Raw genomic sequence first — 144,179 nt, forward strand, 5'->3', positions numbered from 1 at the left:
CTCTGGCAACTGGTATAGGGCACTGAGCCTAAATGACCTACTCTCCAATGGCTACCTCCCCTAGCCCTTCCCCTGAAAGCTGGAGACCAACTGTTTTGGGGGTGGGGGGTTCGAGAGAGAATTTCTAGTCATCAAATTCTTCTCCAAGCGTTAGAAATTTTATCTAAGAGGTTAGATGTCTGGCAACAGATGACAGTAGCCTTAGAGAAAAATGTGAAAGTTTCATATCAGCCAAGCTGGAGATACAGAAGCAGCCCTTTTTGAGAACTTTTACAGTTCCACTTCTTATGTATCAGACAGGAAAATTGGGGGGAAGATGCTTTAACCTGGAGTCTTGAAGTATAATGGGACTCTGCCCTTGGAAATTGTTGTTTATGGAGAAATTTCATTGATGCAATCTAGTTAAAAAACAACTGAGATGATCAAAGTGAGCAGCTGAGATTGCTGATAAGACTTGGTATATGAACATGGGAGATAATTTATCTAGGCTGGTGAAGTACTGTACTACATGCATTTGCCGTTGCAGCCTGTTCAGAGCAACACACAGGATCCTCAAGGACTCAGCATATGTGATATATCAATACTTGCTCCACCTGTGCTAAGCAACCTGAAGGACCACTGAACCTTCTTCTGAGCCCTGCACCTTCCGACATCAACTAACCTCTTACCAGAATCTGCTGTAGCAAGCTCACTGAGGGACATTATTCACTCTGCACTACAGAATCATGTTCAAGCTGGCCAAATGCAATGATACACTAACAAGCAAAGACAGATATCCTACTAGGTTTGGGAGGAATACTTCCACTGCTTTCTCCCTTTTTTCCTTTTTCTCCTTTTCTACTCTTTTCTCCTTTCTCTCTTTTATTGCCAAACCTTTTGAACAAGTTGTCTGTTCACTATCACTGCATTTGACCTCCTGCTTGCTCTTCAATGTTCTTCAATTCATCTTTCATCATAAATGCTTTGCTGAGTTAGCTCTTCCTAATTTCACACAAGAGTTCCAAGTTGCTAAGTTAAATATCATTTTCTATTTTCAACTCCTCTTTCTTATACTGATTTCTGAAGACAACATTTATTCATGTGTTCATTCAGTTAATTCTACTAATACTTTTAAATACCTACCTTCAAGAAACTGTATTCTAAGCAATGGGAGTAAAGAAATGATGAATAAAGACAAGGTTGATGTTCTTGAGAAGCATATATTTTCATGTGGGAGACAGATATTAGACAAATAATCATAAAATTATGTTTAATTAAAATCCAAGTTACGTCCTGTAAGGAAATGAAATTCAGTTCTTTTACAAGAGGCTGGTCTATATTGAGACTAGAGGTCAACTTTCCTGAAATAGTTAGTCTTGAGCTGAGATCTGAAAAGTGAATAGAACTTTACCTAAAGAGGTAAGGGGATGGGCACACTGAGCAAAGGATTAGTGGCAAGGGCATATTTTCCTGTATACTTACCCTCAGGAAACGGGGGTGGGGGTGGGATGTAAATGAAATGATTAAGAGGGAAAATGAGAAACATGGTTATAATTTACGTTGGCATAGGTTTTAATTTTGTGCCCCTAACATGAGCAGGTAAGTATTCTTACCCTCCATTTTAGAGATGAGGAAACTGAGTCACAGAAGTTTCATAAATTGAGTTCACAGAGGGTTCACAGGAGCAGTACCCTGATGAGAAGCCTCATTTCTGAAGCTCAATGAGATGTGTAAAGACAAAATAAACTGGTAAGTAAAATGAGCGGAGAGACAGAATCTCTTTAATGCCTTGGCAACTGCACTCCTAGTTGGCTGGAAAGGCGTTTCTCCACGGTAGAGTATCCAAGGACAAATCTACAGCACCCACTGGGAAAACCTGAGGAAATCCATCCCCACCTTATTTGGGATTAGGGTTTTCTGAGAACGGTGTAGTTTCAAGTTAGCTCATTGCCTTTAAGAACTCAGATTCTGCCAAACGCAGAAAGCATACAAGCCTGTAAAGAGAATGAATCTCTGACCAAATTCCTCTGGCACAGAGATTCCTCCCTACTATCCGTTTGTTTCCTTGAGAGAGTCTGTGTTTTTCCTCTGTTCCTTTTGTTCTGCTTGGCATTCAATTTTGGTTTTTCAACAAGATACTATCTTCTATATCCTTCCTTTATTATCACGTACCCAGCCCATAGGTAAACCCTTTCTCTGCTGCTCTCACCCCAATCTAGGCTCCTGGAGCACCACATCTTTGTAAGTACAGATCAGACAATGTTAATTTATATGCCACTTCTTTTCACAAAGATATTGAGGCTGGAATCATCCATGTTATTGACTATTTTAATAGTGCTTGGTAAAATAGAACTAACATAGCTTTAAGTATAAGACTATGAGGAAAGGTAGAAGTGGAAGAAAACATTAAAATCCTGAAAAGATTGTTGGATGACCAGGGTTGAAATTAATCACTTGTCCAGTTAACAGTGATCTAACTGCTCTAGTTCTCACAAATGTGAGAGAACATGAACTGCAAATTCATGGGCCAGACTATGATGAGATGAAGGAGGAATTAGAGGCCACCTGTCACTTGATGAAATAGTTTGTCTGAAGAATCCACGGCACAGCAAAGAAGAGTTGCCTTGGGAATGGAGCACTAATTTGGAATGTGGCAGGTTTCACAAGAAATGTTCGCGTTGATACTGAAGGAGTCATAATAAGCAGCTCCTCAGAGAACATACAGTTTATGAAAATGTTACAATCTGCAAGTGCTATCCAACCCCCATCCTCACTAATCACCCTAACCTTTCTGTCACCAAGTGCTTCACATCCACCGATCCTACAGCACACACATTCGTAAGAGGGTGTCACATGTCATCTCACCAGCGTGATCCAAAAGAGTCTGAAAATCATGACGGTTCTATCAAGTTGACAGTATATTTTTTCAGAGTGTAGAGAGACAAAAGAATAGATTAACTCCCTTGGTAACTCTTACCTAATAATTTAGATTTTCTTCCTTAAAATTGAAAAAGCTCTAAATACTATTATACAATGTTCTATTGCTCTACAGTAATGTCTAAGCTATAGAAAGAAGATTTTACATTAGGGAGAGTAATGTTGTTTGTGCCCTAATGGGTATAGTGTACTAGGTACTTCTGTATTAATTCCGTTTTTATTCTATTATTTCTATATCCTAAAGGTGCACAACTGCCAGTATTGTTTCAGATTATACATGCCTTAAGGGCAAGAGGAGTGCCAGTAAATATAAAATTAAAATGGTTGAAATGAATTTTAAAGGGGCTGTAGCCAATAACTTATTTATCAAGATAGATTCCCAAATGGTTTCTAATAACCAAATAAAAGAAATAAATTATACCACTTGACAAGTTTATTGCTTTCACTGACCACCCCACCACCACTCATTACCTCCTTGCCACATGTTGTTTTTCTCATAATTGGATCGGTTAGTTATATAAACTGACTTAAGAGGATTAAAAACTCACCTATCTACTGCTCAGGACTTGAGTTCAGCTGTAAATTCATCTGTATTTGGACTTATTTTCACTTGAAGTCTTGTTCTTCAAAGAATTAAATCTGAGAGAACTGATAGTAAAATGCAGGTTTTACTCTTCTGGGTCCTATGGTGTGTGTGTGTGTGTGTGTGTGTGTGTGTGTGTGTGTGTGTGTGTGTGTGTGTGTGTGTGTGTGTGTGTGTGTGTGTGTGTGTGTGTGTGTGTTGCATGTGTGTGCAGGTGGGGTAGGAGAAGAAAGTAAAAAACAAGTTTAAAATATTCTGTAACTGAATTTTGAAAATTAATTATTGAATATAAGAGAGAATTTTTTAGAAGATTTTGATAGCTTACTATACTAGAAAGGGCTATACTCAGCCACACCTTGTCGCTCAGATTACAGGGAAGTTCCGTGGCTTGCTGGTTGAATCACCCAACTTAGAGAACTCACTAATCCCAGGAGTTTAAAGTTTCTTTAAATGTGATCCCATAATATTTGAATCTATACCTATGCATTGCTTTGAAAGTGTAGAAATACGGTCATTTCTAGAGCATAAGCATTTCATGATTTAGATACCAAAGTCAAATTCCATAATCTAATCATAATATTCCTTTAGATGATCTGCATTTAAATGTGAATCAAAATATAATTTTTGTGTTAAACTACTGTGTGGTAGACAAAAATTAATGAATAGACATGGTTATTTCTGAAGAATGTCTAAAGCGAGGGGGGAAAGTGTTATTTAATTGGTTCATTTTATTCACTTTGGGTTTTTCCCTCTATCATGAATGAATCTGAAATATCAGCTAGCATTTCTCCCATAGTAGCAGGTGAGCCCCTAGAGTACTATTAAGTCAATAAGTATAGTTGTGTGATTCCAAACTTAGAACCAAGATAATTTCATTCAGAATATTGGCTTTGAGACAGATTAAATTTTACTTAAATGCTTTAGCGGTGTGTTATTTTCAGAAACAACCATTAAAGATATTTTTTTAGTCCTTCATAATTTAAACCGTCACTCTTAAATGACTCATTTTTGCTGCTGTCTTGGATGGATCCATGGCAATAGCTGGTTGCATGGACATTTGCCATTGGTTCAGGGTACCCTGCGTGTAAACAAAAGTCCTGTGTGGGGGAGGCTCCTTCAATCTAGGAGGCAAAACCTCTTCCCACACAGAAGTCAAATTGAGATACGTATATGCCTCAACTCACTGGAATTTTGGATTCAAGCAGCTGCTCCGGAGCTTTAATTTGAAGCCAGTGACATGAAGAAGGGAGAGTCACACAGCATCCCTTCTGGGACAGATAGTGACAGTGGCAGTGGAATCCTCTTTGCTGTAAGAATGGAGCAGTTCTAACGCAGAGGCTTTGGTGGTATCAGTGGCACTGTTAGCATAGGGTGTGGTGTATGAATCCAGCTGCAAGATCAATCCTGGGGTATAATCAAATTGTAAATTGTTCCTTGCTGATTAGCCTCAAATCCTAGCTCTCCAGCTCCCCAGAGATTCCTGTGACCATCTACAGAATTCTTTTCATAACTTTTTAAAAAACCATGATCTACAGTTGATTTCTGTTCTTGAAATTAAAAGTCCTGCCCAATATATCTGTGACTGAATAAGGGAGGGGGAGAGGGAGAAAGAGAGAGACAGAGAGAGAATGAATGAGAGAAGGAGAATAAAGGTACATTATTCGAGATATTACTAAGCTATTTGCTGCTTTTATTTTATTTTTTTGCGGTACGCGGGCCTCTCACTGTTGTGGCCTCTCCCATTGCGGAGCACAGGCTCCGGACACACAGGCTCAGCGGCCATGGCTCACGGGCCCAGCTGCTCCGCAGCATGTGGGATCTTCCCAGACCGGGGCCCGAACCCATGTCGCCTGCATCGGCAGGCAGACTCTCAACCACTGCGCCACCAGGGAAGCCCTGCTGCTTTTATTTTTCGCATGACACCAAAAAAACTTTAAAAGTTGTATTGCAGACTGTGACTTTGGGCAAGGCTACTCATGTCTGTCAGTGACAGCCCTGGGGAATCCATACACATTATATAAGGGCTGAGGAGATAATTAACTCCGTGCCTCTGAAACATGTAACTGAGAAAACATTATTGCAATTTTATCCTTTTTTCTAGCTCTTATTTTGCTTGTTCAATAATGAAAAATAAACTCTGCAAAATACACTTACTTATACAAAATTTAAACAGACTTTACTTTGAAAGCATTGGAAAGAAAACTATAAAGAGCACCTGATTTAGAAGACAACGCACACAAACACACATGCACGCACATGCACATGCACACACAGGAACTCTAGGGAGGCCACTATACTGATACTTATGTAAATAAAGTGGTTAGCATTAAGCACTCCCTGTGACCTTTAACTACTTAAGGCTACCCCCATCAGAACTCCTAATCGAAAATATACAATATGAAGAATTCAGAAGACTCTAGATCCAGTTAAAATAATATAAACTAGCATAGTTTTACCAAGGGATTGTTAAGAATCCATGAAATCTGGGAAATATTCCAGAGTCCAAACTAGAGAGTCTGAGTTTGAAACATTTATTGAAAGTATAATATTCTCAGCTAGCGTGCAAATAGGACCTACACAGACGATTCAGCTAAAGCGTTTGATCATGGTATTCTTGGGATACAATCCCTGAAAACCTTTGCTCTTGGATTTTCTTTGTCATAAGCAGAAGACATTTTGGGAGATGACAGTAAGACATGGCTTCTCTTAAACAAGTGAGTGAGAGCAGGAGAACAAGAAAGAAGTCACAGTCTTATGGAACCTAGCCTTGGGACAAATATCCCACCATGTCCCCTGTATGCTATTGGTTATAATTGAGTCCCTAGGTCCAGCCTACTCTCAAGGGGTGGGATTATACAAGATAGTGAGTATCAGGAGATGAAGATGATTGGGGGTCATCTTAGAGACATCCTGCCATATTGCCTTATAAAACTTGTTGAAAATTCAATGAGCTAATATATGTAAAGTGCTTAGAACAGTACTCAGGAAAAGTAGTTCTAAGTATTGGTTTTATTATTATTTGTGATTAAAGCTGACCATAAGGCAATAGGGAAAGATAGAGCCTGTTGGAACTGAAGAATGCATGTACCACTTAAAATACTTAGGTCCATATGTTATTTAAAAAACACTCTCTCCAGTGAAAGATACCAATATAGTTTTTCAATACTGGAGGTGCCAGTTTATGACTCGCAGCCAAGGCAATGAAACCTTTTAGTGAAGCGAGGATATTTCCTAAATTCTAAAAAAAACACCTTTGGTTATTTTAACCTTTTTATTTTGAAATGACTTTAAATTTTTAGATACATTGCAAAAATAGTAAAAGGACCCCAGATCATAATAATGGATATATGTTTTATACATTTGTCCAAACTCTTGGTGAATGAACGCCAAGAGTGAACCCTAATGTAAACTCTGGACTTTTGGTGATTATGATGTATCAGCGTAGATTCATCAGTTGCAACAAATGTACATTCTGGTGGAGGATGCTGATAATGGGGTGGAAGTGGGCTATTCATGTGTGGAGGCAGGGCTTATAGGAGAAGTTTCTGTACTGCCTTCTCCACAATTTTGGTGTGAACCTAAAACTGCTCTAGAAAATAAAGTCTTTCCAAAAAAAAGAACTTCAGCATGCCCTTCTTCTGCATTTCACCATTTGCTTTCTCTCTGTATGTTTGTGTATATAAAAATATACCTGTCTGTATAAATATATATGTGTACATATATATTATTTAATATATTCTTCTCTACCTCTTAATAAATTTAAAACATGATGATCCCATTATTCCTTAATATCAATACTTCAGTGTGCATATCCCCAAAATAATTTTTCTTACACAAGAGCAGTATAGTATTCAAAATCATAAAATTAACACTGACATATTAGATTATCATCTAATTCATACAACTCACTCAGTTTTGTCGGTTATTCCAGTAAGGTCATTTATGTACCCAGAATCACATCACATTTAGTTGTAATGTCTCTTTAATCTCCTTAAAATTGGAACAGCTTCTCAGTCTTTCCTTGTGTTTCATGACTTTGACATTTTTATTGAATACTGGACAGTAATTTTGTAGAAAGTTCCTCATTTGGGGTTTACCTGATTTTCCCTGTGAATAGATTGTTCCTTATTTAAAAAAAATTTTGGGGGGGAGAGGAAGACCAAAGATGTGTTATTTTCTCCTCAGGGCATCATAACAGAGGGCACATGATGTTGCTATGTTTCATTATTGGTGATATTAAATTTTTATCACTTGGTTAATATCATATTTGCCAACAATCAAAAACATGCCTTTACTGGATTTCACTTCATCTCTGACTCCTTCTTTAGGGTTAAGCCCAGAGAACTGTTACCTTCTCACACTCTGAACCAACTGATAATTATGATTCTGTGCTAGATAAATGCTGATAACCTAACCACCAGCATGATATTTTAGATAATGTAATTGAGGACTTCTCTTTGGGGGTCCCCACAACCAAACACAGGTTCAGTGATTTTCTAGAATGATTCATAGGGCTTAAAAGCAGTTGTACTCATAGCTATACAGCTTATTACAGCAATCAGCAAGGGAAAAAGACATAAAAGACATATTAGGTGAAATCTAGAGGAATACATGTGCAGGCTTCCTAAGTTCTCCTTCCAGCGGCAAAGCATAGCAGTACTTATACAGTGTTTCTGCCCAGGTAAGGCCACTTAAAACTCCAAAATTATTATTGTGGTTTGGTAATAAAGCCACACTTTGCCTTTATGACCAGCCACAATCACTGAAATCCCAAACTTTCAGATGGAAAGTAGATGCTTACCATTAATCGCATTGTTTATATATACAGTCTAGAGAGGCTGGACAACAGAATTCCCTGACTCAGGCACACAAAGCAACCTATCACCCAGGGAAAATTTCAAAAGCCAGCCAAGGGTCAGCCCTGCAAGCAGGCTCTTCTAATAAACAGCACTTCCATGTTAACTTTTTCCTGCATACCTGCTAAGGTGCAAGATGTTTAAAAAAATGACCCTCCCATAACATTACACTCCTACAGATCTGTAGTATACCAGATATGAAAAAGATAATAACATAGTCTTCAGATTATTAATATTTACATGATGCTGACCTTCAATTTTCTTAGGTAAAAGCCTTTAAAATTAATGTATTGAAGAGAACAATAAAACCAGATACTTCCTTCAGGAAAATGTATCATGGCCAAATGGAAGAACATAAAATGACTCTTGATCATACAACTCAATAGCTAAAAAAACAAACAATCTGATTAAAAAACGGGCAAAGGATCTGAACAGACATTTTTCCAAAGACATACCGATGGCCGACATGTACATAAAAAGGTTCTCAACATCACGAATATTCAGGAAAATGCAAATCAAAACCACAATGAGATATCACCTCACAACTGTTAGAATGGCTATTATCAAAAAGACAAGAAATAACAAGTGTTAGCCTGGATGTTGGTGGGAATGTAAATTGGTGGAGCCACTATGGAAAACATTACGGAGGTTTCTCAAAAATTTAAAAATAGAACTACCATATGATCCAGTAATTCTACTTCTAGACGTTTCCAAAGAAAATGAAAACAGTGATTCGAAAAGATACATGCACCCCAATGTTCATGGCAGCACCATTTTCAATTGCCAAGATATGGAAACAACCTAAGTGTCCATGGATGGATGAATGGTTAAAGAAAACGTGAAATATATATATATATATAAAATTATTCAGCCATAAAAAGGAAATCCTGACATCTGTGACAACACAGATGGGCCCTGAGGGTAGTATGCTAAGTGAAATACATCAGAGAAAGGTAAATAGCATATGATTGTACTTATATGTGGAATATAAACAAACAAACAAATCCATAGATACGGACAACAAATTGGTGGTTGCCAGAGGCAGGGGGGTAGGGTGTTGATGAAATGGGAGAGGTTGGTTAAAAGGTACAAACTTCCAGTCATAAAATAAGTTCTGGGGATTTAATGTACAGTATGGTGACTATACCTAAAAATATCATATTGTACATATGAAAGTTGCTAAGAGAGTAGATCTGAAAAGTTCTCACCACAAGAAAACAGAAAACTATGTGTTGTCATGGATGTTAACTAGATCTATCATGGTGATCATTTCCCAATATATACATATATTGAATCATTATGTTGTACACCTGAAACTAATACAATGTTATATTCAGTTATATCTCAATTAAAAATGACTTGATTATTTATAATAAAGCAAATGTTTACTAAGGTTTTACTTTGTGCCAGGCCCTGAATTAAGGCCGTTATATCATTTATTTTGTTTAATCCCTATACAATCCTATAATTCAGTTACTATAATGCTCCCTATTTTATAATTGGGAATCTGAGGCTTAAGGAAATTAACTCATAGGCCTATAGTAACCCAGCTGGAAAGGGTAGAGGAAGCAAGGCAGTATGACTCCAGATACTGAGCATATAACCTTTAGAGAACACTGCCTCATTTGTTCGAATTAATAACGCAAATATATTCTTTTTTTTTTTTTTTTCTTTTTGAGGTACTCGGGCCTCTCAGTGTTGTGGCCTCTCCTGTTGCGGAGCACAGGCTCCGGACGCTCAGGCTCAGTGGCCATGGCTCACGGGCCCAGCCGCTCCGCAGCATGTGGGATCTTCCCGGACCGGGGCACAAACCCATGTCCCCTGCATTGGCAGGCGAACTCTCAACCACCGCACCACCAGGGAAGCCCGCAAATATATTCTTTTATAGCCCAATTCTTATTATCTTTTCTTCCCCATTTATATATATTTTTTCAATCTTTACTTGAATCTGGGAATATGAACTATTCCACATGACAAGTTCTGAGACTGAGAAACATTATGTGCCATCAGTTATATAGTTTTCAAAGAAAAATAAGTATTCACAATTTTATGAGCATCCTCATACCTATATTAAATACAGAAAAATATTTCATGAATACTAATTAAACACAAAGAATATTAAATTTAAACTTGAATTGCCATCTTTCAATAGTTAGCCATTTCTTCCAGTGAGTATTTGTAACATAAGTAACTTTATTTATAAGTAATATGTTTTAAATTCATTTGGCAAATGTACAATCAAAAGTCATGATTTTAGTTTGCTTACATTTTTTCTAAAACACAATTTACCTCCTTTTAAATCCTTCCTAATTTCTAATTCCCAACATAATTTTGGAAATTGCGGTTTATGTCATGTTGCTTGAGTTAAAAATTATAATGCAGCAAAAAATGTCTGAAGTTGCCAAGCAGTGAATTAAAGTACTCTTCAGGAGGAGACAATAAGAAACTTAAAAGATAAGTTATGTCTGTAGGCGGTAAATTGTCCTTGAAAGAAATAAAGGAAGCATAAAGAGGAATTAATATATCTCTTGGGTTCAACAATATTAATTTGTCTTAACTGTCTTTGAAGTCCTGACCACAGTGATACTTTCCTAGGTGCATTTTAATTAGTGTGATACTGTCTCAATAAGCTACCCAGAATTCAGCAGAGAACAAACCATTATCTCAAAAGCATTTGTCATAGAATATATTACAACATGAATTAATAAACTGGGGCCCATATGAGAGCAGAAAGTCTAGTATTTGAAAAAAATTAGAAAATTATTTCCATTGTGGTTCACAATACCCTCAATAATTTTTAATATGTACCATATTTGGGGAAAAGCATTTTGTGAGAAGAGGTGGAGGAAGTATTTTCCTATTAGTGTTTTAACTGTCGAGATTTTATATAAATATAAGGTTTTCAACATCACAAGTGTCTTTCACCTCCAAAAGTCCCATCTTTTTCATCATTTTAAGTATTGAATCATCCGCACTTGTGGGTAAGCCATCTGCTAGAAGCAATAATTTTAGGAAAGATGTCCCAAAACAGCTTCCCATAGATAGCTGCTGGCAGCTCTGGCATTTGGGAACATAATCCTTTTAAATTGAAATCTGCCCTAATAGGTACAGGTTTCCAGATCCTCAGAGCATCATGAGTTCTATATATTTGTGATGAAGGTCAAATTCGAGAAAAGGGACGTTTAAGCTGAAATTTAGCTGACTTTCTTTCTCAATTGTGTCATTAAATTTCAAAGTCCAAATAATCAAGAATATGCTGAGATTCTTAATGAAAACCCAACATTCATCTTTTGGAAACTATTAACATCCATGATTCATGAGAAAATGAATGAGCATATATTCCCTAAATTATAGATGAGTAATCTATCTTCTCTGTGCTTACATTTTGCCTTTCAGCCTGATCTTCACACCTCCTCTCTTGCAGTGCACATTTAAAATACATGATAAGTCCTTAACACTGAGTGCCTTGGTCAAAGGAGCATTGTACAGAGTGGGAAAAATATCCTAGACTGAAACACCTTAGCTTATTCAGAATATTTTAATTAAAAAATATCACTGAAGGAAAAAAAATCCATCCACAAGCAAAGATAATACTCAAGGATGGTACAATTCTCATTGATCCTCTTAGTTTTTGACTCGTGGCTGAACCATTTGCTTGAATCATGACACAAATCATGTAAAAGAAAAAGTTTTACATTGTTATAAAATAAACTTAATTATAATGGCTATAGAGTTCTTCTACATATATGCAGTTTGTGTTTTGACATCCTTGTAGTAAGAACAAGTTAAACTGATAAGTAATATGAAAACTTATATAGGAAAAAGATTTAGAAAGCCCAAACATCACTACTTTGAATGCAATCATGGGAGAATTTTATCTAATTTTCATTTTTCAAATTATGAATTGACAATACATTTAAAGATGCTTTTTCAATCTTTATACTACAGAAATATGAAAACAATCTGCACCTAATAAATTTATTGTTTTCTAGAATCAGAGACTTCCTGAATATTTATTTTCTTAGAATAGCATTAAAAATTTTAATTTATGTATTATACATATCAATTTCTCTTTTCATGAATAATCTTTAGCCTAATAAATTATGTATATACATACATATTTTATTTTTGCAGCTCTTTCCGGGTTTTTATTAACTACTCATAAATTATTTACAATTAACTACCTAGAAAATCTAAATAAATAATATGAAATATTTAATATCATCTGGTAGAGGAAGTCATTCTCTTCTTCTCCTAGCATTCCTATTCTGCCTATCATATTTGGGCATTTTACCCTTCTTCATGTACTGGGAAGAAAATCTTCTAGCTTCTCTCCACTTCCTCATTCATTCATAATCCTGGAAAATTAGTGACTTAGCTGTTGATTTTAAGGAAAAAACTGAGTATATGTGGGTCAGCCTTTTCTCTTTCTTTTAGATAATCTGTACTCAGGGTGAAGAACACTGGCATCCTTTGTTCCTCTATTTGGAAAGCTTCTAATGAAAGACTCTTCATCTGCAAGGTGAAAAGCATGTCATATTGGATGAGTAATTTCAATTTATATATGAAGAATAAAAAGAAACTGTGATCTAATAAAGCAGATATGTGGTGTTCCATTTACATTACTTCTGTAATTAATTTCTCAGTTAGTTTGGACCTCAGAAAAGAAAGGTTTGCAAATCACCAGGATTTCATCAAAAAAAAAAAAAAAAAAAGTAAAGTAAAAATTTCTAAGAAGGTATGAATAAGATAAACCTGATACTATTAAGACTGGGATTACCTTTTCAGAAGGATGTATAATTGACTAAATTTAGGCACAATTAATCAGTTACCTCAAAAAAGTCAATTCTTTTTTAAAATAATCATTATACAATTATCATTATCATTTGATCACGTTTTTTTGACAATTTAAAAATGCCCTCCATATGCCTATTCATTAAATTATTAATCTTTACAACATACTTATGAGGTAATAGTGAATGTTGAAGAAAAATAGGAAATGGGTTTAAAACATTTAGAAAGTGAAAAGAAGATCATTTACTCAAGCTAAAAATTATTCTTACTATGGCCCTAGCCATGTCACATGTTTTCATAGATGTTATTTGATTTTCATATTTTTAAAATTAAACAAGATATAACTATAAATATTATTTTAAAGAGACTCTGATACCAATAACACTTACCATTTTTAAGGTTACAGTTGAAAATAAAAAGGCAAAGTTGACACGAATTTCCAATTAAAGAAAATATCAGATATTCACGTGAAAATTAAAAAAAAAATTTGTTTTTATTTCTGAAAAATTTAAAACCACTCAATAATATTTATGCATCTATATCTGGAGAATTTTAAGGCACTCAGTGAAGCATATTTGTAATAATTAACATTTAAGATCCTAATAATTTTCATGTGGTAGCTCGTCTCCCAATACAGTCTTCCCATAGACCATACCTCCTGGTGTTCACATCCTTGTGTGGTATTCTCTACCATAATCTGAGCTGGCCCTGTGTTTGCTTTTCACCAATAGATCAGAATGAAGCTAGTTCATAAGGAGACTTGGGCCTCTTGGAACACTTGCTGTTGTGATGCAGCCTCACAGATACCAGCAACAATTCCGTGCAAAAAGCCCAGACCACGTAGAGAGGTCACATAGTTTAAAGTCCACCTAGTCACTTTAGCCGATAGCACAGGCTGAGATCAAAGCCAACAACAAATATTAGCTGCCAGTAATGTGAGTGGTACATCTTGGACATTCATCTGAATTAAGCCTTTAATGTCCCCAACTGTTATCTAATGGCAACTGACTAACAGAACCCAGTGCTCAACTGAACCCTGTCACGCTACACAATCATGACAGATAATGTTTTGTTTAATGTTATTTTTAGCTAGTAAGGTTTCAGATGATTTGTTATGGAGCAGAAATAACTGGAAGAAAAATTGGTACCTAGAGTGGGGTCATATAACTGAAAAAAACCCACAAAACTTTAACTATATGACTTCAGTTTTAGGATTGGATGGTTAATGGAGGCCTGAAGGGCATCAAGAGGATTATTAATGGAAGCTGCAAGGACAGTATGAAATTTTTTCTTAGAAGCTGGAAGAAAGATTACCTCTACTATATAAGAAAGGAATTTAGAAAACTGTTGCTTGGGATAACATGGAAAATAGAAAATATATTAAATAAACTGGTACATTTGGCTAAGATTTCCACTCAGTTGCAAGTGCCAACTGGTTTTCTTTTGCTGTATATGTTCTTTTTGCCAATTCTTATGTTTTATTTTTTTCTCCTAGGTACTGAAATAATTAAAACTTCAGAGCATTGTTTAATAGATGTGATAATTAAGAGCATATTTGTTTTGCTCCTGACTTCAACTGAGTAATTTTTCACTGTTGAGTATGATACAGATTTTTATTTTGAAGTAGATATTTTAATCACATCTTTATGTCTCGTTTAAAAGTGTGTGTTTAACTTTTTTCACATATAATCAAAAGGAATGTTGAAATTTACCTTATTCCCTATATATATATGTATATATACATATATATATGTGTGTGTGTATATATATATATATATATATTTTTTTTTTTTTTGCGGTGCGCGGGCCTCTCACTGCTGTGGCCTCTCCCGCTGCGGAGCGCAGGCTCTGGATGCGCAGGCTCAGTGGCCATGGCTCACGGGCCCAGCCGCTCCGCGGCACGTGGGATCTTCCCGGACCGGGGCACGAACCCGCGTCCCCTGCATCAGCAGGCGGACTCTCAACCACTGCACCACCAGGGAAGCCCTTCCCTATATATTTTGAGCATTAAAGTAATCACACAAATTTGATTAATTTGATTAAAGTGAATAAAGTTATCTTAGTGAATTGTCCTTATGTGCTATTTATATTGTAATCACCATTCAGTAAAAACATAAAACACGTTAATAATAATAATGATAATCACTAGGAAATATTACATCCTTTCTTTAGCCCAAGCATTCTTCCAAGTATTTTCATACTCATTTTGTTTAACTTTTACAAGGTTCCTATGAATTGGGGAATATTCTAGTCTCTATTTCATAGCTAAGTAAGCCAAAGTGCAAGTGACTATGAATCTTGCCCAACTTTACTCACCTGGGAAATATCACATTTGGAATTTGAGCTAATCACATGATTCTAGGACTTGAGTGCTTTAATATTTCATTCTACTTAATTTTTATTTCCCAAGTAGCAATGAGCTAAGCCAGTCTCGGAATGGCCAGGTCTAAATCCTTTTGCAAAATGCTTCCCAGTTATATCTGTACCTCTGAGAACGACTCTCACACATATCCTTTAACGACGATGGCATTGTCAGTTACTATGCAATGTGTATTCTGTTCTTTCTTCTCTCCCTCATTCTGTCTCTTGTTACCAAAACCATTAGGGAAAAAAACAAAAACAAAAACAGATTTTGGTTAAACCCAACAGATTGAACCTGCATGTGTGCCTGAACTCTCTCTGCATGGAAGACGTCAACATATTTTTGGAAGCTGAAATGGAAAAGTGGTAACTGTTTAAACAAACCAGAAAGAAGTCAAAATCTAAGTAACTATAGTAGGTGTCAGTCAGGTGTGGGGTGTGGGGTGTGGGGTGTGGGGTGTGTGTGTGTGTGTGTGTGTGTGTGTGTGTGTGTGTGGTGGGGAAGGAAGTGGAACTGAAGCTAGAAGCCAGAATTGATGCAGAAGACCCCAGCAAGGCTTCAAGGATAAGGACTGTAACACTTTCTAGGGTTTATGAGAATTCATACTTAATTCCTTAGATATTCTAGTCTATAACCAGGGTTAAGTATCATTGTTATATTGTTTAGGTGGTAGGCTTCAAGCTGGTGACTATATTCTCTAGTACAAAATATATTAACCAATATTCAAACGGAAAACTTTACATATGCACATAAACACATATACATATACATGTGTATGTCTTTGTGTGGGTGATGTGGACTATATGGTAATAAAAGAAGATGAAAAGAGGACTATGAGTTCATTATGTTCCAAATAGTGAAGTAATCAAATGAGGTCATTTTGGTGAGAAAAGAAGGTCTTAGTAAAGCAGAATATCTCAATAAAATTAGAGTATTTCAATTATAATGTAGCCACTGATCAAATCTCTGTGAGCAAGAATATGACACTAAGAAATATCCCAAAGTAGTATAAGATAAAGTCACGCCTTCAAGAAGCTTATAAGGTAGATTAAGATACAAATAGAACATGGAGAAGATCATTACAAAATTAAATTCTAACTAAAAGATACTAAGTAAGGCTCAGAAATAATGCCACATAACAGGTAATCCAGAGTTAACTTGACGCATCGCCAAGCAGCTTATGGAAGAAGAGGCAGCATTAGTGTCCTTGATCATTAGGTTTTAAATAGATAAAGAAAAGAAGCACATTCCAAATAAGAGGGAAAGTAAGAGCTGTGTATATACTGAGGAACTGAAATCACCTCTGCTGTTTTAGATTTTGTATGCTATCAAGTGCAGAGGAAAATGAGGAATAGTGATAAAACAGGGAGACAAGATGAAACTAGAAATCTAACTATATCTAATATTTATCATGGTGATCTTTTATTCTTTTTTTAGAAGATCAGTGAAATTCAGATATTGTTTCATTTAGGACATTAGTAAAATTTTTAAAACCTCATACTGATACTAATGAGAAAAAAAGCAAAAGGCATGAGAAATCATTATCAGCAAGAAAAAGGGGACATGGACATAGCTTACGTAGACCTGGAAAAGTTTACAATAGGGTAATAATGACAACTTTTTTCCAATTAGAATATGTTGAAGTAATGGAAATTTCTAACAGTATAACTTTCCAAAACTAAAACAAAAAGAAATTAAATCTTGAATAGTCCTATTTTCTTTTTTTTATGTTTCTTTTTTATTTTTTTTCTTAATAGTCATCTATTTTATACACATCAGTGTATACATGTCAATCCCAATCTCCCAAATCATCCCACCACCACCCCACCACACACCGCTTTCTCCCCTTGGTGTCCCTACCTTTGTTCTCTACACCTGTGTCTCTATTTCTGCCCTGCAAACCGGTTCATCTGTACCATTTTTCTAGGTTCCACGTATATGCGTTAATATACGATATTTGTTTTTCTCTTTCTGACTTACTTCACTCTGTATGACAGTCTCTAGATTCATCCACGTCTCTACAAATGATCCAATTTTGTTTCTTTTTATGGCTGAGAAATATTCCATTGTATATATGGACCACATCTTCTTTATCCATTCGTCTGTTGATGGGAATTAGGGTTGCTTCCATGACCTGGCTATTGTAAATACTACTGCAATGAACACTGGGGTGCAAGTGTCTTTTCGAATTATGGTTTTCTAAGGGTATATGCCCAGTAGTGGGACTGCTGGGTCATACGGTAATTCTATTTTTAGTTTTTTAAGGACCCTCCATACTGTTCTCCATAGTGGCTGTATCAATTTACGTTCCCACCAACAGTGCAAGACGGTTCCCTTTTCTCCACACCCTCTCCAGCATTTGTTGTTTGTAGATTTTCTGATGATGCCCATTCTAACTGGTGTGAGGTGACACCTCATTGTAGTTTTGATTTGTATTTCTCTAATAATTAGGGATGTTGAGCAGCTTTTCATATGCTTCTTGGCCATCTGTATGTCTTCTTTGGAGAAATGTCTATTTAGGGCTTCTGCCCATTTTTGGATTGGGTTGTTTGTTTCTTTAATATTGAGCTGCATAAACTGTTTATATATTTCTCAGATTAAGCCTTTGTCCGATGATTCATTTGCAAATATTTTCTCCCATTCTAAGGGTTGTCATTTTGTCTTGTTTATGGTTTCCTTTGCTGTGCAAAAGCTTTTAAGTTTCATTAGATCCCATTTGTTTATTTTTGTTTTTATTTCCATTACTATAGGAGGTGGATCAAAAAAGATCTTGCTGTGATTTATGTCAAAGAGTGTTCTTCCTATGTTCTCCTCTAAGAGTTTTGTAGTGCCCAGTCTTATGTTTAGGTCTCTAATCCATTTTGAGTTTATTTTTGTGTATGATAGTACGGAGTGTTCTAATTTCATTCTTTTACATGTAGCTGTCCAGTTTTCCCAGCACAACTTACTGAAGAGGCTGTCTTTTCTCCATTGTATATTCCTGCCTCCTTTATCAAAGACAAGGTGACCATACGTATGTGGGTGTATCTCTGGGCTTTCTATCCTGTTCCATTGATCTATATCTCTGTTTTTGTGCCAGTACCATATTGTCTTGATTACCGTAGCTTTGTAGTATAGTCTGAAGTCAGGGAGTCTGATTCCTCCAGCTCCGTTTTTTTCCCTCAAGACTGCTTTGGCTATTCAGGGTCTTTTGTGTCTCCATACAAATGTCAAGACTTTTTGTCCTAGTTCTGTAAAAAATGCCATTGGTAACTTGATAGGGATTGCATTGAATCTGTAGATTGCTTTGGGCAGTACAGTCATTTTCACAATATTGATTCTTCCAATTAAGAACACGGTATATCTCTCCATCTGTTGGTATCATCTTTAATTTTCTTCATCAGTGTCTTATAGTTTTCTGCATACAGGTCTTTTGTTTCCCCACGTAGATTTATTCCTAGATATTTCATTCTTTGTGTTGCAGTGGTAAATGTGAGTGTTTCCTTTAATTTCTCTTTCACATTTTTCATCATTAGTAAATAGCAATGCAAGAGATTTCTGTGCATTAATTTTGTATCCTGCAACTTTACCAAATTCATTGATTAGCTCTAGTAGTTTTTTGGTGGCATCTTTAGGATTCTCTATGTATAGTATCATGTCATCTGCAAACAGTGACAGTTTTACTTCTTCTTTTCTAATTTGTATTCCTTTTATTTCTTTTTTGTTCTCTGAATGCCGTGGCTAGGACTTCCAAAACTCTGTTGAATAATAGTGGTGACAGTGGACATCCTTGTCTTGTTCCTGATCTTACAGGAAATGCTTTCAGTTTTTCACCATTAAGAACGATGCTTGCTGTGCGTTTGTCATATATGGTCTTTATTATGTTGAAGTAGGTTCCCTCTATTCCCACTTTCTGGAAAGTTTTTATCAAAAATTGGTGTTGAATTTTGTCAAAAACTTTTTCTGCATCTACTGAGATGATCATATGCTTTTTCTTCTTCAATTTGTTAATATGGTATCACATTGATTGATTTGTGTATATTGAAGAATCCTTGCATCCCTGGGATAAATCCCACTTGATCATGGTGTATGATCCTTTTAATGTGTTGTTGGATTCTGTTTGCTAGTATTTTGTTGAGGATTTTTGCATCTATATTCATCAGTGATATTGGTCTGTAATTTTCTGTTTTTGTAGTATCTTTGTCTGGTTTTGGTATCAGGGTGATGGTGGCCTCATAGAATGAGTTTGGGAGTGTTCCTTCCTCTGAAATTTTCTAGAAGAGCTTGAGAAGGATGGGTGCTAGCTCTTCTCTAAATGTTTGACAGAATTCACCTGTGAAGCCATCTGTCTTGGACTTTTGTTTGTTGGAAGAGTCTTAATCACAGTTTCAATTTCATTAATTGTGATTAGTCTGTTCATATTTTCTATTTCTTCCTGGTTCAGTCTTGGAAGGTTATACCTTTCTAAGAATTTGTCCATTTCTTCATGGTTGTCCATTTTGTTGGCAAGGAGTTGCCTGTAGTAGTCTCTTATGATGCTTTGTATTTCTGTGGTGCCATAACTTTTCCTTTTTCATTTCTAATTTTATTAATTTGAATCCTCTCTCTCTTTTTCTTGATGAGTCTGGCTAATGGTCTATTCATTTTGTTTATCTTCTCAGAGAACCAGCTTTTAGTTTTATTGATCTTTGCTATTGTTTCCTTTGTTTCTATTTCATTTATTTCTTCTCTGATCTTTATGATTTCTTTCCTTCTGCTAACTTTGGGTTTTGTTGGTTCTTCTTTCTCTAGTTCCTTTAGGTGTAAGGTTAGATTGTGTATTTGAGATTTTTCTTGTTTCTTGAGGTAGGCTTGTATAGCTATAAACTTCCCTCTTAGAACTGTTTTTGCTGCATCCCATAGGTTTTGGACCGTCGTGTTTTCATTGTCATTTTTCTCTAGGTATTTTTTGATTTCCTCTTTGATTTCTTCAGTGGTCTCTTGGCTATTTAGTAACATATTGTTTAGCCTCCATGTGTTTGTGTTTTTTACGTTTTTTCCCCTGTAACTGATTTCTAATCTCATAGCGTTGTGGTCAGAAAAGATGCTTCATTTGAGTTCAATTTTCCTAAATTTACTGAGGCTTGATTTGTGAACCAAGATGTGATCTATCCTGGAGACTCTTCCATGCTCACTTGAGGAGAAAGTGTAATCTGCTGTTTTTGGATGGAATGTCCTTTAAATATCAATTAAATCTATCTGGTCTATTATGTCATTTAAAGCTTCTGTTTCCTTATTAGTTTTCTGTTTGGATGATCTGTCCACTGGTTTAAGTGAGGTGTTAAAGTTCCCCACTATTATTGTATTACTGTCAATTTCCTCTTTTAGAGCAGTTAGCAGTTGCCTTATGTATTGAGGTGCTCCTATGTTGGGTGCAAATAGATTTATAATTGCTATATCTTCTTCTTGGATTTATCCCTTGATCATTATGTAGTGTCCTTCATTGTCTCTTGTAACATTCTTCATTTTAAAGTCTATTTTATCTGATATGAGTATTGCTACTCCAGCTTTCTTCTGATTTCCATTTGCATGGAATATATTTTTCCATCCCCTCACTTTCAGTATGTATGTGTCCCTAGGCCTGAAGTGGGTCCCTTTTAGACAGCATATATATGGGTCTTGTTTTTGTATCCTTTCAGCGAGCCTGTCTTTTGGTTGGAGCATTTAATCCATTCACGTTTAAGGTAATTATCAATATGTATGTTCCTATGACCATTTTCTTAATTGCTTTGGGTTTGTTCTTGTAGGTCCTTTTCTTCTCTTTTGCTTCCCACTTAGAGAAGTTCCTTTAGCATTTGTTGTAAAGCTGGTTTGATGGTGCTGATTTCTCGTAGCTTTTGCTTGTCTGTAAAGTTTTTGATTTCTCCATTGAATCTGAATGAGATCCTTGCTGGGTAGAGTAATCTTGGTTGTAGTTCTTCCCTTTCATCACTTTAAGTATATCATGCCTCTCCCTTCTAGCTTGTAGAGTTTCTGCTGAGAAATCAGCTGTTAACCTTATGGGAGTTCCCTTGTGTGTTATTTGTCATTTTTCCCTTGCTGCTTTCAATAATTTGTCTTCAATTTTTGCCAATTTGATTAATATGTGTCTCGGCATGTTTCTCCTTGGGTTTATCTTGTATGGGACTCTCTACACTTCCTGGACTTGGGTGGCTATTTGCTTTTCCATGTTAGAGAAGTTTTCGACTATAATCTCTTCATATATTTTCTCAGATCCTTTCTCTTTCTCTTCTCTTTCTGGGACCCCTATAATGCGAATGTTGTTGCATTTAATGTTGTCCCAGAGGTCTCTTAGGTTGCCTTCATTTCTTTTCATTCTTTTTAGTTTATTTTGTTCAGCAGCAGTGAATTCCATCATTCTGTCTTCCAGGTCACTTATCCGTTCTTCTGCCCCAGTTATTCTGCTACTGATTTCTTCTAGTGTAGTTTTCATTTCAGTTATTGTATTGTTCATCTCTGTTTGTTCTTTAATTCTTCTAGATCTTTGTTGAACATTTCTTGCATCTTCTCGATCTTTGCTCCATTCTTTTTCCGAGGTCCTGGATCACCTTCGCTATCATTATTCTGAATTCTTTTTGTGGAGGATTTCCTATCTCCATTTCATTTAGTTGTTTTTCTGGGGTTTTTTCTTATTCCTTCATCTGGTACATAACCCTCTGCCTTTTCATCTTGTCTATCTTTCTGTGAATGTGGTTTTTGTTCCATAGGCTGCTGGAATGTAGTTCTTGCTTCTTCTGTCTGCCCTCCGTGGTGACCTTTTTTTATTTCAGTTTATTTAACCATTACAACCCCTGAGTTACTCAAAAAATTTTACACAGTGGCAATAACATGTATCGTATGGGATGGTAATTCATTAGATATAAATTGAAGTGGTGTTTAATAATAATAAAAACAATGCATTTAACACGTATATAGAATGATATATTATTTCACTTATATATTACAAATATATAATTTAATATATTAGTAAAATAATTACAGAAATTATAAATGAAAATAGAGAAAGAAATTATACTGCAGTGAAACTGACTTTCTCTCTGTAACTCCATAATTAAAATATTTCTGGCCTCAGAACTTTTGGGGTTTGTTTCCTTTTTGTTTGTTTGCTTGTTTTGTTTTTGTTTTTTTCTTACTACACTTTTCCCTGCTATTGTCATGGCTAAATCCTTCTCATATTTCATTTCAAGTATAACGTCTCCTCTTGAAGGAGGACTTTGCTGACTTCTGTAGCAACTAATGTAGCATGCCCAGAAGTTGCTACCCCAGTCCCTCTCAGCTTCCTTTAGAGCAGTCAGCTTGATGGGTTTGTACTTGTTTCTACTCCTGTGTTTGTCCATTCTCCATACTAGAATGTAAATACTAGGAATATAGCAACGAAGTTTGTTTTATACAGCAGTGAGTGCTTTGAGCCCAGCACAATTTTTGGCTCAGAGAGATACCAAAAAAAATTAGTTAAGCGGATAAATAAGATCTGTAATCACTCATCCATCTTGACTTTCAGAGGTGTTTTAACCATAATATTTCATTTTTTTTGCCCTGAATGAATTATTTAAGAATCTATATCAGGGATAACCTAAGTAAATTATCCATATTCCACATTATTCTATGACAGTAAAGAAATATATAATCTTTCTTCTCATGACCTAGGGCCCTATCTGTTAAGTTAAGCTGCTTCCCTAGATCTATGTGAAGCTGTGGAGACAGACCCCAAAGCCAGGCTGACAGGATAACTAGTGAGTGAAGCCTCTTTCAATATGGAATAAAGCTCTCAGATCACTGCTCTTGTAACAACCCAATTTAAAGTTGAACATTATTGAATTAAAACCTTGAAACTATAATTGAAATATAAAAATCACAATTACTATTTTAACTGTGAATTCCCTCTGTTTTCAATAAAGATATCACCATTTGAGACAAGAAGGGGATGGAAGGTTGTGGCAAAGGAGAGTGATACATACAAATGTCTAAATACACAAGAATGTAGATTTTTAATGTGATTTCCTGCTTTAAAACAATGCTAATGTTTTATTGTTTCAGATTTTATTTGAAATGATCCTTGAAGTCTATAAGTGTCACATTAAGAACTTTATGCCTCGAGTGGTTGTTACAGCAGGAGTCGAAATAAATTTCTTAAGATATTCCAGAAAACCCTCCAGCTTTTACTGTATTATTGTTACTAATATCCTGTGTAGAATAGTTTTACCACTCAGCTGGGAGTATAAGGAAATTGAAAACAATATGCATGCCTAATGTGCTAAGTGAACTGCAATAAACCATGCTACATATCCTGACCACCCCAGTAAATCAGATGTTAATGGGTTTTCCTATTTATTAATGTTGTAAAATTGCCTGAAATGTTCCTCTCAATTTGAGGAACTGAAGATAACTTTTGCTCCCTTTTCTGTTACAGAAAAATGTAATTGAAAAAATATATTTTTTTCAAATACAAAAATTGAACATATCCAGAACAAGTGGTCTCTTTAAAAAAATCATATTGTCCCCAAATCATTCATCAAATGCAATTATACTAAGGGTTTTGGAATTTAGAGCTAGTTTGTAAGGATGTATTGGACAGTTGTTCACATTGATATTGAAGCACAGACATTTGTTGTTTTATTCTGTTTTTTGCCAGTTGGTTGCTGCCTTTCATGAAGGTCTACTTAGGCTTAGGCAGAGAAAAGCAGGGATCAATGGCATAGATTTTAGCTATAGCTCCAGCTAGATAGCTAACAGAATAATTCTGTTGATTAAAGTGGTTAGACTGAAGAGAGATTTTTCTAAAATAAGTTATGGAAAAAATAATTCAAAACAAGTATTCCAATATCTAGTGGCCTGTAATTACACAGAGATAGCACTAATTAATTTTTTAAAATAATTACTAAGATTTTAATATCTAAACATCTAAGTTGTGAAATGTCAAAGTTTGCATATGCATATGCATGTTTTCATTAAATTGAGAGGCTGTTATTTTAAAAATAGAGCTATTATTGTGCTTCTAAGGAGATAAGGTTTTAATAAAATTAAAACTTTCTTGATGTCAACTTTGGTGGGAAATTCAGAGAAGACACTTTTTATGGGTTTTAGACATTTACTTTTTACACCTTTTCTCCTTTGCACAATCTGACTACAACTTTCCATTGTTTCAATTCTTGGCATTTCTTACTCTATTCAAATTGTTTCTTGAACCTCTCGATTATTTCCATGTTTGGCTTCTGACTTTTCCCTCCCAATCAAATTTCCTCTTCATGACTTAGTTGTCCCCTTAAGTACTCTTTATACCAAGTCACTCTCTTCCCTCTACTTCCACTGTTCTTTTCCCTCTATTTAAGATCCCCTGATTCTCTTTCTTTTCTTGCTACTCTAACCCTGGGTCACTCCCACAATCATCTTCCCTCTTGCTGACCAAGCCCTGCTGGAGAAAAGGACATGACCCTAAAGATAAGTGAAGCTAAAGATCTATAGTCTCCAATATCAGTTAGACTCTCAAAACTGCAGCCAAAAGTATGCCCATTCATTCATTCCTTTATTCATTAACTCATCATTAACTTATCATTCAGTCTTTTAGTCCATAAATCTTTACTGAGCCACAACCATAGACTAGGCACTGGTCATACTACGGTAAATAAATTTAAGTCCCTGGGCTTCCCTGGTGGCGCAGTAGTTGAGAGTCCGCCTGCCGATGTAGCGGACATGGGTTCATGCCTCGGTCTGGGAAGATCCCACATGCCACGGAGCGGCTAGGCCCGTGAGCCATGGCTGCTGAGCCTGCACGTCCGGAGCCTGTGCTCCGCAACGGGAGAGGCCACAACAGTGAGAGGCCCGCGTACCACAAAAAATATAATAATAATAAAAATAAATAAATTTAAGTCCTTGCTCTCAGATATATAGTTAGACAGATCTATATTTAGATAGAGAGATAATCAGACAAATATAAAATTATTTCAGAAATCAGCAAGTTCCAAGAAGAAAAATTAAGTGGGGCAAGGAGACAGAGTGATTGGATTGAATATTAGTTAGTGAAAAGATCTCTGATAAGGTGACATTGTACAGAGATCTAAGAAGACGGAGAGGGGGCTTCTCTGGTGGCGCAGTGGTTAAGAGTCCGCCTGCTGATGCAGGGAACACGGGTTCGTGCCCCGGTCTGAGAGGATCCCACATGCTGCAGAGCGGCTGGGCCCGTGAGCCATGGCCGCTGAGCCTGCGCGTCCAGAGCTTGTGCTCCGCAACGGGAGACGCCACAACAGTGAGAGGCCCGCGTACCGCAAAAAAAAAAAGGAAGACAGAGAGAGGCATATGTAGAATTGAGGGAAGAGTTTCCTAGAGAGAGAACAGTAAATTTCTTTGCTACACTTGCATAATTACTTTAAAAAATTCACCAGTGGGCATAGTTATTAGGAGCAGAGGCTCCTAAGTCCCCCTTCCTAAATTTGAATCCAACTACATCACTTACAAATCAGGTGCCCTTGAACAAGTTAATTGATTTCTACCCTTCTCTGTAAAATTTCTGTAGTATTCATCCCTATCTCTGGGAGAAGATAGCAATTGTGACTATTAAGTTAGTTAATATATGTGTAAAGCACTTAGGCAAGTTCCTGAAACATAGTAGACACGCAATATTATTTTAGCTCTTAATCCCACGGGAGATCATTCATCCTTACCAAACTTTATTTTTCTGTAGGATTTATCCCCTTTATTCATTTCTATAATAATACTGTTTCTTGGCTTTCATCTTATCTCTTTTTATATTACTACACAGATTTTTTTCCTTCAATTTGCCAATAAATAATCCTTAAGCCAAACACTCTTTCAGAGGTCATTACTTTGGTTTACATATATACCCAAGAAGCTTCCTGTTCTCAGCACTCTTCTTTCCCTACACAGGATGGGTAATTTTATATAGTCTTGATCCCATAGTTATATGAATATTTTTCATGTGCTGATGACCACTCAATATGCCTCTGTAGCTCAGACTATTCACCCTGAGCCACAGACTCCTTAATCCAACTGCTAACTTGACATCACCATTTGGATGTATCCAAGATATATCTAAGTAACATTACAACCTTAAATAACTACAACTGTTACTCATTCCCTACTCCTTCCTTAAATCTGCTCTAGACTTGAAGCCTTTCTTACACCAGTAAATAATACTACCAGTTTTTACTTAGGACACAATTCTTAGAATCATCCTTGACTCCTCTGTTTCCTCACACCTCACATCTAACACATCAGCAGAGCTCCTTAGTTTTACCTCCAAAAATAGCAGAATTTATCTATTTTTTCCTTTGGTATGCTGCACGGCTTGCAGGATCTTAGCTCTCCAACGAGGGATTGAACTCGGGCCCTTGGCAGTGAAAGTGTGAAGTCCTAACCACTGGACTGCCAGGGAATTCCCAAAAAAACAGCAGAATTTAACTGAAATCTCTATTGCTATAATCAGAGACCTGGAATACTGCAGGCTACTTTGGCTACTTTTGGCTACTTTTCCCCCATTGTTAACTCCCCAACCAAATACAACAAAACTTCTTCACACAATAAGAAAAATAATTCCTCTAAATCAAAAATGATGTCATTATAATTCTCTGCTTAAAAGAGCCTTCAAATGGTTTTCCACTGCCAGTAGAAAAAAAATTCAAACTTCTTACCATGGCCTTGAATGACTATAAGATTTAACCCTAACTTAAATGTCCAACCTTATGTTCTTCCATCCACTGTATCCAGCCACATGGTTTTTATTTGTGTCCTTTTAACACATCAAATGTCTTTTGATCTCAAGGTCTTTTGACGTATTGCTTCATCTACTTGGAATGTTCTTTCCCTGGAGCTTATATGGCTGGATCCTTCTCATCATATAAGTATCAAATCAAATGAAGTCGTCTCCATGCCAAGCATACACTTAGCAGAATGATATATATGGAAGTATTTAAGGGCTCTGCCAACATTTCCTGGACTCAAATCTTAATTCTATTATTTACTTGTGTAAAGGCACATGCAAATTAAAAATAAGAGGCTTAATTCTTCCTGTTGAATATAAGGAAGATTCAGTATAAGCAACCTCTCCCTCCCTTTTCTTTGAGCATTAACTTTAGAAAACTTGCAACTGTAAGTTCTTTCTCTGTCTCTCTAAAATGTATGTAAAATTTTTGAAAAGCTAAGTAAGAATTTTGTCAGATTTATAACCTAGGTATGCCTTTCTCAAGGACCTGGGAACCATCTCTTTGATACGTAATTATCACAGAAGATAGCATCCCTATTTCCCAGTTTCTTTGAAAGCTTAGGAGGCTAACTTTGGCAGGTGTCACACTCCAAGTTGCAAAACTACCTCCTGTCATAAAGATATAAGAAGTTTATTCTTCCTTTGGATAAGGCTGATTAGTTGACACAGAAGGTCACCCCAACTACCCGGTGAATTTAGGGTGAACTATGTGTGACAAAAGGTACCTTCAAGTCCCCTTGCTCAAGGGCTACTGTTTATCTTGAAGACATATCTGTAATGGGTTGTATCTGCTTGACTACAGATACGGTGAGATTTCTTTTTGTCTTTGCAGTCTCTTAGCAGAATGCCTGTGATGTGCATCACATTCTGGTTTAATACTCTTTCAATAATTAAAATGTTTTCTTTCTCTTCTACTTTTGGAGAAAATGGAGAGGTTGTCTGGGTTAGCAGGAAATTTTGTTTTTAATTATTTTCTCAACACTTACTAGTTGTGAAGCAGCAAGTTACTTAACATTTCTGCATCATTTTCTTCATATGAAAAACCAGGACTAATAAAACCTCTTAAGTTTCTATAAGGAAACAAATTAATTAAACCATGCAATGAAGGGTATCTATTACAATAAAAGTGCTTGATAATTATTAAGCATTGCTATTATTCTAACAGCATAATAAAATCTGTAGTAATACAAGAAATTATCTTTATGCGTTTTAATGTTCACCAGTTTATGTCTCCTTCCTCAACAAAACTCTGCCAATTTCTCCTTCAATGTACTTCAAGTGCCTATCCATGAACAACAATAAATATTTATTTACTGATGTACTAAGTAAGTTTGAAGAAACAAACTAAAAGATGACAAACACTATTAAAAGGGAGGCATTTCCTCTACTTTCTTTTTCACATCTTGTAAGTCAGAGTCCATAAAGATGTTTTAAATATTTTATAAATATTTATAAAAATATTATATACAAATATATGAAACTTAAAAAGCTTGCCTTAGTGGTCATTTATTTTTAGGAAGAGAATCTTAACAGTTTTAATAGCTTATGAAAATTATATCTTTGAATCATCAATAATAGAATAATATATTGTGTCATTTGTTTTAACAGAAGAAAAATTGTAACATACTTCAAACAATAACAATTTTTTTAAAGTTTCAATCCTTAAGGAATGCTTCATTTGCTTGGAAGTTTCACTTATATGAGAAATATCTTATTTCAAATAAGAACAAATAAATTGGGTATTAAATGTTTTATTTGCTTGCTTCCTCAATTACAGACATACATATACATGTGTATCTTAAATGTTCATGCAAGCATATATGTATTGATGCCTATTAGTAAACACTTTGAGTTTTAAACAAAAAAAATTGGATTTTGCATGTTCAAAGCAGAAAAAAGTTAAAATTCTACTTGCATAGCAGTGATATAGTCTTTACAGTTTAATGAAAATGCAAATGAGCTAACAGTTTATATGAATAATACATGTCTTTATAGCTGTATGTACTAAAAAATATTCCTCAAATAAATGAGTTATAAATTTCAGCTCAATTTCATCATTTGGTGATACAGTACACACTTTACAGGATATAAAAATTGGTTATTGTCTCATACTAGTTTAAAGGCCCCATTTATTAAAAAAATTAACATAAAATAATTATTGTTAGTAGCCATTTTAGAATGCCTTACATATTCATTGTATTATTCACATAAGAGAATTCTGACACAGTTATCACTACTAGGGTATAAACCCAAGTACTCCAAACTCCCATTTCTCATCAGATATGTATTTCTCCTGTCAAACTCATAGGTCATTTTCAATTTTTGAACTTTGAACTTGTACTTTTGCTATGGAGGAAAAAATGACAAAAGGAGGTAATCAGTAAGTAGATAAATAATATTCATTTATTTTTTTGCGGTACGCGGGCCTCTCACTGTTGTGGCCTCTCCTATTGTGGAGCACAGGCTACGGACGCACAGGCTCAGCGGCCATGGCTCATGGGCCCAGCTGCTCCGCGGCATGTGGGATCTTCCCGGACTGGGGCACGAACCCCCATCCCCTGCATCGGCAGGCAGACTCTCAACCACTGCACCACCAGGGAAGCCCGATAAATAATTTTTAAAAACAAAACTTTTTAATCTAAATATTACAATTAGCCTTTGCTTTCATGTAAGTCTTTGAGGTTTTATGCTATTACGATTGGCAGAGAGATGTAGGAACTTTAATTTCTTACATCTATTTCCTTTATAGTTGCTGCTTTAATTAAGGGAAGTCAGTGTCCACTTTCCTTAGGATTGGAGACATATATTAAATCGCCTCAAACATTCCTTGCTCAGCGATGTGAATGCTTTATACAATGGTAACTATGGCCAACAGTAGCTCTTGTTGCTATTTGTTATCTTATGCCCAGACCATTGTGTGCTAAACATGTTTCATGTTACCTACATGGCCATACCTGCTTGAAGGGGAAGAATGAAACCCATGTACCTTGCTGAAGGGTGTAGCCTTGATGGTCGTATTTTTTGTTGCATGGACCTAGGTACTAGCCCTACCACAGCTAACTGGGACAAGATTTGGTCCCTTCCAAAAAGCTTGGTTTGAAAAAAATGAGCTAGACTTATGAGATTCTCTCTCATTAATCTGAACTAAGAGGTAACAAAATATCTGATTAGCGATGGGTGTCAAAGATGAAAGAGTAATTTCTTGAAAGTAGATTAAGGATCATGGTAAGCTGAAGCCATGTGTACACTGAAGGCATGAGAGAAGAGAAACAATAAGTAAGCAGAGGTAGAAAATAAATCAGAGAGGGTGGAGTCAAGATTGCAGTGTAGGAAGAGGCAGAGTTCACGTCTCCCCACAGCTAGGGTGTCTGCCGGATGCTGGTGGGGGACTCTGACACCCAAGGAGATGGGAAGAATCCCCAAGCGAACTGGTAGGACATGGGGGGACTGAGGAGGGAGAAGAAGTGGAGGCCAGACAGGACTGGTGCCCCTGAGGGGTAGCTGAGAAGGGGCGGGGTTCCCATGCCTGAAGGGACCCTCAGGGGCTCAGATCGGGGGTAGCAGGCCCAGCGTTTCCCCTACCCAATCGGCCAGGGAAGTCTGCCTGACTCTCAGGCCAGGTCCTACTCCCTCAGAGGTCCCATCCAGGCTGGGTTGGTCCTGGGGACATAGGAGGGAGGCCAGGAGAGGCAGGTGTGAGGAGCCCTCCAGGACAGGAGGAGCAGGAGAGGAGTGGAGGGTGTTTGCCCCAACCACTTGAAGCCAGGAAGCTTGCTGGGCTCCAAGGTGGGGTCCCCTGCCCTCTGAGACCAGGGGCCTGGGCCCCTTCTTTTCTGTTGAGCTTACCCATCCACACACCCTAGGGCCTTTTCCAGCCCTGTGGGTCCTAAGCATAGGCCCCACCCACCACCCAAACCTTGACCCTGCTTAGGCCCTGCCCTCCAGAGCCAAGGCCTTTTCCACCTTTTTTTTTTCCTCCTCTTCTTTTTTACTATTGTGGTTCTCTTTTACCTTCTGGTTGCTGTTTCATCTATATTTTTAGTTTTATATTTTTTCTAACATATCTGTTAGTTTCCTAGTCTAATTTTATTTTTTACTTTGTTATTGTTCTTTTTTTTTTTTGCTGCCCTGCGTAGCTTGTGGGATCTTGGTTCACAAGCTGGGGGTTGGGCTGAAGCTCCTGTGGTGGGAGCTCTGAGTCCAAACCACCGGACTCACAGAGAACCTCAGAACCCAGGGAATATTCATCACAGTGAGGTCTCCTGGAGGTGCTCATCTCAGCACAAAGACCCAGCTCTACTAAACAGCCTACAAACTCCAGTGTTGGAAACCTCAGGCCAAATGACCAGTAAGACAGGAACACAATCCCACTCAGAAAAAAAAAGGAAAAAAAAATGAGATGGCAAAAAAATATTTCACAGATAAAGAGGCAAGGTAAAAACCTACAAGACCCAATAAATGAAGAGGAAATAGGCAATCTACCTGAAAAAGAATTCAGAATAATGATAGTAAATATGATGCAGAATCTCATAAATAGAATGGAGGCACGGATTGAGAAAATACAAGAAATGTTTAACAAAGATCTAGAAGAACTAGAGAACAAACAGAGATGAACAACACAATAACTGAAATGAAAAATACAATAGAAGGAATCTAACAGAAGAAAATAGTTGAAGAGATTATAGTGGAAAACTTCTCTAACATGGGAAAGGAAATAGTCACCCAAGTCCAGGAAACACAGAGAGTGCCATATAGGATAAACCCTAGGAGAAACACACCAAGACACATATTAATCAAAGTAACAAAAATTAAATTCAAAGAAAAAATATTAAAAGCAGCAAGAAAAAAAAAATAACATACAAAGGAATCCCCATGAGGTTATTAGCTGATTTTTCAACAGAAACCCTGCAGGCCAGAAGGGAGTGGCAAGATATACTTAAAGTGCTGAGAGAGAAAAACACAACCAAGATTACTCTATCAAGCAAGGATCTCATTCAGATTTGATGGAGAAATCAAAAGCTCTTCAGACAAGCAAAAACTAAGAGAATTCAGCACCACCAAACCAGCTTTACAACAAATGCTGAAGAAATTTCTCCAAGCAGGAAACACAAGAGAAGAAAAAGACCCACAAAAACAAACCCAAAACAATTAAGAAAACTGTAATAGGAACATACATATTGATAACTACCTTAAATATAAGTGGATTAAATGCCCAAACCAAAAGACACAGACTAGCTGAATGGATACAAAAACAAGACCCGTATATATGTTGTCTACAAGAGACCCACTTCAGACCTAGGGACACATATAGACTGAAAGTGAAGGGATGGAAAAAGATATTCTATGCAAATGGAAATCAAAAGAAAGCTGGAGTACCAACAAAATAGACTTTAAAGACTGTTACAACAGATAAGGAAGAACATTACATAATAATCAAGGGCTCACTCCAAGAAGATGATATAACAATTATAAATGTTTATGCACCCAACACAGGAGCACCTCAATACATAAGGCAAATACTAACAACCATGAAAGGGGAAATTGACCGTAACACAATAATTGTAGGGGACTTTAACACCCCACTTACACCAATGGACAGATCATCCAAACAGAGAATAAATAAGGAAACACATGCTTTAAATGACACAATAGACCAGATAGATTTAAATGGTATTTATAGAACATTCCACCTGAAAGTGGCAGAATACACTTTCTTCTCAAGTGCACACAGAACATTCTCTAGGATAGATCACATCTTGGGTCAAAAATGAAGCCTCAGAAAATTTAAGAAAATTGAAATCCCATCAAGCATCTTTTCTGACCACAACACTATGAGATGGGAAATCAATTACAGGAAAAAAATTGTAAAAACCACAAATACATGGAGGCTAAACAGTCCACTATTAAATAACCCAGAGATCACTAAAGAAATCAAAGAAGAAATAAAAAAAATACATAGAAAAAAATGACAATGAAAACACAATGACCCAAAACCTACGGGATGCATCAAAAGCAGTTCTAAGAGGGAAGTTTATAGCAATTCAATCTCACCTCAAGAAACAAGAAAAATCTCAAATAAACAATCTAACCCAACACCTAAAGCAACTAGAGAAAGAAGAACAAAGAAAACCCAATGTCAGTAGGAGGAAAGAAATCATAGAGATCAGAGCAGAAATAAATGAAATAGAAATGAAGAAAACAATATCAAAGATCAGTAAAACTAAAAGCTGGTTCTTTGAGAAGATAAACAAAATAGATAAACCTTAGCCAGATAGATCAAGAAAAAAAGGGAGAGGATGCAAATCAATAAATTAGAAATTAGAAAGGAAAAATCACAACTGACACCAGAGAAATACAAAGGATTATAAGAGACTACTACAAACAACTATATGCCAATAAAATGGACAATCAGGAAGAAATGGACACATTCTTGGAAAGGTACAATTTTCCCAGACTGAATCAGGAAGAATTAGAAAATATAAACAGACCTATCACAAGTAATGAAACTGAAAGTGTAATTTAAAATCTTCCAACAAACAGAAGTCCAGGATCAGATGGCTTCACAAGCAAATTCTGTCAAACATTTAGAGAAGAGTTAACACTGACCCTTCTCAAACTCTTCCAAAAAATTGCAGATTTTTGAATGAATCCCAGATTTGAGATTCATTCAAATAATGAATCCCAAATTCATTCTACGAAGCCACTATCACCCTGATACCAAAACCAGAAAAAGATATCACAAAAAAAGAAAATTATAGACCAATATCATTGATGAACATGGATGCAAAAATCCTCAACAAAATACTAGCAAACAGAATCCAACAACATATTAAAATGATCATACACTATGATCAAGTGGGATTTAACCCAGGGATGCAAGGATTCTTCAATATATTCAAATCAATCAATGTGATACACCATATTAAAAAATTAAGGAATAAAAATCATATGATCATCTCAATAGATGCAGGAAAAGCTTTTCACAAAATTCAACACCCATTTATGTTAAAAACTCTCCAGAAGATGGGCATAGAGGGAACCTACCTCAACATAATATAGGCCATATATGACAAACCCACAGCCAACATTGTTCTTAATGGTGAAAGACTGAAACCATTTCCATTAAGATCAGGAACAAGACAAGGATGTCCACTCTTGCCACTATTATTCAACATAGTTTTGGAAGTCCTAGCCATGGCAATCAGAGAAGAAAAAGAAATGAAAGGAATACAAATTGGAAAAGAAGTAGTAAAACTGTCACTGTTTGCAGATGACATGATACTATACATAGAGAATCCTAAAGATGTCACCAGAAAACTACTAGAGCTAATCAATGAATCTGGTAAAGTTGCAGGATACAAAATTAATGCACAGAAATCTCTTGCATTCCTATACACTAACAACGAAAAATCAGAAAGAGAAATTAAGGAAACAATTCCATTTACCATCACAACAAAAAGAATAAAATACCTAGGAATAAACCTACCTAAGGAATCGAAAGATTTGTACTCAGAAAACTATAAAACACTGATGAATGAAAACAAAGGTGACATAAACAGATGGAGAAATATACCATGGGGATATATGGGGATATATGTATGCATATGGCTGATTCACTTTTTTGTACAACAGAAACTAACACAGTATTGTGAAGCAATTACACTCCAATAAAGATCTATTAAAAAAAGAAAGAAAATAAATCACAAAGAAGAGTTCATGTAGAGTATGAGTCATGTCCCAAGTTATGTCCATGGTAGGGTACCCAAGTTGAGACTGCTAAGATTGAGTCCTTAGCATAGCTGAGTCCAGCATTAATATGCAAGCTAAGCTTCATGAGAGTGGGCTTCATATAGTCTCTTCTTTGTAGATTTCTGTTATGTTCCATTTATGTTCTCACAATAAATAACACTGGGCTAAACCTAGCTTCATTAGTCCTTTCTTCCCTGAAACAAAAAAATATCTAGGGAAGACACATGTTTAATGTGACATTTCAGCTCAAAGTAAAATTCACCTTTTCAAGCAAATGTAGGACTTTCAACAGCGTTCATTTGAAATTTATCATTGCCATGTTATACAACCCCAGGTGGTGTTTCATTATGTCTTTGAATCACAGAATTTTAAGTCGTAAAGTAATATTAGATATCATCTAGTTTTATGTTATCATTTTAAAGGACCAAAATTTAGAATCCCAATTACATTTTGTGATTTGCCCAAGGTTATACTTCTCTAAGTCAATTTAGCAGAGACTAGAATTCAAATATTCTAATACCTAATAGGGAGGTAGGAGGGAACAAGGGATGGAAAGAAAGAGAGGAGAGACAGACACAGAAATGGAGAAAGGAAGAGAGAGCAAGAGAGACCATAAATATGTGATATTAAAAAAACTCACCTGGAAAATTTATTTGTGTCTACCCAGAAGTATATTCCAATTTTGGTATTTCTTTGTCACCACAGGCACTTATTTAGAGAGTGTATCTTTCTATTCTGATATATGAAACAACTAGGACTTTGACATAGGGTGTCAATATCATCATGGTAGAGGAGCAGCAGAGGGTGTCAATATCATCATGGTAGAGGAGCAGCAGGTCTTATCAAAAGAAAAAAAATAGAATGAAAAGAATAGTAATTGTCTTAGATAAACTTGAAGGAAAGCAAGTGTTGAAAACTAGACATTAGTAAGATTATTAGAGTCTTTGTGAACCTTATGAGAAGCACAGGTACATATCACATATTTCTACACTGAATCATTCATATTATTGTGTATAAATATATATAGTTATATATATATAACTATATACATAATTAGAGTACATGTCTATGATTATCAAATCAGTTTAAAACGCTTTTTATTGTCTCTAATGCAATGTAAAAGCTTGATACATGTAAAGTGATTTTTAAACATTACAGATATAGAGACAATAGATATTAGATAGATAAAATGTGATTGTATGTAACTTTACCCTTTATTGTGATACAATGATACAATAAGTTTCCTTTCTTTGTATAATTTCTCAGTTTAACTTCCAAATAGAATGATTTTTTTCCACTAAAGAGCTTTTGTTTTTAACCAAACATATAACATTTCACTTCTGATCATACTGGCCTATTGTTTTTTATAAGTTGATTTTCAGCTTATAAGTTTACTCAAGGCAATTTAAGGATAAAAGCTAAATTTACTGTCATGATAGAGAGGCATCACATGAAATCAAAGGCAGGAAGTACAACTAGATATCATAAAAATTGCAATCAAAATTAAATATCAGAATCCCAGAATATTTCTAGTTCCATATAAGTTAGCACTTGGCCTATCCCTGTGTCAATAACATCAACACCACTGATACACAAGCCAGGGAGATGGGTATAAAAAATGAACTAACAATGGAGCTCCAAAATATACAAAACAAACAAAAAACTGAAAGAATTAAATGGGGTAATGAATAATTCTACAACAGCTGGAGGCTTCAATATCCCGCTTTCAGAAATGGAGTTAACAACTAGACAGAATACCAATAACAAAATAGAGGACTTGAACAACACTACAAACCACCTAGACCTAATAGACATATTCAGAATATTCTGCTCCAGAAAAGTAGAATACCTTTTTCTCAAGTGCACATGGGACATTCTCCAGCATAGGTCATATGTTAAATCACAAAACAAGTCTAAATATATTTTAAAAGAATGAAATTGAAATTATCCAACGTATCTTCTCAAACTACAATGGAATGAAATTAGAAATTAATGACAAAAGAAAAGATGGAAAGTTACAAATATGTGGAAATTAGACAACACACTTTTAAACAACCAAGGGATCAAAGAAGAAATCAGAAGGGAAATGAGAAAATACTTTAACATGAATTAAAGAAAAAACATATACCCAACACACCAAAATTTACAGGATGAAGCAAAATGACTGCATAGAGGGAAATTTATAGCTCTAAATGCTTATGTTAAAAAATGGAAAGATCTCAAATCAATAACCTAACTTACAACTTGATAGAAAAAGAATAAAATAAATCCAAAGCTAGCAGAAGGAAATAATAAAGTTTAGAGTGTAGATAAACAAAACAGAGAACAGAAAAACAAATGGAAAATCAACGAAACCAAAAGTAATAAAGTTGGTGTCACATATGAGTAGAACATGATAGTATGCAATGAAATCTGAATTCAGTGATACATACTATAATAAATGATGCATTGGAGAAAGGGTACTTTTAAATTGAGTGCAAATTCTATAACAGCTTCAGAGAAGAGATTGCTATGATTTATGTAGGTCAAGAGACTATTAAAAGGAAATTTACAGCAATAATACCATGAGGAAATTTTAAAAAATCAACTAGTGATGTTCATAGGAGGAACAAGGAAGAGAGTAGTGTAACAATGTAACAAAAGAAAGTTCACACTGAAAGCAAAAAAAAAAAAAAAAAGATTAGGTTATAGATCTTAGTCTACACATTAGTTATTCTGTGATTGATTTTCACTATATATAAAAATTATTGGCCAACAAAAGAGCCAATACAGACATAAAAAATAACGCAAATTTCAAATGTTGACACATTGAAATTTTTCATTTAAAATGTTTTATTATATATCTATTGTGTCATTTTCCGCTGGTTATGTCAATATCAGAAACACACTTTTAAATATTGTTATGAATGTGTGTGAGACTAAATACATAGCTCTTCATTTACTCCCATAGAAGTGCTAGGGAGGATTTTCCTAAAATGTACCTAGGAGGTTGGAAGGGTGCACACCAGAGAAGATTTTTAGCAGAATACATTTAATAAACTGTGCCTTTCTATTTATTACCTTATTGTCAGAAAAGGATTTATACTTCAGGGGAAAGCCAAGGTACCATCACATAGAAGGCTGGGCAACAATAGGAAAGGATGTCAAAGCTCAAATTAAAGATAGCATCCATAAATTAAGGATTGGGGCAGGAAAAGTTTTGATGATTCAACATGTAAATCTAGTTGTGAAGTCAACCTATCTAGCTTCTTGGTCTATCTGTATTTGTCATTTATGCTTTTAATTTTGGCTTAGACAGCAGCGATAAGTTTACTAAAAGAAATAAATATAAGATTCTCTCTGGGTTTGCCTTAGGGAATCAAGCTGATTTCATACATCTTTTCCTTGAACTGGATTAGACCTTTTGAAGATAAATATAACTGTGGAATGGAAAAGAGACTGTTGAAGACCTAATGTGATTAGTGTTATCTTCAAAGCAGTTATCTTTCCTTCTGAGGTAAAAATGACTTAGGTTTGAAGTTCAGCCCCAAAAAAACTTTTTTCTAAGTGCTACAAAAGAGGAATTGTACAGTTCTTAAGGATTATATGGAAATCCTGGAGAGCAATAATGAGAAAGGAGTAAGTAGAACAACAGCTACTTCGATTTAGACTTAAAAAATAAACTGTAGAGCTTATTTTTCCCATTCTTGAATACATACACAGTTCCTGACTACATTTCTATAAGACTTATTTTTGTAGCCTGATCAGTCAGCGACTATAAACTTTTCTGATGGCAAAGACCCAGAACAGCCAAAATCATCTTGAAAATGAAGGAAAAATGTGGATGATTTACATGTCCTGATTTCAGGTCTTACTCTAAAGTCAGAAATCAAACACTGAAGTACTGACAAAAGGAAGGACCAAAAAAACCAAACCAAAACAAAACAATAACACATAATAGAGAATTCATAAATGGAACATATACTGTCACATGATATTTTGATCAAGGCATCAAGTCAACTCAACTGGATAATAAAAGTCATTTTAAACAAATGGTGCTGGAAACACGGGATATATACTAGGAGAAAAAAAAGAAACTCATTTCTTCATACCCCCCCACACACACAAAACCATTTGAGATGGATACCATAGACCCAAACAGAATATCCAGAATCATGCAGCTTCTGAAAGAAAGCAACCTTGTGAAAACGTCTTCAACTTAATACAGAAAAAGCACAAATGAAAACAAAAAAAGATAAATTAAACCTTATCAAAGAAATCTATGCTCATTAAAAAAAAATCATTAAGGAAATAAAAAGCAAACCACAGACTATATTTGCAGCATATATAGTAAGAAAGGACTCATAGATTGTTAAAGACTACAAATAAATGAAAAGATAAATAACAAAAAATGGGCAAAAGACTTTAACAGACAATTCTCAAAAAATATATGCCAATGACCACATGATAAAGGACTCAAAATCATTAGTTACCAGAGAAATGAAAATGAAAACCATGATCAGTTATAATTTAGCACCCACTAGAAATTGCTAATGTTATTAAAAAAATGACAACACCGAAGTTTGTGGAGCACCTGGAATTTTATATATTGTTGCTGAGAGTGCAAGATGGTAAACACTTTGGATAAGCATTTGGCAGTTTCTTTTAAAGTTAAATAGAGGAGGAGCTGAGTCCTGAGGTAGTTCAGTTTTTAGAGGTTGAATATTTAAGAGGGAACAAGTGAAGGAGAGGAAGGAGGAACAACCAATAACGACAAAGGAGAATCAAGAGAAGATGAATTGAAACACACAGGTGAAGAAAGTGTTTCATGAATTGTGTCAACCGCTGCTAATAATGAGTGGGTAAGTTATAATTTCTTTTAAGAGTCAGCCTTACTACTGCATGATAAGATCTCAGATACAAAGGTGACTTCAAAGACTATGTGAACAGTTTTAAAATACTCTTTATGATTCATTTGCCCAGTAATCAAACTCATGTACTCAAATAGGAAATTTTAACCCTGGATACACAATACAATGGTTGGGATCTTTTTTTAAAAAACACTATCTCTCAAACAGAGATCTGATTTAATTTTCCTGAGATGGAATTGAGCTTTGGTATTTTTTTCCCAATCTTTCTATATTACTCTAATATGCAGCCAGGATTGAAACCACTGATTTTGATCAACTCAGTGATGAGAATTCATTAATTCTTGAGATAATTTATCTTATTCTTAGACTTCTGTGATATGCTACATCAAATCTTTCCAAAAGCTTCTCTCCTTTATAAAAATATTTCAAATTCTTGTAGACACTGATGACATGATATGGATCGGATTGTCCTCATGCTCCTGATTGCTCTTTTTAAACCACCTTAGATGATCAATGTCTGCCACGAAGTGGAATCAAATAGGAAGCTATTATAATTATAACATAGGAAAAATAGAGCAGTGTCCAGACTCAGACCATTGCCACAGGTATGGTCTAAGTAAGGTTCCCATTGTGAACACAGGGGTCCATTAAAACAACCTATTTGTTTGTTTGCTTGCTTGTTTGTGTTTAATTATGGAGGTAACATTACAATGGTGATTTTTGTTTTTATTGGAGTATAGTTACTTTACAGTGTTGTGTTAGTTTCTGCTGTACAGCAAAGTGAATCAGCCACACGTATACATATATCCCCTCTTCCTTGGATTTCTTTCCCATTTAGGTCACCACAGAGCATTGAGTAGAGTTCCCTGTGCTATACAGTTGGTTCTCATTAGTTATCTATATTATACATAGTAGTGCATATATGTCAAACCCAATCTCCCAATCCATCCCACCCACCCCCACTCCCCCCTTGGTATCCATACGTTTGTTCTCTACGTCTGTGTCTCTATTTCTGCTACAATGGTGATATTTTTAACCTACTATCAATTATAACCTCTAGAAAGTTATCACACCTTATGAAGCACTGTGTCCTCTGTTTTATTCTTCTCTACCAACTAGGATTTTGGTACTAGTTATAGACCTTTCTATAGGACTCCCCTAAAATTCATCTTGTTGAAATTAAATTATCATTAGAAATAGAATGAATATAAATTGCATTCCTTGTCTAGTAAGTAGTTTAACAGATATCCTTTCATTTGAACTTTATAACAACATACGTCAGGCTAATTGCTTATTTACTATTTATATTATTTCATTTATCTTCATTATTATTTTGTTGATCACATTCTTTACAGCAGATTTGAATATTCTTTAACAATCCAGCAAACATATATTATAGCCACTGTAACCAATATCTAAGGTATCATTCACAATGTATATGTCCATAATAGATTATTAATGGAAGGATCAACATAAAACAACAGGGCTCACAGGATGATCCCATAGAGTACAGTGTGTGCCTGTGTATGTGTACAGGCTAGTATAAGAAGAGTAAAACATAACCTGTAAGTATATGTATCACATTGTCAGCAATAGCTATCTGTAGAAATAAAAGGGATTTTACTTCCTATTTTCATATTTCTATAATGTTTTAAAATTTGCTTTTTTAATTAAAAAAAAACAAAAGTATAAAAAAGACTTCATAGCAAAAAGGAAAGGTACAGTAGGACCAACTTCTTCATTAGGTACAGTAGGCACAGTGCCTACCACCCACAATACTTTTAGGCATCCATGAAAATATTTTAACTTCTTTCTAAATTAGAGGAAAAAATGAACTTTTAGGTAAAATAAAATAGTTTAGTATAGAATGTTAATATATTCATTTTTATACCAATGCAGTTATAAAATATAAATTTAAAATTTTTTGTGGAAGAAGGGGCCCATGGAAAGTCATAATTCAGCCCCGGGTATGGGCTCCTCTTGGAGAGGAAAAGCACCCTGAAGCTGTTACCTGTCAAGTACACAATCAGGCATTCCATCCTAGAAGTCACAGGAGAAAAAGTCTCCAGATCAAGTTAAGATGTTCAAATCACAAGGTTTATTGAATCAATTTAAAACATACGGGGACTTCCCTGGTGGCGCAGTAGTTAAGAATCTGCCTGCCAATGCAGAGGACAAAGGTTCGAGCCCTGGTCTGGGAAGATCCCTCATGCAGCAGGTCCAATAAGCCCGTGCGCCACAACTACTGAGCCTGCGCTCTAGAGCCTGCGAGCCACAACTCTTGAAGCCCACGTGCCACAGCTACCGAAGCCCGTGTGCCTAGAGCCCATGCTCCACAACAAGAGAAGCCGCTGCAATAAGAAGCCCGTGCACTGTCCGCTCGCCACAACTGGAGAAAGCCTGGATGCAGCAACGAAGACCTAACGCAGCCAAAACTAATTAATTAAAAAAAAAACATATGGCAAAGCAACATAGATTAATAGTTATGGTAGCTTGCAGGTGGGATAGAAGGACCGTAATACCTCAGTCTCTCCCTCTCCCTCTCCTCTTTCCCTCTCTCCCTTCCTCCTCTCCCTTATCCACCACTTTTCTCTTGCATCAGCCTTCCCTGCTATAGTATGGTAATAAGGACCAGAGTTGAATTCAGTCAAGGTGGCTCAGCGGAAGGAAGGTGACTGGAACCAACACACATGCTTATTTTATGGAAAAGATGCAGGGGCAAGTCTCCTAGCCAGTAGCTGTAGCTCCTATAACCTGCTATGCACCTGTGGCTTGTTTCTACATGTCTCAGTCAGAGGCTACATGGGGCCAGATAGGGAGCACCAATGAGTGCCCGATTTAAGGGTGATATAACTGTCATAAAAATGTGGTGCTCCTTGAATAGCTAATACTTGCTCATTGTATCTCTTCCTATCTATGTCAGCACACAAATGAACTACTTACCTCATCTATGGCTAACATGTTTCAGGCACTTCTTGTTTGTCATCTATACTTCATTTTACTATCCTCTATTGCTCATTTCTCTTCCTCTCTATAATACAGTGGACTATTCTTAAATAAAATAAAAAACACACAATAAAGTCACCTGATCTGATCATAATAAAATTAAACAAGAACTCTGCAATAAAAATTTAAATTAAATGACAATAATTGCAACCATTTTAACAAGTTAAAAATATTTAAACCTATGAGTTTTTAATCATTAAAAACAACCATAACCAAAGTCCTGTCACCTTTGGAGGATATAAGTAAAACCAACTAAATATTTTGAAAATTGTTAAATAAGAGTAAATAATCTAGTATGTTATCTTTATATAAAAACTGTTATTCATGATAACTAAATTGTTAATGAGGAAAGTTTCTCTTTGTGAAAGCATCACAGCTAATAATTAGGATTGTTAAATTAGATGTCATCTTTTCATAATCCCTAATGAAGTGAAAGATGTTGGCAATGATTATCAATGGCTAATAACAGAGAGATGGGGTGGGATGTGGAGAAAGAGAGAAGAGAGAGAGAGATAGATTTTTTTTTACCTCTGGAAAAAAGTATGAGACATTATCTCTGTAGTGGTTTTGCCAAAACCTTGAACTGGTTTCTGATCAAACTTGTAAGTCTACCTCACAGTTTATACAGAAAAAAACGGTAGGTAACAGAGAGAAACATGTTAATAGATATGTGGGAATGTAATCAACAAAATCCGGATTTAAAATTTCTAAGGACATGTCACCTGGCTTCTTCAATTACAAACAAATGTGAAAGAAAAATAGGTACAGAGGAAGAACATTTTCCAAAAGAGAATTAAGAAACATAACAATCATTCTCAATTTGCAAATGAAATTACATAATTTCCAAAATTTGCTTCAAAGTAATTTTGGAGAAGTAGAGGGTTGGGTCATCAATAAAATAAGATTGGCCATGAGGGGATAATATTTGAAGTTGAGGACATGGGGATATTATATTATTTTCTTTACTTTGTATATCATTGGCCTTTTCTATAGTAAGAAGGGAAAAAATAAAAGAGAACCACACTGGATTGTTTCTATGTCCTGAGTAACTGTCAGTTAAGAGGGAAATAAAAATAGACAATTTGATTACTCAGCAAATAATGATAAAATATTATAGGAGAAATGCATGAGTTTAAGTCAGGCTGAAGTCATAAATTTATACTCTAATACGGTTTTCTTATATAACAGAAAGAAAAGGGATGAGTTATTTATTCATTTTCAGAATGTAAAAGGAGGAAAAATACTATTCAAAGAAAAACAAAAAAGGGTAAAAGCAGAAACATTTAGACTAGATTATCGAAAGATATTGTAATCGATACTTACACTCAAGGAAAGAAAAAAATAATTAGATAGACCCTTGAGAAGTCTACCAAAAAGTAGAAATAATGATAATTAGAATGAGAAATCAAATACAGTGACATGAAATACAGGAATTAAAAATCATTTAACACAGTTGAAAATATTAACAAGGGAATCTTGTTAGTATTTCTGAAATAATCTATAATTGCATCTTTTAATGTATGCCAAGAATGAAAGTCCAGCTCAATTTTAAAAAAAAAAAATTCATATTTTACATTAACACATCAATAAAAGCCACAAAGGAATTAGAGATTTCTTATAAGACATTCTTCTAAAAAGCAGGAAAAGAAGACTATTCCCTAAATACAATTCTGACTCTCTATTTCAAATTAACAACTACATTCTGCCTCCTTTACAGTTCTTGGTTGTGTATCTTACTGCCAGCCCCTAATGTCATAGTGCTAGCTGTACTTATTTCTTCCCTGAAAAAATTTTACTTTAATACTTATTTCTTTCCAGCCTCATTCTCTCTATGTTTATTATTGACAGTATTCAACAAGGAAAATATACTAAATTTGCTTTTAGTTTCCTTCAGAATAAAGTCTATAGTCTTTAGAATGACTAAATTGATCTATTTTTAATTTGCACATCAAATATTTGAATATCTATTATGTGTTTGGCCCTTCATTTATGTCTCTGGTTCTATTTCTCAATTCTTTGTTTATAATAGCATAAAAGCAGAACAGAAATATGGAAACCTTCTCAATGTCATAAGTGGGTGAATTGTGTATTCTCCCCCTCCAACCTATATCCTATTTTATTGTTTTCTTTATGCGCTTATAATCACCTGATATATATTATATCATTATTAGTTTATTGACTGGCTTGCTTTATAGAAAGCAAGCTCTGTACGGTGAAAGCATTTATGGCCTTTACTGCTGAATTCCTAGGGCCCCGAAAAATGCCTGGCACATACAGGTGCTTAATTAATAGTTGTTGAAGAATTTCAATAGATAAATAATAAGTAAACTATGATATATCCAAAACCAATAGGATAGCATCATGGTAATAAAAATCATGGTTGCACACATAGCAAGAAATAGTTGTTGTTTCTTATTTACTTCAAAATAGTTTTAATTTAATATTTTCTTAGAAAATTGAAAGGGTTTTAAGTATTAGTTAAAGGTTATAAGTATTACTATGTAAAAAATTTACAATTACACAACACAAAACTATGTATAGATAAAACAACTGAAAGGGGAAATGTCAGAGTAATGTCTGTTTAGTATTAACATGTTAACGACACCCTTACATTAGTGATGAAATAATGAGCGACAGGTCCTCTACTTTTTCTAAAAATTTTTAAAATTTCCTTTCAGATTTATGAACTGTTTATAACATGAAATATCATGATGTATATAATATATTTGAAATCATTATAATTAATCTTTTGTTTTCAACTACTGTACTAACTTTCTTTAGGTGAAACTCTCTGGTTCTTTGTTATCATCTAAGGTCTATAGATAAGGTAGGTTTTATAGAACATGTGCACAATAAAAGAAACCAAAGAACATAAATGTGGTAATATGAAGCCTAAACAACTTGCTTTCTCAGAGTAAACAGACATTACTCTGTAAAAATTGGGGAAACGTTTTATTCATTTTTATAATACAGACACTTGCTCTATTCAACATCATAAACAGAACTGCTTTAATATTAATTTAAATCATAGAGTTTATGATCCTTTTATAGCAAAACCTAAAGATAAAATGCTTTAAAAGTACCCAGTTACATGACAACACATCCATGCAAAAATTATTGTGTTGATTTTCATATAAATCCAAAAATTAAGATTGCTCAAAATCTGAATTAACTAAAAATTATCCATATTTGGTCTATTTTACAGATTTTCAGGGGCAGCATTATTGAAAATAAAATCCTAGCCGTTCTAAATGTAACTCATTAAGTGAAAACAATAAGTTACAATTTCATAAAAATATACGCAATTATATATACCCCTCACAGTAGGTAATCTGGTTCTTTTTTATCCTTATTTGAGTATACTTTTATTGGCATACAAACATAAATCATGATAGTGACTTTTTGACTTATTCATGTCTTTCTTTCTCAGACTTTTCTAAACAATGTCCTGCCTGGCATGTGGCCACTTTAGGATAGCGGGGATGAAAGGAACCTCTTTGAGAAGGCTACATCTGAGCAGAGACCTGAAGAGACCCTAATAACATGCAGTTATTTTAAACAAATTATTTAATTTGCTTTCAATTTGCAATAATCATAAACTTTTAGAACTGTAATTGACCATAAATATAATCTAGTGGAATTTCTTTATCTAATACACTGAAATTAAAACCAAGATGCTATACAAATAAGCAAGATGGCTGAATGGTAATCGAAATAGTTGGCCACTTTAAAAATGCCAATAATTAAAAATTTTTTTTCAATAATTAAATTCTCAACTAGACCGGATGTTCCTTAAAAGAATACAGCAATTGTTATATTTCTTTGTACCCTATATACAACACAGAACTGTGCCCTATAGTACAGTAATTAAAGTTATAGATTTTATAGTCAAGAAAACTTGGGTTTAAATCCAATTTTTGCCCCTTACTAGACATACAACATTAGAAAGGTTATGTAACTAATTCTAATTCTCAGTTCCTTCATCTGAAAGAAAGGAATTAAAACAGTAGTTAGTTGTGAGTTTTAATTATAATAATGTTCTCAAAAGTATTTACTATTCTTTAATAAATAACTTCTATTATTAATTTAGTAAATATTCAATAAAAAGTTAACAAGATAGGGAGGGTGGGAGGGAGGGAGATGCAAGAGGGAAGAGATATGGGGACATATGTATATGTATAACTGATTCACTTTGTTATAAAGCAGAAACTGACACACCATAGTAAAGCAATTACACTCTAATAAAGATGTTAAAAAAATAAAATAAAATAAGTTTAAAAAAGTTAATAAGAGCTTTTCACTAGCACTAAATTGACATTATATATCTTATGTAAATTATTTTAAGATAATATTTATAAATCTTATTTATATTTATAAATATTTACAATCTTATTTATGAGATTATAAATCTTATTCCAATAATATACTAGATTTTGCTTATGAGAATAGTACTAACATGTATTAAATGTTAATAGAATTAACATTTGTTGAAAAAATAAGCACAGGACATAAATATGTTATATATTTAAGGCCTTGTGAGTGGATTTCAACTTGAAATACAATACATACAAATGTGTTAGAGTTACAATCTATGGATTAAAAGCAAGAAACAGGCAATTTTCTGGTGTGATATATGGATGATAAGTGACATAAAAAAAGATACAAATTTTTAATATGATTTTTCTGTAAAACAGCCCAGTGCCCTTCTGAATACAGCCATCATCTGTACTGTTGCTTCTTATCTTGGCATCTGAAAATCCTTCCACAATGAAATTCAAAGATGAGCCTTAATGCATAGATCCCAAATAGCAGGAGCTATTTATTCTTAGGAACAGCTCAGAACTGCTATAATAAATTGTATTTCCATCACATGGCATTTAATGTCTACTTTTCTCTTTGGTAAAATGAGAAATCTTAAATATTTCTTTTCTGAATAATAAGCACAACAGATATATGACTTAAAATTGAGAAAATATATAAAGCTTAATTTTTTCTGTAACAGGAAATGACAATAGGTCAAGAATATTTATATGTTTTATAAACGACTATGACACTGAAATTTAAAGATGGAGCAATAGCAGTCATTCTTTTGGTCAAAGACTGGTTGAAGGGAATTTTCTTTCAGTGTGGGGATGCTTCCCACTGAGCATGAGATTTTACCCTACCCCCAAGTATATATATATATATATGTACACTTTTTTCAGGTTTTATACCAGGAAGAAAATCTTGTGTTTTAGAAAAGAACTATAGAAAAGTCTCAATATTGAAGTAGAAATGTAAAGTTCTAGAGACATATTTACTCTAAGAAAGTATGTCCTTTTTTAGTTACGGATACCTAATTATAGCCACATAATCATTAATTTCATAAGCAGATTCAGCATGATTTTTATATACTATTTACCAAGGCATTTGAATCTAACCATCCGGTTAATCTGACCAACACCATTCTCCTCCACTCATATAATGACTCTAAGGTTTTTCTTTAGGATAACTAACACATTTAGCTGCAGAATAAATATAACAAGTGGATAGAGAGACAGACAGATAGAATGCAGAATAAATATCACAACCAGGACTTCCCTGGTGGCACAGTGGTTAAGAATCCGGCTGCCAATGCAGGGGACATGGATTCGAGCCCTGGTCCAAGAAGATCCCACATGCCACGGAGCAACTAAACCCGTGAGCCACAGCTACAGAGCCTGCACGATAGGGCCCACAAGCCACAACTACTGAAGCCCGAGTGCCTAGACCACGTGCTCTGCAACAAGAGAAGCCACCGCAATGAGAAGCCCGTGCACCGCAACGAAGAGTAGCCCCCGCTCACCACAACTAGAGAAAGCCCGCGTGCAGCAATGAAGACCCAATGCAGCCAAAAATAAAATAAAATACTAATAAATAAATAAATAATTTAAAAATATATCACAACCAGATAGGTAGATACTTACAAAATAATCTCTGCAAAACCTAAATATTTAAGCTAAATTTGTATTAACTTGAATGATTCCTCTTCCTTTTAATGCTAAATACACTCCTAAATATACTGCTTAATTGTTACTTTTCCCAATTTCAACAACTTCTAGGCTTTGGAAGTCCTTCATCCTAGTCTTTGACATAAAGTTAACACACAGCCACTTATTTACTTTTTTGACTGAAAGCAAAAGCCTCTCCCCTCCGAAAAATAATAATGACAATAATGACCTTTGAATTTAAAACAAGTGCCCTAAATGTAAACTGATCCACCCTTATGCAAATGCAACCAAGTTATATATTCATACTCAAAAACTCATCTCATTAAGCTCTTTTTTTGGTACCACATGACTTTTTCCCCTGTGAGAATGCACTCTGTTTTATATAAGTAACTTTGTAATGGCCTTTGACCAAAATTGTAAACGCCTGAATTTCTGACCTGAATTACATATCTCTATTACTAACTGCTTTACATTGAATATAAGCCTGTTAGTAAAAATTTAAAGAGATAGCATTTTTTTTTTTTTTTTTTTTTTAGCGGTATGCGGGCCTCTCACTGTTGTGGCCTCTCCCGTTGCGGAGCACAGGCTCCGGACACGCAGGCTAAGTGGCCATGGCTCACAGGCCTAGCCGCTCTGCGGCATGTGGGATCTTCCCGGACCGGGGCACGAACCCGTGTCCCCTGCATCGGCAGGCGGACTCTCAACCACTGCGCCACCAGGGAAGCTCAAGAGATAGCATTTTATACAACTATTTAAAAATATTTTACCCAAACATGTATTTAGTACTTTCTAGGCAAAAATGAACATTTTCTCTTGAAACCAACTTCAACAGGGAAAATGACTGGAGATCTTTTTCCCTACTGTTGCTTCATGACAATAATCACCTACTGATGAAGGTAAACAAACTCTCTGGAGGCATAGGCAAAAACTATGCCTTCTATTTTCTATTTCAGTGAAGCTACAGCCCATATCTGCAAACAATTCCACTCACAAATAGGTTCTTATGATTCAGAACTTCTAATAAATTAAGGTCATTCAAAACCAACTGTACTAACATCTCTCCTTGAAAGTGAGTTAAGTTTACATAGAAGGCAAGTTCATGCTGAACTGAAATTATAAATCAAGCCATAAAAAAAAGTGTGTGATATTATGGACTGGTTTAAATGAGGTGATTTGCTCATTCTTTTTGCTAAGGTCAAAACTAAAAATCAATAATTTTGAATGCACGTATCTTCTAACATGAAGTAAGATCCAAAGACATGGTTATCTCAAAGCTGACAGTTATCACATAGATGCCTTACAAAAGTTATCATTCCATTAAATAAACGGTTCTTTTTTAATGTGGTATAAAAAAGCAAAAAATGAAGGGGAAAGAAAAATACAAAACAGCACATGATAGCCTAAATATATAAGGAAATTAATATTTTATTCATAATAAAAGATTAAAAAGTATTATAGAATTTCTAGACTTCTCCAGTTATGGAGTCCTTATATCAATTGCCCATGAGCCAGATAATTCTGAACTCTTAAAAAATTTCTAGTTAAAATTCACTTTTGATCATTCCACATCCATTTTCCAATAATGGGAATAAAACTATATTCACAGTGAGCCAAAGAAAGGAAATCTGGTTAAATATGAGACTACTTTGCTTTTCAAATAACTCTTCTAATATCCCTAATCCAGGATACATTAATTCTCATTGTCTCTGCCATTCTCTTATTTTCAGAGGTTCAGAGAATAGCGATAAGAATATAACTGATTCTTTCCCAGGTTTATTTGGAAACCAACAAGTAGTTATATAAATGATATTTATATATATGATATTTATATATATAAGTGATATTTATACATATAAATTCTTCATTAACTCTCCGTATTATGACAACTCCTTCAGGGTTATTCAAGATAGAACTTTTCTTCTCTCTTGTCCATCTATGATTTTGATTCTGGTTTCCAAAAAGAACCTCTCTCTTCAAGCAAAATTTTGCCTTCCCATGGGGTGAGGGTTCAGGGTACTCACATTAAATTCGGCATAGAAATCTAAATGTTCAAGACAAGGTTGCCCACTCTCTCCACTACTATTCAACATAATTTTGGAAGTTTTAGCCAGAGCATTCAGAGAAGAAAATGAAATAAAAGGAATCCAAATCAGAAAAGAAGTAAAACTGTCACTGTCTGCAGATGACATGATACTATACACAGAGAATCCTGAAGATGCTACCAGAAAACTACTAGAGCTAATCAATGAATTTGGTAAAGCAGCAGGATACAAAATTAAGCACAGAAATCTCTTGCATTCCTATACACTAATGTTGAAAAATCTGAAAGACAAATTAAGGAAACACACCCAGTTACCACTGCAATAAAAAGAATAAAATACCTAGGAATAAACCTACCTAAGGAGGTGAAACCCCTGTATGCAGAAAACTATAAGACACTGATGAAAAAATTAAAGATAATGCAAACAGATGGAGAGATATACTATGTTCCTGGATAGGAAGAATCAATACTGTGAAAATGACTATACTACTCAAAGCAATCTACAGATTCAATGCAATCCCTATCAAACTACCAGTGGCATTTTTCACAGAACTACAACAAAAAACTTCACAATTTGTATGGAAACACAGAAGACCCCGAATAGCCAAAGCAATCTTGAGAAAGAAAAACGGAGCTGGAGGAATCAGGCTCCCTGACTTCAGATTATACTACAAAGCTACAATAATCAAGACAGTATGGTACTGGCACAAAAACAGAAACATAGATCAATGGAACAGGATAGAAAGTCCATTCTTTTACAGCTACATGTAAAAGAATGAAATTAGAACACTCCTTAACACCATATACAAAAATAAACTCACAATGGATTAAAGGCCTAAATGTAAGGCCAGACACTATAAAACTCTTAGAGGAAAACATAGGCAGAACACTCTATGACATACATCACAGCAAGATCCTTTTTGACCCACCTCCTAGAAAAATGGAAATAAAAACAAAAATAAACAAATGGAACCTAATGAAACTTCAAAGCTTTTGCACAGCAAAGGAAACCATAAACAAGACGAAAAGACAACCCTCAGAATGGGAGAAAACATTTGCAAACAAAGCAACTCACAGAGGATTAATCTCCAAAATATACAGGCAGCTCATTCGCTCAATATCAAAAAAAACAACCCAATCCAAAAATGGGCAGAAGACCTAAATAGATATTTCTCCAAAAAAGATATACAGATTGCCAACAAACACATGAAAGGACATTCAACATCATTAATCATTAGAGAAATGTAAATCAAAACTGCAATGAGGTATCACTTCAAACCAGTCAGAATGGCCATCATCAAAAAATCTACAAACAATAAATGCTGGAGAGGGTGTGGAGAAAAGGGAACCCTCTTGCAGTGTTGGTGGGAATGTAAATTGATACAGCCACTATGGAGAACAGTATGTAGGTTCCTTAAAAAACTAAAAATAGCACTACCAAACCACCCAGCAATCCCACTACTGGGCATATACGCTGAGAAAAACCATAATTCAAAAAGAGTTATGTACCAAAATGTTCATTGCAGCTCTATGTACAATAGCCAGGACATGGAAGCAACCTAAGTGCCCAACAACAGATGAATGGATAAAGAAGATGTGGCACATATATACAATGGAATATTACTCAGCCATAAAAAGAAATGAAATTGGGTTATTTGTAGAGAGGTAGATGGACCTAGAGACTGTCATACAGAGTGAAGTAAGTCAGAAAGAGAAAAACAAATACCATATGCTAACACATACATTTGGAATCTTAAAAAAAAAATGTTTCTGATGAACCTAAGGGTTGGACAGGAATAGAGACGCAGATGTAGAGAATGGACTTGAGGACACAGGGAGGGGGAAGGGTAAGCTGGGACGAAGTGACAGAGTGGCATTGACATATATACACTACCAAATGTAAAACAGATAGCTAGTGGGAAGCAGCCACATAGCACAGGGAGATAAGCTCGGTGCTTTGTGACCACCTAGAGGGGTGGGATAGGGAGGGTGGGAGGGAGATGCAAGAGGGAGGAGATATGGGGATATATGTTTATGAATAGCTGCTTCACTGTGTTATACAGCAACTAACACACCATTGTAAAGCAATTATACTCCAATAAAGATGTTAAAAAAAAAACAACAGTAGTCTTAGTGAAATAATTTTCATTCTTGTCATATGGGAGAAAGATCTGATTATTAATCATGAAATCATGCTGGAATTAGAAATCAGAAAATAGCAACTCTATAGTTGAGATTGAATTAAGTGAGATTAAACAGAAAGGGAAGATGAGACCTAGGTGTTTTGTCTGAGCAGAAGGGAGTAGGATGGGACAGGAGAGAATAAGGCATTCAACTATAAAGAAGATAAGAGAATGGGGAGTGAATTAGGGATATAGGAATCTAATCTTGCAAAATTCAGGTATTTATTTTGCTGTTCCTTATTATTGACTTTGGCAGTAATATTCAGGCTGCAGAGGACTATAAAAAGAAGAGGACTGAGATGTGCCTGAGAAGGACTACAAAGGGTGAAGGCTCGAGATACAGATTCATGATCCATTTGCATCAAGATCCAGGTTAATTTTCTGAGCATTATTGATAATGGAAGAGGGTAGGGCCAAGAAGAGAAGTAACTAGTTACATAACAAGTAAGAGTAATGTATTTTTTTAAGTTAATTTATTCTTTCAATTTTAACTTTTACTACCTCTATTTTTAGAAAAGAGGCTTGTCCTTAGATCATCTTGCCATTTCAAACTTGCTGTACTATTTCTCTGTCATGTCACCTCATGTTGAATCTTTCAACATCCAAAATAATACTGACCCAAAACTATATATGTCAGATTTGTATAAAGTATTCAAGACAATATAGAGGATTGGCATCATGGCCTGGAAAACTACTTAATATATAAATTCCCTCTGTACATATCTCTGGTTTTGAAATGTCTTTATGTGGGAATTCTTTATTCTTAACAACATAAAAGAAATGTAGGCATTCACTGAGTTTTGGGTAGGCTGAAGTAGAAGCTTCTAAGATTCTATATGTTTATGAAATAAAGATGAAAAAAAAGGATAAGATTTTGTTATCAATATGGGGTTTTTTGATTACCAATGTTGTAAACACAAGGTTTGCTTTATTATTATTAATAAGCATTTTGGGGAACTAATATATTATAAGTGGTTATTGTGTGTCAAGTACTATCCTAGATGCTTTATGAACATCTCTTTTAATATTCAAACATTTTTTGGAGATTAGATATTATTAATCCCATTTCTAGAAGATTAAAGTGAGATTCAGAGAGGTTAAATAACCTTCCTGCAGTATTTCCTTTGTCCCCGTTAAAAGATGGAGGCCTGCTCTTGTTTGCTCAACCCCGTTCCCTTTTCCTCTCTTGCACTTTACTGACCCTCCCACCTCCCAACTCCTGATACTATCTTACCTAAAACAGTTCAGCATTCTCTTCTTTCCTCTCCCAAACCATGCACTCAAGCTCTAATTTTCTAGATCATAATTTCTTGATATCTTTTCTCTCATTATGTTCCCTGATTTTATCTATTGACATACCCTAGACTACCCATTTAGCTTATTTACCTTAATACTTAAGACATTGGTAAGTATAATTCAATATTTTTAAAAAAATATTTAAGTTTGTCTCTCAATTAATTTAATCATTCGTATTTGGAAAATTATGCCTATGTCTGTGTGCATGTGTATGTTATGCCTTTTATTTCATTTATGCCTTAGCTTCAGGTATACCTTTAAAAATTATGTCTAACGATTACCAGTACTATGAAGATGACATGCTTAAGAAATGTAATTTAATTAGCTGATAAGATCAGTGAAGTGGTAAATCAGTCAGCCATAGATGAAATATTTGACACCTGTCCTCAAAAGAAGAAAAGTTATTTTCTGAAAGGCGTGTCAGCTTTAACACTGTCATTAAAATGGTCTCATGGAATAGAATTTTAAAACTCAAAAGTACCTTAGAGAGGATGAAGCTGAGACAAGTTCATGGGTTGCAGATCACTCTCGGGGCAGAGCTTAAGAGTATTATCAGGTACCACTTGGTACTGTTTCAATGTGTAGAAAATGTATACAAACTGGAACCCATGATTTTTTCAGTTCTATGGGTCAAAGCGCAGTATTTCTCAACAATTGCTATGGAACAGTCAGTAATGCATTAAATACAAAATAATGAAATAAATTCAGTAGTTTTTTACAATTTTATGATCAGAGCTATTTTAATATGCCTGGAGAAGTCTTAAAATCTATAGGGAAAAGAGAAAGGAAAGCTCAGGCACATTCTCTCTGGGTGTGAGAAATCCATCTTAGTTTCTCCTCTTCTCATTCCTGGTCTCTCCTCTGTTACTCCCTTGCCCTTGCCTTCTGGTCTTTTTTTCTGCTTCCCTCATTCTCATTCTCTCTCTCTCATTGCAATCAACAAACACATTCCGTTAAAATTCAGCCAGTACTTTACTGAAGCCATACCACTCAAAATTCATTTTAAAAAAGCTCCTGACTGAAGATGTCGTTAATCGCCCTAATTAAATAAGCCTCTATTGAAATATTCCCACTTTGTGCAAGTATGCTAGGCACTGGAGAATAACATGGAAATAATATGGTGCAACTCAGCTACAAACAAGGGAAAGAAGATAATATATATCTTTCACTGTAAATATTGAAGTATGATAAATGATTTAAAAGTGATTCAAAGTACAATGGAAACGAGTTGGGAAATTTATAGTATTGAGTTATTCAATTTGTATTTCATATATTTCAATTTTCATGCACTTTGCTTACTATGTGCTGATAACTGAGGCAAAGCTTGAGTCTGTCTCTGTTTTATTTACTCCTTATTATTTTTAATGCCATATAAATGAACTCATTAAAAGTACTCAAAATATTTAATTTTAATCAATATTTAATTGTCAAGTTGTAGAATATTTCCCAACCAGAAGGGGAAGAAGAAACTGTCACCAACTGATGACAGATTTTGAGAGCCACAGAAATTTAAAAAGTAGTAATAAAAATAAATAATGTTTTAGCCTCCAAACACTAGGCATGGGTTTTTCCTATTGGTTTTGCCATTCTGAATGGGTGGCTGAATACACTGAAATAAGAATCCAAACACACCTTAACTTTGACAGGTTAGGCTTATGATACACCCTGACTTCTGTTTACCTTCTAACTCACTTGCAGGGCTCAAACAATCCTTTTGACTATTTTATTGACAAAATCTTAACATCCCCAAAATGGTTTGTTTTACTTGTACAGAATTGAACTCCAAGCAAATAATCCAAATGTTTAATCTGGTCTAGTTCAGCTGAGATAACATAAAAATAACCCCAAATTGAAGTACTAACGAAAATATCTACAGAAAATAGGCTTACTTTAAGCTAATTAAAAGCTCTTTTTTTTTTGCGGTACGCGGGCCTCTCACTGTTGTGGCCTCTCCTGTTGCGGAGCACAGGCTCCGGATGCGCAGGCTCAGCGGCCATGGTTCAGGGGCCCAGCCGCTCCGCGGCATGTGGGATCTTCCCGGACCGGGGCACGAACCCGTGTCCCCTGCATCGGCAGGCGGACTCTCAACCACTGCGCCACCAGGGAAGCCCCTAAAAGATCATTTTAAGGGAAAAATTATAACTAAAAATCCATTGTGTTGTATGGACTTCAAAGGACATTAAGTTTTGGTTGGGATTTTTCTGTTTAAAATATGATTATGCAAAGTAAAGAGTCTTTAAGATCTCTCTTAAGCAAATTTGCTTTTGCTAAGTTTGAAAATATTTTACATGCTGCATGTCATGTTCCTGCTGATCAAAAAGCTAAAGATTAATACAGAATATCAATACTTCAATATCGAATCCATGATTCACTTGGTTTCCACACAGAAATTATTTTAAAATATAATAAATTGATATTTGACATGTGTACTTACTTTTCAATACTTAAAATCTGTTTAAACTTATGACGGGGTATTATAAGCTAAACATAAGAAATAAAGAGCTTGAGATAAAAATCCAGTGCTAAATTAAAGTAAATAAAAACCTCTATTATTTCATTTTAATGTTTTTAGGATTCTAAGAGACTCCAGGGCTTCCTACAGTAGTTTCTCTTTACAAGTGCATTACTTATTTTTATTTATGCAATGTGAAATTAGGTTACTCTAGTCTGTTTTATTAGTTCCATTAATTTTAGTGTAATTATTTTATATAGAAGACAGAGAAAACTGATTTCTACATAAAATAATAAAAGCAAAACATACATATGTTTTGTAAGATCTAAAGAAAATGAAATAATAAGACAAAGAACTATTATAGTACCATTTAAAAAACTAATTTCTAAGAAAAATGTACATTAATGACAATAAAAATGAGAGACATTTGCATGGGTTTTAATACATGTCAGAAATGAAAATACACTCAAAATTGTAGAAATATATTTCTTAACTGTAGACAATCCCTATACTGGTGATTTTTGTAAAACAAAAGAGAAGGAGAAGAAGAATAAGCACAGTAGGATTAGAAAGGTTCTTACATTTTCTATTAGTATTATATCTGGAGTTACTTGATGTTCTTAAATATTTATACTTAACATTCCTATCAAATGCTTTTTGAAATGCAATAAACAATGTATTTCTTATTGTGAGGAATATATACCTGAACACAATAATGACTATACACACTGAAATTTAAATTATTCATTTGTTATACTACAAAAAAATATGGTTCAATATTTACGCAATGCTCTTGATTCACTATTAAAGCCCTTGCTTCAACATTTGATTGAAATTAATTCTGAGTCCAGTAACACTATAATAACATTTAGTGTCAATCATTTTAAAATTGTTCTATGTCATGAGGAAGAAAAGCAATTATCAGGCCTAAGAATTAGTAGAAGTGTCAAGCAAGTAAATAACCTGTCATACAGCTATTAATACTGATTAATCTCTGAAGCACCATCCCTTTCATAAATGAAGAGGAAATGTACAGGCCATTGAGACCAGCAAACATTCCCAAAAATATAAGGGCAGCTTGGTCCTAATCCAAATTTCTCTCATGTTGCTCTATGAACACATTTAAAATATCATTTCTAAAAATGTTTGTTTTATACTATTTTACTGTAAGTGGGACATCAATTCATTGCAGAAAACTAAAGGTGTAGGTCATCAAAAAAGAAGAAAGATGGAGGGAGGAAGAAGAAACGGGGGAAAAATTATCCTCCCAGCAAGGGTATTGGTTTTTTGTTATTTGAAACGGAGAAAGATTAAATAGAAAGATAAATCATAAAGAAAATAATCTGTTTTTCAATTGGTCATTCTACATGATTACCTTTTCATGTTGATAAAGTTTAGTCTGTAAAATCATTTTTAATTTATGAATAGTATTATATCACATGGCTATACCTTGAATTCTCCAACTATCATGATTTATATTTAGGAACTATATTTAAGTTTAATGCAGTTTTCTACAAGTATAAAAACTTTTCCTGCAGCTTTTATGATGTATGTGACTAATGGTTCCTGAAAATGAGTAAGAAGCATCAACCTAGTATAGTAATACAGTTCCCTGAAAGGAACATGGTAAACAAGGAAAGGTGAGTAAAATAGTAACTGCTGACAAGTTGTCTCTAAGTGCTGGAGAAGCCCAAATGGTGTTTTTAAAATAACTTTTTCAAAATTGGTCTTTGGCTCCAGAATTTAAATGTAAAACCCTGGCATGTCATTACAATATAGCTAGCAAAAATAAAACCATATCTGAATCCTTGTGTTATAAGCCTTTCTGGGAAATATGAAATATATAAGAACATAAGTAAATAGGCAAGAAAGCTGCTATTTATTTCCAGCACTCAAGATGGTGACCGCTTAATGACTTCCAGAGATTGCTGTTTTTGCTCTCAGAGTTGGACTTGGTCTTGGCACATGTTCTATGGATACTGTTAAATAAGTTTTGAAACTCAGCAGCATGCTTTAGAGGAAAGGGTGTGGGTTCTAAGCTCAACTAGGCAATTGTAATTATAAAAAATACACTCTCCTAGTAAAAATATTACAAAGCATTCACTCAAAAATGGTTTTATGTAATGTTGGCAATATTCTTGAGAGGTATGAATTATATCATTTAGGTTGTAAGAGAGAATTTTTGAGGCATTTTAAACATAAACTATAAATTGAGAAATAATAACTTATCGAAGTTATCATTTACTTTACTTAACCTCATGCTACTATAAATAACATAAGTGAACAGTGAGGGAAAAGGGGAGGGGGGATATGTGACGGTTGTTCTTCATGAATTCTTTTCTAAGGGAAAAACTATTCATGTGCTTTAAAATAGCAAAGTGTCAAGCCAATCTATAAACAGTCCTGTAGACCAGTGTCTCATAAACCTTGTTCCAAAAGGTTCCCTTAGAGTTTCCTATATGTGTGTGAGTGACTGGAACTCAGAGCCAGAGGACCAAATCGAACCACGGCAGTTCAACCTTATCCTGGTTTCATGTTTACTTTGTTTATGCACTTTTGCTTTAGCAAAGATTTCTTAGACTTAAAGACTTTTAAAACTGCCATTTTTAACAGGGCATATTATAACTTTACTCCATGACAGTGGTTTTGAGAAAATTTAGGAAGTTGTTCCAAAGGTATTTAGTTTTTCACCATGCTGTGTTATGAGTTCCTAAGTCTGCAGATGTTGTAATTCATTCATTCCATTCTTCATTAGCAGGCTGCATAGGAATCTCATGTCAAAGGAAAAGGATATTCAGAAACACTCTTTAAATGGCGAATGTGTAAATTATCAAAAACATCCATTAAGACTACATGAATGTTTAGAGTTTTAAAGATATTTTCTATTGCTTTCCTATTTTCAATCTAATATATTCAAGTGACGAACCATCCTGTTTCTCACCAGAGAATTCTCAATCAAGAGGTAAACTTTATGCTTTGAAAACTGTTTCCTCCACAAGCAATTTAGTACTGAAAATGTATTTCATTAATTTCTCTTCCCCAAATTGCTCCAGCAGCTTGAAAGCATGAACCAAGTTTTCCCAACTCCAACCTTGGTGGATGAACCTCTCATATTTCTAAATGCTGATTCTCTGACATCTTGAATAACAGAATTAGATAAGCCAATTTTTTCAAAGGCATAGAAGAAAAAAATCATATTAGTATAATGTCACCTCTGAGAATTTAATTAAAAGCATAACAATTACTTTATTATATGATATTAATAAAAAATTTGCTAGAAGATTTCCAGCAAACTGAAGCTTTAAGTAATTACTTGAACCAACATTTTTATTAAATTAAGTCATTTATAATTATGAATTTGACTCCTAAGCAATTTTCATTACAATATTAACATACTCATAAATTTTATAAGGATAAAAAGCTCAACAGCAAATTTGTTATCTATGAAATTCTTCAATTTATATAGTCATAATTTATAACTATGAAGTTCCTTTTTGACAGGCAAAAAACAATCACAGATAAAAGCAACAATGCTTCCATATTCCTTAGAAACTTGAAGGACTAAGGCTAACTTTGAACATATTAAACATTCATAAGCCATTAGGTATTATATGCAATGTGATTTTTAAAAAAACAAACAAATAAAACTGTAGCACTAACCCAGTCCTGTAGACTAGTATAAACCAGTTGGCTCATGCTCTTTCTAAGTCATTTTCACCCATTAGTTTCCTGGCTGATTCTACTAACTGCAGTCCCAAGTTCTTGAATGGCTATATGTTCCCCTATCTAGAAGAAATGTGATTATTTGAACATATTTCACATAGGTCAAAGGATAATCCCTAAATCAAAGTGATTTGTAGAACAACCAAATGATAAATAATTACCTAGGTGAGACAATGCATACTGTCAAGTTATCGATACATGAGTAGTGTGTTGAATATTGGATGGTATATAAATGGCAGGAGGGAAGAAAAGAAGAAAGTGAAGGAAGAAAAATTAAGGAACAAAGGAATAAGATCATACTTATTGCAATTGTATGTGTATAGGAGGCCATCAGCATCTACGTAGTAAAAGTTATCTATGAGAGTGAAGAAACAGAAGGTGGGATTAAGTAAACAAATCAAATTTACAAATCAAGTAAAGATAATTTAAATATATAAATACTTGCCTTACTCATCTCCTACTAGGAAATAAAGTATGTATTTAAAAAAATAGCTATTTGCTTTACTTCTCCCTCATTTTTTTCGTGTGTGTGTGTGTATGTGTGTGTGTGTGTGTGTGTGTGTGAGAGAGAGAGAGAGAGAGAGACAGAGAGATGGAGAAGGAGGTGAGTGGTGAGGGAGGGGAGGAAAGGAGGCATGGATGGGAAAGGAAATACTAAACAGAAATGGTAGACACTAAACAAACCTGGGAATAAAAGAATGAAATGTGCGGGCTTCCCTGGTGGCGCAGTGGTTGAGAGTCCGCCTGCCGATGCAGGGGACATGGGTTCATGCCCCGGTCCGGGAAGATCTCACATGCCGCGGAGCGGCTGGGCCGGTGAGCCATGGCTGCTGAGGCTGCGCATCTGGAGCCTGTGCTCCGCAACGGGAGAGGCCACAGCAGTGAGAGGCCCACGTACCACAAAAAAAAGAAAAGGAATGAAATGTGCCAAAATTGACAGAACATTTCCATCATAGAAACAAAACCTGACATCCTAAATCCAACAGTAATTATGCCTCACATTTTTCCCACTCAGGGTCATAGCTTAGTTTATGCAAGTCCTTCAGACTCCTTTCCCTTGCTCATCCTCAAAGGCTTTCCATTAACAAGGTCATCAGATTCAACCTTCTTGCAAAGTGCACCTCATTCCAAAATTTCCATTCTTTCCAAATCTCCTTTCTAACAAAATAAAGAGAAAAGTGAAAAGAAGAAGAAACAAAAAAACTTCCTGTCACTGAAGTCAATCTCCCCAAGTTACAAATAAATTTCAATAATCCCCAGGAGAAACGTGTTCATCCTAAAAATGGCATGGTGTCTGATGTCGTGAGTCTTTCCTTTTCCACTCAAAGCTGTTTACATATTCAGAAAACCTCAACTACCACAGACTTATTTCCTCACCTAGATAGTAAGGAAATAGAACCAGATCACCTGCAAATTACCTTCTGTGATTATGTATATTGAAAAAATTTGTATTTAGGTGTGTATGTACATAATTGTCTCTTAAGAAATGACATTAAAATACAAAGAGAGTGAAGAAGATATTATTTGTTGACTCTAAAGTGTTCTTGGGATGGTAATGGTCAAGTCAGAAGCATGCAGGAATTAGAGATCTGCAGTCAACAAAGAAAACAGAAAATGAGTAGTGAGAAAATCAGAGGAAATACCTATTTGACAGAGTATTACAAAGACAGCTGAAAAGTAATTTCTTTCTTCCACTAGCTGTTAATTTATCAGATGCTGTGTAAATGTACCCATATTTTACCACCTTCACTTCTAACTAGAAAGTAAGAATTTTTCCAAAACATGAAGGTGAACATGTAAGGCTATTCCATATATATCCAGTGATGGTAGGTAGAATTTCATATTTCCCAAACTATTCATGTATCTTTCTATCTATACAGTTATCTTTTTCTTTCTTTCTATGTTATCTATCTATCTATGTATCTATCTATCCACCTCTACTTAACTATCTAGTCACATCACATTTGAATTGGGCATGACTTCATTCAGATTCCACAATGGAAGTTATTTTAAAATAATCACTCCAGCAAAGGATTGTGCTGATATCCAGAGATCACCTCACAACAATTTCAGGACTTCCCCAAAGCCTACCCAGAAGTCTGGTAGACACACAATGGAAAGGCTAGCACCCAACAGGCTTTGACAAATGAACATTAAAGACTAGGGTCAAATGATCATTTCCAACAATGATAACCATGGCTCTAAAAGACCAGAAATAGGATTGGTCTGCACACTGGGAAGAGCCCTGCAAACAAAACGACAACAACAAAAAACACCCAGCATGCCTTGGTAGTTTCTTAAAAATAACTATCCCAGATGGGTTAACTGTTTTTATCTTACTCCTCAAAAGAGAATATGCATCTTAGAAACACACAACCTTAGAACAAGTAGCCCCTCTCTAATTTAAGGTTATCTATCAGCTTCATACTTGCTGCCTTCACAGGGAGTGAGTGGGCCAGCTCAAAAAAATAAAAACAATAAAAATAAATTTTAACTTAAGGAAAAAAGTGTGTATAAGAGTGTATGTACCAGAGTCAATCAGAAAGATAGCATTTGAGAAATCTCTTCTTCCTTTGGGCACTAGTCTTTAGTTGGAAGAAAACTGTAAGTTGATTTATCAATAAATTGATTATTATACAAATTGTGTCACGTGTGAGATGAATAAAACCATTTATTTTCTTCAAAATAGAATATATATAAATGAACATATTTAATATTTCATGACTAATCATTAAATGTTTCAAAGCAACACATACATACTTGGCACAGATTGTTCTCATTTTTGGTGCCCTATGTTTGCTCTCTTATTCTTTGGAGTTCCTTGCTCTTCCTTGTTACCTTCTTGGATGGTTGATATTTCCTTGTCTGCCTTTTAGGTGAGGAATGCCAGCAATTACAACTGAATTAGAGTTCTGCTTTAAAAATACAGATGATCTGATACACCAAGAAATAATTTCAAGTTTTGGCACTTCTTAATTAAAACATTTTTTTAAAGGATATACAGAGAGCATGACTGCACAATTCATGTTAAAATGCATTTTTCAATGCTATATGTTCTCATAAGCTTTCACTTTCATTATTGACAGTGACTTTTAAAACCATGCAAAAGTATATTTATATGTATCCTTATTTTGCATTACCACCATAACTTTACAATAAACATGTATACTTCAGCAGAGTTGGACCCTTAATACCTTAAAAAATAGATTGCTTTAAAAATGACAAATTATATATTGCACATTTAATAATAAATAAAACCTCAGAAATTATTCCTTAAGTAAATTTTTTCTAGCTTTAGTATTTTCAGCTTTAAGTCAAGCTTTGCTTGAAAATTATGTCAAAGAAATATAAATATCACCACTTTTATACATGGGAGGAATGTAGAAGCCATTACATCTTTGTGATTTAGACCTACTTTCTGCAGAAATTCTGTATATAGGCTAGGGGAAAAGAAAAAAAAAAAAGGTTTGTCATAGGTCTATCTGAAATACCCAAAGCTCTGCTGTACTTTCTCTCTGCACTTTGGAGGTATTTAGGGAGAAAAATGTGTCTTCCACGCAAAAGAATTTGGGAAGACTTTATTTTAAAAATATGTCTTTCCATTTAGTGATTTAATGTATTTCCCCTATTTGAATAAACTCACTTGCAAAAGTTGGTAAGGGATTTTCTTAAGTACCAATAGTTAATCTGGAAAAAGATTTTTAATTGTATTGCCTGTTTGCATAGGAATGAACAAGAGATTTCAAATACTCTATTGTAAATTCTTTAAAGGAAATTGATAATGTGCATGACCTAGGCACAGATTTATGCTCTTCTAATTTGATAAATGTTTCAACCAAATATCATAACAAAATTTTGTTTCTATTCAATCCTCACTTAATTGAATTTTACTCCTTTGTAGAGCCCAGAATCACCACAAGCTCATTGACCAGCTACCATTTTCTCAGTATGCTTGCTTCCAAATATTTTCTTTGTATCCTTGAATTTATCCATATCCAATGTAATTCCAAAATCAGGCAAAGGATAACATTCTATGCATCTGCATGACTTCTTATTGAGCCCCGCTTTGCTCCTCAGATGACCTAGATTAAAAAGTCAGTAAATATTCTGCCACTCTTGGCCGATAGATTAGACCATCCAGCAGTGAATGTTGTCAGTAACTATGAGCATATCCAAACTGTTGCATGTGTCCTCTAATAGTATTTTGGAAATTAGCTCTCAATAATGAAAAAAAGCACTCTTGGAAGATGAGACTATATATATATATATATATATATATGACATTAAAAGTTGGGGGTTTTATTTGTTTAATAGACTTCTTAGAATAGACATAATTTGCTTACTGGAAACCAAGTTTTACAGAATGAAATCCACCTTTCAAAGTTTTCTTCTATTTATATATTTTGCCACTAGATAATTCTTACTCTTCCGCCATCTTTCCCCTCTCCTCCGTAGATAATTCTTTAATGCTGATTTCTTAGTGATTTTCTAAGGCCCCAAAGAAGACTTCATTTATCAAAATATCAAAATCACTAATTAGCTCAGTGCTCAACCTTTGAAAAGATGTGTAAATTTTGTTTTTTAAAAAATTTAACGTTTCAAAGAGTTTGTCTAATGCCATTAATTCTCCATTCCTCTTCGGATTACAAAACTGCTGCTCTTCCTTGATATGACAGATGCTGTTCTTATTGCACCAATATCCCTTTTCTCATTCATTTACCATTTCCTTGCTCTCAGCATCATATCTCTATGCCTAAATAGTTCTCACTGACTGCTGATACCTGCTCATTGTTTGTATGATCAGGACAGAAGTGCAATAGAAGGAATGCTCCCCATAAATATAGCTCCACTGATAAGTCACATGCGTTGGTGTACGTTCTACAACATTTCTCAGAGCCTTTCAATGATACTAAGCTCTATTTGCTCATACAGGCAACTTATTTGATAAAATACTCTTTATTGGCCTCCTATATTTTGCTGTCACACTTCCTTACTTCTCTACTGGCATTTCCAGGGACTGTCTTCCAAATAAGTTTCTTGTACTCAAATGCTCTTCTCAGGGTTTGTCCCTGGGGAAACTAAGATACTAATCTTTAAGATGCTTGATTTTCCCCACATTTCTACATCACTGAAATAGGGATGTAACATTGTATGTTTCACCTATATTTGGATGGTTACTTGGTTCACATTAAATCCTTCAAAGGTCCTATCTGTGCTGTTATGATTCTTCTCTCCCCACCATGGCTGGCTGGCCTAGTAATAGAAGCTTCTGACCCCAGCTGGATCAATCTTATTTCTTCCAGAAAATTAAAACTTGAATAAAGGACCCAGAGACTGGACTGGCTGAGGCATGTTAAAGTTCGTGTCCTAGAAAAAATAATGAAAAACTCCTTTATTGAGGTCCGAAAGCTCAATAAAGGCTTCTTTACCAAGGCTTGCTGCCTCTTCTTCAGTACTATGAGGCTATCTCAAAACATTTCAATAACCCCCCCTCCCAGAGTTGTTTTCTGTTGCATGAAATGCCTCTCTCATCCCTTTCTTACCCCAAAAAGAATATTTAATGCTCAAAAGCCACAAGTCATTGGTATGAAATTCCTGATCCATTCATCTCTCCTACCACCTAGAGTTCCCCTAACACTTTTCCATTTTTATTTTGCTCTTTTTTTTTTTTTTTTCCCTGCGGTACGTGGGCCTCTCACTGCTGTGGTCTCTCCCGTCGCAGAGCACAGGCTCCAGACGCGCAGGCCCAACGGCCATGGCTCACGGGCTCAGCCGCACCGCGGCATGTGGGATCTTCCCGGACCGGGGCACGAACCCACGTCCCCTGCATCGGCAGGCGGACTCTCAACCACTGCGCCACCAGGGAAGCCCTGTTTTGCTCTTAATTAATACACATGTTAATAATTCTAGCCACCTGGAATCCTTCTTGGAAATAGGGTACCCATTTTGGATAACCTATAATCATCAAAGAATGAAAATAAGGTTTGAAATCTGTCAAACACTATTTATTATCAGCTAAGAAACAGATGATTCATTTAAAAGATTTTTCCTGAGTGCTATTTTATGATGGTCACCACGCTGACTAAATGTGACAGAGATGAACGATCTGTCTGCCTCATTCTACTCTTGTTCTGCAAAATGATTTTTTTTAGTTTCTGAATATTTACTTACAATTTTCAGTTAAATCTTCTCCTGTAAAGTTAACAGGCAGACTAAACTCTAAAGTTTTAGCTCCAATTCTAAATTCCTGGGTAAAGAACTCTGACAGGCCCAGCTTGGTTCAAATGCTTACCCCTCCAGCACCCAGTGAAGGCTAGGACAGAAGAGTAATACTGTATTTTACAAAATGATTGCAGAAGCCTCATCACTGTTACGAGGAGGAAGCTGGGAGTCTGTAGGATGTAGCACTAGGAAGAACTTCCAATAGGTGTCTGATTATTGTAGACAGGGTTTCATACATCCTAGGTTTCCTGAGACATAGCTCGTTTGAGTCTGTGTTTTAGGTATAATTACTAATACTGCCCACTTTTGCTCTCAAAAGAGTTCTCCCTTAGATTATATATGTGACTCTAGTTATAGAGATCATTGAGGGCAACCCTAACCTTTTACTTGAGAGGACAAATGAGACCTAGAATGGTTATGAGACTTTTTCAAGGTCATCCAATTAGCAGTATATTTATCAGTAAAATTCAGGTGTGTAGTACACCATTTTAGTTATTAGTTTATAATTTTGAGTCCATTCTTTCAGTATTCTACCTTGTGATTGACAGCATGGTGTCATGATATGGTTGGTTAAAGTTCAGCTGAATTGAGTAGTCAAGGAGCAGAGCAACCCCAGCTCCATTCAGTAACATCAGGATCAGAATTAGCATCCTAAACAATGAGCCAGATAAAGATAACACTGTCCTGCAGAACTTTTCTTGGGATGTACATCACTAATATAAAATACAGTATAATTCAAAGTCACCGTTTTTGGTTTGTTTCCTTAACATTGGCTGAATGAAACCTAGCCTTGACTCTATCATTAAGCATTTGTGCTCTTCTTAAGAAAACATTCAGCCTAAAAGTTTAAGCACTAAGGGCAGCCACCCTTCCAACTGGCTAATGAAACCAGAGTATAGTATCTGAAAATGACTCTCAAAACAGACATCTTTTCCATTTCAAAAAATATAAGACATGTAGCTTTTCGGAAGAACATATCCCACTTCTGGGGGAATGACCTTCTTCTGAGGTTAGTGTAAAGAAAATCTGTAAAGTAGGAAAAGTTGGTAATATTTCAATACTCTAAAACCGTCCCTACTCCATATCCTTTGTGACACCATTTTGCCATCCTATCCTCTTGTCTCTGAGTTTTTTGTTGTCATCATTTTTTACTTCGAAATTTTGTTCTCTGGAAATGAATTTTTACATTTCTATAAAGGATAGGTGACTATTAGGTATTCTGTTATTTCTCCCAAGATTGCTGCTCTATAAGTCTTATCTATAAAGCCCACACATTCGGAGCTCTAGGAATTAAATTTTAAGCATTAGCAAAATGCAGTATTGTTTGGGATAGGAGAGACTTTGAACTCCTCTAGCCATGCCAAGTGTGTGCCTCCCTAATCCATCCACTTTCCACCTATTAGAAAACTGATTCTGCCTTCCAGCTTAAGTTCTATGCATAGCTACCAAAGCTGAATGAATACTCCTTTCAAAATATTCCAAATTGGAAAATTAACTTCACAGATTATCGGTTGCAAAACACCCTAAAAATATGGCAGAATGATCAGTAGCTACTATACATTTCAATGCCAGGAGCTGAGAAAAAAATCACAGGCAAAAGATGGAATTTAGATGAGTTCCCTAAGGGAAAGCTTTAGATTTTTGCATACTGATAGATGATTTTCAGAGGAAGCTGAATTATGACTTTTCCCAATCAACTCATCCTTAAAAACGTCAACAGCAGCACAATACTTTGAACATGCTCACTTAAATATATGCCAGCTGGAACTGTGAACAGAATGAGCTGGTGAGCAAGAACTTCAAATTAAGAAGAAAATTTCTCATACTTCTTACATGCCAGTGAAAGTAAGAAAAGTAAAAGACATGTTAAGACCCTAGTCTCATTTCTTATTATTAATTGCTATGGTGGGAACGTAAACATTTTGATTTCTTATAACTGTTGTTCTGTGGTTTGTTGCATTTTGAATAGCGGAATGTGCTATAGAATCAATGAAATACCTTACTGAAATTTAAATGACTGTCAGATTTCAGGGCTAATTTTTTAACTTGTTGGTCCTCATTTTTGAACAAGATAATGTGTGTAATTATAACCATAACCTACTTACTTCATGGGAAGATTATAAGGAATAACTTGATGTTACCAATATACCCTTTAGCAATCTTAAGAAAAAATAAGTATAAGATGGCAAGGTGTATTTTTTAAAGGGTGTCGAAATGTAGAAAATTCACAAAAGGAGTAGCTTCAGGGGTAACTAAATTAAGCATCCCCGAATCAGTCTGGAATTTTCAGTAGTGCAATTCAGAAGAACAATACCAGTGACTAAATTGAAAGTTACTTTGGGACTCCTGGCTGAGTTTACTCTTCTATCACCTATATATTTAGCAGACCTAAATAAATATTTATTTATTTCTAATTAATGTGCCAAATTATAATCCAAAATATTAAGAGTTTACTTTCTTACACCTTCCAAGCTATTTTTCAGCTCAAGTTATAATTGTCACAAGCTATTTTGAGTTTACAATTACAAAAATAAAGACTGGCAGGGGCGTGGATACACAGGTGATTTCCTTTAATTCCTCTCTTCCTGAATCTTGTTGAAAGCATAATTGATAAGGGTACTCTATAACTGCAATACTTGAATTGCAATATTTGAATCAATTTTCAAATTAAAGATTTATTTCCTAGCTGTCTGAACCACTGAACTGGGAGTTGTCCACTCTGTGACACCTGGGTTATATTGTTTTTATGTCTAACTTGAGAACCATATTCTTGAGAAAGTATAGACTTAATTAAGGAGCTTAGAAAAATATTCTCCACTTTTTAAATTATCTGCAAGTTATTTAGGTCTACTAAGTCACAGGGGAACAGGCCAGTTCCATATGATTTAAATGGTTTTAGATATGACAGTGTGCTCCCATGAGGTGGTGAACAGTAGAGAAAAACATCTTTAGCTGGGAGCCTGAAGACTTCACTTCTAGTCTTAACTCTGGCATCGTGTAGCTGAAAATAAGTAATTTTTCCACTGAATGGACTTATATGTCATCAGTTGTTAAAAAGAAACAGTCATTTGGGATTACTTCTACAGTCACTTCCATGTGAAAACAAACAAAAACTATGGTTCTGCTATGCAGAGCATAACTAAAATACCTAGTTGGTGCTAAAGAGTCCTACAAGAGTAGCTCTATTCAGTGAATATTGATACTAAGATTTGTATCTAACTTATCAATTGTTCATGTGTAGTTTGGTTTGTAAACTCTGTTTCTTTCAATTTATTACATATTTTACTAGAAAATCCTTATTGATACTATTCCCTAAGAAGTTATATCTTCTTCTAGAAAGTTCCTCTTAAAGGCAAAACTTGAATCTCTGGATCGTTCAACATTCAGCATTCCTAGTCCTCAAATGTTTGAACTACCTTATTATCTTAGTTATTTTTCTCCACTTTCCCTTATTATGTTTCAATTTAAACTCAATGACTTAACTTTGGTTTCTTTCCTTCCCTTTGTTATATGCTTTTCCCCCTTTATTCAAAGTATCTAGATTTGGGAAGTATTGAAGGAACAGAAGGACAACACAATCTTGCTCATTGTGGTGGAAAAATACCACACTTTTTTTCTCTATGTGAAAAGTGTATTAAGACGTCAGAAAAATATGGATAAGGAATTTATTAGTAAAAATTAGAAATTTTTGTCTACCGACTCAGTTATTCAGTTTGATTTTCTAAGTCACAAAGTTTCTTGCATACTTATTTCAAAGATTATAGTACTCTTTGACTACTATACCAAATTTTTCAAAATTTCTTTTGTATTTGTTCTAACAAACAATGTACCTCCTTTTGACCAAGTTTTGTGTTTTTCATGTATTAATGGGTCTGTTTACATAGGGAAAATTTTCCAGAATGATGCATTTTTGAAGAAAAATATGTTGTTAATCAGTCTAGAATTTTGCTAGGATTTTAACATTAAACTCTAAGGTCTTGAGAGCAAGAATTGCCAAATAAATAACTCATTATATAATTTGTTAAATCTTAACATATTTATTGAATATCTGCTACTTCCAGGAAATGTGTTAAACCTTTGCTTATAAAGAGCTGAAAAGGACACATAATATATTGGCTTATACAAAAATTACTTTATATCATCAGTATCTCTAGGCACAGTGCTTGATTGACATGTGGTAGTAATAAGGTTTCTTAAGTGAATTAACTAAAAACACATCATTCAGCTCTTTATGCTCTTCTATTAAAAATTTTTTAAAAACTACCATAAAAATATAACAAACAACTCTATGCTCACAAATTTGATAATGTAGATGAAATAAAACAATTCTTTGAAATATACAAACTACCAAAACTCAGACATGGTAAAGTACATAATCTGAATATCCTTATATCTATTAAAAATTGAATCAATAATTAATATCCTTGTAAAAAATAAATCACCAGATCCAAATGGTTTCACCAGTGAATTCTACCAAACAAATAAAGGGGAAAAGGGATATCAATTCACAAAAATCTCTTCCAGAAAACAGAAGCAAAGAAAATACTTCCTAAACCATTCTATGAAACCAGCATTACCCAAACACCAAAACCAGAAAGTCAAATACAACAGTATATGAAAAGAATTATACACAATGACCAAGTATACAAAGCTGGTTCAACATTCGAAAGTCAATCAATGTAAGATATCACATCACTAAAGAAGGAAAATCATATAATCCCATTAACTGTCACAGGAAAATCATTTGACAAAATCATATACCCAATCATGATAAAAATTCTCTGTAACTAGGAATAAAAATAAATTTCCTTAGTTTGATAAAGAACATCTACAATCTACTGCTAATATCCTACCTAATAGTGAGAAGCTAGACACCTTCTGCTTGTGAACAAGACAAGGATGTCCCCTCTTAGCACTCCTACTCAGTGTCATACAGGAAGTTCTGGCTAGTGCAATAAAACAAGAAAAAGAAGTAAAATTTACACAAACTGGGAAGGAAGAAATAAAATCATCTCTATTCATAGATAGCATGATTGTCTATGTAGCACATCTTAAAGAACTGTCAAAAAAAGCACTACAACTAGTAAGTGAGCATAAATGAGGCTCAGGACACAAGATTAATATATAAAAGTCAATTGCTTTTCTATATACCAGCAATGAACAACTAGACTTTGAAAAGTATACAAAACAATAACATTTATAATAGCACTCAAACAATGAAATATGCATAAATCTAATGAAATATGTATAGGACCCATAAGCAGAAGTATGAAACACTGGTGAAAAAAAATCCAAAAAAGATCTCAATAAATGGAGAGATGTTCTATGCTCATGGATGGAAGACAATATTATTAAGATGTCAATTATTCCTAACTTGATCTATACAGTCAGTGAAATCCAAAACAAAATCCCAACAAGCTATTCTGCAGATACTGATTCTAAACTTTATATGGAAAAGAAAATGTCCTAGAAGAGTCAACACAATAATTAAGAAAAAAGTTGGATTGTAATGAGGTGGATAGACCTAGAGTCTGTCATACAGAGTGAAGTAAGTCAGAAAGAAAAAGACAAATACCGTATGCTAACACATATATATGGAATTTAAGAAAAAAAAATGACATGAAGAACCTAGGGGTAAGGCAGGAATAAAGACGCAGACCTACTAGAGAACGGACTTGAGGTTATGGGGAGGGGGAAGGGTGAGCTGTGACAGGGGAGAGAGAGTCATGGACATATACACACTAACAAATGTAGTAAGGTAGATAGCTAGTGGGAAGCAGCCGCATGGCACAGGGATATTGGCTTGGTGCTTTGTGACCGCCTGGAGGAGTGGGATAGGGAGGGTGGGAGGGAGGGAGACGCAAGAGGGAAGAGATATGGGAACATATGTATATGTATAACTGATTCACTTTGTTATAAAGCAGAAACTAACACACCATTGTAAAGCAATTATACCCCAATAAAGATGTTAAAAAAAAAAAAAAAAAGAAAAAAGTTGGAGAACTGGATGCTCATTTGCAAAAATTAAAGCAAAAATAAAACAAAACAAAACAAGACAAAATTACACCTTACATAAAAAACTAACTCAAAATGGATCTTACATCTAAAATGCAAAACATAAAACTTATTGATAAAGACATAGAAGAAAGTCTACAACCCAGGTTTGGTGATGAGTTTTTAACAAAATACCAATAGCCCAATCCATGAAGAAAGGTAAACTGGGCTTCATTAAAATAAAAAAAAAAATTCTGCTCTGTCAAAATCACTGTTAAGTGAATAGAAAGATAAGCCAAAGGCTGGCAAAATACAGTTGTAAAACATATAACTGATAAACAACTTGAATCCAAAATGTACTAAGAACTCTTACAACTCAAAAGAAAACAAAACACGATTTGAAAATGGGCAAGAGATCTGAACAGACACATCTTCAAAGAAAATACACAGATGGCAAATAAGCATATGAAAACATGCCAACAGTGTTTGTCATTAGTGAATCACAAATTAACACAATAACGAGATAGTCCTTCACACCTATTAGAATAGCTAAAATGAAAAAAAAAAAAAACCCAACAATATCAATGTCCGGTAAAGAGGTGGACTAACAGGATATCTCACTCACTGCTGGTGAAATTGCAAAATGGTACAGCCACTTAGAAAGACAGATTGTCAGTTTCTTCAAAGACTAAACATAATCTTAACATGCAATCCAGGAACTGTGCTCCTAGGTATTTATTCAACCAATTTAAAAAATAATGTTCACACAAAACTTACATGTTTATAGGAGGCTTTAGTTTTTGGTGATTATGGTAAAGCTGTTATAAACATTCAAATGTAGCTGTAGTGGCTGGAAAAAGGTAAGAAAATAGATCTCCTGTAGAGCCTCCATAAAAAAATGCAGCAGCCCTGCTGACACCTTGATTTTAGCCAGTAAAATTATGACATATTCCTGACCTAAAGAAATATAATTAGTGTTCTTTAAGCCACTGTGTTTGTGGTAGTTTGTTATAGCAGCAATAGGATACTAATACAGTGGTGGCTGATGGGATCTAGGTTTTTGTGGGATCTAGGTTTTTTGCTGTAACTTTATTCCAACTTAATTCCAACTTTGTTGGAATACAAAGTTACAGATAAATAGGAGAGATGGCTAAAATGATCCATGTGATAATGGGTTAGAGTTAGAGACATCAATACAAACTCATATTTAGCTTAATATACAGATGGCTACATGTAGAAATATGTATAGATATGTGAAAATACACATATTAGTACAGACATATATATCTTCAGTACTGTTAGCTTGAGAGGACTTAGAAACAATGACACACCAGCAATAATGAGCACATCTAGCACAAGATGTTGGCTTCTAATATCATTCTGCAATACAAGGAGTAAGAGCTCCTTGAGAAATGGCTGATACTAGGACTGGGACAAGAAATATAGAAGATGAGTCTGGAAAATTTTAAGAGCCAACTAAAAGGACTCCCAATGGCCAAAGCTGGAAAAAAACGTGAGCAAAAAATTGAATTAAATAGTATTGGATTTATAAACCACAGTATAAAACAAATAGCCTATACTGAGAAAAATAAATGGTTTATAAATAAGGGGGGGTGGAATAAACAAACGTATCACATTGTAAGAATCTCAAATAGTTAATGTAGGTATTTTGTCCTTAAGGAGATAGTATGTAACTCTTGACTCCTTAAATGTGGGCTGCACATTGTGGCTTTCTTCCTAAAAGTATAGCAGAGAAAGGAGAAATATGACAAACACAACCTCAAGTCAGGTGACCAAATTAACATCAACGATAATAAGTCATTTGATATTAAGTGCCTTTGATATGATGTGATGAAAATCCCCCCCCTAAATACATTATCCTGATATAATCATGAGAAAAACAGCAGGAAAATTCCAACTGAGGTACATTCTACAAATTACCTGACTAATATTCCTCAACAGTGTCAAGGTCCTCAAAGTAAGAAAAGTCTAAGAAACAGTCACAATCAAGAGGAATTAGGGAAAAACTAAAGAAATCTTAACAAGTTATATACTTTAGTTAATAATAATGTATCCATATTGTTTCACTCATTTTATAAATATTCCAAACTAACATCAGATATTAACAATAGGGAAAATAATGTGGGTATACAGGCATTCTTTGTATTATCTTAATAGTAATTCTTTAAATCTGAAACAGTTCTAAAAAAAATCAGATGTTTGTCCATGAATGCACACACATGAAAGGTATTTTGCCTCTGGTCAATGAAAAACTGAACTGGTCTGTCTTTCTGGTCATCTCAAGAACCCTTGTGTCCTTTATAAACTGATTCATCTAGAAAAGCTAAGCCTAGAGATTTGATATTCTTCATTTCTTATTTGTAATGCATATTGTGGGAATAACAATGACAACCTCATTAAATATCATCAAAGGGCAGGAGACATTTTACCATATGATAAACATCCTTTCAACAAATCTACTATATAAGTGAATAGGTATTATTCCTATTTTACTAATAGGTGTTATTCTTATTTTATCGGTAAAACTAAAGTTCAAAAAATCTAAGAATCCATGGAGTTGCCTCAGTGACTTGGGATAAGGAGGCTTTTCAAAACAGCTAAAATTTCCCTTCTTTTACCAACAGGTTTTGTATGTAACATTTAGTAAGAAAGTATTCTCATGACAAAAAAAAATACTTGTTTACACTGTAAGACATTTTAGAATGAAAATTACTGAAAAATATTGATGAAGGTAGGGAAAGATACAATACTGTTAACAAACCAAAAACAGACAGAACAAAACAACAAATTTATAAATCAAGCTCTTCCACAGAAGTAAGGAATCAGAAAGCTAAGGTTGAGTGCCAGGAAATTTTGCATAACCCTAGCAAATAGAGTAAAACATGAGACTTCCCCTCAGGGAAATATTTAAAACAGAATTATTTGGTAATATGTCAATAGTTATACTAAATTGCACTCACAAGTATGATGTAACCTACTTAGTCTGGTTAATCTGAAGTGAACTTGAAAATCCTTTGGATCAAGACCATTAAAATGAGAAATAATGATTTATAAACTATCCCAGATATTGTTCAATACTGAAGGGAAGTGTTAAAGTTCTCTGGTCAGTATCTGCAGAGCACGGGTCTCTTAATGTTAGCAGGTGAAGTTGGAGATGCTATCTATTCAACTCCAGAGCTGAGTCTCTGTAAGAGTTAAGGACTTGCCTATAGGATTTAACACAACAAGGCTTTCCTCTCGCCTCTTCAGAAAAAAAAAAAAAAAAAAAGTTTTAACCTTTAAATAGCTCTTAATAGAAAAACAAAGTGATGAACACGAAAATAGTATTTTTGTTTCTCTATATTTTTAATGGTCAACTGTTTCACTTAGATCATTCTACAGGGAGGCTATATTTAAATACTCAAACAAGTATATTCCATATATCCCCTAATTCAGTATCTCTAGCAAGAGGTAAATCTCTGTTTGTACAGGTATGTATGTGTGTGTTTAAGTCATACAATCAGTGCTGAAGCATTAAAGAAACCCTATGCTACTTTCAAAACACAGCGGCTCTATCAGAGAATTTGTACACGTATGTTTCATGGCTGAGCCAGAAGATCCAAAATAAACTTTTGTTTCTTAGGCAGTATGTATCTATATTTCAAATTACACACACACACACACACACACACCCCTATCAAACCATACACATTTTATTTTGGGAGATATCATTAAGCAACAAGTCACTCAGCTTCACTACTGATGGTGTTGTTTCTGATTAGTTTCCCTTGGCCAACTCCCTATTTATAATGGTACTTTATTTTTACTTTAGACATATTTATGAAAGCTGTTTTAAAGTCTTTGCCTTCTGATCCCATCATGTTTCATTTCTGAATCTGTTTCTATTAACTAAATTTCATCCTGATTATGAGTTATATTTTCCTGCTTATTTGCTTGTCTAGTAATTTTTTCTTGGTTGCAAGACATTAGTGAATATTATGTTCTTGAGTGTCTCTATTTTGATGTCTCTTGTGGAAGAGTATTCAGCTCTCATCTAGGAGATGATTCACTTATTGGTGGTCCCACACTCTGGCAACACTGAGGCAGGATTAATTCATTGCAACAATATAAAGATTCCTAAAGGTGAGCCTACTTAAATGAGGCATGTGTTCTTCAACTCACTAAGATGCTCACACAGTCCTAGGGGCATTTAAGCCTGTGAATCTCGATCTATATAATGCCCATAAGCTTATTTGGCAGACTTCCATCCCACCCACCTCCCATTTACCCCTCTCTGCAGTCCCTATCCTTACTATATCTATAGGAATAGAGTCTATGGCATCCTAAATTTCTGTCTACTCACAAACATATAATTGTTAATGCTGACTGGGCTGGAGGACATTATTTTTACTCCTAGAGGGGATATAATAAGAATAAAGAAAGAAATCTCAAAGAGAAAAACATTTCTGAAAACCTTTCATTCTAAGCTCTCGGCAACTCTTTCTTTCCTTTTATTTAGAAATTACTTCCAGTGTCATAAAAACATATCAGCAGCTGCAGGGCTGCTTTTCTTTTCTTACAAATGACGGTGAGAGGAAATTCCCTATTGGGCTGGATTATTCAAATTAGCCATAACTCAAAGTCCTTCACAATGAGCTCAGGAATTTATTACATGATTTATTCTGCAACTGATGTATCATATTTCTAATTAAATTTTTATTAGACTAATGCTAAAATTCCTGAGAACTCCTACACATCAGCCAGTTCAACCATGCACAGGAGTGCAAAAAGAAACGTGATATAAAACTAAAAATATCATCTTGCTTAACAATCAGATAGAACACTTATATAAAACTCATCAAAAATAGGTAAAATTCAATGTTTTAGAAAACAATTCTATTTTTATGCTCAAGAAATAAATACATTTGCAGGACAGTAGGTGAATACGATTGAGTTATGATAATATCCATTTTAGAAAAGAAAGAAATCACCGTCCTGTGCATTGTTTACAGTTTTAGGGAAAATGCAGGTGAGCAAGAAGAGCATCTCTCCTTCCTTTCTTTCTTGAATGGATAGAAGTGACCATATTTTTTTCCATGACTTTTTTTTTTTTTTTGCGGTACGCGGGCCTCTCACTGTTGTGGCCTCTCCCATTGTGGAGCACAGGCTCCGGATGCAGAGGCTCAGCGGCCATGGCTTACGGGCCCAGCCGCTCCGCGGCATGTGGGATCTTCCCGAACCGGGGCACGAACCCGTGTCCCCTGCATCAGCAGGCGGACTCTCAACCACTGCGCCACCAGGGAAGCCCCATGACTTTTTTTTTTTTAACTCAAAAATAATCCTTTAATCTGATCTCAACAAACTGCTATAGAGAACCTTTCAACATTATGAAAATATCCCTGAGAAGTACACCACTGGCTGAGGTTGCACAACTGGAGGTCCACAGTGCTAGGGGCCAACGTAGTTTCACAGAACATGAAATGGAGCATGCATTGCTCTCACTTGTACCAACCATGGCTTCTACTCGCAACAAATTCTAATTAGGATCAGCAGGTAGAAAAATTCCTGATACTAGCAGCATTAAATCCTAAAATTCTATTTTAAAATTTATCTTCACCATGGAGTTTTCATGTGTGTGTGTGTGTATCTGAAAAAGAAATGTTAACTCAAACAGTTGCTTCAAAATTTGTAGGGAACATTTTTCCCACTTACTTCAATAGCTGCTTCATCCACTTAGCATCTTAGAGGAAAAAAAGTCTCCAAGTGAAGTTTTTTCTAAGATAAAAAACAATACAAAGTTTCTTAATGAAGTAAGCCCCCAGAAATAATCTATTTCCATTTCTATGCTATTTTTTTACTATGGGACAGAAATTTTTTTCAGAAAGTAACAAACTTCCAAGACACATTTCTTTGTAAAAAAAAAATGGCTGTCAGTCAGTGTCAGCTTTCACTTCCCTATTCCCCTAAAATCAGCAGGCCACAAACTCTGAGTTTTTCAATACCGTGCAAGAGAATGTCTTAGTCACTTTACCTAAATATGTAAAGTGTAAGAGACACTTTCTATACTAGAAACAAAACTTTGCCAGTGGGAACATTTAATATAATTAACCTATTTATTTGAAACAAGTCATAAAGTCCCTCTATATTGAAAACTATGGAGTCTGTTTGTGTGCTTGCGTTACCAGGAAAACACGACAAATTGAAATACAGATTTGGTTTAAAATATAAAACCATCATAACCTTGAGAATCAGGACATTTCTTATAGCTGAACAGAAAGCACAGAATTGACCCATTTTCAAAACATACATTCCATCCTATCTTCCACCTGGATTATATACACATCAAAATTCTCTAAAGATAGGACTATGTAAGCAAATACGGCATCTGAGAAACCTAAACCATAACGATTTCAGTTCAACTTCTACCCAAGGAATAAAATCGTTCAAGATTTCCTCACCAACTTATTAAAAGGTTAAACAAGTAAGTTCAACGCACGTTTATGAACACAATTCAAAAAAACTTGAAGAAGAAAAAGGTCAATATATGACTTTGAGGACAGCCTTCTCTGAAAGCCATTATTTTCTCTCCTAAATGGTCACAACTTCATTCCCATTTCAGACATTTTGCAAAGCTGACCTAGTGAGCCTCGGCTCAGGATAACAGACTTCCAGGAAAGCTGGAGCTCCCACTCTTCTCCATCAAATAGAGAGACTTCCAGAATGCCCCTGATTCACTTTATTTGCTTACAGACTAGATGACTTAATTAAAAAGAAACTTGTTTTCCTTTTACTCAAGTTTATAAGCCTTTCTAGTCGCTAAATGCCAAAAGTGCCCAGTCTGGATAATGGCTTCCATGGCTTTATCACCAGGAACTACTAATCCAACTGAGCTTAGAAATATTCCCCAAACTACTCTTCTTCCCACCCACCACCATAGACAAAGGACAATTTAACTGCATGCCTGGAAAATCCCCTAGACAAGCTGATATGCCAATGCCTATTTGGACCCTGAACATTTGAACTAAATTCTCAATCAACACTGGAAAAATCTGTAAGCCATTCTTTGTACAACTCATTTTCAATAAAATGACTCAGAAACTGACCCAACCCTATGGCAGTATTACAAGTTCTATCAATTGACCAGGCTGTGACCAGGAAAAGATCACCTTCGATCGTATGATCAAGACAGGCTTTTCAGTAGACCATGAATTACAATTCAAACCCAATACACTATACCAATTGTTATAGCTACTGGGCCCAGATCTCCCCCTGCAACTTCAGTAGCTAGGCAGGTTTTGAGCATTTTAAAAGGAAGCCGGTAAGCAAAAGCTACAAGAGGACTTAAGGTAGTATAAGGAGCCAAAGTCTAATTTCCCCCAGAGAAGAGAAGTAAACTGCTATTGATAGAATGAGTAAGAGTTTTGCCAGGTTGGGGCAGAGAAAATTGGGACATAAAGATGCTGCCCAGAAATTACTTTTCTAACCTGAACTCCAACAGCTACCCTATATGAAATCAATAATCCAGTCAAGTTAGTTTTTTTAATATTGCTTGAATATACTTTCTGCCTCTACTCATGATACAGGCCAGACTTTACCTCAAACTACCAAATTTATGAGCACCTTTCAATATGCAGCACTAATGCCACCTTCTTTAGGAAGCATTAACTGATTTTTCCAGATGAATATGGCTTCTTCCTTTCTGGTCATTTCTGATGATTTTAACTTTTCATCACAAGTTACCACTTATTAAGTCAAGCTTTAAAGAAAGGAAAAAAAGAAGTGCACTTAGAATGATATTTCTTTACAGTATTATACTAAATAAATAACCAAATAAATAAAGGTAATAGTTCTCTACATGTAACAGGTTCTCAACTAATGTGTGTTGAGTGAATAAATAAAATTGACCTGTGAAAGACTGCTATCTAAAAGTAATGTCAAGATGTTGATTGTTTAGACATTTCTTGCCTGCTATAACAAGAAAATACAACTGCAATTCTCCTTTCAGCCAATTAGTTAATTTCTAATTAGCTAAAATAGTTAATTTAGCCAATATTGCATGTCAGGGCACACATCATATATTAATGAATCTAGAATACATAAGATAGAATCTCCTACCTTCAAGGACATGATAAATATAATTTTGCCTCTTAGCTACACTGGTATTTTTTCCTAATGTATCTTAAGCCTTGTAGGGTGATCCAGTTTTTAGAGCCATCACCGTCTTACCATTGTTGGTAAGTAAGGCTGTTCTATATCATGAGTGATATCCCTAGTGCCAGTTACACGGTTTTCTTACTTTAGAATCTGCAACGTTAAAAAAGACCTTGAGAGTTCATTTAATCCACACCCTGGCTTAGTCAATCAAGATCTGACGGGTAAGTCTACCCTAATGGTTACGGCAGCTAGAAAAGCAAATTTCACAGTGTCCCATGATAAGTTATTCTGTTTTAAGGCTTTCACTACCTAGAAAAGATGTCTTCCTTATGCTTAATCAATGTAGAATACAGAGGAAATGAAGAGGGAAAGAAACTATTCTTTAATAATTACATTCAATATTCAAGGCAGAGCACTAATGGCTTTGCTTTACATGTGTATATTAAACAATCCTTGAAAAAGCCAATGTGCTTAAAATTGTCACTATTATGCCCATTTTATAAATGAGATAATTAAGGACTGAAGAATGTCTGCATCATGCTCAAAACTACACAGCTAACAAAGAACAAGTTAAATTCTCTAAAGAAAACTACTGGATGCAAAGAAAGGAGTAGGGCAGAAGCCTTCAATTCAGTAACATTTTTCAGAAACTGAGAGTTCTCTCTCCTGCACCAAAGAGCAAGTTCAGTCACACACTTCTCCACAGCATTATTCCCTCATATTCTCCACTTTCCCTTAGGAAACCTACAGCCTGCAAGGGGCATCTCTACACATTCATCAACTTTTCTATATAGTAAACAAAATTTATTCAGTACTAATTACACATCTATAACTGCAAGAGCCTCTGATACACTGGTCAATAAGATGTGCATTCCTCTCCTCAGTAAGTTAAAGACAAGCACAGTAGACAGACATAAAAGAAGTAATCACACTAAGATAAAATTGCTAACTGTGTCATGCAACAGAAAGAACAAAAAATTTTATAGGGTGTTCTCAAGTAATATAACAAGACAACCATCTTAAGTTTGGGAGCGTAGAAAAGACCTCCTATAGAAGATGATGTTTAAAGTGTAGAATAAATGAGAGTTAACCTGGCAGGAAGGGGGTAATGTGAAGATAGCATTAAGAAGGGGAAAAGAAACAGTCCAAGTGTAGGAAATGAAATATATAAAAACCCTGGAGTAGGAAAAATCTAACATAATTGGGGAATAGAGAAGAGGTTAATATCTAAAGCACACTGATCAAGACAGAGTGGTACAAAATACAGCAAAGAGGCAGGCAGCAGGGGCCATACAGACAGAATTGTGCATTCCATTCCAACAGGACAGGAAGCCATTGATAAGTTTTGAGCAGAGGTGTGACACGATATAACCTAAGTTTTTAAAGTGATTACTCTAAAAAATATGGCAGATACTTTCTCCAACCTCTACTAAAACAAAAATAAAACACATTTTTAAGTCCACAAACCTATAACGACAAAGAACAGGAGAAAAGACGATGTCAGCAAAATTTGGAATCTGGAAGGATAAGTGATGACTGATTTTGAACAATTAGAAAGCTAATTCTAAGTCATAAGAGGTGAAAAGTGCCAAGTAATTTGATTTACACTTCAGAACTCCCCTAATACTCTGATACTTCTGAAAGAAGTATGAGAATGGTACCAGAAACAGGAAAACATGCTGGGGAAAAAACTGCCCACTCCCACCTCACCCTAGGCCCTTGCTACAGTATCCCTCCCCTACTTTTCACAACCAGGCCACTGGCCCACCTCATGCCTCATGCTTGGCAGAAATAGGAAGTATATTCTTTGGAGAAATTCAAACAGTCTCTGAACTAGGAGAAAACAGGCCAACATACTAATACAGAAAACACGGAGACTAATGAAAGTTTAAGTGTGGAGTATCAAGACTACATTTTCTTCATTTTATTCCTTGAGCACTGGCCAGGTAATTTGTTTGCCACAGTTGTAAGGTCTTCTAATGCAAGTGACTGAAAGATTCTACTCTGTGGATTCAGAGAAAAGATTTATAGATTATGATACTGGAAGTTTTTCCAATGAAATAGCCCTGCTGGATCACCCTATAATGAAACCTTCAGATGACAATTTCTTCACATGCAATACCTTCCTGTAAGTATGTAGTGCTGTACTTTCATGTATGACAGAAAGCCAAAAAGCACTAGACATCATAAGAAATTGTCTAACATGAAAGACAGGGACTAACACCACAAACTGAAATAAGGAGGAGGAAAGACAAGCTTGTGAAGAAAGTTGAAAACCACACACACACACACACACACACACACACACACATACACATATTTTATCAATATCCTCTGAGAGTTAAGAGAAAAATATCCACAAAGTAGTAACTGAATGTTATACAAATTGAAAATCAGAAGGAAAAAAACAGCCCATGGAAATGAATAATATGATAGCATAAACGAGAAACTCAATAGAAGTATTAGCAAATGAAATTGATTAAATCAAGAAAGAAAAGAGCATTAAGAAAAGGAAATGAAAAATTGGAAAAAATATTAAAAAATTGGTTCATTAATCAAGTATTTTCAACATATGAATAATGGTAGCTCTATGAAGATATTACAGGAAAAATAGGGAAAAAACAATAAGTGATTCAAGAAAGTTTTCCCGGGTCAAAAAATTTTCCACATTAAAAAAGCTCACCGTGTATCCAGAAAAAAGGATGAAATAGATTCTTGTTAAAATATATAATTCAGAAATTTCAAAACGGTAAGTCAAAAAGAAGAGCCTAATAATCTCCCTGAGGAGGATAAACTTAGGTATCATAATACTTGGATTAGAACGGTTTCAGATTTCTCAGAAATCTATGAATAGAGAAAACTGGTGTATTCATTTTCTATTGCTGCATAACCAATTACCAAGACTAAGGATTTTAAAACACCACTTGCTTATTACTTCACAGTTCTACAGGTCAGAAGTCTACCAGGCACGACTGGGCTCTCCGCTTAGGTTAAAATCAAGGTGCCAGCTGAGCTCAGTTTTCATTTAAAGGTAGCAGAGAAAATCTGCTTCCAGGCCCATTGTTGTTGGTGGAAGAATTCAGTTACTTTTGGTGGTGGGACTAAAGTCCTTTTTTCCTCGCTAGTTGTCATCCAGAGACTGCTCTCAACTCCTAGGGGCCACTCTCATTCCTTACTACATGGCTTCCTCTAGTTTAAAAGCAACAACAGTGCACTGAAACTTTCTCATGCTTAAAATATTTGTCTTCCTCTTCTGTGACCATCCAAAGAAAACTGCTTTTAAAGGGCTCATTTGATTGGGTCAAGACCACCAAATAATCTCCCTGTTTTAAAGTCAACTGCTTTGTGACCTTAATTACAGCTGCAAAATTCTTTTATAGCTAAATTAGTGTTTGATTAAATAACAGGAGATAGTGTTGCTGAAGAAAAAGTCTACTCAGGACACTGTTAAAATAGTAACACAGATTTTATTCAGGACTAACATGAAAGGTAGAGGATGAAAGAATATTGAGAATACTGAGGAAAGCCTAGATTGCCTTGAAGAAATTGTAAGTAAAGGTGAGCTAAATAAATCTTCATGTTCTGTAGTTTAAGGCCAAAAGATAATTTCTGAAAAAGCAACAAGGAAAATGCAAAAGATAAAACTGGAAATGCAAAAAGTAGTCCCAGCATCATAATTATTAGGTAAAGAGAGATAACTCAAAACTATAGGATAATTGATAAGTTTGAAAAGTGGTTGCCTCTGTGGAAAGGAGACTGAAACTGGGGGTGGGAAATTCCCTCAGTTCTGCTTTGCGTGTGTTTTGTTTTGCTCTCTTATAAACTTTGTAGAATAATTTGACCCTTTCAACTAAATACATGTATGGCTTTCATAAAAATTGTTTAAAATCTAAATGAAAAGATTACCATGGCTGCTCTATGGAAAATGGGTGTAAGAATAAGAGGCTATTATAGAGATGTGGCATGAAGTGATGGTAGCATGAAGTGGCATGATAGTGATGATGGTGGAGAGGAGGGAATATCTAGATTAAATGTGAGAAGTTAGGCATTGTAAGATGTCAAAAGTGACTCCCAGTTTTGTGCATGAAGGACTGTATGAGAAAACGTTTTTACCAAGATGGGGGTTACGCTCTAACTACAGGATTTGAGGTAAATGATTTTTTTCTTGGGTATGCCACACTTGCAAGATTTCTGTGAAACTGTGGAGGTGAGATTTCACATAGACATTCATATATATGAGAAACTCAGAAGAGAATTCTTAACTGGAGGTATGTGTGGGATTTTTAGTAATTAAATATTATTCAAAGATGTGCAAATGGTTAATATCACTTTTATATAATACAGACAGATAAAAGATGAAAATCCAAGACTATATTGTCAGAAATAAAATATATGAAAGAAGAAAAGAGACACAAATAAAGACTAACCAAGAGGGGCCAGAAAAGGAGGAAGAAAATGAGAAAAATACAGAACCATGGAAGCCAATATAAAACTGTGTTCAGATAAATGGAAATTGTCAGTGATGTGAAGTACTTGTTAAATGTCACATAGAGTTAATACTGCAAAGTGTTTATTATATTAAGCAACACGGATATGCATTTGTTTAGCCAGAGCTGTTTTGGTGGAGTAGGCGGACAAACCAGGTTAAAGTGGGTTGAGAGTGAAGGGAAAGAATGAATGGAACTTTTACAAGCGTAGGGAAACATGCAACGAGTTTGGCTGTAAAAGATGAGTATATATGCAAGGCAACTTCTGGAGGGATTATGTGGTTGCAGGGGATCATTTTAAATCCAGATGACAACAGCATACATTAATGCTGATGAGGAGTATTCATCGGAGAGGTGGCTGGGGAGTGAGGACCCTGGGAAAGCTGAAGGGGGTGAAGACCAGAGTATATGCAAGTGTACCGGAGCTGGAAAAGGAGAGTTTATTAGTCCTTTGTAACAAGTGAGAAGAATGGAAGAATGCATGCAGATGCAGGTGTCTTTATAGAGTGTTGTAAAGGCAGAGGAACTCCTGCTTGCTAATTTTTCTACAATGTACAAGAAATAGTCATTAACTTAGAGTTATAATGGAGGCAAAGTTGGAGGTATAAAGAAAATAAATGCACTGAGGTAGGCTGCATGGCCCTTTTGAAACCCCATTTGGGATTAATACAGCTTTATATAATGATAACAATATGGTAATAACTAATAATTAATAACAATGGGGGAGAGTGGTTTGGAAGAATATTTTACATCTTAAAAGATAAGGGCATATTTTCTTTTTTTTACAGGAAGAGAAATAAAGATTTAGAATATTGCCCCCACTTTGTGGGCCTAAAATATATGCAACTCAAGTCTTCTAGGCATCCCAGATTTAACAAGAGGTAGGTATCTGATCCAAAATCAGCTGTTCAGTTTCTCTCTCCTGGCAATTTCCATTTGGGAAACAGAATGAATTGCTCAATCATGGAGCTGAACTGAAAGCTCTGACAGTCTGGGAGCTGAAGGTGCCATGAAATAGCCACCATGAGTCAAGAATGCAATGATACGTAAGCAGGGAGAGCCGGGCCACAGAGAGAAGCAGGAGAATCAAGCTGACATGCAGAAAGAAGAGATAAGAAAGCATGTGTCCCAGAAAGGCTGAGTGAATAGTTTGGTAAAGAATTTCAAGTTCCCAGGAAACCCTCCTGGGCTTCCATGAGGTTGCTAACATTAAAATGTAACTGATTTTAGATAAGTTAATTCTCACTGCTTTCTATTCTATGCAACAAAGCACCCCTGGATAAGAAAATTAGATTTTCATCCTGGTTATGTTTATTTCAATGCTATGTTAAAATTTATATCTCACATAGGAGTTGATACAAAATTTATCTAGACCCATAGTATATGTGAAATAAGGGAACATAGCTTTCCACATAGGAATGGAGATAACTCATTTTCAGCGGACTAAAATAGGAGAGAATAAGGAAATTTCCCTTTTTTCCTGTTTGTTTAATCGTTTTTAACCTTGTTCTGTAAGTATTTCCCAAAATAATGTATAGATAATCTTGTTCTCTCTTTTGTTTACCAACAATGACTTTAACATTGCTGAAAAAAGATCTTTTAGATATGTGTTATATTTATCTAGAAAACGGTATCTTACCTGTCATTTAAAATAACTGAAAATCAACCCACATTTTTAATTAGAATTGTCACTGAATACATGCTATCCTCAATTCAGGCTGTTAGCAGTAATTTATTTGTGTAGCTGAACAATATATTGAAAAGAAAATTGCAAAGCGTCCCAAATAATAGATGTCGGTTGGATGTTTCATTCATAGTGTAATTACTGAGATTACATATACTGAGAGTAGCAAAAGGCTGATAATGGGCATATAAATATTAATGAAAAAGATAAAATACTACTATTCATAAAATATTATCATAATACTTCAGGGGAAAAGGGATATTGGGTTCTTTCATAAGGTTTTGTAAAGACTGAAATTCAAAATGATATCTGAGAGAATGTACTGCAGAATACTTCTGAAACAGGGTAATTTTATGTCCATGTATTACTACTTCAATCATGAATTACCTAATTTACTCACAAAAAGCATTTTCGAATTGCTACATGTGCTTTTTCTAATATATGAAATAACTGCAAAGTTTTACACAAGAGTATCATTGTCAAACTAATATTTGGTGAAATTAAGAAGTGGAAATTCCTGCTAAATATAAAAGGATTATTTCAGATTTCAACAACAAAGAATATTGTGAGATAATTCTATTCTACTCAAGATTAAACATCATCTCTAAAATCTCTATAGATTTTATTTTTAACATTCAGATCTAAAAATGATTTATATGTATGTAGCTGTGATAGTAGTATCATCATCACACAATAACTTCTTAGAAATTCAAATTCTCAGTCCCCAGCCCGTGGTCTGTTTTAACAGTGATTCTGATGCATGCTGAAGTTTTAGACTGAAAGTCAGGAACTTTGAAGCAACAGGGATTTTAACAGGAAGATAGAGGAGTTGTAATGTGAAAGCATCAGTGATAGGAAGAGAAGCACGCTCCTGATCCCTCACCTGCCCGCAGATGCTAGGATGTTAGGAGAAGAGCAGCTTCAAAGAGAAGCTCAGGAAACAGCCAGTCCTTACGCAAAACTTGAAAGTGGAGGGAATGGTCAGTGAAAGAGTAGAGGCTGGCGGGTAGTTGTTAACTATAAGAGTTCCAGGGAAGAGAAGGGAAGAGTTTTCAGAGAGAGGAATATGGGAAATGGCTCTAAGGAAGAAAAATAGTATGTAATGGTAGTGTGGGAGACTAACGAAGAAATCCATACTGGGAAATGTATAAGAACAATCTGGATGCGCTGTCTACAGGCGGCACTGTACAGTACAATAGCACTTAAGCACTCAGATTTTAGCAATAACTCCCTTGATTGGGTTTTGGTTCTACCATGTGCTAGATTGGTGACTTTTGGTTAGTTTTGGGGGTTTTTTGTGTTTTTTTTTTGTTGTTGTTGTTGGGGCAGGGTTAAATCTTCAAAATAGATGGGAAAAACAGTAGTTTTCTCACAGAGTCGTTGTGGGTATTAATAAGATAATGCTAATGTGTTAAGAAATGACACATATACATCATGACTTGGATGGGGAAAAATAAAAAGAGTAGAATTCTTTCCTTTCTGTAATTATATTCAAATTCTTCTGAAGTCCCAATTTATGTGGATGGTGGAAGGGATTACGGGGGCAGAAAATTGAACTAGGCAATTAAAATTAATTGTTTCTTTTGGATGAACTGGAATCTTTTCAGTAAATAGCCTTTCCAAGTTATTTATCTTTTCTCCCCCATATGGCACAGGTGTGTCTCCATGGAAAGAGTTAAAGGAGCAGCTGATATGTATACAGGTTGCTGTACTGCCCTCTAAATTCATAGTGCTCTTTTCAGTAATTCGTGGTCACTGGATACTCTGGTGGCAAATGTCCACACCAATCTAAGTCAACAGCATGTTCAGCTTTCAGTCCATTCTCCAGGCACAGCCCCACTTTACTGACAAGGTCCCATCACAGCTCTACTTTACTGACAAGGTCCCATCACAGCTCTCATGAACTCTGCAGATACTGGGTCTTAGTCACAACTTCCATCAAGATTAAAGATTTAGCAATCTACCTGATGGTCTCTGCTGGGGAGCCCCTTCAAACCTTTAACCTTGATAGCCCCAGAACAGCTCCACCAACTCTCAGCTCCCAGTTCCAATTCTGAGATCATACTAGAACATCCATGTTTTCAAAACCTAAGAGCCAACGGAAACTCAGGTACTCTGTTTATGACCCTGTAAGCACGCTATGCTTCCATTTCTCTTCTGGTTCAAAGACACCTGCCTAGTGGTCACTTCTCACAGTTCTAGGCAGAAATCTAGGTCTAAGACCCTCAGCTTTTCGCTTCCCACATAAACTATTTGGGATTTCTACCACCTCCAGCCCTTAAATGGGACCTCTTCCCCATCCCTTCCTTTATCCTCTCCACCATGAGAACCCTCCCTCCTTTCTCTCATGTATATTCTGAGGTCTCTCTGCCTTTAACTTATAGTAAAAGTTTGGTGATCTGAGCAATCCTGACCTGTCTCAACTTGTTTGAAAATGTATAAATCCCCTTCTTTCTCTCAATAAAGCCTGGTTCTATTGTTTCAAGGGAGAGTTTTGAAAGCCAAAGGTGGTCAAAACATTCCATGTTGAAAACTGACTTGGGTGATGTCTCATATTTTGACCGTAATGATAGAAAGGTCATAGGGAAATAAAATTTAAATGAGCATGGGAATTAAATTAACTTGGTTCACTGCTTTCAAAATACCATCCTTGTTATCTAAGTGATATCTACTGTTTATCACTTAGTAGCTATCAGGCACTATGCTAAGTTCTTTACAGATATTATCTCATTTTTTCATCACAATAGCTCTATAAAGCATTATACAGATGATAAAACTCAGGCATGTAGACATTAAGTTGTTTGTACCAGGCAACAGTGATTAATTTAAAGAGCCAAGGTTGAATTTAAGCAGTTTGACAGTGCCTAAATTCTGAAAAGTAAGGCTCTATTCTCTCTGTGTATGGAACAGAGTATTTAATAAGTAAGAGCTATTATTACTAGTATTACTGTTCTTGTTTGGTGACTCTAATCGCTACAAGTTGGTATATGCGATTTTAAAATAATAATTTAGTTAGTTTGGTTTACAGATTACTCTTTCATGAATTTGGTTAGTTTGACTCCATCAGAGAGACTGATCATATCTTGGAACACAAAATTATAAGGAGAATATGGAAAAAAATAATGATTTATGCTTCATCTTTAAATAAATTAAATTGCAATTACACTATTCCAATCCCACCAGTTGTCACTACAAAATAAGGTCACATTTCTATTAAATACCTAATTGTAATGGACTTTCAGCTATCTTTGCCCAAACTGGGACTTAATCACTCTCTTCAGATGTACAGGAGGAGTGTTCTAAAAGGTTCACAGATAACTGTGCTATAGAGAGGAGGGGTGAAAATGAATAACTTTCTAGGGACAATCCTAAATTATATAGAATTCATAGGAGAGAATATTTTCACTACACTATTCCCTTGAAAAAGAAAATGGCAAAAGAGAACCTTTTAATCTTCCTTCTAGTTCTCTGTGTGAAAGCTATAAAGAAACTACAAATCTTTATTTAAGGATATAACACTTTGAGAGAATAAATGAGCTGATATATCATATTATTCAAACGCAACTGTACATATAGAAACATCAATTCTCCCTCATTTTATGCCATAATTTAATGCAATTCAAATGGGTTTCTTTGGGAGTCACTGAAAAAAGTGATTTGAAAAAAAAAATCAATAGTGACTATATCAAATATAATTCAGAAAGAAAAGACTAATGTGAAGAATCTACTTATAAAAAAAATCTCAGTACATTATGAAGACATAACAGGTAATATAGAGTAATACTGTTCCCAGATAAGCAACTATACGAACAATACAGACTGGAAAAGATTGCCCAGAAAGAGATTCAATTACATGTAAGAATTTATTATACAGTAATATAGACATCACAAATCAAATGAGGAATATTTGGTAAATAGATCTGAAACAACTAACTTGCAATTCTAAGAAAATCAATTGGTGTTTTATTTCATACACCAAATTCAATTTAAGATGAATTACTCTTTTGATATTTGAAACATTCTATTAGGGAGACTGTGGAGAAGGGACTGGGCAAAGCTATAGAAAACCACAAGTTGGGAGACTAATAAGCAGACTAAATGAGACATGCCAAATGAGAAATAAGGGGTAAAAAGATGAGATGAAGTCCAGAAAAACAGAACTTGATGGTGAAATATGTATCTGAAATATGCAGTTTTCAGACTTTAGAATGTAAATGAATAATGGTTCTTTTAATTGAAATAGGTCAGACTACATGGAGAAATGCTTATGGAGCAAAGCCTTCGAGTTCAGCATATGAAGTATACGATGCTCAGGACTGGAGTTGATAATAAAAGTCCAGAATTCACATAATATATCTGGGATGGAAATAAAGACTTAGTGGGATTTTGCTTCTACAGAGAATTTGAGGACAAAGAGTGGATAAAATGACTCAGGAAGAGGATATAAGTAATAAGAGAGCCAAGCGTAAAATCTCACAGTGGTGGCAAGATTACAAGCCAAGTACAGTGTACCAGAAAGCAGAACAATTGCGACAGGGAGCATAATGTCAAAAATATGAAATACAGTGGACAAATCTTAGAAGAAGGTATCAAATGAACTGAATTCTCTAAATTGGGCAATTAAGAGGTTTTTGGAGATCCTGGCAAAAAGGTTTCCAAAAGAGGACAAAGGAAGAGGCCATGTTGTGGGTAGTTTGAGTATGAGTGATAAGAGAGGAGAAATCAGATGAAACGGGTACTGGAGGAAAAGTTACGTGAAATCACATTTTGTTAAGGAAAAAGAGAAAAACCAGACTCTTTAAAATTCATATTTGTATCTCTAGGCCTTGATTAGTACAAAAAATAGACAGTATTTTACAAGTACATGTTTTCAAAAAATTAGTAATTTTTATTTGGACAATTACCATTTTACAACATACTTAGATCAAATATATGTCAAACATCAGCTGCAGATCCAATTCAATCTTGAAATTAAAAAAAATTTTAAGATTTTTCTCATGTGATGCTCTGCAGCTTTCAGCTGTCGCAGGTCACTATCTATTTAAATGGCATTAAATCCAGTCCTTTGACTTAATCAAATTTTACTCCATAATTCAGGGGTCCTTAACGTTGTTTTTTTATTGTTGTTGTTTTGTTTTTCTTTTTGTTTTTTTCAGAAAATACCAGTGAATAATCTGATCCTACATTTCCTTGGTACTGAAAGTCAGTGTTGCTATGTCTACCTATGGATTCTGACATCAGGATATTTCATTGTTTTACACTTTGCTGATTTTGCCCTCAGAAAGAAATTCTAGGACACTTTAAATTTTTTCTTTTTTTCTTAAGGAGAGGTAAACTATCTTTGAAGTGTCTCCATTCAAATGTATTAAGCAGACATAAATCACACATGAGAGACACCAGTCAAAAAATGGGCCACAAAAAATAGTGAACTTCTGGATTGGTTCAAGATGGCGGAGTAGAAGGATGTGCTCTCACTCCCTCTTGTGAGAGCACTGGAATCACAACTAACTGCTGAACAATCATCGACAGGTAGACACTGGAACTCACCAAAATAGATACCCCACATCCACAAGACAAAGGAGAAACCACAATGAGACAGTAGGAGGGGCGCAATCACAATAAAATCAAATTCCATAACTGCTGGGTGGGTGACGCACAAACTGGAGAACACTTATACCACAGAAGTCCACCCACTGGAGTGAAGGTTCTGAGCCCCACGTCAGGCTTCCCAACCTGGGGGTCTGGCAACAGGAGGAGGAATTCCTAGAGAATCAGACTTTGAAGGCTAGTGGGATTTGATTGCAGGACTTCGACAGGACTGGGGGAAAAAGAGACTCCACTCTTGGAGGACACACACAAAGTAGTGTGCACATCAGGACCCAGGGGAAGGAGCAGTGACCCCATAGGAGACTGAACCAGACCTACCTGCTGGTGTTGGAGGGTCTCCTGCAGAGGCAGGGGGTAGCTGTGTCTCACTGTGAGGACAAGGACACTGGAAGCAGAAATTCTGGGAAGTACTCCTTGGCGTGAGCCCTCCCAGGGTCCACCATTAGCCCCACCGGAGAGCCTGGGTAGGCTCCAGTGTTGGGTCGCCTCAGGCCAAACAACCAACAGGGAGGGAACCCAGCCCCACCCATCAGCAGACAAGTGGATTAAAGTTTTACTGAGCTCTGCCCACCAGAGCAACAGCCAACTCTACCCACCACCAGTCCCTCCCATCAGAAAGTTTGCTCAAGCCTCTTAGATAGCCTCATCCACCAGAGGCCAGACAGCAGAAGCAGGAAGAACTACAATTCTGCAGCCTGTGGAACAAAAACCACATTCACAGAAATATAGACAAGATGAAAAGGCAGACACCTATGTACCAGTTGAAGGAACAAGATAAAACCCCAGAAAAAAAACAAAATGAAGTGGAGATAGGTAACCTTCCAGAAAAAGCATTCAGAATAATGATAGTGAGGATGATCCAGGGCCTCAGAAAAAGAATGGAGGCAAAGATCCAGAAGATGGAAGATGTGTTTAACAAAGACCTAGAAGAATTAAAGAACAAACAAACAGAGATGAACAATAAAATAAATGAAATGAAAACTACACTAGAAGGAATCAACAGCAGAATAACTGAGGCAGAAAAACGGATAAGTGACCTGGAAGACAGAATGGTGGAATTCACTGCTGCAGAAGAGAAAAAAGAAAAAAGAAAGAAAAGAAATGAAGACAGCCTAAGAGACCTCTGGGACAACATTAAGCACAACAACATTCACATTACAGGGGTTCCAGAAGGAGAAGAGAGAGAGAAAGGATGAGAGAAAATATTTGAAGAGATTATAGTCGAAAACTTCCCTGACATGGGAAAGGAAATAGCCACGCTAGTCTAGGAAGCACAGAGAGTCCCATACAGTCCCAAGGAGAAACATGCCGAGACACATATTAATCAAATTGGCAAAAATTGAAGACAAATTATTGAAAGCAGCAAGGGAAAAATGACAAATAACATACAGGGGAACTCCCATAAGGTTAACAGCTGATTTATCAGCAGAAACTCTACAAGCCAGAAGGGAGTGGCACGATATACTTAAAGTGATGAAAGTGAAGAACTACAACCAAGATTACTCTACCCAGCAAGGATCTCATTCACATTCAAAGGAGAAATCAAAAGCTTTACAGACAAGCAAAAGCTAAGAGAATTCAGCACCACCAAACCAGCTCTACAACAAATGCTAAAGGAACTCCTCTAAGTGGGAAACACAAGAGAAGAAAAGTACTTACAAAAACAAACCCAAGACAATTAAGAAAATGGTAATAGGAACATACATATCAATAATTACCTTAAACGTGAATGGATTAAATGCTCCAACCAAAAGACACAGGCTCGCTGAATGGATACGAAAACAAGATCCATATATATGCTGTCTACAAGGGACCCACTTCAGACCTAGGGACACAGGCAGACTGAAAGTCAGGGGATGAAAAAAGATATTCTATCAAATGGAAATCAAAGAAAGCGGGAGTAGGAATACTCATATCAGATAAAATAGACTTTAAAATAAAGAATGTTACAAGAGACAAGGAAAGACACTACATAATGATCAAGGTTCAATCCAAGAAGAAAATATAACAATTATAAATCGATATGCTCCCAACATAGGAGCACCTCAATACATAAGGTAAGTGCTAACAGATATAAAAGAGGAAATCGACAGTAACACAATAGAGGGGGACTTTAACACCACACTTACACCAATGGACAGAGCATCCAACCAGAAAATTAATAAGGAAACACAAGCTTTAAATGACACAATAGACCAGATAGATTTAATTGATATTTATAGGACATTCCATCCTAAACAGCAGATTACACTTTCTTCTCAAGTGAGCATGGAAGAGTCTCCAGGATAGATCACATCTTGAGTCACAAATCAAGCCTTAGAAAATTTAAGAAAATTGAACTCTATGAAGCATCTTTTCTGACCACAACACTATGAGATTAGAAATCAATTACAGGGAAAAAATCGTAAAAAACACAAACACATGGAGGCTAAACAATACACTACTAAATAACCAAGAGATCACTGAAGAAATCAAAGAGGAAATCAAAAAATACCTAGAAACAAATGACAACGAAAACACGACAATCCAAAATCTATGGGATGCAGCAAAAGCAGTTGTAGGAGGGAAGTTTATAGCAATACCAGCCTACCTCAAGAAACAAGAAAAATCTCAAATAAACAATCTAATTTCACACCTAAAGGAACTAGAGAAAGAAGAACAAACAAAGCCCAAAGTTAGTAGAAGGAAAAAAATAATAAAGCTCAGAGCAGAAATAAATGAAATAGAAACAAAGAAAACAATAGCAAAGATCACTAAAACCATAAGCTGGTTCTTTGAGAAGATAAACAAAATTGATAAACCATTAGCCAGACTCATCAAGAAAAAGAGGGAGAGGACTCAAATCAATAAAATTAGAAATGATAAAGGAGAAGTTACAAGAGACACCGCAGAAATACAGAGCATCTTAAGAGACTACTACAAGGAACTCTATGCCAATAAAATGGACAACTTGCAAGAAATGGACAAATTCTTAGAAAGGTATAAACTTCCAAGACTAAACCAGGAAGAAATAGAAAATATGAACAGACCAATCACAAGTAATGAAATTGAAACTGTGATTAAAAATCTTCCAACAAACAAAAGTCCAGGACTAGATGGCTTCACAGGTGAATTCTATCAAACATTTAGAGAAGAGTTAACTCCCATCCTTCTCAAGCTCTTCCAAAAAATTACAGAGGAAGGAACACTCCCAAACTCATTCTATGAGGCCACCATCACCCTGATACCAAATCCAGACAAAGATACTACAAAAAAAGAAAATTACAGACCAATATCACTGATGAATATAGATGCAAAAATCCTCAACAAAATACTAGCACACAGAATCCAACAACACATTTAAAGGATCATACGCCATGATCAAGTGGGATTTACACCAGGGATGCAAGGATGTTTCAATATACGCAAATCAATCAATGTGACACAGCATATTAACAAACTGAAGAATAAAAACCATATGATCATCTCAATAGATGCAGAAAAAACTGTCGACAAAATTCAACACCGATTTATGATAAAAATTCTCCAGAAAGTGGGCATAGAGGGAACCTACCTCAACATAATAAAGGCCATATATGACAAACCCACATCTTTCTCAATGGTGAAAAACTGCAAGCATTTCCTCTAAGATCAGGAAAAAGACAAGGTTGCCCACTCTCACCACTATTATTCAACATAACTTTGGAAGTTTTAGCCACAGCAATCAGAGAAGAAAAGAAATAAAAGGAATACAAATTGGAAAAGAAGTAAAACTGTCACTGTTTGCAGATGACAGTATACTATACATAGAGAATCCTGAAGATGCCACCAAAAAAATACTAGAGCTAATCAATGAATTTGGTAAAGTTGCAGGATACAAAATTAATGCACAGAAATCTCTTGCATTCCTATACACTAATAATGACAAAACTGAAAGAGAAGTTAAGGAAACACTTTAACTTACCATCGCAACAAAAAGAATAAAATACCTGGGAATAAACCTACGTAGGGAGACAAAAGACCTGTATGCAGAAAGCTATAAGACACTGATGAAAAAAATTAAAGATGATACCAACAGATGGAAAGATACACCATGTTTTTGGATTGGAAGAATCAATATTGTGAAAATGACTCTACTACCCAAAGCAATCTACAGATTCAATGCAATCCCTTTCAAATTACCAATGGCATTTTTTACAGAACTAGAACAAAAAGTCTTAAAATTTGTATGGAGACAGAAAAGACCCCAAATAGCCAAAGCAGTCTTGAGGGGAAAAAACGGAGTTGGAGGAATCAGACTCCCTGACTTCAGACTATACTACAAAGCTACAGTAATCAAGACAATATGGTACTGGCACAAAAACAGAGATATAGATCAATGGAACAGGATTGAAAACTCAGAGGTAAACCCACGCACTTATGGTCAACTAATCTATGACAAAGGAGGCAAGGATATACAATGGAGAAAAGACAGTCTCTTCAATAAGTGGTGCTGGGAAAACTGGACAGGTACATGTAAAAGAATGAAATTAGAACACTCCCTAACACCATACACAAAAATAAACTCAAAATGGATTAGAGACCTAAACATAAGACCGGACACTATAAAACTCTTAGAGGAAAACATAGGAAGAACACTCTTTCACGTATATCACAGCAAGAGCTTTTTTGACCCACCTCCTAGAGTAATGGAAATAAAAAAATAAATAAACAAATGGGACCTACTGAAACTTAAAAGCTTTTGCAAAGCAAAGGAAACTACAAGCAAGAGAAAAAGACATCCCTCAGAATGGGAGAAAATATTTGCAAATGAATCAACTGACAAAGGATTAATCTCCAAAATATATAAACAGCTCATGCAGCTCAATATTAATAAAACAAATAACCCAATCCAAAAATGGGCAGAAGACCTAAATAGATATTTCTCCAAAGAAGACATACAGATGGTCAACAAGCACATGAAAAGCTGCTTAGCTTCCCTAATTATTAGAGAAAAGCAAATCAAAACTACAATGAGGTATCACCTCACACCAGTTAGAATGGGCATCATCAGAAAATCTACAAACAACAAATGCTGGAGAGGGTGTGGAGAAAACGGAACCCTCTTGCACTGTTGGTGGGAATGTAAATTGATACAGCCACTATAGAGAACAGTATGGAGGTTCCTTAAAAAACTAAAAATAGAATTACCCTATGACCCAACAATACCACTACTGGGCATATACCCTTAGAAAACCATAATTCAAAAAGAGTCATGTACCACAATGTTCATTGCAGCATTATTTACAATAGCCAGGACATGGAAGCAACCTAAATGCCCATCGACAGATGAATGGATAAAGAAGACGTGGTCCATATATACAATGGAATATTACTCAGCCATAAAAAGAAACAAAATTGGGTCATTTGTAGAGATGTGGATGAATCTAGAGACTGTCACACAGAGTGAAGTAAGTCAGAAAGAGAAAAACAAATGTCGTATATTAACGCATATATGTGGAACGTAGAAAAATGGTATAGATGAACCGGTTTGCAGGGCAGATATAGAGACACAGATGTAGAGAATAAATGTACGGACACCAAGGGGGGAAAGCGGTGGGGGGGTGGGTGGTGGTGTGATGAATTGGGAGATTCGGATTGACATATATACACTAATATGTATAAAATGGATAACTAATAAGAACCTGCTGTATAAAAAAATAAAATAAAATTCAAAAAAAATAGTGAACTTCTTGTTTCCTTAATACAAAATACTATTGGTGAGCCAAAGACCCTTATAGTCTAGACTTCTTGTTGTTATAGTAAACAGAATCCCTATTGATCAGGAGGGACAATGGAACAGTCATGAAATACCGCTTGATGAGATTTCACTAGAAAATACCCACTGAAATATGAAGAACTGCAATGCTGTGAAATTCTTTGCCTTAATAGAGATGAACCTTTGAAGATTTGCAAGTATGTTGAGATTTTTCTCGTTTGGAAAAAGATTTAGTTAAGAAGGAAACTTAGATAAGACAGTGTCTTAGCAGAATCAAGATTTTGTAATTCTAAATGCATGCTGCTGATAATCTGTTTTAGAAATTCACAAATAAAATTTAAAATAATTTACTGTTCTTCTCTGATTTTCCCATGAAAATGACCTAAGAGGCAATCCAATAATAGGATCCAATAAAAATAATGTAATAAAAATGGTCTCCTTTCTCAAGCAAGAAAATGCATCATTTACTTTAATAAAGAATAAGGATACCAGCCTCTTGGGTGAGGTTCAACAGATTCTATATTTAACAGCTTTCAAAAAAGTCAAGTGTCTAGGATTCAGAGGTATAGATGAAGATCTTAGAAATACTCATATATTTTATAATAAATAACGATTCATAAGAGAGTTAAGGAGAGTTGACAAAAAAATGATCAATGTGAGCACACACATACACAAACAGTATTATTTCCTTACACCAAAAATAGCAAAAAGTACAGAATAAGTGGAAATTAAAATGCATATATATAACTTCATTATAAAATTTTAAAGATTCTGTTAGTGACCATACACCATACATAAAAATCAACACCATACGGAATAAAATTTTACATGTCAGAAGGTTGTAAGTCTGGGGACGGCCCTGGCAGTCCAGTGGTTAAGACTCTGCGCTTCCACTGCAGGGGGCACAGGTTTGATCCCTGGTGGGGGTACTAAGGTCCTTCATGCCACGTGGTGTGGCCAGAAAAAAAAAAATTGTAAGTCTGTTAAACCAGTGATCTATTCATAAAAAGGAAAAGATACTTGGTTAAATTTTGCTTCAGGCTCCCTACAAAACCTTCATGATGGCAGATTAAGAAGGAGAGTTACGGGCTTCCCTGGAAGCGCAGTGGTTGAGAGTCTGCCTGCCGATGCAGGGGACGTGGGTTCGTGCCCCGGTCCGGGACCACATGCCGCGGAGCGGCTGGGCCCGTGAGCCATGGCCGCTGAGCCTGCACGTCCAGAGCCTGTGCTCCACAGCGGGAGAGGCCACAACAGTGAGTGGCCTGTGTACCGCAAAAAGAAAAAAAAAAAAAAAAAGAGAGAGTTACTTTGATCAGTCCATATTCTGAGGTCAATAATTATTGAGGCTTTGATCACACTCTCTGCTTGATTGGGGAAGCCAAGAGCCATTCACAAGTGCACACCGTTGACTCACCCTGGTAGACTCTTACTTATTTATCATGGGTTTATCTCTGCATTAAAGCTGTGACTTCCATCTGGAAAAATTTATGCTTCCTATATTTTGTCTTACCATAACCCAAATAATTTTGTTTATCTTGATAAATGGGAAGATTTTCTTAAGAGTGATTTGGAATTACAATGGTCATTATGGGGAACTTCTGACATGTAAAGAATACATTTAAGTGGAACTCTAGGAAAAAAAATGAAACAAAATACCAAATAATCTATGGTTGACTTTCTTTTATGGATATACTAAGGCCTAAAAACAAAACACTGATTCCAAGATAGACACTCTCAAAAATTCGTTAGCAAAACCAAAGGGAAAAAAAATGTCCTTCCAAACTTCTGAAGTCTTCCCTCCTTGTATCTCTTTTTCTCTCTAGCCATACTTATCTTTACCCATAAATTATACCACTTCTATTCCTTCTGCTCTTTCCCCAGACCATCTAAATAAGTTGCCCTTTCCTCAGGGTATTTCTCAAATCAAAACCACAATGAGGTATCACTTCATACCTGTTAGAATGGCCATTATCAAAAAGACAAAAAAATATCAAGAATTGGCCAGGATGTGGAGAAAAAGGAACCCTTGTGCACTGCTGATGAAGATGTGAATTGATACAGCTATTTCGGAAAACATCCTTATGTGATGGAGAATCTAATAACTGTGTTTAAGAGTTATCCATTTTCAAATGTATCATTTAAACATTCTCATACAAAAACTTACTTAATATTGTGTGCTGATGTGTCTTATCTCGCAAATGAAAAGAGAAAATATAAAGTGGTTATTGAATAACTACCTCAGATTCCCTTGTAGACTCCTGCTTCTTATCTAAAGAAATTAACTCAGATAGCTAAACTTATGGCCCTTTCTGGGGTATGTCAATGTGATTAATATAAAAGGTTAAATATAGTCACAGAAAGCTGATAGGTTTTTATAGTTCATAACTTTGAAATCAACTATGGAAACAGAGAAGAGTCTTAACCTCCTCGGGTACTCCTATTAAAAACTGGACAACAAATATATGAATTGCTTGGTACTTTATGCTACCCGATGAAATTATGGTTATAAAGGTAGAGACCTACCATAAATGACATAAAAAGTACATCTAGAGGAAATGGTTATGCAGGCCATTATGCTAAGCCAGTTATGCTGACTAAAGCCCTGTGCAAAGACCTCTTGTAAAGTGAAAAGAAAAATCCATGGAGAAGTTAAAAAATTCCATACATTAATACACAGAATTTGGCTGCAAGTTCTGAAATGAAATACTGAGAATGATTGTGTTGTAAGACAAGTTATAGCAAAGCTAGGATGGCTGAATAGTGGCATAAGATAACCTCAAATGGACACTTGCTGAAATACTTAATGAGATAACCCATGATAAAAGGAACGAATTGTCCACAATATTAATCAAACACTGTTGGACAAACTTTTCTTACTATCAGAGGATATATCCAGTTCATGCCTTATCTATAGCCAACATAATCCTTGAAAAAGGTAAAGGTTGGACATAGAAAAGAACTATGTTCTGACTCCATTGAACATCTCCAAATATATTTTTTACAATTTTCTTCCCCTATGGAATATGAAAATATTCTAGTGATAGTATATATTTTTCTGGATGCATAGTCTTCAAGCCCCAAGTGCCACCACTATTACCTCATCTCCTATCACTTCTAAATTGTCTCAGACTTTTATAATTTTGCATGACATACATCATACCTACCGCAGTGGGAACCACAGCAGTTCTAAGACCCAAGTGTGACTCAATTACCTCTTTAAGCCCCCAAATTTCCTAGCACCCCTGAGGATGTATGTAACACAATCCAAACATGAAACATGAGCACCTTAAGAGAACTTTAACCAGGGAGAGGCAGAAAAAGCTGGAAGATAGATTGCTTTCCCTCCCTGCCCTTGATGAAGTATTTTAAGACTTACTTCCTCAAATGGACTATTACAAAATGCAGGGATTACAAATAGCCTCCCCAGATATATCATGTATGACCTAGCCACCAGCTATGCATTCTTTTGAAGTTGTGGTTCCATAATACATTATTTGTTTGATTTTCCTCCATTCCTGTTTTACTTTCTTTCTCCTCACTTTTGATCACAATGAAAGCCTTCACCTGCAACTGTGATAATGTGTAGATAGAATGCAAGGAATTGGATGATCAAGTGATGCTGTTCGATTAGTATGATGTAGTGATAATTATATGGAATTTGGCATTTGGCGGCTTCATTGAATAGCATGGGAAGTCTTGCAAAAAAGAAAATGATGGGCTCAAGGTAGCTATCTGCCAACATATGTCATGCTATGTAACCAGACTGTTTTAATAGTAGCTTTGAAGAAGTTTTTTTTTGCAGCCACAGGGCACACTGCCAAAAATTTATGTGATTATAAGGGATGCACTACTGCAAAGGAAAATGGTGTGTAATGACTGAGACAGATTAATTCCAAATGGCACTGATGCCATTTTCCAGGGTAACTAGAAAGATAAATACCGAAGGTATTTTAAGGAATTGATGTCACCATAAAAATTTATCATCATGGATATCAGTTCATAATGGGGACACATGGAGAACAGGTAATTAATTTATAGACCTACTCTGTGGTTATCTATTCAGGCTCCACCTTTATAACTGGGATGATATACTTAGCTGCTAACAAAAAGGCTCACATTTGGTTCCGTGATCTGCAGTATAAGGGCCATTTTACGGAAAAGGCTATACTGTAACCCCTCACCACTGGCCAAGATAGTAAATTAGAAGACGTATCCTGAGAGGAATGATGGCGATCAATGCCACCACCAAAGACTTAAGTGTTACAGGTATAGTTAAGTTCCATCCTATCTCCATTCAGTTCATCTGTGTTGCCTCGGCAAAACCAGGTAAATCATCAATGATAAAGGTTGACTTCAGTAAAATTAATCAGGTCATAGTCCAAACTGAGTTGCCATGCCATATGTTGTATCTTTATAGGCGCTTATCAACATAGACTCTGTCACATTGTATACAGTTATATTTTGAAAGCCATTTTTTTCTCAATCTTAAAAAGTAGAGAGAATCAAAAATCCCTGTCTTGCCTCAAAACTATACTAACTCTTACAATCTTTGTCAGAATATAGTCCTCAAGAATTTTGGTCATCTTGACATTCCAGTGAAAAATCACCCTGGTCTACAGTATTGCATCATTATGCTAACGAAACCATGCAGAGCTTCATAAGCACTCTAGATACTCTAATAAAATATATGCATGACAGATGTTGTAGTATAAACCTTCTAGAATTCAGGGAACTGCTACAATGTTTAAGTTTTTGCAATATATTCCACCTAGCAGTGGGCATTGATTTGTCCTTTCTAGAATCATTTCATACTGCAAATACTGCTTTCCATGCTCGCAATGACTTTGACTGCATCAGTATCCAAAGGCTTAGAGACTATTAATTCATTGACATAGATCATATAATATTTCCTTGCACTAGGAGACATATTTTATGGCAACGGAGATGCAAAAGATGACGCAGGATTCACCATTCTGACAACATACCCCATTCACCCAGAAACAGGCAGCCTGATAACATAGTTAAATGGCCTGTTGAAAGGTCATCCAGGGTGCCAGCTCAAGGACAACACTCTGAGGATTTGAATGCTTCCTGCTGGGTACAGTGCATGTATAGACTGAACCAATGGCCAGTATATAGGGTTGTGTCCCAATAACTACACTCTATGGGTCTAGCAAGTATAGATGGAAATAAGATTGGCTCCTTTCACTGTCACCACCAAGTGATCTACTTGATGAATTTTTCCTTTGTATTCCTAAAACCTTAATCCTCTCAACCTAGAGACCCTAGTTCCTAGGGGTAAACACTTCTGTCAGGGAACACAGCAAAGTTTCCACCAAAATAAAAGCTGCAGCAGACATGTGGCTACCTGTGCCTTCATGCCAGTGTACCAGTGGGCAAAGAAAAAAAAAATGCTGTAAAGATGAAACAATCATGAGGATCCAGGTTTGCTACTAAACCATGGGGGAAAGGAGGAGTATTTCTTGAACTCAGGTTATTCACTGGGTATCTCCAATGCTTCCATGCTAAGTGATAATGGTGAGTGGACATTTAAAGTAAACATGGCTTCAAAAAGACAAGGAAATTAAGAGCTCAGGTATCTTGGAGAAGAAGGTCTGAGCGATACTATCAGTAAAATCACTCAGACCAGGCAAATGGTGGTGAGAGAAATCTAGAATGGGTGATTAAGTGATCATAAATATCAATCATAGTTTTCTGTTATAGCACAACAATTTCCAAAACTTTGTAGCTTAGAAGCATCAATGTTACTAAGCCATATCATTTTGTGGGTCAGGAATTGGGAAGGGCTTGCTTGGGCAGCTCGTCTCTGCTCCCCACAGCAGCAACTAAAGAAGCCTGACGGGGATGGAGGATCTGTGTACAGGATAGACCACTCACAGTGCTGGCAAGTTATTGCTCGTTGTTGGCTGGGAGGAAGTTGGAGCTGGCTGTTTCCTGGGCACTCAGAAAGGCTTTTCAGCTGTGTGCTTCAGTTTTGCTCCACAGGGGCCTCTCCACTGGGCTTCTTGGGCTTCCTCACCACATGCAGTTTCAAGAGGGAGTGTTCCAAGAGATAAAGATGGAAGCTGCGAGTCTTTTTCTGACCTAGACTCAAAAGTCCCAGGAAGTCAATTCTTCTGCATTATATTAGTCAAAAGAATCACTAAGACAAGACCATATTCAACAAGAGGGCAATCGGACTCCACCTCTCAATGAGTGAAGGAACAAAGAATCTGTGGCTGTCTTCAATCTCAGCTCTCAAGATCAGTTACAACAATAGAAATTGTGGGTTGATGTGCTAATCCTCTTTAAGCCTTTTTTAGGAGTTAGTTTCTGCTTCTTCCCAGATATTTTAGTCTGACCTATTCTTCTAGTCCTTGCCAAACTACTTGTTTCCTGATCAGAATGGTCCCTGTGGAAGATCAGACCATTTCTTAGGTTACAAACCTCTGGCCACTGTGACAGGCACATTCACTTCATCTTCTCACACTTCAGTTGTCTCAGTTGTCCTGAAAGGTGAGAACTGGGTTTGAACTTAATCTGGGTTGCCACCTTTCATGGCAGAATCCCCAGAAACTCTAACTTCTAATCCCAACCTGATTGGACCCCAAAAGGTTCTAGCTTCTCATGGGTTGAATTTTTTAATAATAACTTAATTGAGATATAGTGCACATGCCATAAAATTCACCCATTCACCCAATGTGTACAATTCAGTGGCTTTTAGTATATTCACAGAGTTGCACAACTATCACCTCTATCTAATTTTACAACATTCTCATCAGCCATGGTTTGAATTTTGAGCTATGAAAAATAGACTAAGAAGCAGCCAGGAAATAAATTGCTCACCTTCCACACTGTGACGGACTGTCATGATATGCAGTGGTTCCATATGGTCTCTCTAGACATGTCCAGCTTGACAAAACAACCAGCTGTGATTTCTTGCAACAACTTATAAAAACTCAGTAATAAGACATCTTATATTTAATTCTCATCCTATCTCCTTAACTTGTCCTTTCCAATGCTCTTAACCTTCTGGGACCAAAATACCCAATAAAGTATGAACATGTAAGCTCTGCGCAGGCTCTGTTTTCTAGAGTATGGGTAAAATGCATGGCATTCAAGGATCTCCACATTCTGACTTCCATTATATCTCCCTCCAAACACATGACATGCTATTCTTTATATCCAACTCCTTCAGACTGTTCTTTTTCCAAGAAGTCCACTCCTTTTCCTATGTTATTCCTTCAGTCTACAATATACAATGTACTTTCCTAATTACTCACCCCTAAAAATCTTGTTTTTCTTTTAAGGCCCAGAGAAAAATACCTATGGATGTTTTAATCACTCTTTCCTCTCACTGTCTTCCACTTACACTTCTAGTGAAATATTTACTGCATTTTGCCTTGAATGATAGTCAAATTTTCTCACCTCTCGTTATCACCAGCCAAATATTAAGATCATTTGGAAGTAGGTTCCTTGTTTATTCTCTTTTGACTTTGTATCCCCCAAATGCCCTGGCACAATGCTCTGCACATAGTAGGGGATCAACAAATGTTGAATTAAATATTAAGTTCCATACCAGGAAAAACTGTATTGCAAATTGATACACTGGTATTAACTTCAAATGAGGTTAGCACAGCTATTAACCAGCTTATATGCCCTGAGGGTTTCATGACACAAAACCTTTTAAATTTTCAAAGCATATTTTCCTGAAGATCTGAGTTATTTCATTGTATTTCTCTTAGCATGAAGAAAAAGCACAATGAAATTGGAAAGAGCCATCTATACATTTAATTTTGTCCTAAGTAGAACTGCTTAAAAATTATCTATTTTTCAGGAAACATTTATGAATGTATCTCGAAGAAAAGTAACGAACATGGGCATTTAATAAACCAGACAGAAATTCATGCTGCCAGGGAAATATTACAGTTTACCCAGAATATTTTACTATTCTCATAAAATTGAGAATCCTTTCCCATAAAAATATTGTTAGGTGTTAGCTAATAGTGAATTTTAATCAAACCCTAACAAAAAATTCTGAAGCGTTTACTGCCTTGTGTTTCCTGCTTTCTAATATTAAACAGACACTTGAGATGGGTTGGTTGTGCAGCAAACTTGGGCTTGGCCATAAATAGCTGTGGGCTAGTACCTTATTAAATAGTGTTGTGCTAACTGCATTACACCTGGAAACGAAAACATAATGTTTAGTGGAATTTACTAATGTGCTTCATTTTAATTTCCAGGACACCAAAGCAAGCTCAAGTTATTACATTATACTAATAATTAAATGGTGGCTCAGTTAAATGATAGCAAACAGTTGATGATGACACTGTGTCATCAGTCTCTGCTTCCTCCACATGACACAATTCTACTAACCTGCTACTTAGGAAGCTCATGTTGAGATGGTAATAAAATGGTTTTCGCTCTTAGCAATTAGAATCAAACCACCCAAGCAACAGATGTGGAGGCTCAAATAATTGAAAGAATAGAGAATCTGAGATCAACTCCACATCTTTCAGATATTTCAGACACTGGTCAGGAGTCTACCTTAAGAATGTTTTACTTCTCATTCTTAATTTAAAGCCAAAGATATCCAAGTGGGAACCAAAACAGTGTTTCAATATAGAGAAAATCAGAATATCAGATAAATTTACAACTGCAAGAGAGGCATTAACTGATCTCAAGATAGGTGGAAATGTAATTTTAGAGCACATCATGTGTCCATTAGTGTTACAAATGGTCAGTCCGTCTTTTGGGAAGGCTTGCAAACAGCAGATGAGTTCTCTTGAATCTGGGACATTTTCTATGGACTCAGCTTTCAGAATTTCAGACTGGATTCAACTTTTACATGTTATTTATGACAAAACACTGTGATGGAGCTTCCCTGGTGGGGCAGTGGTTGGGAGTCCGCCTGCTGATGCAGGGGACACAGGTTCGTGCCCCGGTCCTGGAGGATCCCACATGCCGCGGAGCGGCTGGGCCCATAAGCCATGGCTGCTGAGCCTGCGCGTCCGGAGCCTGTGCTTTGCAACGGGAGAGGCCACAACAGTGAGAGGCTCACGTACAGCAAAAAAAAAAAAAACAAAAAAAAAAACACTATGATGTTGATGCAAAGATCAGGATCCTCACTAATAAAAACTGCTAAACATGTACTATTTATGTCCATTTCCCATTCCTGGCACACTTCTTTTCCTTTTTTGAAACCTATGTATCTATCTTCATTCTACTCTGATGCCCAGGCCACCTCTACCTATGTCCAACAGATTTTATTCTGAGAATAATATGAATGTGAGTTCCATGAGAGCAGGGATCTTTGTTTTATTCAGTGATAAATACCAAGTATATAATACAGTTCCTGGAACATAGTTGGTGATCAGTAAATATTTGCTGAAGGAAAGCTGGAAAAACAGAAGGATGAAAGGAATAAATGCATAATGGAAAAAGTTTTATCATCCTATTAGTTACTTTTCTTCGTGTACCTGTAGTGTCTCTTTAATAGCAATATATCAGAAAGAGAAGTTAACATTAACTTATTTTAAATTTAGGTATTAAAAGATAATTTTGACAACATGGCAGTTAAACAGAACTTGGGGCATGTTTAATATTTCTTAGTGTTATTTTCACCTCTTTCTTTCTGTTACCTGTAAAGATTCACATGGGAATTAAAACTATGTCTAACCAATATCAGTGAGAATATGAAGACATTCTTGCTTGGGTCTTCCTTTTGGAAAGGAACATGGAGCCAGGTTAGTATTCCAGCTAAATAAAGAAACTGTAGCAGATCAGGCTTTTACCATATACCATCACGTGGTGAAGCATGTCCAAGTAGACTCACTAGGTAAGAGGGTTTTATTACATCTGGTGCATTAACCCAATGGGTGACTTAAATATCACTTTAAGACATAAGAAACAAGACTTCAGTTACATGCCAATTCTTCAGCTCTTTTTGGCAGAACACTTTTAAAATTGATGCCACACTTATTCCCTTGGAACACAAATTAATTTCTTATTAACATCACGTTCACAAGAATTTCAAGGCGTATCTTATGGCGGAAAAAGCACAAATGAATGTTTAACTGGGATCAGCCAAAAATGGAGAGAAAAGTAAAGAAATGGTGAGTTTTAAATAAAGTTTTTAAATAAGATTGCCATAAAATTCATTTCTATTTGTCAATTAAATAAAATATTAAAATTTTTTCAGAAAGATTGCAGTGAACAAATGTTAAAATAAATGGCTCTAAATCACTGGCTTTAAATTTGTTCTTTTTAGCGGTCAGCAACCCACAGTTCAAGGGTCAAAGCAGCACACAGTATAAAAACAGTAGAAGGTTACAGTACATAACCTATAGTACACAAGGGCATGGTACCCCCATTCAGAGTATCTGGTCTAGAACCAGCTCCCCCATTTTCTGACTGCATGACCTTGACCAACTTTTCTACCCTAATTTCCACATGCTGCACAGTAGAAAGAGCAATATGTTTCTCTCTCAGATTTGAATCTGTATCTCTCAGGACTAAATACATGTAAAGCACTTAGAACAGTTCCTGGCACACAGTAGTAGTTCACAACCACCAGAGCATGGCTCACAGACTGAAGGGAAGTCAAACTGGAAGTAATGAGACCACATGGAAGTTCACTGCATAATCTTGGTACTGAATGACCATAACAATCGCCACGTGAATGGAGAAGAGAAAATTGGTTTAAGAGCTACTTAGGAGTTTGACTCTATAGGACTGTTAGGAATGAGAGATGAGACAAAATGATAAAGATGACAAAATGATAAATGATTCTTAGATTCCTACCTTGGACAACTGGGCTGATGATTAGTACCAGTTGCATGTACCTGAATACTGTAAGAGGGGCTGGAGAAAGATAGTAAATTTTGAGGTATGTTGAGTCTGTAATGCCCATAAGACTTACAAGTAATGATGTCCAGAAGCAGCTGCTTTATACATAGATCTCAAAAGATCGTTCTGGGCCAGAGATATAAATTTGGAATCATGAACGTATAAGTAATAAGTTAACCCATGATGTGTGTGGGATTCCTGAGACCAAAAAAAGGAAAGAATGGAAGATTTATTGGGTCATGATAAGAGCTTAGACAGGAACATAAAATAAGACATAATTTCAACTAAAGATCTGAAAGAGGGTTTAATTATCAGTGCCAAAGTATCAGTATGCTCAAGTAAAATAAGACCTTAAGTCCATTCCTATCCTCTTTTCTGGGCATATTTCCTCATTTCCAATTATAAACTGTACCTTTCTACCTAGATGTCCCACTGGAATCGCAAGCACTCATCTCTCTAAAGAAGGTCCACAAGTACAGTCTTCATACCACTGTTGTAACGCTTATCACACTTTATTCTTGATATTGTTTATATTTCTGTTGCCTCAGCTAGAATATAAACCCTTTAAGGGCAGCACCCTTTCTTTTTAAACATTTTTCTTTCTATCATTTTTAAAATCTCTATGCACTGAACTTAGCACAATGACAGGCATATAGTATGCATGCAATAAATGTCAACAGAACAAATGAATCCTAATCTTTACTTCCCAATCAATGACTTCCCCATGTCCACCAATGACTCTCGCATCATCTCAGACCTTTGGAGGTATTTTCATCTCTTTATGTAGTCATTATTTCTCATATACAAATCTTTTGCTAAGCCACACTGATTTCATCTTTGCAATATGCTTCATGCCCATCTTTTCATCTGCAATTACACTATCACCATTTTATTTGAAGTCATCATTACCCCAAGCTTCTTGACTGTTTTTTCCCTCCTTTTCTACCTATACTCATATCAGTGCCATTAGTGACCTAAAGTAGTTTTGATCATGTCACTCCCTAAACTTTCAAAATCTACACAGTACATTTTTTTAAAACTTCTAAAATGCTTAGAAAGTTCAAAACCTAACGCCATGTATGTCAATCTACCTTTCAAGGCTTTCCTCCCACTGATTCCCTAGAAAATTTTGTAGTCTTTCTTAATATGTACTATTACCCAAACATGCCTTTGTAATTTCCAGTCCTTCCATGTTTGTTCATAAAATACACATGACCTAAAATATTTTCCATTTTTCTTAGTACTTCAACCAATTAAAATCTATACTAGTGTATTTTCAAGAAGAATTTAAAATTTCACTTCCTTTTTGAGGCATGTTTGGATCACTCTACCAAACTTTCAAGTAATCTCTCTCTAAAGTTTTATCCTTCTCCACATTAGTGCCTTCAGAATCTCTTTAACTACATGGTTTCTCAGCACCTAGACACATCATTTTCAGTATCTAAATCATTATTTTATCTTCTGTACCACCCTCCACTTCCTCTTCTCTTCTCTTTCTTCATTATCAGCAAGCCAGAAATTCTAGATTTCTCCCTTGCTCTCAACATCCAAATTGATCTAAAAGCCCTATGCATTATACCCTCCAAATAACTCAAATCCATGCTCTCTTGACTATCCCCACAACCACTCCCTTAGTGCAGGTTTTAGTCATCTCCAACCTGGATTATCTAATTACACACTTTCAGTGACTGCTCACTGATCACAGAATGAAGTGCAAACATCTTTAAAATAGAACTTTTCCACCACCTGTCTTACCTCCACATGCATCCCATCTTCAGATCCTATATTCAGACAAGCTGAACTACAATCTATTCACCAAACATAACCAAGCTTCTTCGTGGCTCCGCGTTATTTCCTGTGTGACAAATATTCTTCCCTCTTCCATATCTCCCACTTTCTTTATCCCTATTCATATTCCTTACACCCACCTTAAATGTCATCTACTTACAAAAGCCTTTCCCCTTTCCAGGCAGAAACATTTTACTTCTTTTTCTGCCACAGACTTTTATCCATGTCCCTAGCACTGTACTTTCTATGTTACAGTGCAATTGTGTATTTACACATCTATCTTCCGTACTAAAATGAATACTCTTTTGAGGTCAGACGCCTTCAAAATACCCTCACTGGCATTTCCTCATTATTAATACAATTCATGACATACAGTAAGCACTCAATGAGCATTTGTTAATTCAAAGGCTGGGAATAACCTGAGTTAATCTTGTAGCTTTCTGGACCATCCCCAAAAGAGTATCAGTTCATTCGTTAAAATTTGAAGATAATTATATTATAAAGTCTATCATATATTTATTTATGTCAGGAAGGTTTTTCTCCTAAACAATCTCTGATAATCGTATCCTTCATAAAAAACAAACAAAAAAAACAACTTTAATCCTACTCCTCTAGATTAAAAATACCAGTTCCTCTCCCTTCCTTAAAACTATTTTTCATTCCTACATGTGTTCCTTCTTTTTCCTACATTCCTTTAGCTCACTCCTATTCCTGGAGTCAATATCAAGTTTAAAACAAACACTAGGGCTTTCCTGGTGGCACAGTGGTTAAAATCCGCCAGCCAATGCAGGGGACACAGGTTTGAGCCCTGGTCCAGGAAGATCCACATGCCGTGGAGCAACTAAGCCAGTGCCCCACAACTACTGAGCCTGTGCTCTAGAGCCCGCGAGCCACAACTACTGAGCTCGTGTGCCACAACTACTGAAGCCTGCGCACCTAGAGCCCGTGCTCTGCAACAAGAAAAGCCACCGCAATGAGAAGCCCATGCACCACAACCAAGAGTAGCCCCCACTCTCTACAACTAGAGAAGACCCGTGTGTATCAACAAAGACCCAATGCAGCCAAAAATAAATAAATAAATAAATAAAATTTATTTAAAAACAACAAAAAACAAATACTAGATATTGTTAAGTTTGCTGTGTACCGATTTTTACTTAGAGTTAATGAATACCAGATAAATTTAACATAACATATTATAGAAAACAAAAAATAATTCAGGCTAAATTTTTATTATATTTTAAAAGAATAAATTATAATTCATCATTTTGATTCTAACAGCATAGTATAATTACAAGCTTTATTAAAATATGCAACTTAAAATTATTCTTCTCATAGATTTATTCATGAGGAACTATATAGACAAATTTCCTATTAAATCCAGATTGAGATTTACATATTTTGGTCCAAGGGACTACAATATATTCTGTAATTAATTAGACTGATTTGTGTAAAGTATCTTTTGGTGACTACATCTAAAAAATATAAAATCTCAAAGATCACTCAAGAAAATACAGAAGCTGAATTTCTCACTAGCAAATCATCTCAAGATTTCTTCGCTAATTCATTTTTCCATTCATCAGAAATTTGTTATGCAATTACTTTATGTCATTTCCTATATTTAAAACTGGTGATATAAATACAAATAAGATGCATAAAAATAAGCACATGATGGAATAATGATGAAGCTTATATGATATGACTGGAAATTGCAGAAAAGTTTACAGAAAGTAAACATTACAATCCATTTTAAAGAATGGAATTTGACTTAGAAAATGAACTCTAAGTGTTTATTTAATGGTAAAATTTTATGACACAATTGCTCTCTGAATGAGAACAACATCCCTCAGAGCACTAGATCTTGTCCTCTAGGCAAAGCAAGGAGAAGCATATTGCAGACTGACACTAGATTTCCTGTTTTAGCTAATCTTCCTTCCACTATTATGTCCATATTGTTTAAAGCAATGTCCCATTGAACCCATCTATTTCATTAAGGCAACTGACAATTTCTGAAAGAAATGATTGTCCCCCCAATGTATGGTTACCCCAATCTACTATAAATTGTTTCAAATTTATCATGTTAAGCATTAAAATAGAGCAGATACGTTTTATGATATCAATTAATATGCTCAGTTACTATAATTAACATTTGATAAGAGCAAAACCCCTGAACACAAAAAAACACAACTACACAAAAACTTCATACTGTTCTATCACCATTAATAGAGAACTTTGCTTTCCATTTTAAAATTATGTTTAATAAAGAAAATGAATTCATTAATGGGTGCTGTGTCCACAAAAGGGCAAATGTAATCTAAGGGAAGGTGACAGTTTTATTGTTAGTCTTTTCCAATAAATTCAAAATACATGCATGGAGTTTCAATGTTAATTCCATCTTATTGAATCAAAACAATTAAAGAGTCATGAAATGGAGAAAGAGCTGAGCATTCAAATGTAAATAAGAAAATCAAGATTTTTTCACCATTGTAGGTCTCAGATCTAATATTCTTGAGGACCACTTTGCTCAGTGTGTAACGCCAACTTTTAAAGTTCGAATTCGTTATATAAATTAGACAGGCGTTTATCAATGATGCAGTTGAGATCTCAATTTCCAAGTAATGTATTAAATTGTTAAATTTTGAAATATAGAAAACTATAGAAAAATAACTTGGATAACTCAGAACGTTAGGAGATGAATTACTTCCCACAACCTAGTAAGTACAAGAGAAGTGAGAGAAGGACATGGGATGGGGCCAGCTACGTGAGTGTCAAAAAGGTATTAATTCAGGGCTTCCCTGGTGGCGCAGTGGTTGAGAATCAGCCTGCTGATGCAGGCAACACGGGTTCGTGCCCCGGTCTGGGAAGATCCCACATGCCGCGGAGCGGCTGGGACTGTGAGCCATGGCCGCTGAGCCTGTGCGTCCGGAGCCTGTGCTCCGCAACGGAAGAGGCCACAATAGTGAGAGGCCCGCGTACCGCAAAAAAAAAAAAAAAAAAAAAAAAAAAGGTATTAATTCAATGACTAAGAAGAATGACTTCTCTTCATCTGTTATCTTTTCTGCTTTTAAGGTTTGGTTCTTAAGAAATTGTCACCATTCATGGCTGATGCATAACAGAAAGAAAGAATAAGGCAGGAGAGAGTTTGTAGAATGGGGTTTTGTGATATGATCAGACCCCAAATTTTAACAAAATGACTGGCAAGTCTGGTCTAAAAGAAGAACCAATCCCACATCTATAAGACAATGATTAACTTTCAAACTTCTAAAAGCCAGCAAACTATATGATTTGCTATATACATCACCTCAATAATTCTGCCAAAACTCTTCACACATCTCCCTTAAATATGAAAAAAAAAGTTAATTGGCTGCAAACAGATGATCCTGTTTTTTCTTATTTATTGACTAATGATTTGGAAAAATAGGAAAAACACATGACAGTATGTTTACTTCTGCTTACCTTCCTTTTCTATTGCTGATCCTGTAACATGAAATCAGCATTCTTTTTTTTTTTTAAACATCTTTATTGGAGTATAATTGCTTTACAATGGTGTGTTAGTTTCTGCTTTATAACAAAGTGAATCAGTTATACATATACATATGTCCCCATATCTCTTCCCTCTTGCATCTCCCTCCCTCCCACCCTCCCTATCCCACTCCTCTAGATGAAATCAGCATTCTTAAAGAGATGCATCTCTTTCAATCGGTGTAGAATTTTTTAGTCATGCATACATATGTTGGCCACATCTAATTATGGAAAATGTTTGTCGCTTTATGCAAAAAACTCCGAAAATTGTCACCCACACTTGGGATAATGACAATAATAATGGTTATAACGTATTAGTTCCTTACTAATTCAATATACTAGTAATTTCTTAAAGAACTAAGTGTCCTATTTTCTAGGAGGGCTTTGCTCTGATGTAAGCATCAAATAAAATAAAATACTTATTTGCCTTTTAACCACTTTAGGAACAAAACTGTAAAGAGCTAAATTTGTGTAAGTACTGTGAAGTCTTAAGAGAATTTTTTAAAGGACAATTAATGTGCTTAAAGTTCACTGGTAGCAAAATATAAATTTTTATAATAATATTTATTTTTATATTCCACTTAATTGGTTTATTATGCCAAACTATAACATTACACTGAAGTCCCAAGAACTGCCAATATTCCATGCTTAACTGACTCAGACAAAAAGTTCATGATTTTGCACACATTATTTTATTTTCTCTACTTCCTGAATTTATGTCTTTGTTTTGAAAAGATACCCAATCCATTGAAAAAATTAAGTTTAAACATTTTTCTGTAATGTGTAAAATCAAAAATGATACTTACTTTAGGCTGAGAAAAGGACATAATAAATCTCTGTGCCTGATTATGAGATTCTAATATGTACTACAACACTTCATTTCAGTGCTTCTTTGAAATCCAACAGCATTCTTCATCAACATATCATCAAAAAACTTAATATTATTTAAAGCAAACAAACTAAGACTTTAAAGTTTTGAAACTGTGTTATGTCTACTTTAAAACTGTATTATGATGTTGATTTGATGAAAGCTAAGTTCTATCTGCTGTGGGGGTAATATTTACCCTGTAGTGACGGCGGTTTAAATTTCAATCAATTTTAACCTCTAGAAATGACTTATATTGACTGAGCTTAGATATCATCATACTTACAACCAATTCAGTTATATTTTGTCATATTGGAATCAACTGGATGATTCTAAACTGAATTAGGTCCATTCAGACCTATAGCTAAAATACAATTGTTTATGCCACTTATATTTGTAATATGTGTCAAGTACACCATAACAGAACTTGCAAAAGATAAACATTTTGAGACAAGAATTTTTAATCTAAAAAAGTAGGATTGATTTCAATAGTATTATTTTCAAAGGGTTTTTGTTACATCATTCATACAGAAAACTCATAAATTACCCTTTAGAATTTAACAGAAAACAAAGAGAATGTACATTGTCTACTAGGATAGGGTTTAAATAGCTCAAAATAAATTCTGCAAATAATTTTTTAAATTCCCAAACATCAGAATCTGGATTGAATGTCATAATTATATGTCCCTTAAATTTAGTCTGCAAATTAAAAAGTTTACCCAAAACTAAGGCAGAACAATAAAATCACATGTAACTAATGACAACTTACAAAGGTTAATTTTCCTAGATTCCTTTGGGAAATATGGGACATTCTGGGCTATTGTTAGAACAATTTGTGTCTGTGCTTTTGAGGTCTCTAGGAAAATACATGAGAAGCAATTTGGGGTTATGCTAAGTCCCAGAACATACTGAAGTTAGGATGTTTCCAAAGGAAAGGAAGACTTGAAGCTATAATGCAGTGTGACAGGTAAGGGTAGAATGAGAAGTGAAGAAAGGTGTCTTGGAGTTGAGAGTAGGAATAAGGTAGCCTTGAAAAGAATGTCAACCAGGAGCTAATAGAGACTTACACTATTAGAAACAGCAAAACTGACATATTAGAAACAGCAAAATGTTAGGCAGGGTTCAATCAGTGCAACACATACCTTAAAAGGGCTTTGAATAAGAGGGTGTCTCCAGAGCTGTCTCTGAAAGTGCCATGTGTCCCTACGATGAACATGTGCCCTGATTTGTCCTGGACCATTTCCATTTATACCCTTTTCTCAGCATAACTAATAAAAGCATTCCCATTTGCTCTTCAGTATGTTTCCTAGTCTGGATAACTAAATTATATGGTTAGTTTTGGGTGAAAAGCAAACCCTGAGAGAATGATTTTTATGCTAAGTGATTCATTAAGGAAAGGCTCCCAGAGGAAACGGGTAAGGGGATGAGAAAAGCAGAACAGGAAAGGGGAAGAAGCCAAGGAGAATATGCGTTCATGCAAAGTCCTGCTGAAGGAGGCTTTAGCTTGACCCCTCAACAGACGTTTGGAGCGTAAATTACACCTCAGAGTTAATCCCATCCTGAGGAGAGGGAGCTGGGTTTTCATTATCCTGTATCCTAGTCATCGGCAAAGGGTGTTCCTAGGCGCTTCCAGCTCTGTGTAGGATTAGGGGAGGTGGCTCAAGCGGTTGAGGACAGTCCCCCAAGATAAAGCAATTGTGAGTGGCAGTCTTGGATATGGAAGGGCACAGAGAGATAAATTAGAGATAAAGGATCTGGTAGAAGCACCAACAGCAATCACTACAGTCACCCTGTGTGGCAGCCTCTAGAGGGCTCAAGAAACACACTGACCCACTCTGTATAGACTATTTATTAAATTGGGTTCCGTGCATGATTCAGGTGAGTCTGTCATATCTCAGGAAATTGTATGATTGATTTTTCGTATCGGTATATATATGCATATTCCTAGAGAGAGAATAATAGCTTTCTTCGGATTATCAAAAAAAGTCCATGATCCAAATGAGACTATGCAGACTTCACAGGTGAAAACTTCAAGAAACCTAGTGTTTTGTGTAATCCATATACGTGTTTTAGGTAAAGAGATAACTGGTCCAATTTCCCCAATAACCTCATGTGGGTAAAATAGATTTTTTAATTTTTTGTATATCCTCCTTCAGAAGTAAGAAATACGTAAGCCCGGGAATCCAATGAGGTTGGTTGGAAACTCAGACTCACTAGGAGGCCTTAAGTCAGCTAGTGATGCTGAATTTTAATCCTTCTGAAGGATTTATCTGGGCAAATAAGTGTTACCAAAATAAATGTCATTTTTTCCCCTTGCCAACCTATCAGTGGATTCCAGATTTAATCAAAAATTGATCAATACACAGGGAGATCAGCTCGGTGCTTTGTGACCACCTAGAGGGGTGGGATAGGGAGGGTGGGAGGGACGGAGACGCAAGAGGGAAGAGATATGGGGACATATGTGTATGTATAACTGATTCACTTATAAAGCAGAAACTAACACACCATTGTAAAGCAATTATACTCCAATAAAGACGTAAAAAAAATTGATCAATAAAAATGTCAGAAGAACCTTTGTGAGGTTGTAGAAAATATGGAATAAGCTACTTTCTCAAGTGAGCTCACAAACTTTTCCATTTTCCTTACTATCAGGACAACTACATGTTGGATACTCTCTTGAACACAGTCCTGCAACACAGCTCCTAACTAGGCCAATAATGGATAATTTATTACTTTTCTTCTCACGTACTGATCATCACTTTCAGCACCAGTACTGCTGATACCTCCTAATTCTTACTTGCCTCACGACACCTTAAAAGTGTGACGTTAGTGTTTGTTCATTTATTTCTAAGACATTTAACAACTTCTTAGTATGAGAGATGCAAAAATGCAGTTGTTCTTTCAAACTGTCATCTTTAATTTTCCTCTCTCGAATGGTTTTCTTTCCACTTTGAACTGTGTAATGTATTCTTCTTAATTAAAAATTCTCAACATCTAATTTTAAAGGTATTTTCTATCTAGTCATTCTTATCTCTGAGAGGTTTTCATTACATTACCATTTTTCCACACCACCTAATGAGAAACACAAGTCATTCAAATGAGAAAATTAACCATTAAATTGAAAAGAAACAATAAAAATTAAATAATTTGTCTGTCAAAACAAATTTCCAGGACCACTTTGTAAGTTGAAATAATGATCAACACGAAAAGCTACATATCTTCTCTGACATTTACTTAACATTTTCTTCATGTTATAATATGAAGAAATCATGCTTATATGCTTATCATCATGATATTTCTCTCTCATCAAATTCAAACTTTTTACAATTCTCAATATCTTTCATAATTCATACTTTACTTCTACCATCATTTCCCGACATCCCCCATCTGTGAAAGCTTCTCTACATGGACTGATTTGATTAATACCCTATGTCTCATTATATTTCATATGGCTTCTTAGTCCTACATCCTAATTCTTTCATTCCATCTTTTCTCTTTGGAGCAATTTCTAGGAAACGCTACTTAGGCTTCAAAGGTCCTGATCTAAAAATCAGCAGTAATCACAATGCCTAAGCGGTTAGATGAAAAAAGGTTAATACAATGAAAGTGTGTTCTTTTCACCTTTTAGACCAAGAGCTGCATATACTAAACATTCTCCCACATTCACCAGCTCTAAATCCCCCTTCAATCTGAATGCAGAAACCATTATTAAAACTTAGTCTCTGATAACCAAAGCAGCATGGAAATTGCTGGGGAAACCGAGGGTGGGAACCTAAAAGGTACCCCAGGCTCTTGCAGAGTGCTTTGTTTATTAAGAGGTGATATGCACTTCTTAATGCTGGCTCTTAAGGCTTCTCTACTCTCTTCCTCCAACCCTAGTTTACCAAGATGAAACGTCTAGGAAAATAAACAAAAATCATTAGTAAATGATAAAATCTTCTGGACACAGTTCAGAAAAAAGTATGTAGAATTTTCCTAACTCTTTTAGGACTGGTGTAGCAAGTTGCAAAGTGTTTCTAATGCCTGCTCTGAGTCATGTTTGGCAAAGGGGAGAAAGAAGATGTCTGACATACTTAAAACCAGGAATATTAAGTGATTGCTATATTCATTTCACACGTTGCTAGCTTTTCAATGAAATATTGCAAGTGGGTTCTATATACGTAGTAATTATTTTTCCTTATATCTATGATTACAAGACTGAGGATGAAATTAAGGAATCGTCTTGTAACATGTAGATAAAATGTTCGGAATAGAGAATTTGGTTACTAGTCTAAGCACTGATACACCAATAACAGTATCTTGACTCAGTCAAATCCAGTTCATCTTCAGCCACAAAGGCTAAATTTATATATAGCCAAACTGAATAGTTAAAAAAAACTAATTTACTTTTCTTTTCACTTTGGCACTGTAAGAGTCCTGTCTGCTTATTTTTGTACTTGGCCAAATATGTTTGGGAAATGTGTGCATACTTATCAGAAAATCCTTGCTGTCTAGTGGACAAAAAATATATATAATGAGCAAGGTGTCAGCCCCAAATTCCAGCATCTTAGACTGTGGATATCTTCAATTAAAGGAAGTGATGGATCATGAAATGCAAACCCATTCAAAGATTTTGTTTTAATACCTAGAAACAATCTTTTGCAACCATCTATGGTTATGCTACTCAAACAGACTACAATTAAAAATAAGAAAGTAGATTTTCTGACTTTTTTAGCTCTTTCAAGAAATAAGACTCTAAAAGACATTACAAGACAACACCAAATGCTGACTAGCATGTGGAGCAACAGGAACCCTCCCCTCATTCATAGCTGGTGGAAGCGAAAATGGTACAGCCACTTCGAAAGACAGTGTGGCAGTTTCTTACAAAACTAAACCTACTCTTATAATATAATTCGGCACATGTACTCCTTGATATTTACCCAAAATAGCTGAAAAGTTAGGTCGGCACAAAAACCTGCACAGGGATGTTTACAGATGCTTTGTTCACAATTGCCAAAACTTGGAAGCAACTAAGCTGCCCTCCAGCAGGTGAATGGGTAAACAAACTGTGATACACACAGACAATGGAATATTATTCAGTGCTAAAAAGAAATGAGCTATTGAGCCATGAAAACACATGGAGGAACCTTAAATGTGTATTACTAAGTAAAAGAAGCCAATCTGAAACTATATGATTCCAAATATATGACATTCTGAGAAGGGCAAAACTATGGAGACAGTAAAGAAGACCAGTGGTTTCCAGGGCTTAAGGGGGAAGCATGGGATGAATAACCAGAGCACAAAGAATTCTCAGGACAGTGAAACTACTCTGTATGATACTATAATGGTGAATACCTGTCATACATTTGTCAAGATATAGAATGTAAACCCCAACAGTGAACCCTGCTGTAAACTATGGACTTTGGGTGATAATGATACGTCTGTATATGTGCATTGATTATAATAAACGTACTACTCTGATGAGGGCTGTTGATAGTAGAAGAGGTTGTGCATGTTTGGGGCCAGAGGATGTATGGGAACTCCCTGTACCTCCTGCTCCATTTCTTGCTGTGAACCAAAAAATGCTCTAAAAATAAATTCTATTTTAAAAAGACATTTTACATTCTTTTGAAAGTGTTTATTGAATAAAGGACATTTTTAGTAAGTTTTAAGCTGGTATGTCCAGTGGGTAGCATAGTGCCTAGCACTCGCAGTTATAAATAATGGTGAATGGAGATATAAAGTGGAGAAAGAAGAAATGCGCTATTCAAGATGATAACAGTGAATTAATTTTTTTTCAGGTGAGTTTGGGAAACAATTGACTTCTTCAATAGCAAGTACTTATCATGGCTTTTACTATGTTAATGCATCTTATAACTATCCATGAGGTTTATATCACACCATATTCTACAAACTTACTTGATAATAAACTCATTTTTTGTAAGCATTTCTTTTTTAAAAAAATTAATTAATTAATTTATTTTTGGCTGTGTTGGATCTTCGTTGCTGTGCACAGGCTTTCTCTAGTTGCGGCCAGTGGGGGCTACTCTAAGTTGCGGTGCATGGGCTTCTTACTGTGGTGGCTTCTCTTGTTGCGGAGCACGGGCTCCAGGCACGTGGGCTTCAGTAGTTACGGCATACGGGGTCAGTAGTTGTGGCGCACGGGCTTAGTTGCTCCGTGGCATGTGGGATCTTCCCGGACCAGGGATCGAACCCATGTTCCCTGCATTGGCAGGCAGATTCTTAACCACTGCGCCACCAGTAAAGTCCCTGTAAGCATTTCTTGGAGTCAGGAACTGGCTGAACATGCTTTTGGAAAATGCTCTTATTCACTGTGCTGTTTCCATTTGCTTGTGAGAACTGTCATATCTGATAGATAAAATTCATTCTGCCAATATTCTTGACCACATAAAAATAAATGAAGCAGGGCTCCTACCCTTAAGACTTTATCTTCTGTGTGTGGATGGGGGAGAGGGCAAGCATTTACTGTACAGCTTAGAAAATGATACGATAAAAATATACACAAAGTACAGATTCATGAAATACGTAAGAAGTTATCATTGTTCTAAACCTGGGGTCATCAAACTACAGACTGTGAGCCAGATCTATTTTGCATTGCCTGTTTTTGTAAATAAAGTTTTATTGGAACACAGCCATGCACATTCATTTATGTATCATCTATGGCTGCTTTTCCACAGTTGAGTAGTTGTGACGGGCCATATGGTCCACAAGGCCTAAAATATTTATTATCTAGCCCTTTATAGAAAAAGTTGGTCAACTAGGTAAATGTAAAAATAACTCACTCTTGGGCTTCCCAGGTGGCGCAGTGGTTCAGAGTCCGCCTGCCGATGCACGGGACACGGGCTCGTGCCCCGGTCCGGGAAGATCCCACATGCCACGGAGCGGCTAGGCCCGTGAGCCATGGCTGCTGAGCCTGCGCGTCCGGAGCCTGTGCTCCGCAACGGGAGAGACCACAACAGTGAGAGGCCCGCGTACCGCCAAAATAAATAAATAAATAAAAATAACTCACTCTTACCCATGGATGCTCTAACTGGAGGAATTAATGGAGCCTTATGGAAAATTTGCTAATTAATAGAGAATATTATTATTTCATCAGAAATATTATACGTTCCATAAAACATGGCCAAATATTGATGCATTCTAATGTGGTAGGATGATCCCCTGTTCAGAAGTCAGGAAAATCACGTCCTTGTTCTCCTCACGTAAAACTATCTTTGGATTACTGAATCTAATTTTTCTGCTAGTTCTAAAATATATTTATTTTCATTTAACAACTACCTTGGCTAAAGCTTCTATGCATCTATATTATAGCCACTTGAACACTGAATTTTCATTTTATTGAGGGTAAATTATTAACAGGTGTGCTCTGCATGGAGTAGAATTCAAAAAATAATAGGATACTAGACTAAAATCAAGAAAGATTTTAGACCCCACCACTTGTTTTTTTTTCCACTTTATAGGAATAAACTGATTTTTTAAAAAAGTATTCTTAAGGTAAAGGGCCAAAGAGACTATTTTTGGAAACTTCTGAATGAGGGACTAGAAGAATCTTTAGCTATTTTTAAAAAATAAGTTCTTTTTTTTTTTCAAATTAACAATGAGGGATTTTTCCTCCCCTACCTGAAATTACCAAATTCATAATTTTTAATAATCAAAAATACCAGTAGAATAAAACAACTGGTTTTATTTATTGAATTTACTGGCCATTTCACTTAACTGTCCATTTGTTTAGGTAAGTTATTTTGGCATCATAATACTAAATCTGTGTTCTTTTATCCCTTGGTTGTTATGCTGTCACTTTTCATTTATATTCTTAGATTCGAAGAATCATTGTGGATGCATGAATAATGCAACTATAGTTACGAAGGCACTCAGTTTCTTTAATTAAATTTATTTGCCTGAAGCATATGACATGTTTTAAAATATCAGTAGTAACAGCATTCCACTCTTGGATAGCTGGTGCTTTAATGTCTCTTCTTTCTTAAACACCTCATGAAGAAGCCAGAGATTTTCTTCATATAATAAGCTCAAACTAATTTTAAGATACTATCTAAATAAAGAATTTTTAAACCTGCCTATCATGTCTTTCTAAACAATTTATTTCAACAAGCACTTTGCTTTAAAAACTTAAAACAAAGTTTAAGTACAGCATGTAATTCCTATTTTCATCTTGATTCCAATTATTAAAAAATCAGAGAATATTATTTTACCAATAGCAAAATCTTTACATAGACTGATAATCTGATTCCTATTTAATTCTAGTGCCTTCTTTATGAACTCCTACTCAAGGCCTAAACTATGCTCTTTTAAAAATAGCAGTAAGAGTGGTGTAGTTAGAACACCCAAGACTGAAAATCCAGTCTTTCTTCGGCCCATGCATTCCTGTCATGCTTTGGAAATCTGTGGAGGTGATGTGGTCTCTCTAAGTCATTTATGTCAACAGTTAATTAATTTGATAATATCATATACTTTAAAATTCATAAGCCTTTCAGTTTTTAGGAACTTTTTTACAGTTTATTACTTGAGGTTTTATGCTGACAGGATATTTATGATTATGCATGTAAAATTTTATAATTACATATCTTTCACATCCATTTTTCTATTAATGTATTCTGAATTATTCAAGTTTTTACTTAATATTTTATTGCAATAGCATCTATATGTTCCTCTTATATTGTGACTTTTTATCATAAATTTGAAATGCTTAAGCATAGCTTAAATTGGCTCTTATCTCTTTCTCTTATGTCAAGTTTCACTGCAAAAAGCATTATAAATCTACTTTCCAGTAGATTTTTTTCTCGTAAATCGAGTATGAGTATCAATCATATTTCTCATTATTGTGTGAACCATTTTCTATGCTTGATAAATAATATAAATGCAGAAATCCAAGAGGTTCAATACATCCTAAACAAGATAAAAAGACAAAATCATACTTAGGCATGTACAACTACCAAATACCAAAGATACAAATGTAAGATATAAGAAAATTCTAATACCAGTCAGAGGAAAAAAGACACCAAATCCAGAAGAATAAACATAAGAATAAATGCTAACTTTTCACCAGAAACAACAGAAGCCAGAAGGCAATGAAATATATCTGTAAAGGAGAAGGAAAACTGTCAATTTAACATAATCTATCCAGCAAAAATATTCTCCAAAAGTGAAAATTTAAAAAAGAAAATGTCAGATTAACAAAGGCTGAGAGAATGTGCTACCAGCTCTTCAGTTTGAAGAGAATGAAACCACTTATAAACATGTATGTACAAGAATTGAAGAGCAACTAAAATGATAAATATTTTAAACATAAAGGCCTTTCATTATTTTCCCTAGTTTCTTTAAAAGACCTTTGAATTTTAGAGCAAAGTCACATTGTATTGAGGGATATATAGCATATGTATTCATAAAATAAAAGAAAAACATACCACATAGGATGGGAAGAGTTTAAATGAAAGTATACCATTGGTAAGTTACAATACAATACATCAAATGGCATATGATTAATATATAATAAAATGCTGAGTTAAAGATACATGTTATATTCTCTAGAAACTCCTCTAAATACACACACACACACACACACACACACACACTCACTCACAAAGATGATTAGATACAGAAAAGTTCTCTAACAAGAGAAAAGTTAGAACTGAATATTAAAACATATTTGATTAAAATAAGAAAAGTAAGGAGTACCAAGGAAAAAAGAACAGAAGAAAGAAATAAACAAGATGATAAAGCCTTAACAATAGCCCAACCATATCAATAACTAAGTGGATTGAGAAAAATCTAATTAAAAATCAGATATTATCACAATGAATTAAAAAGAAACAAAGGGGGGGTGGGAGGGAGATGGAAGAGGGAGGGGATATGGAGATATATGTATACCTACAGCTGATTCACTGCTGTGCAGCAGAAACTAACACAACATTATAAAGCAATTACACTCCAATAAAGATGTTAAAAAAATAATAAAAAGAAACAAGATCTAATTACAGGTAGTTAAGAGAGTACACACTAAAGTAAATAAAGACACAGATTGTTTGCCAGTTAAAGAATGGAAACAATGTGTACAAAGTAAATACCATGAGAAAGCTAGTGAGTCTAAAATACATATAAAATAGAGAATAAAAACTTCAATTCGGGGAGTATTATCAGAATAATGATTGATATTTCATAATTACAAAAGGATGAATTCACAAAAAGTTCTAACCATTTTAAATGTGTATGTACTTAATAACAAAAGTTCAGAGAATGTGAAGCAAAAATTGATACAACTAATGGAAGAAATAGACAAACCTGCCAACATGGTTGGAGAAATTAACACTTTTTTTTTTTCACTACCAAATGTAAGATAGTTGGCTGGTGGGAAGCAGCAGCATAGCACAGGGAGATCGGCTAGGTGCTTTGCAATGACCTAGAGGGGTGGGATAGGGAGGATGGGAGGGAGACACAAGAGGGAGGGAATATGTGGACATGTGTATGTATATGGCTGATTCGCTTTGTTGTGCAACAGAAACTAGCACGGTTATTGTGAAGCAATTATACTCCAATAAAGATCTATTAAAAAAATAAGTATCATTAGGTCCCATTTGTTTATTTTTGTTTTTATTTCCATTTCTCTAGGAGGTGGGTCAAAAGGATCTTGCTGTGATTTATGTCATAGAGTGTTCTGCCTATGTTTTCCTCTAAGAGTTTTATAGTGCTAAGTGTCCATCAGCAGATGAATGGTTAATGAAGATGTGGCACATATATCCAATGGAATATTACTTAGCCATAAAAAGAAGTGAAATTGAGTTATTTGTAGTGAGGTGGATGGACCTAGAGTCTGTCATACAGAGTGAAATAAGTCAGAAAGAGAAAAACAAATACCGTATGCTAACACATATATATGGAGTCTAAAAAAAAAAAAAAATGGTGATGAAGAACCTAGTGGCAAGACAGGAATAAAGACGTAGACATTGAGAATGGACTTGAGGACATGGGGAGGGGCAAGGGTCAGCTGGGACAAAGAGAGAGTGACATGGACTTATATATACTACCAAATGTAAAATAGATAGCTAGTGGGAAGCAGCCACATAGCACAGGGAGATCAGCTCAGTGCTTCGTGACCACCTAGAGGGATGGGATAGAGAGGGTGGGAGGCAGACGCAAGAGGGCGGAGATATGGGGATATATGTATATGTACAGCTGATTCACTTTGTTATAAAGCAGAAACTAATAGACCATTGTAAAGCAATTATACTCCAGTAAAGATGTTAAAAACAAAAAGTAAATAAAAAAATAAAAGCAATTATCCATTTCTTTCTTATTAATTGTTAAGTTGACCAAAAATTGTTAATGATACATCAATAAGAAAATAATATTATCATCCACCACGGCCTAAAAGACATTTATAGAAAATCACATTCAGTATAGAATATACATTCTTTTTGACTGTACATAGAACATTGTCCAAGATAAACCACATTCCAAACCATAAAAAAGTCTTGATAAATTTAAAGTATTAAATAATATAGAATATATTGTCTGACTGAAACAGAATACATATAGTAATTAAAAACAATGAGATCGCTAAGAAAACCTCAAATAATTAGAAAAAGAAAAATAAATTCTAAATAATCCATGGATCAAAGAAAACTCACAAAGAAAAAATTTAAATATTTTGAACTAAATGACAATATAACACACTGCATCAAAATTTAGAAAATGCAACTTAACTGGTGCTTAAAAGAAAATTTATCCAAATTTAGATAGGTAGAGAGAGAGACAGATGACTACCAATGCTTTTTCAGGCCCTTTTGGGAATATAATAATAAACAAAAAACCCACAAAATTACCTGTCCTTCTAGAGCTTTTTGGGGAATATAGACCAAAAAAAAATTAAAATGTATATGATCATAAATTAGAAAGTGATAAATGCTACAATCAAAAATAATGAATAAAGAAGATGCAATATATATATTATTCAATGATATGAATATTATTCAGCCATGAGAGAAAAGGAAATCCTTCCATCTGTGACAATATGGATGGACCTTGAGAGCATTATGCTAAGTGAAATAAGTCAGACAGAGAAAGACAAATATTGTATGCTATCACTCATATGTGGACTTTTAAAAAGTTGAACTAAAAGAAACAGGGTAGAATGGTGGTTACCAGGGGCTGTGGGCTGGGGGAAATGGGGACATGTTGGGCAAAGGGTACAAACTTCCAATTATAAGATGAATCAGTTGTGAGAATCTAATGTAAAACATGGTAATTATAGTTAACAATATTGTATTATATACTTGAAAGTTGCTAAGAGACTAGATCTTAAATATTTTCACCACAAAAAAGGAAATGGTAGTTATGTAGCAAAATGAAGATGTTAGCTAGAGCTATGGTGGTAATCATTTTGCCACATGTAAATGTATCAAATCAACATTTACACCTTAAACTTACACAATGTTATATGTCAATTATATGTCAATAAAGCTGGAAAAATAATAACTCAAAAATAAACACACAAACCAACAAAAGAGGGGGAAGACAGAATCTGTAGAACACTGTTGTCCTTTAAGCTTTAAATACAGTGTCAAGCAAGGTCTCACCAAGAAGACCTGAAGGAGTAAGGAACGGGGTTGTGGAAATACAGGAAAGATCTTTCCAGAAGGGTAAACAGCAAAAGCTCTAAGGCAGGAGTGACTTCAGCTGTTCCAGACCATAAAAGGGACCGTTGTCAAGAGAGGTGAAACAAGGCGAAGAGAAGTTTAAAGTGCGATCAAGGGAACAAGGAGCCTAGAACTTGTACGGTCTTATGGGCCATCCTGAACTTTGTGAGTAAAATGCAGAATGATTGGAGGCTTTTAAGTGAAATGACATGATATGAACTACATTTAGAACAAATTGTGTCTAGAATAAACTGTATCAGGCCAATTGTCCTAATAGGAAGAAGGTCATTCAGTAATCAAAGATAGAGATGACGAGGCACTGGTGGTGGTGGAAGCGGGGAAAAGTGGCTTGATGTTGGACAAATTGTGAAGGTAGAGAAAACATGATTTACAAAGAGACTCAACAGATGGTGTAAAAAAAAAAAAAAGCTCATTTGCAGAAAGTGATTATACACAATTATCTTGACGAGTGTTTCCCGTAAAATGGGCCAGTCATGTAAGCAGTAGCTGAGAGGGAAGGATTTTCTTTTTTAAGATGGGGGGAAAAACATGTTTGTAGGCCGGTAAAAAATACAGTAAAGAGTGAAATACTGATAATGCAGGAAAGAGAGAGAGGGGTAGGGAACTCTTTGAGGAAGTGAGAGCATTGGGATATAGAACACACTAAGGTGTCCTTAGAGAAGCATGGAAAACTCCTCCATAGTGACAGGAGAGGGGTTGCACATATGGGCACAGAAGGAGACTGATGTAGAACTGGGGGTGTCCGTTCTGATGGCTTTTTTTTCCCCAAAGGTGTTGGAGGTTGAAGAGTGAGGCTAACGCATGAAAACCTCATCTGGGAGGGCAGAAAGACTAAGGACATATTGGATGATGACTGGGCAGCACTCAAGGCCCACATAAGAACAATCGTTAGGAATGCAGACTGAGCACACTCAGGATGGTCTTCGTGTTTTCCTCTGTGGGTACAGAAACCAAATAGAAGGAGAGTGGAATTAACCAGAGGAATCTTTAAGTCTCTCATAAAAACTCCACAAGAGGAAACAATTTCAAATATCTGTTAAACCTGGAAAGCACTATGGTCATATCATGCTAGATCCGTCCATTCTGCCCTAATTCTTTCTATTCCTTAGCCTGACGCCGTAGGAGTCACAAACAGCAGCCAGGAAGTTGAAGGGAAGTGATTATGGGATGCAAAAGAAACCAGATTTTACCTACTGCCACCTCTAACGTCAGGCTTCCATATCAAAATATACCTTATTCAGGGAGAAAAGAGCAAGATTAATTCTGGGATGTTAAGAATTATGCTATTACATTAAACTGCACTGAGAATTTAATTACTCAGTGAAAGCTTTTAGAATGGTTAACGGACCTGGCAAAAACTCTGAGACCCACCAGAGCAGATTTAAAAGGACATTGGATGAAAGCATAAAGCTATAAATCCCAGTTGCTTAAAACAATTGCACCACCCATTTCAAATATTCGGTTATTACCAAGAGACTATAGTGGGGAACATTCTAGAGATTCCCTACCCATAAGATTCCCTTCCCCTGGTTATTCAATTAAACATTAATCTATGTAGTTCTGTGAAAGGAGTTTATAGATGTAACTAAAATCCCAAGTAGGTTGACTTTCAGATACGGAGGTTGGGTCTGACCCAACCATGTAAGCCATTTAAAGGCATGGCATTTCCTCTCGCTGGTAGAAGAAAACGTAAGAGAGATTCACAATGTGAGAAGGACTCAATCTGTCATTGCTGGTTTGAAGACGGAGGGACCACACAAGAAGGAATGCTGACGACTTCTAGGAGCAGGGCCAGTCCCCAGCTCACAACAGACATGAAAATGGGGACCTCAGACCTAAAGACACAGGAAAGTAGGTGTGGTTTCAAGCTATTAAGTTTGTGGTAAGTTTGGAAGTTGGGAAAGTATGGTAAATTTGTTATGCAGCAATAGAAAACAAATACAGAGTTATTCACCTTTGTCCCCCCGATATGAGTTAATTTGAAGACTAGGGTATAATTTTTCTCTTATTATAGTAGAAAGAGCAACAGAATGACTTTAAATTATTTAATGTATTTATCTATATTTAGCTTATTGACTAAAATAGTAGTAAGATATCCTAGAAATACATCCCAGTGTACTGTTTTCCTACCCCGCACCCCCCAACCCCAGGCTCTGAGTTACAAGAAGAGAGAGGCCATTCTTATGCATCTGACTGAAGTCATATAGACTGTGCTTGATATTCCTAACCAGGACCGTTCTAAGTTACTGTGGGATCACTTCTTTCTTGAGGTGAGCCATGACGCATAGTTCCAGAAGAACCTATTCTTGCCCCAATTAAATAACTGTTGCTTAAAAAGCAGCCTACACACTCCACCTGAAGGCACTGTATGTGAAGAATTGTAAAGGACCTGATATTTTATCCTCCTTGCAAGCTAACAAGTCAGCCTGCTATAGGATCGTAAATGTAAATGCTATCAGAAGACAAGTCAGAGACAAAGGACAGTTTACTACTTGGAGCAGTAGCAATATCCAGACTCTCAGCATTTCTCTGAGTTCCTGAGCCCCAATTCCCACATGACAATGCAAAGAAGGTCAAGTGACACTTGCACGCACAGTGGATTATATTATAGGGAGGAACTCTGAGCTTACGGATACTGAATCTTTTATAGTGGGAAGTAACTACATGTGTTTTTTGCTCTGGAGGAAGATGCTATCTCTATCTTCCAAGGTTCTTCACTATACAAATGTCCCTGAAAATATAAACCAGGACAATGATAGTCAATGTCTCTGCTCACAAGATAGGCAGAAACATGAGAGACCTATGGAGAATTGTCACCCAAAGTACACTGAGGTCAAAGCCAGGGCAAGGAATTGAGTCCACAATTTTAAGCTGTTTTTGCACATAAAGTAACTCCTCCAAAGAGGTGATTTCTTTGGGGAAAATAATTAGATGTGTATTCAATATTTACATCTTTCTAATCAAATTTCATATTATTTACACCACATCTCAACTTATTACAACTTAGCATGGTTTTACAAAACCTTCCAATTATTGATCTCTGGATGCCAAACAATGATTAAATATAAGTTATATATCTCAGATGTTTGGTCTTTATAATATAGACTACTAAGGTTTTTGGAAAATAAAATATCCAACTCACTGACTTAATTCTTCAGCATCTGTTTGACATTAACCTAAGTTAGTCTTGACTCATTGAAATTGATAACAACAAAGTGATCCATATTGCATGCACCATGGCTAGAGACTACTAGAGTAAACTGCTGTCTAAAAGATAATGTATGATGTCCATGTAGACAGGGAGTCAATATGTCACGAAAACATTAAGAAAAAGATGTATGTTTGAGGGAATGATGATTGATCTACATGTGAGAAATGAATGAGTATTAACCAGGTACAGTAAGAGTGATTCTTTCTTCAGTCATGTGGTTTATGCAGTCATGTGTGATTTATCTACCGAAACATCCATCAAAGCATTCTTTATTTCTGTTACAGTTTTCTTTTTAATTATTATTTCTAGCATTTCCTTTTGATTGTTTTTTGACTATACATCTCTCTGCTCAAATTACCCATCTGCTCTTACATGTTTCTTATAGGATATTAATCATACTTATTTTAAATTCCCTGTCTGATAATTATAATATCTTTGTCATATCTGAGTCTGGATCTGACGATTGTTTCACCTCTTCAGAATGAGGGGTATTTTGCCTTTTGTTTTGCCTCGTAATGTTTTGCTGAAACCCAGGCATGATAGATTAGGTAACAAGAACTAAGATTGACAGGACTTTAGTGTGAGGTTTTATGTTAATCTGGCTGAGAGTTGGGCTGTGTTTAATGTTTGTTCCAGAGGCTTCCAATTCCTCTAATGCCTTTGTGCCTTGGGTTTCCCAAGAACTCCTCCTTAAATAGAGTCTGGTCCTTACAACTCTTCTAGCTGTAATTCAGTTATTATACTATAGTCTTGTTGATGTGCTGGTGAGAAATGGACATGGGGAGAATTCTGTAATTTTCTGATTAAATCTCAGTATTTAGTGGACCTGTAGCTTTCTTCAATGATATAGCTTTTTCCTCTTTGCTTCCTATTCCATTCCCTAGCTACAACATTCCCAATATATTATATTATAATATTACATATATATTATATTATATATTCTCTAACCCTTCCCTTATATTAGACAGGGAAGCTGGAGGGCCTGGAGTGGGATGATTCCCTTCTACTGGGATAAGGCTCTGGCAAAATCCTTTCCCCTGGTGTAGACTTTGTGAAGGAGAAGGTTCTTTGTTAAGGAGAATCATTCCTCAATGATTACTCCTCCATTCTCCTTGCCAGTGTCATAAAGCAATATTTTCAGGTCTTCCTTATGAAAAGCTGGTAGGGATCCTGGAGGTAAAGTCCAGAAAGTGTGCCCTGACTCCATGATTGCAAACCTAGGAGTTTCTCACTGTCATGCTAGTCCACAATCAACCTCCAGAAGTTTGCCAAAACTAACATTTTATGGCTACCAGTTTATGGCTTCACTGGCTTTAGATGCAATAACCAAATTTCATCTGTATCTCTCTGAGTATTACCTGTCTAGACTTGACAGGCTATTTGCCTTTCAAACTTAGTTCTCTGATGGCTCCAACAAAACTCATTGATTTTCAGTATTTCCAACTATTTCTTGTTATAAGGATGGAAGTGACAGCTTCAAGTTCTTTACATGTCAGAGCTAAAACTAGATGTCCATTCTTTCTATTTTTTAATATTGTAGTATTTAACTTTTTGCTATAAAAATCCAAAACTAAGGAAAAGTCAAAAGAACAATATAATACAATTACATGCCTATAGAGAGCACTTAACTTTAACAACTACTTACACACTGTCATATTGGTTTCAGTTATTTTTTCACACATTTTGTGGTTTTTTTAATAAACTGAAACTATATTATGATATTTTACCCCAAATAAGTATATTTTCTTACATACTGGAAACACTACTATCTTACTTAACAAAACTGACAATAATCCCAAAATAACATCTAATTACCAGCCCATATTCAGATATTCCCAAGAGCCCCAATCAGTATAGCTTATTAGTTTAAACCAGTAATCAATCATGAACTATGACTTCTGTTTGGCTGTTTTAGCTTTTAAATGCATTTTAGTTTAGAACAGACTACCTTTTTTTTTTTTTTCATAGCATCCATTGTTGAACATAAAAGACCAGTTATCCTTTAGAATGTCTGATGTTCTAATTTCATTCTTTTATACGTAGCTGTCCAGTTTTCCCAGCACCACTTACTGAAGAGAGGCTGTCGTTTCTCCAACGTATATTCTTGCCTCCTTTATCAAAGATAAGGCGACCACAGGTGCGTGTTTTTATCTCTGGGCATTCTATCCTGTTCCATTGATCTATATTTCTGTTTTTGTGCCAGTACCATACTGTCTTGATTACTGTGGCTTTGTAGTATAGTCTGAAGTCAGGGAGCCTGATTCCTCCAGCTCTGTTTTTCTTTCTCAGGATTGCTTTGGCTATTTAGGGTCTTTTGTGTTTCCATACAAATTGTGAAATTTTTTGTTCTAGTTCTGCGAAAAATGCCACTGGTAGTTTGATAGGGATTGCACTGGATCTGTAGATTGCTTTGGGCAGTATAGTCATTTTCACAATGTTGATTCTTCCAATCCAGGAACATGGAATATCTTTCCATCTGTTTGTATCATCTTTAATTTCTTTCATCAGTGTCTTATCATTTTCTGCATATAGGTCTTTGGTCTCCTTAGGTAGGTCTATTCCTAGGTATTTTATTCTTTTTATTGCAATGGTAAATGGGAGTGTTTCCTTAATTTCTCTTTCAGATTTTTCATCATTAGTGTATAGGAATGCAAGAGATTTCTGTGCATTAATTTTGCATCCTGTTACTTTACCAACTTCATTGATTAGCTCTAGTAGTTTTCTGGTAGCATCTTTAGGATTCTCTATGTATAGTATCATGTTATCTGCAAACAGTGACAGTTTTACTTCTTCTTTTCCAACTTGGATTTCTTATATTTATTTTTCTTCTCTGATTGCTGTGGCTAAAACTTCCAAAACTACGTTGAATAATAGTGGTGAGAGTGGGCAGCCTTGTCTTGTTCCTGATCTTAAAGGAAATGGTTTCAGTTTTTCACCATTGAGAATGATGTTGGCTGTGGGTTTGTCATAAAAGACCTTTATTATGTTGAGGTAAGTTCCTTCTATGCCTACTTTCTTTAGGGTTTTTATCATAAATTGGTGTTGAATTTTGTTGAAAGCTTTTTCTGCATCTATTGAGATGATCAAATGTTTTTTCTCCTTCAATTTCTTAATACTGTGTATCAAAATGATTGATTTGCATATATTGAAGAATCTTTGCATTCCTGGGATAAACCCCACTTGATCACGGTGTATGATTCTTTTAATGTGGTGTTGGATTCTAGAACACTTCCTAATGCCATACACGAAAATAAACTCAAAATGGATTAAAGACGTAAATGTAAGGCCAGACACTATAAAACTTAGAGGACAACATAGGCAGAACACTCTTTGACATAAATCACAGCAAGATCCTTTTTGACCCACCTCCTAGAGAAATGGAAATAAAAACAAAAATAAGCAAATGGTTGTTAAAAATAATAATAATAAAATAAAATAAACAAATGGGACCTAAAGAAACTTTAAAGCTTTAGCACAGCAAAGGTAACCATAAACAAGATGAAAAGACAACCCTCAGAATGGGAGAAAATATTTGAAAATAAAGCAACTAACAAAGGATTAATCTCCAAGACATATAAGCAGCTCATGCAGCTCAATATCAAAAAAATGAACAACCTAATCCAAAAAAGGGCAGAAGACCTAAATAGACATTTCTCCAAAGAAGATATACAGATTGCCAACAAACACATGAAAGGATGCTCAACATCACTAATCATTAGAGAAATGCAAATCAAAACCACAGTGAAGTATCACCTGACACCAGTCCGAATGCCCATCATCAAAAAAATCTACAACCAATAAATGTTGGAAAGGCTGTGAAGAAAAGGGAACCCTCTTGCACTGTTGGTGGGAATGTAAATTGATACAGCCACTATGGAGAACAGTTTGGAGGTTCCTTAAAAAACTAAAAATCGTACTACTATATAATCCACCAATCTGACTACTGGGCATATACCCTGAGAAAACCATAATTCAAAAAGAGTCATGTACCACAATGTTCACTGCAGCACTATTTACAATAGCCAGGACATGGAAGCAACCTAAGTGTCCATCAACAGATGAATGGATAAAGAAGATATGGCACATATACACAATGGAATATTACTCAGCCATAAAAAGAAATGAAATTGAGTTATTTGTAGTGAGGTGGATGGACCCAGAGACTGTCATACAGAGTGAAGTAAGTCAGAAAGAGAAAAACAGATTCTGTATGCTAACACATACATATGGAATATTTTTTTAAAAAAATGGTTCTGAAGAACCTAGGGGTAGGACAGGAATAAAGATGTAGATGTAGAGAATGGACTTGAGGACACAGGGAGGGGAAAAGTAAGCTGGGACCAACTGAGAGAGTAGCATTGACAAATATACACTACCAAATGTAAAATAGATAGCTAGTGGGAAGCAGCTACATAGCACAGGGAGATCAGCTTGTTGCTCTGTGACCACCTAGAGGGGTGGGATAGGGAGGATGGGAGGGAGATGCAAGAGGGAGGGATATGGGGATGCATGTATACATATAGCTGATTCACTTTGTTATACAGCAGAAACTAACAGAACAATGTAAAGTAATTATACTACAATAAAGATGTTAAAAAAATAAAAATAAATTACAAAAAGAGAAAAATGAATAAATAAAAATAAGGTCTTTGTAAAAAAAAAAAAAAGAATGTCTGATGTTTTATATTTGTGCTCTTGTGAGGCTGTTTAGTTTTTTCTCCATTGTCTGTCCTTTCTGTAAACTGAAAGTTAGACCTAAAAGTAAGTCTTAATTATAATCATTTCAGCAAGACTACTTCATGGACGAAACTGTGTACCTCACGTGCATGATGTCAGAAAGCATCTAAAGCCAGCAGTTCTGCTATTAGTGATGCTATAGTTGGCCAGTGCATTAAGATGGGAACAGCCAGCACTGTCCAGGTGTCCCATGGCAACCAACAAGCTATCTATTCCCTCCCTATCCTTTACCAGGAGGCCATGTCCTGCAAGGGAGAACTGCCCAAGCTCCCATTTCCCCAGATCAGCCCAAGTATAGTTGTGTAGATTGTGGTCTACTAACCTAAAGTCTATTTTACTTGAAGAAGAGGACCTTTATCTAATTCACATAAGTGTACCTTGTAGGGCAGTGATTGTCTGAACAGTTATATATGCTGATTTCCATTTTAGGAAGATCACCTTTTTGCAGTGTGGAAAACAGATCTGAGTATGTTTAGACAGATAGGACAGATTCAAGTAAAATATACTTAGCCCAAATGAAGATGATGCAGGCCTTGAGTACATGAGTAGTTGTAGAAATTGGACAGAGAGAATGCAAGAAATATTTAGATGGTAAATGGATAGAAATCCCAGATTTCTACAAGCAAAACTCTTTATATTTGAGGTTGACATCAAACATCTCCCTGCCTTTCTAATGAAACAAAAACAATCCAAATATTGCATGGAATAAACTAAAGCAGAATTTCTGAGTAGGTCTGCATCTTTATTCCCGTCTTGCCCCTTGGTTCTTCATGACCATTTTTTCAAATTTATTTTTTTAGTTTCCATATATATGTGTTAGCATACGGTATGCAGACCTACTACAGAATGGACTTGAGGATGTGGGGAGGGGGAAGGGTAAGCTGGGACAAAGTAAGAGAGTGGCATGGACATATATACACTACTAAACATAAAATAGATACCTAGTGGGAAGCAGCCACATAGCACAGGGAGATCAGCTTGGTGCTTTGTGACCACCTAGAGGGGTGGGATAGGGAGGGTGGGAGGGAGGGAGATGCAAGAGGGAAGAGATATGGGAACATATGTATATGTATAACTGATTCACTTTGTTATAAAGCAGAAACTAACACACCATTGTAAAGCAATTATACTCCAATAAAGATGTTAAAAAAAAAAAAAGAATTTCTGAGTAGGTCATAGATATTATATTTGTGACACTAAATAATTTCAGGTTTATTCAAAACTTTAACATAAAAATGAATAGTAAGATTGCAGTTAATTTAAGTACAGAATATGTACAATTCAAGTACACAGTCATGTAGTTTCTATTATTCATAGAAGTTACCCCCAAATGAAGGACCAGACGAAACTGTTAGGGAGAAAATTGCACCAGACACTTGTTAAAATTGACAAGGAAGACTATTCAAGACTATTGCAATAGGGGAGAGAGACTGAACTCAACTTCCCTGAAACAAAAGACAGAAGGATTTGCTGGGATGAGTGAATGAAAAAGTACTGGAGGACTCTGAGAAGGGGGTGAGGAGTTTGCCCACAGTGATTGGGCCATTTGTGTTTGCTACTTGTTAGGCTCCTACCCTTGCACAGAAACTAGGAAACAGAGGCCCTATCTTTCTTCATGACTGCATTGCAAAAAGATGACTCCCAGGTCCTTGAGAACCACATTTCTGGGTTGCAGAAGACTTACACCTCAAAAGAGCAGAGAAAGAATTTACAACTGCAAGTTTTCTAAAGTAAAGGCTCTAAGAAAAGGGAGGTCATGAACCTATAATCAGAGGTCATGAGAGGAAGAATAAGGCCATCTTAGTCAAAACACTCAAGAACTAGAGGCTAAAAGCAAAATAAGATGCCTGGAATAAGACCTTATGAATATAAATAATGTAACTGCCAATTTTGTGTTTAGCTGCAGTAGTAAAACAGCATAAGGTAAATAAAAACACATTCCTTTTTATAGTAATGAGAAAGATGAATGCCAACAGGAAAAACAAATGATCTCCTGATTTTCAATTTATGAATTTTATAGCTGCTAATTTATCTTGAAAGACTTCAAACTGAAGCAAGCTTCAGAAATATGCAAAGCCTGGCACTCTGTTCTAATAAGGAGACAAGTTTTTCCCTGTGTCCCTGAGGCAGAAACAGTTATTTGACATAATCTTTTCTAATTATTGGAGTGGATTTTTTCCATCTAATCATATGTGTTCTGTCTCAGCTCTAAATGAGCAGAAATGATTTGGATAGTGAGGCTGTCACAAAGAAGCAAATAAACCAACTAGACAAAGGAAGTTATAACTTTATGTGAGGGAACCATCTACTGCTATCAAAATTAGTGACAATGCTACTTCAAACTAATAGCTAACTTCAAGATTTTTGTACTTTGTAACAGCAGACAATATTAATACTTTAATGTTTTATTTTCATTTCCCAAGACAGTTGTTATGGGTTGAATTGTGTCCCCTCAAAAAAAGGTATGCTGCAGTCCTAGACCCCAGTACCTCAGAATGTGACCTTATTTGGAGATAGAGTCTTTACAGAGGTAATCAAGTTAAAATGAGGTCATTAGGGTGGTCCCTAATACAATATGGCTGGTGAGGGAAACTTGGACATGGATACAGACAGGCATAGAGGGAAGATAGCCATCTACAAGCCAAGAAGAGGGGCCCGCAATCGATACTTTCCTCAGAACAAACAGCCTGCAGGAGGAACCAAGCCTGCTGACATCTTGATTCCAGACTTCTAGCCGTCAGAACTGTGAGACAATAAATGTCTCTTGTTTAAGCCACTCAATGTGTACTACTTTTTTAGTGGCAGCACTAGCAAACTAATACAAGAGTGCTAGGACTAAAAAAATTAGAAAGTATTTTTTAAAATTTGGGGGTTACTGTCTTCTTACTCAACTGTAGTTTTAAAAAAAATGTTATGTTTCTCACTTTTATTGACCTTTGTGCCATGTTTTAATGTTCATTTAGTTTGATTCATTCAGCTGTTTCTTCAAAGCAATTTTACTTGAATTTGGTTTCTAAAAATGAACCTGTGATGATTCTTGAATCTTTGTGTAAATAAATCTTTACTAAATCCAAGTGGCCTGTTGAGTCAGAATCTTAAATCCTTTTTAACTGGCTCAAGAAGAACTTGGTAACACACAAACACACACACACACACACCTCTAAATCTTTGGTGAACAGTAAATATGCCCAGGTCCATAGAAAATAATTAACTTTTCTATCACGTTATACAAAAAGCCGAACACAATTCCTCTTCCAAATATGAAAACTATAGTCCTGGAGATTCATATTTGTACATTTAAATACTTATCATTATTGAGAACCAAAGTAAGCTTAGGTATGAAGTGTTGTCACTTACTTTACCATGAATATATACAAATGTTCAATTCATTTGTGTACATGTTTATACACACACCTGTATATTTAAAACTCAAAAAATAAAAATTATACTTAATATACAAAGGCATGGAAATTTATTGAAAAATACAGGTTTACCTTTAAAATAACTGTCAAATCAACCACTGCATTTTTCATGATGTAATCTAATTTTTATTCCATATTCTGAATTAGAAAGATTTACAAATAATTCCAGCTTGTTACCAAAAGAGGGGAAAAAAATTCAACCTACTAGTACTGGATTATATTAATCAGCTACTAAGAAGAAATTTTCAATGACGAAAATGTCTGGTATATAAATTGTTTAATATTCAAAGTCTCAGTGTTATATTTCTTCTATAAACGATACTGCCTTCAGGTTTATCTTACTTCCTAATGTTCTTGATGGATCCTAAGGATACTGCAGAAAACTGAATTTTGAAATCTTTAAATAGATGAAAGCCAATCATAAATAATGCATTTTTGCATTTAGATAAGATATTCTGTTTGGCTATTTTAACGTTTTTTAAAAAAAGAAGCAGCAGCAGCTATTCTGTGTAGGTGTTTTTGCAACAAATCAAACACTAATCATCATTTTGCTTGTATTTTGCTATTTGTCATCAGGACTGCCCTATCATAAAATAATCTCTGTCAGTGACAGATTAATTGGTTTTCTCTGTGTCTCATTTCAGAATATTTAAAGTGCTACGCTGAGCTAGATATCCTAGTACGGGTTCTCTGGTAGTACCTCTCATGCATATTTTGTAGAAAAGTTCTGATAAGCCAAGGCTTATATTTGTATATCTGTGACTCCCTCTTCTTCCCAGCTCCCCCTGGGATGTAATAAAACCAGGCCAGGAATGCTGTCACAACCTGGATCTCCCGGGGAGCGGGGTCTGGACCTCATCCCTCGTGCCAGGGAACGGAGAAGGGCTCTTGTCTTGTCCTTGGAGCCTTAGCTCCTGCTGTTCCCTCTCCTGGAACGCTCTTCCCTAGAGAGTCTCTTGCCTCAATCTCTCATCTCCTTCAAGTCTTTTCTCAAATCTCTTCTTTATAAGAAGAAATCTAACTGCAAATTCAATACAGCAAACTGTCCCTCTCCTCCTAGCATTTGAGGTCTCCCTTATACTCTCTAATTTTTCTTCTTAAAGTTGCATTTTCCACATTTTAAAATATTATATGGTTTTATAATTTATTCTATTTCTATTTTTATCACCCTGATAAATTCTGTGAATGCAGATATCCCTTTGTTTGTTTCTTCCTGTATCCTATGTGTTAGGAATACTGTCTGACACATAGTTGACACTCACTAAATATTTGTGAATGACTGAATAAATGACCAGCTACAGAGAAAAGTGCTTGCTACTCCTTGTTGCCTGGATAAGCAAACAAACAAACAAGCCCCCCTATGGAGTCTTTGAGGAACTAGGAGTCTGCATCTGCCTGCCTGCTGTGGATTTCAAGCTACTCTGGTGAGCTGAATAGACAGAAGAGGAACTGGATTTCCTACTCACTGGCTGTTAGTCCAAAAAAGAAGCTGCTTTGCTTTCCACCATATGCTGGTTGGCTGCTATAGGAGATATGTCAGCAATCTGATCTTAGTGACTTCTAAAGAATCACAAAATTATGACAACAAATGAAAAATATACCTCATTAAAAGGCACTCACTTACCTAAGAGAGGAAGACCAAATTGAATATCTAGTATGGGCAGCTCCCACTGAAAGAGAACTGAAGAAAAGGCAGGAAAGAATGTTACAAAGCAAGAGAAAATGAAAGATGTTACAAAGAATGTTACAAAGCAAAACAAAACAAATAGTACCAGAACTCTTTCAGAAAATAACAAAGGAGGGAAGATATCCCTCTCATTTTTTGAAGCCAGCATTACGTTTACATCAAAGCCAGCAAAAGACATTACATAAAAAGAAAGCTATAGATAGATATCCCTCATGAACATAGGTAGAAAATTTCATGACCAAATGTTGGCAAATTAAATTTAACAATATATTAAAAATATTATGCAACATGACCATATCAGATTTATCTCAGAATACAGGTTAGTATAGCATTCAAATAGCAATGAATATAATCCACTGTATTTTCAGACTAAAAAAGAAAAAAACACAATAATTTCAATAACTGTAGAAAGAGCATTTACCAAAACCCAACATCCATTCCTGATTATAAAATCTCTCACCAATCTAATAACAGAAGGGAACTTTCCCAAACCAAGCAAGAACATCTATGAAAACCCAATGCTAACATTATATTTAATGTTGAAACACTGAATGCTCACCTATAACTTCATGAACAAGGCAGGGATATCTGCTCTCACCACTTGTATTCATCTTAATAATAGAGGTCCTAGACCCTGCAATAAGGGAAAAAAGGGAAGGTGAAGAAAAATCATAAATATCAGAAAGGAAAAAATGAAACTGTCTTAATTCAGAGATAAATATGATCTTACATGAAGTAAATTATAAGGGATGTGCAAAAAAAGCTATAAAGTAATAAGTTTAGGGACATCAAATATTCAAGGTCAGTATGAAAATTTATTTCTAAATACTAACAACAAAATTGGGAATTGAAAACAAAAATACTATTTTACTAATTACATCAAAATTATATACTACTTAGAGATAACTTTAACAAAATACGGGGAAGGACTGTACACTGAAAACTATAGAACATTGTTGAAAGAAATTTTAAAAGACCAACATAGAGATACAGTATATCCCCTGATCAGGAGAATAAATTAAAATGGCAATTCTCCCCAAATTGATATACAAATTTATTGCAAACCCTTTCAAAATTACAGCAGGCTTCTGTGCAGAAACTGGCAAGCTGATTCTAAAATATACATGAAAAGATGAGTAACCCAGAATAGCCAAAATAATATTGAAATAAACTGTAGCACTTATACTGCCCAGTTTCAAAATTACTATAAAGCTATTACAATCAAGAATTGTGGTTCTAGCAAGAGAAGAAACACATAGATCAATGGAACAGAACTGAGAATCCAGAAATTAATTCTTATATTCATGGTAAATTCAGTTTTAACAAAGATGCCCAAGAACCCAATGAATAAAGGATAGTCTTTTCAACAAATGATACTCACACCAGTGTATAACTACATATGAAAAGACAAATCTAGCCTCTTAACTCACAACATATGCAAAGATTAACTCAAATTGGATCATAGACAAATATAAGAACTAAAACTATTTCAAAAACTGGGCAAAATATGTGAATAGACACTTCAGCAAAGTAAAAGCATATACTTATATGTGGCAAATAAGCACATGAAATTGTGCTCCACATCATTTATCATTAGAGGAATGAAAATTAAAATCACAATGAGATACCATTACAAACAATTTAAAATAGTTAAAAGAATAAAAAGACGAAGTTTTGGAAAGAATGTACAGCAAGTGGAACTCTTATACATTGCTGGCAGGAATGCAAACTGGTATAGTCATGTTGGAAAGCAGTTTGGCAGTGTCTTATAAAGATAAACATGCACTCAACATACAACCCAGCTATTGCACTCCCAGGAGAAAGAGAAACATCTCTCTACAAAAAAAAGTTATATTTGAATGGTCTTAGCAGCTTTATTCATAATAGGATAAAACTGAAAAAAAACCCAATCCTTATGAACTGGTGAGTGGGTAAACAATGGGTGACAGACCAATATAATAGGATAAGCAATCAAAAGTAACAAACTACTGATATTCACATAAATACATGATTTTTTGCATAGATGAATCTTAAAAGCATTATACTAAATGAAAAGTCAGAATCACCAAAAAGTAGATACTGTATGACTCCAATTTATGTAAAATTCTAGACAAGGCAAAACTATAAAGATGGAAAGGTCAGTGGTTGACTGTTCCGTGGATGGAGGAGAGGATGAACTGTAAATGGGGACATGGAACTGGGTGATGCAAATGTTCTTAGGCTTTCGCCAATTTTTGAATTATACTGTGTCTAAATAATATCTCATATAGTGGAGAATTTTGAAAAATGCTATGCAAGTACCGCTACCTACCCAAACTCACACTACACAAACTCTCCTTATTTGAACTTAGGGACCTGAATTCCAGACAGCTACCTTCTGAAACACAAGGAGAGCAAGAGTACTGGCGACACGGAGAAGAGAAGCATCCTTGCACGGCCTTCACTGCTGGACTTTATAATGCAGGCCCCCTGCTGCAGTTTCCTCCACAGCGTGCATGTGTAGCCTTCACCCAAATATCTTCAAAATCTCTGGCAGCCTTTGCACCCCACTCACACCCCATCACCAAAACCAAAACAAAAAACAACAAAAACAAAACCCAGATCAAAAGACAGATTAGCCTTCCGGGAAGATGGCGGAGAGAAAGACGCTGAGATCACCTTCCTCCCCACAGATACACCTGAAATACATCTACACGTGGAACAACTCCTACAGAACACCTACTGAACGCAGGCAGAAGACCTCAGACCTCCCAAAAGGCAAGAACCCCCCCCCCATACCTGGGTAGGGCAAAAGAAAAAAGAATAAACAGAGACAAAAGGATAGGGACAGCACCTGCACCAGTGGGAGGGAGCTGTGAAGGAGGAAACGTTTCCACACACTAGAAGCCCCTTCGCAGGCGGAGACTGCGGGTGGCGGAGGGGGAAAGCTTCGGAGCCGCGGAGGAGAGCACAGCAACAGGCGTGCGGAGGGCAAAGCGGAGAGATTCCCGCACAGAGGATCAGGGCCGACAGGCACTCACCAGCCTGAGAGG

This window comes from Globicephala melas, chromosome 9 (assembly GCF_963455315.2).
Source record: "Globicephala melas chromosome 9, mGloMel1.2, whole genome shotgun sequence".
NCBI classification, from domain to species: domain Eukaryota; kingdom Metazoa; phylum Chordata; class Mammalia; order Artiodactyla; family Delphinidae; genus Globicephala; species Globicephala melas.